The 113,641-nt window shown below is 58.0% G+C and overlaps 6 protein-coding genes across 12 annotated transcripts; 4 read left to right on the forward strand and 2 right to left on the reverse strand.

Moving 5' to 3' along the window:
• Nucleotides 1-589: 589 nt before the first annotated feature.
• Nucleotides 590-8,867, forward strand: CNN2 (calponin 2). The gene is made up of 7 exons (XM_052643646.1): nt 590-710; nt 5,099-5,220; nt 5,859-5,925; nt 6,033-6,170; nt 7,059-7,175; nt 7,298-7,444; nt 7,902-8,867. Exons 1-7 carry the CDS (start codon nt 648-650, stop codon nt 8,175-8,177), a joined length of 930 nt encoding a protein of 309 aa, XP_052499606.1. The 5' UTR covers nt 590-647; the 3' UTR covers nt 8,178-8,867.
• Nucleotides 8,868-10,959: 2,092 nt separating this feature from the next.
• On the forward strand, nt 10,960-27,802 carry ABCA7 (ATP binding cassette subfamily A member 7). The gene is made up of 46 exons (XM_052643341.1): nt 10,960-11,025; nt 11,112-11,205; nt 11,381-11,522; nt 11,600-11,718; nt 11,855-11,931; nt 12,207-12,287; nt 12,520-12,730; nt 12,824-12,963; nt 13,241-13,357; nt 13,582-13,749; nt 13,891-14,108; nt 14,398-14,574; nt 14,910-15,132; nt 15,268-15,489; nt 15,585-15,786; nt 16,044-16,154; nt 16,376-16,547; nt 16,935-17,066; nt 17,171-17,310; nt 17,532-17,669; nt 17,950-18,134; nt 18,223-18,295; nt 18,647-18,849; nt 19,106-19,154; nt 19,361-19,465; nt 19,541-19,695; nt 19,915-20,039; nt 20,124-20,222; nt 20,356-20,643; nt 20,868-20,900; nt 21,003-21,180; nt 21,267-21,436; nt 21,871-22,048; nt 22,284-22,399; nt 22,669-22,813; nt 22,907-23,030; nt 23,388-23,517; nt 23,589-23,709; nt 23,797-23,859; nt 25,160-25,266; nt 25,485-25,626; nt 26,305-26,439; nt 26,515-26,618; nt 26,776-26,868; nt 27,314-27,554; nt 27,656-27,802. The coding sequence occupies exons 1-46, from the start codon at nt 10,960-10,962 to the stop codon at nt 27,800-27,802; spliced, it is 6,459 nt and encodes a 2,152-aa protein (XP_052499301.1).
• Nucleotides 27,803-29,670: 1,868 nt separating this feature from the next.
• ARHGAP45 (Rho GTPase activating protein 45) lies at nt 29,671-41,732 on the forward strand. The gene is made up of 23 exons (XM_052643835.1): nt 29,671-29,772; nt 30,453-30,783; nt 33,633-33,776; nt 33,977-34,061; nt 34,160-34,232; nt 34,412-34,478; nt 34,597-34,734; nt 34,814-34,878; nt 35,069-35,179; nt 35,251-35,331; nt 36,931-37,119; nt 37,344-37,481; nt 37,572-37,762; nt 37,881-38,005; nt 38,082-38,165; nt 38,297-38,401; nt 38,514-38,686; nt 39,003-39,191; nt 39,285-39,422; nt 39,654-39,880; nt 39,964-40,174; nt 40,835-40,943; nt 41,320-41,732. Exons 1-23 carry the CDS (start codon nt 29,671-29,673, stop codon nt 41,730-41,732), a joined length of 3,489 nt encoding a protein of 1,162 aa, XP_052499795.1.
• Nucleotides 41,733-45,199: 3,467 nt separating this feature from the next.
• On the reverse strand, nt 45,200-49,701 carry POLR2E (RNA polymerase II, I and III subunit E). Its single transcript, XM_052642993.1, has 7 exons — nt 49,544-49,701; nt 47,936-48,110; nt 47,015-47,130; nt 46,586-46,666; nt 46,172-46,230; nt 45,981-46,059; nt 45,200-45,874 (listed from the first exon to the last, which is right to left on the reverse strand). The coding sequence occupies exons 1-7, from the start codon at nt 49,598-49,600 to the stop codon at nt 45,809-45,811; spliced, it is 633 nt and encodes a 210-aa protein (XP_052498953.1). The 5' UTR covers nt 49,601-49,701; the 3' UTR covers nt 45,200-45,808.
• A 4,873-nt stretch (nt 49,702-54,574) lies between these two features.
• On the forward strand, nt 54,575-56,924 carry GPX4 (glutathione peroxidase 4). The gene is made up of 7 exons (XM_052643652.1): nt 54,575-54,693; nt 55,665-55,759; nt 55,837-55,981; nt 56,120-56,271; nt 56,383-56,407; nt 56,548-56,607; nt 56,680-56,924. The coding sequence occupies exons 1-7, from the start codon at nt 54,610-54,612 to the stop codon at nt 56,710-56,712; spliced, it is 594 nt and encodes a 197-aa protein (XP_052499612.1). The 5' UTR covers nt 54,575-54,609; the 3' UTR covers nt 56,713-56,924.
• A 1,352-nt stretch (nt 56,925-58,276) lies between these two features.
• Nucleotides 58,277-97,130, reverse strand: SBNO2 (strawberry notch homolog 2). Of its 7 annotated transcripts, none has more exons than XM_052642934.1 (33): nt 97,031-97,114; nt 88,644-88,834; nt 85,980-86,171; nt 83,291-83,364; nt 82,566-82,674; nt 71,501-71,662; nt 70,033-70,116; nt 69,642-69,738; nt 69,078-69,232; nt 68,840-68,973; nt 68,670-68,760; nt 68,428-68,571; nt 67,031-67,148; nt 66,659-66,764; nt 66,126-66,279; nt 65,320-65,496; nt 64,969-65,066; nt 64,176-64,258; nt 63,142-63,333; nt 62,764-62,933; nt 62,194-62,325; nt 61,655-61,790; nt 61,469-61,581; nt 61,297-61,368; nt 61,092-61,200; nt 60,903-60,977; nt 60,643-60,786; nt 60,469-60,563; nt 60,284-60,376; nt 60,003-60,134; nt 59,749-59,825; nt 59,473-59,663; nt 58,277-59,374 (listed from the first exon to the last, which is right to left on the reverse strand). In XM_052642934.1, the coding sequence occupies exons 3-33, from the start codon at nt 86,097-86,099 to the stop codon at nt 58,887-58,889; spliced, it is 4,125 nt and encodes a 1,374-aa protein (XP_052498894.1). In that variant the 5' UTR covers nt 86,100-86,171; nt 88,644-88,834; nt 97,031-97,114; the 3' UTR covers nt 58,277-58,886. The 7 variants fall into 7 exon arrangements, with proteins under 7 accessions (XP_052498894.1, XP_052498892.1, XP_052498893.1 ...); XM_052642932.1 differs by having other exon boundaries at nt 71,501-71,674; XM_052642933.1 differs by lacking the exon at nt 88,644-88,834 and having other exon boundaries at nt 71,501-71,674; nt 97,031-97,130.
• Nucleotides 97,131-113,641: the final 16,511 nt, after the last annotated feature.

A 113,641-nucleotide genomic window follows, 5' to 3' on the forward strand; every position in this document is an offset into this window, starting at 1 on the left:
TGATCTCTGCACACTTTCGACCACTGATGGTCCCTCCAAGTCTTTGCACTTTTTGTTCTACCAGGACAAACAATACCCTTTGGACTGGCAAACTCCTACTCCTCCATCAAAGTCCCAGCGCCAGTGGCCCCCTCCGCTGAAGAGCCTGTCCTAGTTCCCTTGCCTACCACCCAGCTAGGAGGGTTTCCAGAAGCGGACCTAGACTGGGAGGCGCCTCTAAGCATCAGATAAGGGTCCCCCTTCCCCGCATTAGTGTCCAAAGGGAATTAGGGTCTCATTCAACCATTTTCCCCCTCCCATCATTATGTAGAAAGGTTAGTTGAGGCCCAGAAAGCATGGGGAGAGGCGCCCGGGGGCTCCCAGCATTGAGTAGGAGAGGGTGCCAGGTCTCCGTGGTGCGGGGACCCGTCCCTCCCGGCCTCAGTCTCCCGGGGGTTCCGAGGGGGCGGGGCGGGGGTCGGGCGGTTCAGGGGCTCAGGAAGCCCGAGGCCTCAGGAATCCGGCGCGGCGCAGCCATATAAGGACATGTGCGCCCCGCGCCAATCAGCGGTGGGGGCGGGGCGCTGGGTCCGCGTCCCCTGTCCGCTCGCCCGCCAGCCCGGCCGTCGGTCCGTCCGTCCCGTCCCGCGGCGCCGCTCCCGCCAGCCATGAGCTCCACGCAGTTCAACAAGGGGCCGTCGTACGGGCTCTCGGCCGAGGTCAAGAACCGGGTGAGTGAGGGGAGCGCCCTCTCTGCCAGCCCAGCCCGTCACACCCTCCGCGGTTGCAGAACGGGGCCCCCGCTGGCCTCCCTGGGCATCGGGGGCCGCCCTCCTCCCCCGAAGTTCCGAGGGTGCCTCCGATGCTTCCTAAACTCTGGGGAAACAGTGAGGTCTGTGCTCTGGCACCCCACCCCCCAACATCTAGGAGCGGTTGGGTCCAACCCCTCACCCAGCCCTGCTCCCTCAGCCTCTACTCATCTGAAGCCCTCCGCCCACCGCTCTGAACCCCCCAGCCCTGGGCCCCTCTAGCGCTTCAAGGCCTGAGAAGGTCCTGAGGGAACCCCAGCGGCCCCTTTTATCCCCTCCCCCACTTCTGCTTTTGGACCACTTAAAGCTTCGGGGAAGGAAGGGGGCGGGCCAGGTGTTTTTGAGAAGGGTGTGGCCCCCCAAAAGAATTTACCGACTTCTTACACCTGGGAGGTGGGGCAGTGGGTGGGTGAGGGGAGTTGGAATCGAGAGGGCCTACCTTCCCCATTCTCTTTATCACCATCTGACACACTTAAAGAAATAGCGAAGAGGTCCACCAGTCCCCTGAATGTGACCCTAGCATGTGGGTTTTGTAACTTGAAAATGCGGGCTAGGGCGTGGGGGGGTGGGGCACACTTCTTTCTCAGGAAGTGCTTTTGGTTCCAGCCCAAGAGGGCAGAGACTTCTGCAAGGTAACACAGCAGGTTCAGCGCATCCAAGGAAACAGGAGCATAGAGTGATCTCTGCCCCAGAGGGCAGGGGGAGAGGTCCTAAGCCCAACACACAAGGGTTTTCCAGCTTGAGGGGAGTTTGTCATCTTTGTCCACCCCCTAGGCACACACTGTCACCAGGCACCTGGGAATGTGGCCCCAGGGAGGAGCCTGCCTGGGCACACTGGCGACACAGCCCTGCTGGCCCCCAGGTCGCTACTAGGTCAAGAGACCAGAGGGAGAATTTACACATCTCAACTCTGTGAGCTACTAGGAACCTCCCTCCAGCCCATTTGGGAAGCCCAGGGTCCGAGCATGGTCACCTGGCAAGCTCCCCATCGATTCTCCCTTGAACACACAATTCCACACTCCAGCAGTAATGCCTTGGTGGGTGCAGAGTGTTGATAGTCCCCACCCAGCCAAGACCCTCTAAGATTCCTGCTTAGCACATGGGGTTCAGAGACATCGCTCAGACGGCCCAGACCCACCTAGCAGATCAGAGGCAGGGTCAGGACTCGAACCCAGACCTGGCATAGGTAGTGTCCGATGGCCAGCAGTCCTCCTGGGCAGCCAGGCATCTCCCCCCGAAGCAGCAGGAAGTGGGTGAGGGCGCAGCACCCCAGCGGGGTGGGGGCAGCTTCCTGCGATGGAGTGGGATGGAGGCAGGTTGTTACCTGCCCTGTGGGGGATGAGGTCAGAAGCTCCTTGTAACCAGCCCTCAGTCTGCAGGCCTGGAGAATGGGTGGGGCCCCCACCCCCACACTGCACCGGAGTCACCTCAGGGACCCACCTGAATTGGAAACCAGGTTCCTGTGGTTTCTAGACCGTCCACTTTGAGAGGAGGAAGACCCCCTGGCCCCTACCCCAGGCTTCAGTCCCACTGCTAGATGGCATACAGGCAGGCTGAGGTCCAGTGCATACCCTTGAGATCTCTGGCTGACTGGGGGGTCTGGACCGCTGGGAACAGCTGGTCCTGATTTAGCAGGGAGGCAGCGGCTGCATTCCTGGCAGTTTGCGGTGGGGAGGAATGCGCTGAAGGCCAGCTGGGCAGCAGGGTGGAAGGCGGCCTAGCGGGTGGGGCCAGGCCAGGCACCCCTGCCTGGGACCCTCCCTGGCCCCAGCCCCAGCGAGCTGTCGAGGACGAGGATGGGGCCCAGCTGGGCAGGCAGGCCAGAGGTCCAGACCAGCCTGCCTGCTTCAAGTTCAGCGACCCTAATAACACCCCCTCCTCCCCCAACACCCTTCTGCTGGGCGTGGGAACCAGAGACAGGAGAGGGAGGAGATCCGAGGAGGGAGTGGGCTGAACAGATCAGGTTCACAGGCCAGCCTCCCGCCTTTGTCTCCCCTGCACTCTGAGCAGCTCAGGCCTGATCCCACGTCTAGGGGTTTATATGCAGGAAGCAGGAAGTGGACCCCAGGTCTGGAAAGCCTTAGGAAGACCATTCAAACATAGCTGGGAAGACAGAGGCGTGAGGTGAAACCTGTTCATGGTCATTGAGGTGGGGGCTGCAAGAGCAACTCTGAGTCCTTGTCCCTAGGGGGTGTGGAGGAGAGTGTGCGGTGGGCACAGGGTGAGTAGAGGTGAAGAGGGGTCTGGGGTTGGGGCTTCCCAGGTGGTGCTAGTGGTAAAGAACCTGCCTGCCAATGCAAGAGACATAAAAGATGCAGGTTCGATCTCTGGGTTGGGAAGATCCCCTAGAGGAGAGCACTCCAGTATTCTTGCCTGGAGAATCCCGTGGACAGAGGAGCCTGGTGGGCTATGGTTCATGGGGTCGCAAAGAGTTGGACACAACTGAAGCGACTGAGCACACACGCACAGGGTCTGGGCAGAAGCCCACCCAGCTGGGCAGCCAGGTCCTCAGGTTTTTACCACCCCTCCAGGGAGCTGCCCTGCGGCTGTACACACACACCCTGTCCTAGGCCTCCCTGGATGCTGTGGGATGCTGCCCTGGGGGCAGCCAGTGCTGTATCTGTGGGCAGTGTGTGTTGATGGGGGAGGATGACCCTCCTTACTGAGAGAGAGCCTGAGTTGGGTTACCTCTTGTCGCTTGTCATGAGCTTGGACCATCAGCTAGAAGATAGATCATACCCCAAAAGGTAAAAAAAGCTAGAAAGATAAAACAGGGGCTTCCCTGGTGGTCCTGTGACTAGGACTCCACACTCCCAGGGCAGGAGGCCTGGGTTCAGTTCCTGGTCAGGGAACTAGATTGCACATGGTGAAACTTCAGAGTCCGCATGCCACAACTAAAGATTGTGTATACCACAACAGCCAAGCCAAATAAATATTGTTTTAAAAAGAAGGTAATAAGGACTGGGGGTGGGGGATGCAGAGGGTCGTCATAGCCAGGTGGTCAGGAAAGACCTTTCCAAGGGGTTAACCTTCTAGCTACAACTGGATTGAAAGGAGGGACCTGTGCAAACATGAGTCCAAAGTGGCAGCATATGCAAAGGCCCTGAGGTAGCCACTAGTGTGGCCAGTTCAAGGAGCAGAGAAAGGTTCAGTGGTTCCAAATTAAAGGTAGAATTATCATGTGACCAAACACTTCTACTCCCTTGTATGTACCCCAAAGAACTGAAAACAGGTTTTCAAATAAAATTTATAAATGGGTGTTTATAGCAGCTTGACTCACAAGAGCCAAAAGATGGAAGTGACCTAAATATCCATCAGCGGGTTAATGGATAAGCACAGTGTGGTCCCTCCACACACAGGAGCATCACTTAGTGAGAAAAAGGGGTGAAGGGCTTCCCTGGTGGCTCAGTGGTGACGAATCTGCCTACCAATGCAGGAGACACAGGTTTAATCCCTGATTTGGGAGGATCCCACATGCCATGAAGCAACTAAACCACAACTACTGAGCCTATGCTCTAGAGCCGAGGAGCTGCATAAACTACTGAAGCTCACTCACCCTAGAGCCCGTGCTCCACAAGAGAAGCCACTGCAATGAGAAGCCTATGCTGGCCATGACTAGAGAAAAGCAGGCACAGTAATGAAGATTCAGCACAGCCAAACAAATAAATAAATAAAATTATATAAAAAGAGGAGTGGAGCCCTGACACTTGCTACATATGGAGGGACCCTGAGAACACGATGCTCAGTGAGAGAAGCAGACACAGAAAGACACACAGGGTGTGACTCCACTGATGGGAAATATCCAGAACAGGCCGATCCACAGACACAGAGAGTGGGTTCCTGCTTGTCCGAGGCTGGGGAGGCGGAGGCGGGGAGAGCTAATAGGGAGGGGCTTACTTTTGAGGTGATGGAATGTTCTGGAACCAAATAGATGATGGTTGCACAACCTCATGAATGCACTGAATGTCACTGATTTATGAGCTTTCAAGTGGTACATGTATGTTTCTCACCATAATTTTAAAAACAACAGAGAAAGGCCAGTATCTCTAGTGCTGGGAGACCAGGTGGAGGGTGGTGGCAGGGCCATGTTGGCTGCCCTGGGGGGTTAGCGCCATTGAAGGTAGATTAGCCCCAGTGTTTATCAGCGAGAGATTGGAGTTTATCTGTACTGATGGGAAAAGGGAAGAGTCTCCTCCAATGGTGTGGGAACCTCCTGACTACTCTTGTTTCTTCTTTCTGGAAACACTGGGTCTTGCCCCATGAGGAGCTCGAATGGGCTGACCCCAATCCTGTGCTCTCTACCCCTCCAGCTGCAGTCCAAATATGACCCTCAGAAGGAGGCGGAACTCCGAAGCTGGATTGAGGGACTCACTGGCCTCTCTGTTGGCCCAGACTTCCAGAAGGGTCTGAAGGATGGGATCATATTGTGCACGTGAGTGTGTGTGTCCACCGTACTCATCACCCTGACTGCTATGCATGATGAGGTCATGCTGTGTGTGACTCCTGCTGCTTCTTTTTTTTTATTTTTATTTATTTATTTGGCTGCTCTGGGTCTTAGTTGTAGCATGTGGGATCTAGCTCCCTGACCAGGGATCGAACCTGGGCCCCCTACACTGGGAGCTCAGAGTCTTAGCCCCTGGACCACCAGGGAGTTCCCTCCTGCTGCTTCTTGATGAGTGGTCTTTCTTGCTCTTCTTTTGCCTGTGTTACTGCTTTGATCTCTAACAGGGAGCATTCTCTTAGGAGAGCCTTAAGGTTTCTGGAGGCCTTTCTTTGCTGCCCCTAATTCAGCTGTGGTTCAAACATTCCATGGTTTACACCTTAAAAATCTTCATGGAAATTCCCAGAATCACTGAATAGCTCAGTGGTTCTGAATTGCATTTCCAGCACTGGTTGGTGTCATTCTTTGGCATCTTTGTTTCTATGGTGGGTGCAGACTGGATTGTAATAGGGGAAACTTAAGCCCAGAGAGAGGGTGGTCAGGAAGCCGTGAATGAGTCTTGGGTCTCTGAGGTTCCCCTACACTAATGGAGGTTCCCCTTTTCCCCCCACCCCATGTGTCCTCCTCAGACTCATGAATAAACTGCAGCCAGGCTCAATCCCTAAGATCAACCGCTCCATGCAGAACTGGCACCAGGTGAGGGACCAGGGGGAGAGAAGTGGAACCAGAATGGGGCTGGGGGACCCTATTTGACAGGTGGGGCAACCAAGGCCCCTCACCATCCTTCTCTTGCCTCCTCCCAGCTAGAAAACCTCTCCAACTTCATCAAGGCCATGGTGAGCTACGGCATGAATCCTGTTGACCTGTTCGAGGCCAACGACCTGTTTGAAAGTGGGAACTTGACTCAGGTGCAGGTGTCTCTTCTTGCCCTGGCTGGGAAGGTGAGGCTCAGAGAGGGTCAGCAACCTGCCCAAAGTCACACAGCAAGCCAGGCAGAGATTTTTCAGATGCTCTTCATTCATTCTTTTACAAAGATTTCTGAGCACTCATGAGGCGCCCAGCACTTTGAATTCAAGGGTGACCAAGGCAGACACAGTCCACCCCTTTATGTACAGGCAATGAATGAACCTATTTTTTAAAAATTTATGTGTTAGAGCACTTTTAGGTTCACAACAAAATGGAGTAGAAAGTACAGAGACCTCCCATGGCCCCACTCCTGCACAGGCTCCCCCACTTCTCATGCAGTCAGTGATACTCCATAGGCACCTTGTTACAAGAGTTCACATTAGGGTTTGCTCTTATATCATTGCTTTACAAATTATAAATTGGGAGAAGCCCCTTGAAAGAGAAGAAAGCATGATGCTGACATCTAGGGTCTAAAACTGAGACCAGGGCAGGCTGGAACACCTTTTCAAGAGGAGGGAACAGCGAGCTTCTGCCATGGGAACGAGGCGGGGTTTGTGTCAGGTGATTGTGTTTTGAAACCCCCGTGGCTGCTGCGTGGGCAGTGAGGCCGGGAGACCAGTGAGGAGTAGGGGACAGGTGTGGGGGAGAGATGGTGGCTGGGGCTGTGTAGAAGGAGGTGATGGAAGGTGAGAGAGATGGGAGGTGAGGATGCCCCCCACAATTCTTGGCCTGTGCAGCTGGAAGGGTGGGGCTGCTGTTGCCTGGGGAGGGAAAGCCAGGGGTCAGGGAAAGCCGTTGAGTCCACAGTGCTGGGTGGATGGTACAAGGCCAGGTTGCAGCTAGATCACCAGTCCTCCTCTGGACTTGTATACCTGGGACCTGGCTGCCCCAACCGTGACACTCCTTCCCCACTTTCTCCCTAGGCCAAGACAAAGGGGCTGCAGAGTGGTGTGGACATTGGCGTCAAATACTCAGAGAAGCAGGAGCGAAACTTTGATGATGCCACCATGAAGGCGGGCCAGTGCGTCATTGGGCTCCAGGTGGGCACCTGGCTGCTCCAGCATCGGGAAGCATAGGTTGTGGGCTTCTGGTGGCTCCTCAGTTTCGGGGCAGGGTCTGGAGGCTTTGTGGGGGCAGCCTGACCTTTCCTGCCTCCCTGCAGATGGGCACCAACAAATGTGCCAGCCAGTCTGGCATGACAGCTTACGGCACCAGACGGCATCTGTACGACCCCAAAAACCATATCCTGCCCCCCATGGACCACTCGACCATCAGCCTCCAGATGGGCACAAACAAGTGTGCCAGCCAGGTGGGCCGCCCCAGTTCCCCTAGACCCCCTGCCCTGACTCTGCCTCAGCTTGCTGGGTGTCCCCAGGGAAGTTACTACCCAGCTCTGTGTCTCGGTTTCCCTCAAACTTGGATGCCCAGAGGCCCATCCAACTCTGATATTTTTAGATCCTGCAGTCATCACTTTTCCTGCTATGTATCAGTGTGATGCTTTTGGAGCATTCAGGTCCGCGTCAGGCCTGAGCACCAGCCTGGGGAGCTTCCTGGCTGGCAGGGAATCTGGACCCAAATGTCAGATCAACTCAACAGAGTCAGAAAAGAGCGGGTTCTGAGCAGGGCTAGGAAGGATCTGTACAAAAGGAATGTCCACTGTGAGTGCACACAGGGAGGCGGGAAAAGGTGTGGGAACCCGCAAGAAGTTCTCCTCTGGGGGTTCTGTTTCTCCTCTTCCCTCCCTGATTCCTCTTCTCTCTCTTCAGGTGGGCATGACGGCTCCAGGGACTCGGCGGCACATTTACGACACAAAGCTGGGGACAGACAAATGTGATAATTCCTCCATGTCCCTGCAGATGGGCTACACACAGGGTGCCAACCAGAGTGGTCAGGTCTTTGGCCTGGGCCGGCAGATATACGACCCCAAGTACTGCCCTCAAGGCCCAGCTGCCGACGGGGCTCCAGCAGCTGCTGGAGATGGCCCAGGCCCAGGGGAGCCCTCAGAGTGCCCTCCCTACTACCAGGAGGAGGCAGACTACTGAGACACTCATGCGTGCCATCTCCCCACATCATTGCCTCATCTGGGTTTTTGGGTCTTTCTGTGTTTTTTGTCTTGTTTTTCTACATGTCTGAATGCTGCCAGTTGAGACTCTGGGGGAAAGGGGTGAAGGCCATATCCAGACGGATGTGGGGTGGGGGGTCCCCACCAGGGCAGCTCCAGGCATCAGGTTTCCCAGCAGAGTTTAGGCCAAGCTGTTAGGAGGAGGAAGAAACCCAGGCAAGGAGGGGAACTGGCCCCAAGTGGTTTCCGGTTACGTCTTCCCTGCTTCTCTTTTCTCTGCCGATCAGTTTGTGGTTTCTGTACCCACAGAAGTTTCAGGCAGTTTTAATGAAATGAAAATACTTCTTGTTCAGGGGAATGGTGGCAGGGGGTGGGGGGGAGGTGATGCTGAGAGAAGGTCAGGCCACAGTCCCAAAATATTTTAGGCCTCATGGATTTCCCTAGGACTCTCAGATCACCAATCCTGGGCCCTCCCAGGGGCCCAGTGGGGACACAGGCCCAGGCAGGACAGTGGAGTTCTGAGTGCTTGAGACAAAGCCAGCCCCCACCCCCACACTTGTCCCCACTCCCCCACCAAGTACTGCACAGGGACCCCCACCCAGAGGCCCCCACAGGGACCAGCCCCTGCCCAGGAGCCCTAGGACCAAGAAATAATGTGAAAATACCAACTGTGGACCAAAGTAAATAAAGCCTCTTTTTGGAAATGGTGTTGGAGCTGGTGTCCAATACAACCTGGGGGTGGTGCCTGGCTTGGATTCCCTCTGGGGCCTCCAGGGTGGGGCAAAGGACAAATCTCTTGAGTGGGTCCTCAGGACTGCAGCTTCATCCAGCCTGCAGGCCTTAGTGCGTTTACTCCTCACAGAGTTCTATCCTGACAAACTCCTCTTCATCCTCAAAGCCCCATCAGCAACAACCCCTTTCTGGAGCCTTTCCCACACTTCCCACCCTTCCCAGCACCTTCAAAGCTGTGGATTCACACACGTTTCATTTTCATTATGATCTTGTGAAATATATCCAATTTCCTAGAGGGGGGAACTTCAGGAGGTTTTCTTCAAAATCGGGGTGACCATTATGACCCGATTCTAATCTTAGAATGTTGAGGGCCACCTCCCCCTCTGCCGTAGCCTGGCCCACTGTAGGGACCGAGGAATGTTTGTGGAATGAATTAATGAACAAATGATGATTCTAATCAAACTCCCCTTTTCTGGATCGATAAATAGAGTCCCAGGGTACCAGGGCGAGTTTGGTTAGGACTGGGGCCCCTTCTGGCGAAAGAGAGGAGAAAGAGATCTCCTGAGACCCTGAGCTGCAGTATTGCAGGCGATTATGCAACGTGGGAAGAACCTAGCGATTTTGTCCCAAGGACAACCAATGCGAGTTTATCCGGGGGCCCCTCCTCCTCTCGGTGATGCAGCAAGAGAAGAGCGATCCCTTTAAGAAACCCGGCTCGGCGCGGCTTCGCTGTGACACCGCCTCCCGCGTTAGCGCGCGCGGCTCCAGCTGGCCAGGTCTTTGAGTGGCGCATATAGAAGCCAATGGAAGTGGATGGGGCGGGGCTATGGCCGAGACCAGCGGCCGCAGGCCCCGGATGCCGGGTACTAACCGCAGCAGGGGCGCCTCGCCAGCGGCCGGGGCTCCTCTTAAAGGAGCCGCTCTCCCCGGCCGCTGTGGAGGGTAGGGAAGGTGGAGAGAGCTGGGGGTGGAACGGTGAGACGGTCCTGAGGGTGGTCCTGAGAGGGTGCGGGGGTGCGGATGGGTCGAAAGGAGGCAGATTCCGTGGGAATTAAAGGGTGTGGCCCGAATCTAGACTCACTCATTTTCACTCCCTGGCCGGGGAGCGTTCGAATCTGCAGAATTGACCAATAATGCTCCAAGGGGAGGTTGGGCAATAGACTCACCTACCTGCAGCCGCTTTCCCAGTTGATACGCCGCCAAGCTCTCGCCCCCATTTTACCAATAGAAAAACTGAGGCCGCTCCCCGCCCCCCGATCCTATTTGTAAATGAGTCCTGAAGTGGGGGTCAGGGGTCCTGGATCCATTCCCTGTTCTTCTGGCGGCCTCAGTTTCTCCCTGTGCACGATGATGAAGTAGGCCAGGCTGGACTCCAAGCAAGGGACATGATAAATAATAGCTGCTTCCAGAAGCGCCCCTGCTTCTTACTCATTTTCTGGATCTTGGGGTTCTTCTGAGCGACGAATAGTACGTGAGGGGTGGGCAGAGCTGGAGCCGCCTTCCAGCTGGGTGACTCGCCTCTCTGGTGGCCTGGGATAGCCCTCCTTCCAGAGAGCAGTATAAAATACTCCTAGCTATCATTATGGGAGGAGAGAGGAGGGAAAGGGAATCCTTGCCTGGGTTAAGGATGAGGCTAGGGGACAGGACCTGGAAGACCCCCCACCCCCCACCCCTAGGAAGGCTTAGGGTGGAGCCTCTTAATGAAAGAGTTAAGCCTAGGCTCCGCCCCCTGCAGGACAAATTCCTCGCCTTTGGGACCCCAGCTGCTCCTCTGGAGGGAGAGACAGATCGCGCAACCAATCAGATACGAGGAAGGATTCGGGCAGGTCTCCCGTTGGCTTACTCCACCCCTCCGGAGAATAGAGCCCCTTTAATAAGCACCTACTGTTTTCTTGGCTCCAAGCAGAGCTTCCGAAAATGCTGAGCAATGAAATAGATGATGAGGTTCAGAGAGGGACAGAGAGTTGCCCGCAACCACACAGTACGTCCTCAGCTTGACCCCTCCGTCCTGTCTGCTGTCCATTTCCACCATGGCTTTCTGGACACAGCTGATGCTGCTGCTTTGGAAGAATTTCCTGTATCGCAGGAGGCAGCCGGTAAAGTCCAGTCGGGTGGGCCGGGGGTGGGGCGACCCACAGTCCCCCATAGGCCGTCACTCCCCAAGCCTATTCTGCCCCCGCAGATCCAACTTTTGGTGGAGTTGTTGTGGCCGCTCTTTCTCTTCTTCATCCTGGTGGCCGTTCGCCATTCCCACCCCCCACTCGAGCAGCATGAATGTAAGCCCCCCAGCGTCCAGAGCTTTGGGCTTAGGATTAGCAGTGGTCACTCTATGCACAGGGGCCCCAGTAAGAACCCGGAGCACAGACCGGATGCTCGAATAATGGCTGAGAGGGGCACTCTGTCACTGGGGGTGGGGACTCAGCAAGAACCCCACGCCTGGTGTCCCTGCAGGTCATTTTCCCAACAAGCCGCTGCCCTCAGCGGGCACCATCCCTTGGCTCCAGGGCCTCATCTGCAACGTGAACAATACCTGCTTCCCGTGGCAAACCCCTGGCGAAGAGCCTGGCGTCCTCAGCAACTTCAAGGACTCCCTGTAAACCAGTGGGAGCAGCGGGGCAGGGGTGGGCAGCTTCACCTAGCCTCCGCCTCCAGCCTTCTCTCTGTATCCAGGGTTTCCCGGCTCCTGGCAGATGCTCGCACTGTCCTGGGGGGCCCCAGTGCCCATAGGATGCTGGTTAGCCTGAGAAAGCTGATACCCATTCTGAAGGCTGCACACACAGCCCAAGCAAGTGAGAAGGCAGGCCTGTGGTAGGCGGGGCTGGGCTCTGCGCCTCCACCTGATGGCACAGCTTGGAGTGGGATAAGTGGGACACGGCTCTGGCTAACCTTGGCCTCACCCTGGGCTTCTGTGCTTTACTCCCTCAGCCTTTCCCTGGCCCAGTGAGCAGCCCAAGGAGGGATTGTCCCTGGCCACTCAGCTTCTGGGGACACTGCTGCAAGGGGTGAGGTGGGGACAAGGCAAGATCTGGGACCCTGATCTCACCGAGTCTCACCCTGCCCCTTTCCGGGGCCAGCTTCCAGGCCTTTGACTGGGCCTTGCCTGGAGTGATATTCCTTCGATTCCAGCCCTGAGACCTTGAACAAGCTCAGGTGCCTCTTTGAGCCTTAGTTTCTCTGTTTGTAAAATGAGGCTATGATAGCATGGACCCTCTGGGAACTTGGATCCTGAGTAAAACGTCCGCAAACCTCATTGTCATCTTGTCATTTTTCTTCCCAGGAATCCCTGGGCTCTGTGCTGGGCCACGCCCAGGAGTCCATGGGCAGCCTTGTGGAGACTGCAGAGGACATGGCCCAGGAGGTAAGAGGACAGTGCAGTCTCAGCCCCTGCCACGAAACTAGAGGGGTGGGCTGCAGGAAGGGGAGAGGACAGAGCAACCCTGGGCACCTGTCCTCAGTAGTTGTGTGGGGGTGCTGGGGCAGAAAGAGGGCAAGGGTGCTCCTGGTTGGAGGGCCCTGCCCTAGTTATAGCTTGGTGGTGGGGTCATGCGGAAGGGAAGCCTGCCCAGCCCTCTGGTGATCCCCTCCTCCAGCTCCTGGAGCTTCCCAGCCTGGGAGAGCTGTGGGCCCTGCTACAGAGACCCCACGGGCCAGGTGGTCCCCTGGAGGCGGTGGCAGAAGCCCTCTGCAGTGCCAGGGGGCCCAGGAAACCAGGTGGGCCCTCCCTCAACTGGTATGAGGCCAGTGACCTGAAGGAGCTGGTGGGGCAGGAGCCAGTGCAGACCCTGTGGGACAACAGCCTGAGTGAGTGACCTACCCGGTTTCCACCCCTCTCCCTGGGGAAGCAGGGCCAGGACATGGGCACAGGGCCTCATGGTGCCCCCACCCTGGCCCTAGGCCCCACCTGCACTGAGCTGATGGGGGCCCTGGACACCCACCCCCTGTCCCGCCTGCTCTGGAGGCGCCTGAAGCCGCTGGTCCTGGGGAAAGTACTGTTCACGCCTGACACACCCTTCACCCGGCAGATCATGGCCCAGGTGACAGTGCGAGGGGCCCTCAGTCCCAGCCTCTGCCGAGGGGGGACGGGGAGAGAGCCAGGCCACAGGAGAGCCCTGAGTCCCGAGACTGGCTGCCCCTGGGCTGGGTCCAGGAAGCGGGGTTTGAAATGCAGGGATTTCCAGATTTCAGACAGTGCTCAGAGGTGCAGGATAGAGCATAGGGCAGAAGGCAAGAGGGGTGGGCAGGGGGCTTCACTAGAGGGAAGGGTCATGAACAGCTAAGGCTGGTGTGGACCTCAGCACCCACCTCTTGCAGGTCAACCGAACTTTCCAGGAGCTGGCACTGTTGAAGGACATCCAGGAGGTGTGGGGGCTGCTGGGACCCCAGCTCTTCAACTTCCTGAACGATAGTGCCAATGTCGCCATGCTACAGGTGCGGCCAGGACGGGAGTGGGAGAGCGGTGTGGGGGGCGGGGGTGTGTGGCAGTAGGGTCACCCCTGCTGAGGATTTGGGAGAAGGGCAGGGACTTCCAGGCAAGGGTGTGGAGGCGGGGAATGGTATCCACGGTGAGCTCAGGCCGCTCACTGGGATGGGAAGAGGGGTGACAGGCCCTGAACGTCCAATGCAGACCCCCACCTTCCCCGACACCCGAACAGAGACTCCTGCAGATCCAGGACAAGGGAAGGAGGCAGCCAAGACCCGGAGGTGGGGCCAGAGTGGAAGCTTTTCGTGCCTTTCTGAATCCCCGCAGCGGTGGCTACAACTGGCAGAAAGCCCACGCTGATGTGGGACACCTGGCAGTCACACTGGGCCGTGTGATGGAGGTGAGGGACCGTCCACCTGGGAAAACGTCTCCGAGGGGAGAGGCGGCCCTGCTGAGGGCCTCCAAGGAGGAAGCGCGGCTCCGCCTTCAGGTCCAGGGGAGGACCCTGGGGCCTCGAACTCACGCCCAGGTTCCTCCGCAGTGCGTGACTCTGGACAAGCTGGAGGCCGCCCCTTCAGAGGCCGCCCTGGTGGAGCGGGCCCTGAAGCTGCTCTCCGAGCACCGTTTCTGGGCCGGCATCGTCTTCCTGGGGCCCGAGGACTCCCCGGATCCCGCGCAGTCCCCAGGCCATGGCCACATGCGCATCAAGATCCGCATGGATATCGATGATGTCGCAAGAACCGATAAGATCAAGGATAGGTGGGGGGCCTTGTGGGGCGGAAGCAGAGCGGGGGGGTGCTAGGTACCATGCCACCTATCAGAGATCTTGGTAGGTGGTGCCCAAATCCTTAGACCAGTAGGGATCCATGATGGGCGGGGTTTATAGTGTGATGGGCACGGCCAAGGGCTTGGTGGGTGGGGGTCAATGCCTTGGCTTCTTGGATAAGATTAAAGCACTTGGCAGGTGGGTCTAGGTAGTTTGTACACAGGTGAGGGCGGAGCTAAAGTTGTGATGGGCAGGTCCCAGCTACTCCCATACTTCTTTCAGGTTTTGGGACCCCGGTCCGGCCGCTGATCCCCTGACGGACCTGCGCTACGTGTGGGGTGGCTTCGTGTACCTGCAAGACCTGCTGGAGCGCGCAGCCGTGCGCGTGCTCACAGGCACCACCCCCCATGCCGGCCTCTACCTACAGCAGATGCCCTACCCCTGCTACGTGGACGATGCGTGAGCACTCTTTCCTCACTTCTCCCGGATGCCAGATCCTGGGTCTCAGGGTGGGGGCCTTGGGTGCCATCTGGAATATTCACGCAGTCAAGGCTGAGAACTACGGTTCAGAGGGACCACTCCCCGTGATCTTGTAGCTGGAGGAGCCGGGATCCTTCAGGGTCTGGGGTCTCTGGATACAGGGAGAACGTAACCTAACAGCACCATCAGGAGTCCGAGAACAATGGAGGGCGAATGTCCTCGCCGCACCTTGGGGTCCCAGGGCGGGAACTGTCGTGTCAGATGGGGGCAGCGCGGGGGTCTTTGGCGTCCACCACAGCTGCCCACTGCCCCAGGTTCCTGCGCGTGCTGAGCCGGTCACTGCCACTTTTCCTGACACTGGCTTGGATCTACTCTGTGGCGTTGACGGTAAAGGCCGTGGTGCGTGAGAAGGAGACTCGGCTGCGCTACACGATGCGCGCCATGGGGCTCAGCGCCACTGCGCTGTGGCTGGGCTGGTTCCTCAGCTGCCTCGGGCCCTTCCTCCTCAGCACCGCGCTGCTTGTGCTGGTGCTCAAGGTGCGTGCACCCCTGCCTTGCCGAGTCGGGACTGGTGCGTGTGTACGGGGAGGTAACGGGCATGGGGCGCCTCGCGGGGTTGCGCGTCCCTGGGCGAATCCGCACGCTCCCTCCAGCTCCCTTGTCCTTCTGCAGTTCGGGGACATCCTCCCCTACAGCCACCCGGGGGTGCTGTTCCTATTCTTGGCGGCTTTCGCTGTGGCCACGGTGGTCCAGAGTTTCTTGCTGAGCGCCTTTTTCTCCCGCGCGAACTTGGCAGCCGCCTGCGGTGGTCTTGCCTACTTCGTACTCTATCTGCCCTACGTGCTGTGCGTGGCCTGGAGGGACCAGCTGCCTATGGGCGGCCGCGTGGCCGCGGTGAGAGCCCAGCCGTGTGGGTGCAGGGGTGCCTCACCTTCAGCTGCCCTTGTTTGCTGACCTACCTACCTGCCGCTACCCGCCCCCACCCATAGAGCCTTCTGTCGCCGGTGGCCTTCGGTTTTGGCTGTGAGAGCCTGGCGCTGCTGGAGGAGCAGGGCGAGGGTGCACAGTGGCACAACTTGGGCACTGGGCCTACAGCAGATGTCTTCAGCTTGGCCCAGGTCTCGGGCCTTCTGTTGCTCGATGCTACTCTCTATGGCCTTGCCATTTGGTACCTGGAGGCGGTGTGCCCAGGTGGGCCGTAGGAGACGCAGGGGAGACTGGGCTGAGGGCGGGTGCCTTCAGGGTGGGGCTGAGGGGGCCTGGAATACAGGTGAAAGGGTGGGTCTTCCTGGCACCTGCACACTGGTGGCTGCGTTTGAGGGATGGCCTGGGGCAGGCAGGCAGGTGGGCAGGGCTTCCTGGTTACCCCTTACCTGGATCCCTGCATCCCAGGTGGGCACACTCCAGGGGGGAGTGCCTCAGGGGTAACTGAGCACCACTCCCCACAGGCGAGTACGGGATCCCCGAACCGTGGAACTTTCCCTTTCGGAGGAGCTACTGGTTTGGGTCTCAGACCCCCAACGGTCCTTCCCCAGTTCTGACGGCGCAGGACCCCAAGGGTAAGGCCTGACAAACGTTAGCTGTCACTTCCCTATCTGGATTCTCAGCCTCCACAAAACCCAGGTCCCCATGGATCCCAATCCTCTGGATGTTCCCAGGTCCTGAGGCTCCCCTAACTCCCACAGACCCCAGCCCCACAAGTCCCTGACTCCACGGACCAGCTTGAACAGTCCCCAGGCTTCTGAGGGTGCCCATAACTGAGTCTGCCCTTGTTCCTCAGTGCTGGTGGAGGAGGCGCCCCCCGGCCTTATTCCGGGGGTCTCCATACGTGGCCTGGAAAAGCGCTTTCCTGGCAACTCGCAGCCGGCGCTGTGCGGACTCAGCCTGGACTTCTACCAGGGCCACATTACCGCCTTCCTGGGCCACAATGGGGCTGGTAAAACGACCACAATGTGAGCAGCCATCACTTCTTTCCCCTCACAGCTCCCCTCCCCTCCCCTCCAGCTCCTCTTCTTGGGTCTCAACTTGCACACTTGTTCAAGGGAAAGGACATCTGGGGTCAGAAGGTCCCTATCTGTATAGTGAGGGGGGGACCCTGATGCCCCCCCTGCAGTCCCCCAGCCCCAGTTCCCTTTGGACCTCCCCCTTATTTCACTTTGGATCCACAATAGACAGGTGATGAATATTTTCTCTGAGCTTCGTCTTCCCTCCCCTGTAAAATGGGAACATATTACCCCTTTGATCTGGGCATACAGTAGGTGCCCTATAAATGCTGGTGCCTCTGCTCTGGGAGCCTGAGCTTCCCCTCTGAAGCTGCCCTGAGACCCCTGCACCTGCAGGTCCATCCTGAGTGGCCTCTTTCCACCCACGGCTGGTTCCGCCTCTGTCCTGGGCCACGACGTCCGGACCAGCATGGCAGCCATCCGGCCCCGCCTGGGTGTCTGCCCACAGTACAACGTGCTCTTTGACCTGTGCGTCTCCATGGGCCTGGGGCATGGCAGTGGGTGTGCTGGGTGCTCTCTGGGGCCTTGCCTGCCATGGTAACCCCCCCACTGTCTTTTGTACACGGCCTCAGGCTGACTGTGGATGAGCACGTCTGGTTCTATGGGCGGCTGAAGGGTCTGAGCGCAGCTGCCGTGGGTCCCGAGCAGGACCGGCTGCTGCAGGACATGGGGCTGATCCCCAAAAGACATGCACAGACTCATCACCTGTCAGGTGAGCCCAGACCTAGGGGAGCCTCCAGGTCTGCAGAGATGAGGCTGGGGGGTGGTGCTGGGACTTTATATTGAGGACTGTGGGATGCCAGAGGAGATGGGCAGACCTGGGGACCCAGGAGGAATCAGGCACTGTGGTCCAGGTGGGTAGGGAAAGGTGCAGGGAGAAGGGAGGCAGCCCTGTCCAAGACTGTGGAGATCTTGACCCCTGTCCCAACCCAGGCGGGATGCAGCGGAAGCTCTCAGTGGCCATTGCCTTTGTGGGTGGCTCCCAAGTTGTTATCCTGGATGAGCCCACAGCTGGTGTGGACCCCACTTCCCGTCGAGGCATCTGGGAGCTGCTGCTCAAATATCGTGAAGGTAAGAGCTAGGAGTGGCCTGAGATTTCCCTGGATGCTGATTGAAAGGCCAGAAGATCTTTCTGACAAAGAGGTGATGGAAGATGGGGTTTTAAGGGATAAGTAGTTCTTGCCTGGAGAATCCCAGGGACGGGGGAGCCTGGTGGGCTGCTGTCTATGGGGTCGCACAGAGTCGGACACGACTGAAGCAACTTAGCAGCAGCAGCAGGCATTTACTGCATGGGGCAGGGACCGCAGCTTGGGCAGCCTGGTGACATGTGTGGGTTGGGTCCCCTGCCTAGGTCGCACACTGATCCTCTCCACCCACCACCTGGATGAGGCGGAGCTGTTGGGAGACAGGGTGGCGGTAATGGCAGGGGGCCGCCTGTGCTGCTGTGGCTCTCCTCTCTTCCTGCGACGTCACTTGGGCTCCGGATACTACCTGACATTGGCCAAGGGCCCCCCGCCTCTGGCGACCAGCAAAAAGGTGAGGGCTGGAACTGACCTCCAACCCCAGTTCTTAAGACTCCATCCAGGCGTGATGGCCATGGCAGCTGATGCTCCTCTGCCCCCAGGGTGAAATTGGCTTGAAGAACAGCATGGATGCTGGGCAGAAAAGGGAGCCAGGCAGCCAGGCCAGCTCTGCCGGTGAGGGCGGGGGTGGGAGAGCCTGAGTGAGGGGCTGTGGATGGGGCTGGGAGAGGCAGAGGGAGGGGCCAGTGGGGGGCAGTGACTTGGTTCAGGGCAACAGGCCTGACGACCCCAGGCTTGACCCCTGACCTGACCCCTGAGCTGAGCTGACACACCTACTTCTGACCCAGAGTGGGCTCTGGCCCTGGCCCCAGGTCAAGTCCTGCCATTGGGTGCTTAATCCTGACCTCCTCTGCCCTCAGGGACCGGTCCCTTGTGGGTCACCCAAGCCCCTTCCCCAAGGGAGTAGGGCAGGAGCCAGGGCAACATGGGACCCCAGGGCCCCTGACGTGCCTGCCGCCCGCCCAGGTGCAGCCCAGCTGTGGGCCATGGTGCAGCACCACGTGCCCGGCGCACGGCTGGTCAAGGATCTGCCACATGAGCTGGTGCTGGCGCTGCCCTACAAGGGTGCTCTGGATGGCAGCTTCGCTGAGCTCTTCCATGATCTCGACCAGCGGCTGGGGGAGCTGGGGCTGGCTGGCTATGGGATCTCCGACACCAGCCTGGAGGAGGTGTGGCTGCTAGATGAGTTTGGGGGCAGGAGGAGGGCTGCCTGGAGGAGGTGGTGCCTAGAAGGATGAAGAAGAGTCTGCTGTGGACACTTGGGCATCCCAGGGAGGAGGCAGGGCCCACGTGGAGGCCTGGAGGCTCAGAGGCCCTCAGGGAGGCTTGGGGACCCCCAGTGTTTGAGGGATATGTGGCCCTTGAGTCCCCCTCCCTCTTGTGTGTCCACAGGCTCTATCCGAGCCCCCTGCTTTGTCTTCCCAGATCTTCTTGAAGGTGGTGGAGGATTGTGCTGTGGACACAGGCCCAGAGGGTACGCCTGTAGGCCTCTGTCCTGTCCCCTCACCCTGGTCCAGAGTCCAACCTGACTTTAGACCAAGTCTCCACTCTTGGCTAACATGACCCAACCTACAGCCCTGACCTCCACCCTGACTCCTGACCCCTCCTTTGTGAGCCTTGACACTGTCCCAGACCCCAGGCCAAACACTAAGCCTGACCCCAACGCTGGTGACTTTGCAGATGGTAGGCCCAGGCAGGGCCGATGGCTGGGTATTGCTCATCCCGACGTGACTAGGCAGCTCCAGGTTCCGCCAGAGGAGATAGCCCTGGAGAATGGGGGACTGGGTGAGTTGTCCCTGCCCCACCCTGTGGCCCCTCCTGGTCCCCAGGGCCGAGCACTGACCCTCCCATCCCCCACAGTTGGCTCTGTCCCTGAGACACAGGCACTACAGGGCTCTGGGCCGGCCACCGCAGGCCGCGTACACAGCTGGGCGCTCACCTGCCAGCAGCTCCGGGCCTTACTTCTCAAGCGTTTCCTGCTTGCCCGTCGCAGCCGCCGTGGCCTGTTTGCTCAGGTGAGGGGCCATCTACTGGGGGGCTGTGGGGGAAGCCCCTCGGTGTCTGTTTTCCACTCTACAACCTAATTCAGCCCCATAAGCCCAGGTGTATGCCCCACTCTGGATACTTTTACTGAGAGCACTGGGGAGCCATGGATGGTTCTAGAGCGAGATCAGGGAAGGCTGCAGGTGAGCCTGGCAGCCGATGGGCAGGAAGCTGATGAGCTGGCCCTTCAGATTGTGCTACCTGCCCTCTTCGTGGGCCTGGCGCTGGTGTTCAGCCTCATTGCACCCCCGTTTGGTTACTACCCGGCTCTGCAGCTGAGCCCCAGCATGTATGGCTCCCAGGTGTCCTTCTTCAGGTAGGTGCAGAGGAGAGGGGCCTGGTTGGGGGGGTGCCCAGGGGCGTGTGGGCACAGCCCTGACCCTGCACCCACTATACACAGTGATGACACTCCAGGGGACCCTGAACACGCTCGCCTACTCGAGGCCCTGCTGGAGGAGGCCGGACTGGAGGAGCCTTACCTGAAAAGTAACTCCAGCAGGTGAGGGCCCTCCAGCCTGGGCCTGGCTCCTCTCTGGCCTCGGTTTCCCTGTCTGGGCTCTGGAGCATCCCCTATGCCTGGTTGGGAGCAGGGCGCCTCCAGTCCCACCCCCACCCTGCTCCTACCCCCACAGGGCACCAGCGTGCGCACGGCCTGCCCTCTGCCACTTCTCGGTGCCTGATGTCCCTGCGGACGTGGCTGAGGTCTTGGCCAGTGGCAACTGGACCCCAGAGTCTCCATCCCCCGCCTGCCAGTGCAGCCGGCCTGGTGCCCGCCGCCTGCTGCCTGACTGCCCTGCCACGGCCAGTGGCCCCCCGCCACCCCAGGCGCCAACCAGCTCTGGTGAAGTGGTCCAGAACTTAACGGGCCGAAACCTGTCTGACTTCCTGGTCAAGACCTACCCACGCCTGGTGCGCCAAGGGTGAGCACCACCCTGGACTTGGCATGGCCAGCTGTAGCAGGGGTCCAGTGGGGAGGATGTAGTCTAGTCCTGGGAGGGGTTGAGGGGATGCCCAGGCTGGGGCTCTGGGCTGGGGCCTGCTGGGGGCCCTCTGTGCCTCTTTCTTTTAATTTGTCTCACTCAACTCACTAGCATCTTTGTCTCTGTCCCACTCACCTCTCTCTCTGTATCTGTCTCTCTCACAGCCTGAAGACCAAGAAATGGGTGAACGAGGTCAGGTGAGGAGGGTCCCTTGCATGGGTTCCTTTCCTGTGCCCTCTGCCTGCCTGCCGCCCCATCCTCCCAACCTTCAGGTATCTCCCACCTCCACTGCCCCTCAGGTATGGGGGCTTCTCCCTGGGGGGCCGAGACCCAGGCCTTCCCTCGGGCTTGGAGGTGGGCCGCTCCGTGGAGGAGCTGCGGGCACTGCTGAACCCCACACCAGGCAAGGCGCTTGACCACCTCCTGAACAACCTCACAGCATGGGCTGTTGGTCTGGACACTCAGGATGGCCTCAAGGTGGTAACTGGCGGTGGCTGGCTGGCACTGTGGTGGGGGAGGTCTGATCCCAGGTTACTGACCCCTTGGCCCCAATTCCATCACAGATCTGGTTTAACAACAAGGGCTGGCACGCCATGGTGGCCTTTGTAAACCGAGCCAACAACGCTCTCCTACGTGCCCACCTGCCACCAGGCCCCTCCCACCATACCCGCAGCATCACCACGCTCAATCACCCGCTGAACCTCACCAAGGAGCAGTTGTCTGAGGCTGCGCTGTGAGTCCCCCTACCCCGTGTGTCCTGCCGCCTTGTGAGTTGCTCTGCCTTGTGTGCCACTCCACCGTGTGTGTTCCCCCGTCCCATGTATCCCCCCACCCCGGTTGGTCTCTCTGTTGTTTCTGGTGGTGGAAGCTGAAGTTATGCTCTGCCACACTCTTGCTGTGTAAACAGAGAACAAGAACTTTCCCTCTCCACCCCTTAGGCCAGGGTAATGGGGCATCATCAGGCTTCATGGGCTGCAGTCTCCCCCAGCTGCCTGCACGTCCTTGTCACATCAACTTCTATCCTACTGGAGACCTGGACGATCTCTCCCTAACAGTTCAAAATGGCTCACAACATTCCCCACCAGCTGTGTCTAGCCCTGGGGACCTCAGTCCCATCAGTGGTGAGCACAGCTCCTCTCTGAGCAGCTCATGCCCCTTCACTCCCAGGATGGCCTCCTCGGTGGACGTGCTTGTCTCCATCTGCGTGGTCTTCGCCATGTCCTTTGTCCCGGCCAGCTTCATCCTTGTCCTCATTGACGAGCGTGTCACCCGAGCCAAACACCTGCAGTGCATGGGGGGCCTGCCCCCCACTCTCTACTGGCTTGGCAACTTTCTCTGGGACATGGTGCGCAGACTGCCTGGAGGGGTGGGGACCCTGCCACCACTTGCCACTGCCTCTTCTGGCCCTTTCTGGTCGGGAACTTGTCTAGGATGGCACCACTGAAGTCTTGGGGATGATGGAGACCTCATCCTATTATCCAAAGCACGGGGAGGTTGGGGTGGGACACAATGCCAAGGATGCCTGTGGGCTTCCCTGGTAGCTCAGCATACTGAAGGTGTGACCACCATCTCCAATGCAGTGTAACTACTTGGTGTCAGCGTGCATCGTGGTGCTCATCTTTTTGGCCTTCCAGCAGAGGGCGTATGTGGCCCCTGCCAACCTGCCTGCCCTCCTGCTGTTGCTACTACTGTATGGGTGAGGTTCCCAGCCCCTCCAGGACTTGTTCTCCCTTGACTCTGTTGAGGGAGCTGGGACTCTATAGCAGCTCCTAAGGAGAGGATATGGAGATCTGAGAGGACCCCAAGTGTGATCTTATTCAGGGATATGCCAAGGAGGCCTTAAAAGCTCATCTTGACCTGACCATGTTACAGAGGCCTACAGCACAGTTTAGGATGGGAGATCTATATTCTTCTCAGGGTTGCTCAGCCTGTCTGGCAATAACAGTGTCTCCTGTTCCCCCTCAGCTGGTCCATCACACCGCTCATGTACCCAGCCTCCTTCTTCTTCTCTGTACCCAGCACAGCCTATGTTGTGCTCACCTGCATCAATCTCTTCATTGGTATCAATGGCAGCATGGCCACCTTCGTGCTCGAGCTCTTCTCTGATCAGGTGGGACCCAAAAGGCTGGTCCTTGGGTTGGGGTAAGACTGGGCCTCAGCCTCGGCTTCTGACCCACCTCCTTCTTAATTTGCCCCTGAGCAGAAGTTGCAGAAGGTGAGCCGGATCCTGAAACAGGTCTTCCTTATCTTTCCTCACTTCTGCTTGGGCCGGGGCCTCATCGATATGGTGCGGAACCAGGCCATGGCTGATGCCTTTGAGCGCTTGGGTGAGAACTTCTCTCCAGGAGGGGAAATGCCAGACGAGTCAATCCTACAGTGCAGGGACAAACAGCAGCCCCTAGGAAGAGAACCTGAGGTCTTAGATGACCTGGAAGGGTGGGTAGGCAAAGTTAAAAGTGCAGCAAAGCAGCCATAAAAGTTAATTCCACCTTGGTCATGTCACAAGAGGTCTAAGGCACTAAATAAAGGAGATGGCAATGCCACTGTTTTCCATGCCAATTAGACCCCAGTTGAGTGTCTATTCAGCTTGGTGCTTTCCCTTAAGAACCCAAGGTGACCTGAATGGGGAGAGACCCAGTAACCAAGACCCTAAAATGACCCTATCCCTCCTCATGTCCCCACAGGAGAGGGGCATTTCCAGTCGCCCCTGCGTTGGGAGGTGGTCGGCAAGAACCTCTTGGCCATGTTCATACAGGGGCCAGTCTTCCTCCTCTTTACATTGCTGCTTCAGCACCACAACCGCCTCCTACCACAGTCAGTGGGGACCAGGGAGGGTGGCAGGGCCTGGGGTCTTGCTCTCGGCCCACTCATCTCTCTGTCCTCAGTCCCAAGCTGAGGCCGTTACCCGCCCTGGGAGAGGAGGATGAGGATGTGGCCCGTGAGCGGGAACGGGTAGTACAAGGGGCCACCCAGGGGGATGTGTTGGTACTGAGGGACCTGACCAAGGTGGGTGTGGGTTGGGGGACCTCCACTGCTGGGTTGTGGAGCCTCCACTGGCCCACCCACCTTTCTCATGGACTTCCATCCTCCCAGGTGTACCCTGGGCAGAGGACACCAGCGGTTGACCGCCTGTGCCTGGGGATCCCCCCTGGTGAGGTAAGTCCAGGTGATGCAAGGGTGAGAGGCTGCCCTATTGTACACCCACTGGTCTTTACCATGTTTGTGTCTACCTCCCCCTATAGAACACCTACTCTGTGTCTGTTGTCCTATACTGAGTACCTACTGGCTGTCAGTATTTGAGCTCCTATTTAGAGCCAACAAATATGAAGCTCCTACTGCATGATTACATTTATTGATCCTGACTGTGCAATAGGATTAACAAGATCTTAGTGAGGATAAATTTATTATTGAGCACCTACTGGGCTCCCATACATGTGCCAGTTACTATGTGCACCTACTATATGTTAGGATTTATTGAGTACCAACTGTATACAGTAAAGCTTGTTGAACCCCCCCACCATTGTGTGTACCAAAAGTATATTGAATGCCACCTTTGTGGTGATCAACTTTTATCAAGCACCAACATTTATTGAGTTCATACTGTATATGTATCAAGCACTTGCTCACAACCAATATTTAGTAGGCACCTGCTCTGTACCCATGCACATTCAAGCAACTACTTTGTGCAAACTTGTCTGCTGTGGTCCATTTCCTGGCCACCTACTAGGGGCTAGCACACACCTGTGGACACTTATGGTGTGTTGGTATAAATTGCCATCACTCTTTAGCAAATGCCTACTATGTTCAGTCAGCCTTTCCATCTTGGGTTGACTGTGTGCCCAGCATGAATTCTCACCAGGTGCTCTTGCTGTCAGTACCCACTGCATGGCAGGAAACATTCAGCCAGCTCCTGCCTTAATATTTATGGAGCACTGACTGCGAGTGACCTTTATAGAACATCTACTGTGTCCATTGATTAAATACATGCTGTGTGTCATCTCGGAGAAGGCAATGGCACCCCACTCCAGTGCTCTTGCCTGGAAAATCCCATGGACGGAGGAGCCTGGTGGGCTGCAGTCCATGGGGTCGCTAAGAGTCGGACACGACTGAGCGTCTTCACTTTCACTTTTCACTTTCATGCATTGGAGAGGGAAATGGCAACCCACTCCAGTGTTCTTGCCTTGAGAATCCCAGGAATGGTGGAGCCTGGTGGGCTGCCATCTATGGGGTTGCACAGAGTTGGACACGACTGAAGTGACTTAGCAGCAGCAGCAGTGTGTCATCTAGCATTTCTGCTGTGTGACAGCTTGTGCCTACTCACACACCCCAGTATCTGCCCAGGGATCCCCTTGCCCACAGCCCTCCCAGTGGAAGCTGAGAAACCTGTCCCAGAAGTCAGAGATGCTGAGACAATTGTCTGGGCTTCTATGAGTGCCCTCTTTGGGTGTACCTGCAGTGTTTCGGGCTGCTGGGCGTGAACGGAGCAGGGAAAACATCCACATTCCGCATGGTGACTGGGGACATGCTGCCCAGTGGGGGCGAGGCCATTCTGGAAGGCCACAGGTGAGGGGTTCCTGGGCTCTTGTTCCTCCCCACCTTCCCCTGCCCTCACATGTATGGACAGAATCGGCCTGCCCTTGAGTCCCCCTGCAATGGACCCAGCCCTGAGTTACCTCCTGTCCCTTATCAGGGTGGGTGAGCCCCACGGCCCCTGCTTGCCCCTCGCATGGCCAGGGCCAGCCAGTGCCCTGAGTTCCCTGTCCCCCATTCCCCATCCCCAGCGTGGCCCAGGAACCGGCCACAGCTCACCGCCGCATGGGCTACTGCCCTCAGTCGGATGCCATCTTCGAGCTGCTGACCGGTCGTGAGCACCTGGAGCTGTATGCACGCCTGCGAGGAGTCCCCGAAGCCCAAGTTGCCCAGGTGACCGTTCTCCCCATTAACCCCTCCGGTCCCCACCCCAATCTCTCCCTTGGACCACAGTCTCTGCTGCTCTAGGTCCCCCGACCTCAGGTCCTCTGGCCCTGCCCCTGCTCCCTGAGCGCCTACACACTCATTGGGTCCACCCCCACACCCCCAGCCCTTCCCACCGTCCTCAGGCTGCACTCGCCCCCTCCCTGCTTAGGGGCCCGCCCCTTCTCTCCTAGACCTTCCTGGCTGTGGCCCCGCCTACTTTCACCTCCAGGTTAGGGCTTCGCTTCCTGCCACCTAGCCAGGCCCTGCCTCTCTCTCGATCTGGCCCCGCCTCCAGTTGCAGCCCCGCCCCTACTGGCTCTGGCCCCACCCTCTTTAGTTACCTTCCCCCGATATCCTTGGGCTTCCCTGGTGGCTCGCTCAGTCGGTTAAGAATCCGCCTGCAATGCAGGAGATCCGGGTTCAATCCCTGTGTCAGGAAGATCCCCGGAGAAGGAAATGGCATCCCATTCCAGTATTCTTGCCTGGGAAATCCCATCGACAGAGGAGCCTGGCAGACTCTAATCCATAGAGTCATAAAGAGTCCACCACTGAGTGACTAAACCGCCACCATATCCCCTCCCTAGCCCCTCCCACTCACCCTGCACCCCAATCTCACTCTGCCCTTCCCACTCCATCCTGCCATAGACAGCAAGCTACGGCCTGGCACGCCTGGGCCTCCCTCAGTATGCTGACCAGCCCGCGGGCACCTACAGCGGTGGCAACAAGCGGAAGCTGGTGACAGCCGTGGCTCTGGTGGGGGACCCGGCTTTAGTCTTTCTGGTATGTGTGTGCGGATGGGAGGGCAGAGTAGGGGGGAAGGGGCCGCATTTAAGCATGTTCCTGCTCTGCGCCCAGGACGAGCCGACCACTGGCATGGACCCTGCTGCCCGGCGGTTCCTCTGGAACAGTCTTCTGGCCGTGGTGCGGGAGGGCCGCTCCGTGGTACTCACCTCACACAGGTGGGCCTGGGGAACAGAGCAGTCTGGGACTGACAGGAAATGTCCAGAGCACAGGGTGGCCTAGAGCTGCAGGCTGAGGGTCCCTGGGAAGGGCAGCCCAGAGCCAAGCGCCGTGGGTCCAGGCCTGGTTGGAACTCATGTCACCGGGCTCCCACAGCATGGAGGAGTGCGAGGCGCTCTGCACGCGCCTGGCCATCATGGTGAATGGGCGGTTCCGCTGCCTGGGCAGTGCACAGCACCTCAAGGGCAGGTGAGCCGGGCAAGGCCTCAGGGCCTGGATGCGGGCAGATCAGGGTGGGGGTGTAGGTGGGCCTGGAGGGGAGATCAGGTGGGGCCAGTTTGGGTTCTAACCAGGGAACAGGCAAGGATCATGGACTGTCCAGGAGAGGGGACAAGGCTGGACCGAGATGGGGAGGAGGTCTGATGGGTGAAGATGTGTCCATGGGCAGAGGCCAAAGAGGGTCCGGCAAGTGGGTATGACCTGGTTATTGCAGTGGGGCATGGCATTGCATGGGTGGGACTGGGGAACAGCAGGGTTAGAGACCAGATGAGCATGTAGCCAGGGCTAGGAGCAGAGGTTGGGGTCAGGTTGGCCTGGGGGTCTAGAGGAACCAAGTATAGGGGTGGGGCTAGAAGAGGGCTGGAAGATGGTATGGGCGGGTCCATTAGCTATGGTCTACCCCACCCCACCCCAGATTCGGAGGTGGCCATACACTGACCCTGAAGGTGCCCTTGTCGAGATCCAAGTCGGCGGCCGACTTTGTGGCCCAGGCGTTGCCGGAAGCTGAGCTGCGGGAGGTGCATGGTGGCCGCCTGCGCTTCCAGCTGCTGCCAGGAGGGCGCTGCACCTTGGCGCTCGTCTTTGGATTGCTGGCGGTATGTGGCGCAGAGCATGGCGTGGAGGACTTCTCTGTGAGCCAGACCACGCTGGAGGAGGTGACTGCCGCGCCAGGACGGGGCTGGGGGTAAAGATGGGGTTGGGGGCTAGGCCCTCAAGCTGACCTCCCCTCCTGTTTCCCTGGGCCATCCACCCCTAGGTATTCTTATACTTCTCCAAGGATCAGGGCAAAGAGGAAGATGAGAAGGAGACAGAAGTGGGGGCTGACCCTGTACCAGGCCCGCAGCACCCCAAACTCATAACCCAGTTCCTCGATGACCACAGCGTGGCTGAGACGGTCCTCTGAGCCTCCTCCTCTGTGGAGCTGGGGGGACCAAAGTAGGGCAGAGAGGCTGAAGCCTGACCCAGACTCCAGAGGCCTTGGAGGAAATAAAGGGAAGCTGTGGTGTGAAGCACCGTGTCCCTGTGTCCCTGTGTCAGGTTGCATATTCATCCCAAAATGGCTCTGTACATGTGCCTGGACACTGGGCTTGGCATAGAGTGTGTGCTGGAATGGGTGTGTGGATGCAGATGTGAACCTAGCTACAGCTAGCTGGACTCCCAGCTGTGAAAGCTTGTGTGATGGCTGGGGAGTGTCTCCTGTGCAGGTATGCCCTTCATAAGAGCCTGGACACTGCTCCTGGAGCCCCTGAGTGCCCCTGTAGTTCTGGCGCCTGAAGGCGGTACCTGTGAGTGGCTGGATCTGAAGTGGGCATGAGGTCAGGGCTCAGGAATGTCTGGGGCAGCTGGGGGAGCCCAGAAGGGGTGGCCTAGACTTCAGGCCTCCAACCAGGCATAGGCCCACCAGCTAGCCAGCCCTGCAGCCGGCCCTCACCCCCCGATCTTGGCATCCAGAGCGATGAGTGGTGGGCAGAGGATCCTCAAGGGCCTTCTGGGATGGGTTAGTGGATGGACCCAGGCCTGGAGAACTGGGTTTGCTGTGAGGTGCTGTGGCCTGCGTGCCCTGTGCCCTGGAGATCCACCCCTCCCACCTGAGGTCAGTGGGGGCCAATGGTCAGGAAGGGGTAGGGGATGAGGGTGTGAGACTCCAAAAGGGGAGGGAAGGAAGACTGTGGGAGGGGAAGAGGCTCAGATTAGGGGGTCTCCAAGAGAAGAGGTGGTTATGGGGGGAAAGGGTACAGGGGCTGCTATACACATTGCCAATGCCCCAGGTCTGGGGGCCAAGCCAGGGAGGGAGGAGGTGGCATGGTGGCCTCAGCAGTTAGCATTAGGGTTAACCTGTCCTGCTGAGTATCCCCAGAATGTAGAATCAGGGGTGGGGATGGGAGATGGATGGAGGGAAGGCAACCCACTATACCCTGCACTGTTCCCTGGGGTCTGCAGGGGGTGTTGCCAAAGGGTGGAGGGCGGCCACACAGAGGAGCAGTGGGAGGACTGGAAGGCAGGTGCCTGTGTCCAGGGTACCCATTGCATCTGTGGAGCTGGGTAGCTTCTGAGTACACATCAAAGTCTGTGTCCCCACATGTCCGTTGTGTTCAGGTATCTGCACTCCTGGGTGCATCTGGGTGTGGCTGAGTGGGGGTGAGCATCTCTGCAGTCTCTGTTTCCCTGCCAGGATCGTGCCTGGGGCATCGGTGTCTTGCCTGGGTCATTGCCGCCACGCAGGGCACCTTGGCGAATGTGCACGCGCAGAGCTCAGGAAAGCGGAAGCTGGGGGTGGGGCCTGGGACCCCACCTTCGAGCCCACTGTGCAGAGGGGCAGGCTGAGGCTGAGGCTGGGGAGGGTCAGGGGCGGGTCTGAGTCACCGCCTCCGGAGGCCTTTTCCTGTGGGGGGAAGCTCCCGCCAATGAGGGCTGGGCCTGTCACGTGAGCCTGACAGCTGAGGAGGGGGTGGCCAGCAGCAATGTGGCCCCGAGGCCACCAACACCAGGAGCTGTAGCACGGAGACCCCTGGCCTACCTCCCCCAGCCAGGCCCCCTTGGGCTTCTCGGGCCCGGCCCCGCCATGTTCTCCAGGAAGAAGAGAGAGCTCATGAAAACCCCGTCTATCTCGAAAAAGAACCGGGCGGGAAGCCCCTGCCCACAGCCCTCGGGGGTGAGTGAGCCTCTAAGGGGAGCACGGAGCGGGCGGGGACCTTGGAGCGACAGCTGGGCAGCACGGGGACAGGAGGACACCCTGTGATCAGGCCCGGCAGGGCAGGGCCGGGCAGTGACATGCTGGGCCAGTGGCGGGGGGCACGAGCCAGCTACAGCCCCCACCAGGCTGGACTGCAGGGTCTTCGCAGGATGGGCTGGGATCCTCACGTTCAGCTTACGGTAGGAGTCCTTGGGACGGCCATGCACCCTCCCACCCTGTCCAGTGCCGGCTGTGGGGTCCAGGGAGTGGTGGGGTGGGTACCAGGGTGTGAGTGCATTGGGCCTGGACTCTGTCAGGTGGGGGCTCAGGGAATTTGGGGTCTCCAGGCACCGTTAGATGTGAGAGCTATAGCCAGGCTGTTAGGCAGAAGGTTTATAGGGAGCAGAGTGTGGAAGGAGACCCACGGGGACAGGCCTGGTGCAAGCCTGGGGGCATCTACAGGGCCTTCGGTGTCTGTGGGCTCAGGAGTTTGCTGGACCGTCAGAGGACAGGAACCGAGGAGGTGTCTACCAATGAGTAGGCATCTGCAGTGGCCTCTACTGAGACAGCTCAGGAGACCCCAGCCCTCCCCCATCCCTTCCCCCTTACCCCCCTCCCTCCCCTCCCTCCGGAAGTGGGGTGCCCCTCCCCCACCCCGGCTGTGGTTTGGGCAGAGACGTTGTTTGTGAAAGCTCCAGGAGAGGACGTTGGGTAACAGGTGTGGGAGGGGCAAGGCACCAAATCTCAGCCCTCTGACCTGTGGCCTCTGACCTCTATGGGGTCAGGCTGAAGACCCTCCAGAGCCCCACTTCACTTCCAGGGAAACTGAGGCAGGGCTCGATGGGAGCACCTGCTTTACCAGCTCCCCCCACCCTCCCAGGAGCTGCCTAGGAGAGATGGGGCTGATGCAGTGTCCCTGGGGCCCGGCCTAGAACCACCAAGTGTGGCCTCGAATGCTAAGGCAACGGGCACTCTCAAGAGGCCCACCAGCCTGAGCCGCCATGCCAGCGCTGCTGGCTTCCCTCTGTCGGGGACCAGCACTTGGACACTGGGCCGCAGCCATCGCAGCCCACTGTCTGCAGCCAGCCCGGCCGAGGCACCCATCCAGGGACCCTGCCCAGACACCGTGGAGGACATCTCCCACCTGCTGGCTGATGTGGCCCGCTTTGCCGAGGGCCTTGAGAAACTGAAGGAGTGTGTTCTGCGTGATGGTGAGAACTGGCAGGGACACCAAGGCCTGGGTGGAGGAAGGCAGGGTCAGGCCTTAAAACCTAGGGGGTCAGCACAGAGTTGGGGAAGGACTTGGGGAGGCTCAGAAGGAAGTGATTGGGAGGGCTTTGTGGAAAAAGACATTGCAGCTAGGGTTCTGACAGGTGAATAGGAGTTCAGTGGCAACTAGGAAGGAAAGGCATTGAGGTAGAGAGAGTGTCATGTGCATAGAAACACAAAGTAGAGAGGCATTTGAGGGAATAAGGTTCAGGTGTATGAAATGTGTAAGGCTGAAGACATTGAGAATGGCAAGCAGAGGGACCCTGGGTGCTATCCTGAGGGTGCTGGGGAGCCATAGAAGGTGTCAGAGCAGAAGTGGAACAAGGTCAGATCTGCATGTTGGACTGAAGTGAATGAGAGGCAGGCTGAGGTGTGGACAGAGAGAGACTCAGGAGGGAAGAGGGGCAGGACCGGCACGTAAGCTGCAGGAGTGAGCGGGCTGTGGATGGCAGTTCCGTTTTCTCCACGCGTCCGCTGACAGCTCAGCTTCCTGCCTGCCGAGTTATTTTCATCTGCTTCCTGTTTGTCCCTGACAGCCAAGGAGGGCACTGTGATCTCTCCTTCAGGAAACCGCAGTGCCAGGGCCATGCTAAACACCCTGGCCTGCTCCTTTCATGTGCCCATTTTACAGATGAGGAAACTGAGGCTCAGGGTGGCCCCCTGACTCCGGCTCACCTGAGCCAGAGCCCGGGTTCAACCACTACCTGGAGAGGGACCTCTGTTTTAAAGGCTGTAATGGGGAGGTCCTCTGCTGGCCAAGCCTCTGCTGTGGGGGTGGTGTCAGCCTGTGGGGTTATCTGGTCCTGGGGTGGAGCTGGACTTGTTTCCTGGGGAAACTCTCTAATCTCGGTTCCTTTCCGATCCTAGCGCTTCCTTGGAGGCCAGGCCTGGGCGGAGCTGAGCCTGTGGGCACTGTGCAGGAGAATGGCCAGGGCAGGGGCCCCCCTCTTTGCACCTTGGGGCAGCCCTGGGCAGAGGGAAGGGCCTGGAGTAGAGAGGATTTGGGTTTGAATGCTGGTGCTGCCTCTGCCGGCCTGGGAGACCCTGGTATTTCATCTGTGAAATGGGGCAACGACACGTCCTGCACGGATGCTGGCTGTGACCAGAGGTCCTCAGCCTACAATGGTAGTTGTGGGATAGCCAGACGGCTTTCAGCCTGGGAGGCAATAAGAGCAGGGATCCATGCGGGCAGGGTCTCCCTGCACCTCCCCACGCCATGTACCTGGGCCTGTTTCCCTGTCTGCCCTTGGCAGCCCCATCCCAAATGGAGTCACGTCTCCTCGTCTACTCGGGTCTGAGTCCTGATCCTTGAGTTTGGGGAGCCGAGAACCCCAGCCAGGGCTCTCGAGACTCCGGGGGGCGGAGCTTTCCTCGGCGGGGGCGGGGTCTTCGGACCGGCCAGAGCCGGTTTGGCTGATGAAGAGCCGGTATTAAAGACCCTAGTCCGTCGTGCGCATTCACGGTCCCTGCGCTCTGACGGTACACTATGTGTATCTGCGGGACGGTGCACCCCGCGCTGGACCAGAGGGCTGTGCGCTGCCAGGCAGGGCCCCGAGGTGAGGGAATGGGCGGGGTGTGGGGGTGCAGGCTCTGGTCAGGAGCACGTGGCGCTCTGGGCATTTGCCGGCCCACTGGGGACACAGGGCTGCCGGGCGCTTACCTTGGCCGGTGCGGAGCTGGGCATGTCTGGGCTTCGCCAGGATTCCACCTGCCCAGGTTGGGGTGCTGCGCGGACGCAGGTGGCGGAGGCCCTGGAGACACGAGGGGTGGGGGTGCCTGGGAGGAATGTCTGGGGAAGGGGCGTGGCCAGCCTCCCCGGATTCCTGAAGCTCCTTCCGGCCTCCCGGAGTTCCCCGCTGATTCAGGCGCAAATCCTGAATCCGAGGAATGTTGGGGCCAAGGACGCCATAGGGGTCTCCCTGTCGGTGGTATTTAGTGGGGGTCCTCAGTGCTGAAAAGGGATCAGACACCTATTTCCAGATTCCTTTTTTTTTTTTTTTGAGTATCACCTCCCAGGCTGAGTATCTCCCCCACCTGAGAAGCACACAGGCGGGGGAGGTACAGGCAGGCCCCTCCTGGGTGTCAGCAGGCCTGCTCATTCCTTCAGCATCTACAAGTTTCTTCACTTTTGTTTCCACTACATGGTGCATGTTCTGCCTGCACACTCTGCTTTTTTTCCAGTTCAGAATATCTGAGGAGGACACTTAAAGCCTCCCTCAAAGATGTAGATCTGACCTTGACCTTTCTTTGCTCTAACACCTTCCATGGTTTCCCACTGCCCTCGTGATAAAGCCAGGCAGTGTCCTTCTATCTTCAGAGCTATTGTAAATGGAAAAGCTGTGTGATCCTTGCGAAATGACTTCTCCCCTTTGTGCCTCAGTTTCCTCACCTTCTAAATGGAGGTGATAACAGGGCCTGCCTCACAGGATGGCTGTCTGGAGAGAGATAATGCGGTGTTTAAACCTCAGTTCCCAGGCCGGCAGGGCCAGGAGAGAATTGAACAGAGCTTTGCAGCTTGGACGACAGTGGAAGTTTATTTCTAGAGGGACAGGAAAGCGTGTTCTAAGCAGGACTGTCTAGACTGACATCTGGCCTTTGTCGACCTGGCCAGCAGTCCAGAGAGGGACAGTCCACCCCACCCCACCCCCTGAGGTCACACACTGAGCCTCAGGCAGTTGCCTTCTCCCACCTCTGCCTCAGTCTCCCCACCTGGGGAGAGAAGTGTTAGGGTTAGGTGGTTTGGTGGACAGGCTTTCCCTCCCTCCCTGCTCATACCCACTCTACCTGGCAGAACTCCTTGAGGCCCGCCGGCCACTGGCCCATGAGTGCCTGGGTGAGGCCCTCCGTGTGATGCGCCAGGTCATCTCCAAGTACCCACTGCTGAACACTGTGGAGACACTCACGGCTGCTGGCACCCTCATTGCCAAAGTCAAAGGTCAGCCGGCTGGGACAAGACACAGAGGGCTTTCTGTCTGGGAGGGCTTTCTGAAGGAGGGGATGTTTGAAGTGGGTTTTGAAGGATACATAGGAGTGTGATGGACACAACAGCTCCAGTGCTCCCCTTTCAATTAGTTGCACGGTTGGTCACCTCCCAAACAGATTGGGCCAACCTCTCTCATCCTTGTCTGTCCCTAGCCTTCCATTATGAGTGCAACAATGAGTCAGACAAGCGGGAGTTTGAGAAGGCCTTGGAGACCATTGCCGTCTCCTTCAGCAGCACGTGAGTGTGGGGTAGGGTTGGGGACGGGTGGGGGTGGGGGAGGGTGGAGACCCATGTGGACCCATGTGCCCCTTGACGCTTGCCCCTCCACCCTGCAGTGTATCCGAGTTCCTCATGGGTGAAGTGGACAGCAGCATCCTCCTGTCGGTGCCCCCTGGGGACCCAGGCCAGGTGAGCAAGGGTGGCCTGCATATTGCTTGGGGTCAGGCTGGCAGGGCAAGTGCGTGCCCCTGTTCCCTCTGAGGACCACGGCCACTCACTCTGTCCAGAGGGCGGAGATTGTCTCTTGCAGGGTGGGCCTCAAACAGGGCCCAGCCCAGGCTGGACTCACCTGTCTCCTTCTGATATAGTCCATGGAGAACCTGTATGGACAGGGGAGTGAGAGTGCCCCCCCCAGTGGCGAGGAGTGTGATGCGGGTGAGTCTGAGCCCAGTAAGTGGCAGAGAACTGGGGTGGTGGATGGGAGGAGGGGTGGGCAGGGACAGGGGAGGGCTGGGCGGGGTGGAGCCTGGGCTGAGGGGTGTCTACTCTGCAGGCTGCCTGTCCCCGGAGGAGGTGGACACCCTGCTGCAGCGCTGTGAGGGGGGCGTGGACGCTGCCCTGCAGTACGCCAAGAACATGGCCAAATACATGAAGGACCTCATCGGCTACCTGGAGAAGCGGAGTGCGCTGGGTGAGAGCTGGGGCCTGCAGGGTGGGGTCTGGCTGGAGGGCCCCTCCGCCCCCCTGCCCTCACACCCCTTCCCCTGCAGAGATGGACTTTGCCAAAGGCCTGCAGAAGATCGTCCAGAACTGCAGACAGAGTGTCATGCAGGAGGTAGGGAACTTGGGGGGAGTGTGTGGGTGGGTGGGGCACCGGGCAGGGTTCCTCAGGCCTGGATGTGAGTCTCAATACCTCCAGGATGGACTGGAAGAAAGGGGTTTCCAGTCTGTACAAGGGCGGTTAAGGGAGCAGGGGGGCTCCTGGCCCACCCCCACGTGACCCTGACGCCGGCCCCACCCCACAGCCGCACATGCCCCTCCTGTCCATCTACTCACTGGCGCTAGAACAGGACCTGGAGTTCGGCCACGGCCTGGTGCAGGCAGTGGGCACGCTGCTGACCCAGACCTTCATGCAGGTAGACTGCACCTGGGAGGGTGGGCGGAATGGAGGGTGCCGGGGTCCCCACTCACACTTGTCTCCCCCAAGCCCCTGAATCTGCGGCGGCTCGAGCATGAGAAGCGCAGGAAGGAGATCAAGGAGTCCTGGCACCGCGCCCAGAGGAAGCTGGTACCACGGGTGGGGCACGGGGGCTGGGAGGGGCCAGGGCAGCCAGCTCGCGCATGTGCAGTCCTCTGGTACGCACCCAGATGAAGATTTCCCGAGTTTTGCCAACATCGGGCAGAGTGCCCTGTGCCCACGTGAGGCGGGTCCTGCCTCCAAGTTGTTTCAGGCTCCTGACCTCCAGGCTGTGGCAGGAAAGGCCCTGGCCCTGGCCCTGGGGCCCCCCTCAGTGTCAGAGTTCGCTGTCACAGGGGAACACTGTGGCTGCCAGGAGCAGGTCTTGGGTAGACCAAACGGGCTAATCCAGGTCTGGTGGATGCTCCAGGTTCTTCCTCCAGGTTACTCTTCTCACCTCTTTTTGGGCAGTTCCAAAGGCACTAGTATCTTCTGTGTTGCTTTTTAGATGTGTTAACAGGGTCGGTGGTGAAACCAGCTCCAGTTAGTGGAGTCCTGTGGCTCTGTCTAGCATGTCTGGCAAATGCCCCTCTCCCCAACTTTTGCACACCTGATGACAGCTTGCCAAGTACCCCATTCTGCTTCTGATCTTTTAAATACACCTCCACATTCAGGGACTTGCCCCGTCTCAGTCCACGTGAAACCCCTCCTGCCTTTTTCTTACCTAGGCATTCTCAGCTACAGAGCCACATGGCATATTTCAGTACATCCCTATTGATGGAGTTTAGTTGTGGTTGAGCTGTTGCTGTTTCAAACATCACTGCTGTGATGAGCTTTTGCCCCTGTTACTCAGACCTGTGACCTAGCATTCATCTCAGATCAGTGCCCAAAAGATAATGGCTTGGGTCATAGGGGATGAGAGGGAGGCTGACCTCCAGAGCCACAACCAAGCTCTTCCTCTTCTATGAGCTCTCAGTTCATATCCTTTGTTCGCCTTGGACTGGACAGTAGCCTGTTTCCTATTGACTTCCCAGAGCTTTCTACCTATTAGAGAACCCAGCTTTGGATGATATGTGTTACAGATTCCTTCACCCCCAGTTTATTGTTTTGATTTTTGATTTAACCCGTTGGCCTGTTTTCCCAGTTGAAACCCATGATCATTAGTAGTAGTCTTTCCTTTTATAATTTCTCGGTTCTATGTCACATATGGAAAGGCCTTCCCTGTGCTATGTTTACTCTTAAACAAATTCTTCCATGGTTTCTACTAGTACTCATATGAATTCTTATATGTTTGAGCTTCTGATGGTGTAGGCTGTAAGGTGTGGCCCGCAGAAGGCTCACTGGGTTTTAACTGAGTCCTCTTTGAGGGTGCCTCACTTCCTGTCTGGGCGACCTCACTGGTCTCGCCTGTAAGAAGGGAAGTGAAAGAGACAAAAGCGCAAGTCACTGTGGTGGGCGTGGGTGTAGGTGTCAAGAGGATGATGTCGGTGTCTCCTTCAGAGCTTAGCTGTGCGTTACCTTCCCCAGCTGTAAAATAGGCAGGCCAGATGCTGGCTCCAGGGTCCCACTATGGGTGTCACCTCCTGCTCTTCCACCATCAGTCCCATTTGTTTCACTGGCCACAGGATCTGTGCACAAGAGGTGTGGGTGGTAGAGGTCTCTATGTGTATTTGACTGACCGGGGTCATCTGCTCATTGCCATACCCACAGCAAGAGGCAGAGTCCAATCTCCGCAAGGCCAAGCAGGGCTACATGCAGCGCTGCGAGGACCATGACAAGGCCCGCTTCCTGGTGGCCAAGGCGGAGGAGGAGCAAGCCAGCACTGGGCCCGGTGCAGGGGGTGCAGCCTCCAAGACCCTGGATAAGCGTCGTCGCCTGGAGGAGGAGGCCAAGAACAAGGTGAGGGCCAGTGATGGAGGGCAAGGCCCATGGTGACAGATCCTCATGCCCTGTACAGAACTGCCCACCTCTGGTCCCTTGTCTAGGCTCTGCCTCCTGGCAGGAATGCCTTCCCATCCTTTTGTACCTAGTTGATTTCTTTGTGGGACCTGAAGATGCCCTGAGGGCTGAACTCTGGATTAATGCTTCCCTGGGCAACCGCCCACCTCCTGCCCCCACCCCAGGCAGAGGAAGCAATGGCCACATACCGTACATGCGTGGCTGATGCTAAAACACAGAAGCAGGAGCTGGAGGATACCAAGGTGACGGCACTACGGCAGATCCAGGAGGTCATCCGGCAGAGCGACCAGACCATCAAGTCGGTGCGCACTGGGGCTCCCCTGGAGAGCTGGGCGGAGCACCTACCTGTCAGGTGCCAGGACTGCTAGCGCTCACCTCCCTCCCGTCCACAGGCCACCATCTCCTATTACCAGATGATGCACACGCAGACGGCCCCACTGCCCGTGCACTTCCACATGCTGTATGAGAGCAGCAAGCTGTACGACCCAGGACAGCAGTATGCTTCCCACGTGCGCCAGCTGCAGCGCGGCGAGGAGCCTGATGTGCACTACGACTTCGAGCCCCACGTGTCCGCCAGTGCCTGGTACACTACCTTCTGTGCATGCCCAGGGAGCCAGACTCCCTGCTTGAAATGAAGGCGGGGGCAGGGAGCCCTTGTGACCCCCATCACGGCCCCTCCTTTTGGCTGTTGGTCCCACCAGGTCCCCAGTCCTGCGTACTCGGAAAAGCAGCTTCAATGTCAGCGATGCTGTGGGGGCAGAGGCTGCCAGTAGCCCCCCGGAGGACGGTGGGCCCAGCGAGGGAGAGATTGCCAAGGAGCGCAGGAGTGAGTGCCAAGAGGGGGTGGACGTGGCCCCCTTGCAGCCCCCCTCAGACCTTCACTGGGGATACCTCTTTCACAGGTGGGCGGGGCCACCAGGTACACAAGTCGTGGCCCATCTCCATCTCGGATTCAGAGGCCAGTCTGGACCCCAGCCCTGGCTCAGGTGAAGGGGCCTGCTGGGTCAGTGGGAGATGGAACGCTGCAACCCATCCCAGGCTTCAGTGGGCTCATTGTGCAGTGGGCAGCAGGGGTGGGGGTGCAGGGGGAGTCTCTGACACCCTGTTTCCTGCTCAGAGGACTTTAAGAAGTTCGAGCGTATGTCTTCCTGTGGCACCATGTCGTCCAATGAGGAGCTGGCCGACCAGGAGGGCAGTGCAGGGGCGTCAGCCTTTGATCAGGGTGAGGGAGCCTCTGAAGGGGGCAGTGGGGGAAGGAGGGATTTGGAGACTCTCTGTGGGTCTGGCTTTTGCCTCCCTTGGTGACACTGACCACCTTCCCCCTTCCCCACCAGCTGACCTCAATGGCATGACTCCAGAGCTGCCTGTGGCCATGCCCAGCGGGCCCTTCCGCCACGTGGGGTTGTCCAAAGCGGCCCGGACCCACCGGCTTCGGAAGCTCCGCACGCCGGCCAAGTGCCGGGAATGCAACAGCTACGTGTACTTCCAGGGTGCTGAGTGTGAGGAGGTGAGTGGTCCCGGTCGGGTCCAGGGGAGCCAGGCACCTGGATGTGCATCCCATGTGGGGAGAGAGCACCTGCGGTCTGGAGGTGGGGCCAGAGCAGTGGGAGGAGCCCAGGCTGAAGGGTGAAAACCATTTCAGAAGCTGCACTGTGGCGGGGAGTCAGGGGTGGGGTAGGGTGGGGTGTTTGTGTGTGTGTGTGTGTGTGTGTGTGTGTGTGTGTGTGTGCGCGTGCGTGCACTGAGATGAGGCAGGAGATGTAGCCAGGGGTGTCTGAGCTGGACCTGAGCCAGGAAGGGCTGCTCACAATGCCCACCCCCAGTGCTGCCTGGCCTGCCACAAGAAGTGCCTGGAGACCTTGGCCATCCAGTGCGGCCACAAGAAGCTGCAGGGCCGTCTGCAGCTCTTTGGCCAGGACTTCAGCCATGCTGCCCGCAGCACCCCCGACGGCGTGCCCTTCATCATCAAGAAGTGCATCTTTGAGATTGAGCAGCGGGCGCTGCGCACCAAGGTGACCACCGCCGCCATAGCGGCGGGGACTCCAGCCAAGGGACTGCACAGGGAGGGAGAGGCATGGGCCCCTGCTAACTGCAGGCTTCCACAGGGCATCTACCGGGTCAATGGGGTGAAGACACGTGTAGAGAAGCTATGCCAGGCCTTCGAGAATGGCAAGGAGCTGGTGGAATTGTCGCAAGCGTCGCCCCATGACATCAGCAATGTCCTCAAACTCTATCTGCGCCAGGTGAGATAGATGGTGACAAGGCAGAGCAATTCCTAGGCTGTACAGGGAGCCTGCTGGGGGCGTGACCAGCGCTAGGAAGGGGCGTGGTTGCTAAGCTGGGGCGTGGTCAGTATTGAGTGGATGGGACCTGTACCTAGAGGCAGGGCTGCTGTCAAGGGCGGGGCCAGTGCAGAACTCGCAGTCTGTGGGCCAGGCCTACTGACCCTCCACACCTGACCTGCCACCCTGCAGCTGCCTGAGCCGCTCATTTCCTTCCGCCTCTACCATGAGCTTGTGGGGATGGCCAAAGACAGTCTGAAGGCCGAGGCCGAGGCCAAGGCAGCATCTCGGGGTCGGCCGGATGCCACAGAGAGCGAGGCTGCAGCCATGGCCATGGCAGGCCGGTTGCGGGAACTCCTACGGGACCTGCCTCGGGAGAACTGGGCCACACTGCGGTACCTGATGCGGCACCTTCGCAGGTGAGGGCCGAGTTGGCCAGGGTCAAGGGTGGCGGGGTCCTGGGAGCTGCTCACACCTGCCCCTGCACCCTACAACCCGCCAGGATCGTGGAGGTGGAACAGGACAACAAGATGACACCAGGGAACCTGGGCATTGTGTTTGGGCCCACGCTGCTGCGGCCCCGGCCCACTGAGGCCACCGTGTCCCTTTCCTCGCTGGTGGACTACCCCCACCAGGCCTGCATCGTGGAGACCCTCATCACCCACTTCAGCCTGGTCTTCGAGGAGGAGCCTGAAGAGGCCCCAGGGGGCCAGGTGAGGGCTGCCCACTCTGGACAAGGGATGCAGGGCTCTGAGCATGGTGGGGGCTAGGAACCTTGCTCACCTATGGGGGGACTAGACAGGGAGCTCTGCTGGGAGATGTTTGGCTTGGACAGGGCTGTCCGGGGCATTCAAGGCACATTTTAAGCAAAGAACTGGGTGAAGTGTGGATTCAGATCTGTGGATGGAACCTGCACTCGACCAGCCGTCCTGGCCCCTCTGGTTTCCCACTTCTGCCCCCGCTGTAGCCTGTCCTTGTGTCCTGGCTCCCACACAGTTCAGCTGTGTCCAGCCTGCTGCTCTCCTTGGTAGAGGGTCTTATTTCCAGGCAGCATTGGGTCCCACACTCAGTCTCCACTGCACATCTTTAACCCCTCATGAGCTGCCTTTAGGGGAGGCAGGCTGTGGAGGGGACATGCCTGGTTGTAGCATCAGGACAGTGGCTCCAGTGCTGGTGTCCCCAGGGACTCAGCCCCCTTTGCATGAGCTCAGCCTGTCCAGACGCAGGATGGGGGCTGAGGGCCCTCATATGCTCAGCTGCAGCGGGTGTTAATGGTATTTAGGGTTTTTACTTGGTTAACTTATAAGAGAATAAATGGAACGTGGCATGGCCAGAACCGTGGTGCTTCCCTGACCTTTCTTCTGCTTCTGCAGGATGGGGTATCCAGCCAGCGACCCGAGGTGGTGGTCCAGGCACCGTACCTGGGGGGCAGCGGGGGTGTGGCCTTTCCCTTGACAGAGGAGGCTGAGGATGGGGGCCTTGGTGAGTGGGGTGGCCCTGGAGGTGCTGGGCAGATGGTGGGTGATGTAGTGGGTCCATGGCAAGGGCTGCAGACTGAACTGTTTCCCCGGACACAAGTGTCACCTGTCTTTAATCCGTTACAAACCCTTGCAAAGAGATACCCTTTCAAGGTGTTTTGCCAGGTCCAAGAAACAGGCACCCAGAAATGGAAACAACCCCAAGTGTCTGAGACCCTGCACCTGATTTGAGAGGGTTCTGAGCAGGGAGACAGGCCTGCTGGGGGGGTGGGGGAGCCTCTTGGTGTCACCAGAGGCGGATGCCCAGTGGTTCCACCCCCAGCTCACAGGCTGTCCATCTGTCCCTCTGTATCTCTGTCCCTTTCCCTTGGACTTTTCAGAACCCCACGTCACCTCCAACGACTCCGACTCAGAGCTGGAGGAGACCTCAGACCTGCAGTCCCCAGCAAGTGGGGCTGCACTGCACCGGCTCAGTTTTCTGGAGAGGCAGGGCGGCGACGCAGGCACAGAGGGCAGTCAGGGCAGCCGCAGCGGCAGCGAAGAGCAGCTGGGCACCACAGCCGGGGAGTACGGGCCTGGGGCCTGGGAGGCCCCTGGGGAGGAGTCAGCCCGGAGGCTCTCCGAGTACAACACCAACCAGTGCAACAACACCAGCCAGTGCACCATCACCAGCCAGTACAACGCCACCAACCGGTGCAACAATGTGGCTGCAGCTTGGCTGCCAGCTGTGAGGCTGCGTGGTGGGCGGCTGGTAGGGGGCAACAGTTGCAAGAGGCAGCCGGAGTTTGTGTAGCTGGGGTAGCGGGCAGGTCCTGCCCCTGTGGACATGTCACTGAGAGGCCTCTCCTTCCGGCCACAGCGGCCAGGGCATTACTGATCCACCTTCCCAGAAGCTTCCGCCTGTGCTCCTCTGCACACCCGTTCTCAGACTTGCTGGGATGGAGGACCCTGCCCACCCTGAGCCAGGCCAAAGAGGTCACAGGGCACCTGGGAGGAGGGCTGGACGCCTTGTGGACAGTGGGCCGGCTGGCCTCAAGACAGCCTGGCTTTTACAGAAGAGCGGGTTTGGACACTGGTGTTACCTACAGTGGAGTTTTCTGACATGTACTTTCCTTTTGCATACAATAAAGTCTTCAACCTGAGCCTGCCTCTGGCAGCAGTGGCCTGAGCAATGATTCCAGCTCCTTGCTGGGCCTGGGGCGGCAGGGGAAGCTGTGAATAGAAATTCCACCACATGGCAGGGCAACCCCATAGGGCCCAGGTGGCCATGGGGACATAGACGCAAGGCACCACTTCCCTGCACTCCTGGCTCAGAAAACCCGCGTAGACTGAAGAGCCTCAGGGAGACAGTAGCCACTGTCCGAGTCAGCATAGCCAGCAAGAGGCGAGGCTCTGCCTCCATCCCTACAGGTTTATCCTGGCGGGCCGGGGATGGCTAAGCAGAGACCCAACTACTCGAGATGAATGACATGGATTCACACCCCATCACGGTAGAACCTGCTAGGTCTCCCTTTCTGACAGGACAGCCCCCCAAAAACGGCAGTCCTCCCCAAGCTTAGGTAAGACCATCTATGGTGGTCAGAGCTCTGCCCCTGCCTAAGCTTCCTAAGAGCCCAGAAGGCGGCCTGCAGTTTGGCAAACAAAGATAAAAGCCCAGGCCATACCCTCTGGTTGCATGTGACTTGTGGCCACTTCTGCCCTGCGGGGTAGCAGAGTTGAGTAACTGTAGCAGGGTGACCTGGCCAGCGCAGCCAAGACACTCACCCTCTGGCCTTTATAGAATAAGTGTGGTGACCCCTAAGTTTTTAAAACAGAATGAGTGAATAGATCTATGAACACTTCCAGGTGCTCCGCAGGGCAGAGGGGACCTCCACTTCTCCACGGAGGAGGTAAGATAAGCACCCTGCTCCAGGCACCAAAGTGCCTGTGAGGAGCCCGGCCTGGCCTGCAAATGGTTCCAGACGCGACCCCACCAAAGGACTTCAACAGGCTGTGCCACCTTCAGGCATGGCCTGACCCAGGCTCACAATCGGGAAGGTACCCACTTCCTGAAGCTCTGAAGCTGGTGCCTGGACCAATCTCAGGGACTTGCGGGCAGCAGAACCGATCCCCAAGCAACAAGCAGGGGTTGGGGGGGCCCCAAAGGAGAGCTGGTACCACTGGTGGAACATCCACACCTTGCATCTAGGCCCCGCACCTGTGGGCAGGCCTGCACCCAGCCCCCTCCACTAAGCCCCCAATCAGAAGAAAAGGAGTTTTCAGGGAATCAATGCACTGATTCTAGAGTTCACTAGCAAGAGTAAAAATCTAAGAACATCCAAGACTGTAAACCACATGTTTCCGCCATGTTAACCTGCATAGTTCACAAGCATAGCACATTGACACGGTTGTGCAACCATCCCCACCATCATCTCCAGAACTTTCTCATCTTCCCAAACTGAAACTCTGGTCCCCAGGAAACACCAATTCCCTCTCTCTTCCCAGTCCCTGGCCCCCCAGCACCTTTTACTTCTGTCTCTGTAGACCTGACTGCTTAGAGATCCCAGGTAAATGGAATCAGATAGAATTTGTCCATCTACATCTGGCTTATTCTGGCTGAGACAGTTTTGAAAAACAACGTATGTCTGTTTTGGAGAAAGGGGAGACCTGCTTGCCTGTTAAGATGTACTGTAAAATTATGATTTTAAAACCTAAGTTTTGGGAAGGGATGTTCAAGAGGGAGGGGGCATATGTATACCTACGGCTGATTCATGTTGATGTGTGGCAGAAAACAACACAGTGTTTTAAAAAAAAACACACCTAAATTTATCAATGAAAAGAGGATCTCAACACAGACTCACGTGGGTCTATGCGTTCACTACAAGAGAGTGGAAACTCAGGGCAGCACTATTCCTCAATAAACAGTGTCAAGAGCACCATCTGTCTGTGGGAAAATGACCACCCCAGGTCACACAATGCCCAGGAATAAACTCAGAATTTGAGACCCACAAATAAAGACTACAGGGGGATGGACGTCCCTGGGGTCCAGTGGTAGAGAATCCACCTGCCAGGGCAGCAGGCAGTGGTTTGATCCCTTGTTGGGGAACTAAGATCTCCCACATGCCGCAATTACAACCCAAGGCAGTCAAAAAAGAAAAACACTACATGGGACACCTAAGAAATATAAAACGTGGGGAAACCGTTTTGTAATTTGTGCCTAGGATATATAAAGAACCCCTAAAACTCAGGAATGGAAGACAAATAACCCAGTTAAACAAGAGGCAAAGGACCTGTGCACAGACACGTATCTGAGGTAACCCACAGGTAGCTGGCAAGCCCCATGCTCACCACCACAGCACCTGGCAAGGGAACCGGAACCACAGCGCCACCACTGGCCACCCTGTACCCCCTCCCCGTCCCCCAGGCCATAAGAACCAGTGCTGGCAAGGAGGTGGAGACAGTGGGACCGCTCCATGGGGCTCAGGAATGAGAAACAGGACAGCCACAGGGAAGACAGTGTGACAGCTTCTCCAAAGGGTGACCAGAGCTTCTGCAAGACCAATTCTACTCCAATATACACACCACACCCAGAAAAATAAATACAACCACAGCAATGTGTACCTGGATGCTCACAGCAACACTACTCATAATGGAAACAACCTCGGTCCATCAGCTGAAGAAGAAACACAGTGTCCCTCCACACACGGGAGCGCCCTTCAGCCAGGAAAAGGAGAGAAGCCCTGACACGGCTACCACGTGGACAGACCCTGAGAACACGATGCTCAGGAAGGCAGCAGACACAGGACACACAGGGTGTGATTCCACTGGTGGGAAACGTCCAGAACAGGCAGATCGACAAACAGAGTTAGTGGTAGTCGGGCTAGGGTGACTGCTAACAGGATGGGGCTTTCTTTTAGAGTGATGGAGTGTTCCACAGTTGACTGTGGTGCACAACTCTGCATGTACTAAAAATCACAGAACCATGAACTTTAAACGAGTGAACTGTATGGTATGTAGATCGCATGTCAATGAAGCTATTAATTAAAAATACAAACAGTGGCACTTAGCCTGGGGAGGGAGGCCTCTGAAGTTAGTATAGAGGAAAACTAGGTAGTCTGACCCCCAACTTCTATGGAAGAAGAACACCAAGAAGCAAAGCTAGCGGGTGTGCTGGAGCTCCACCCCTGCCTCCTCCAGGGGAAGTGAGCAGTGACCCTGTGGAGTGGCTAAGAGCCTGAGCAAGGCTGCTCACAGCAAACCCAGAGTTGTTTTGCCTTGGTCTTCAGATAAGTGAATTTATTACTCAAAATAGCTTTAATTCTTTAAGATGCCCAGCATTCCAAAGCAACCAAATCCCGGTTTCCATCTCACCGCTGCTGTCCTCAGAGCCCCTGGACAGGCAGCATCAGGGCCACCGTGGGGGACACAGCGAGGGGAGGCCAGAGGATGCCGGGCCACCCTGAGGTGTCCTGGCCCCTCCAGAGGCACCATCAGCTGGGATCCAGGGCCAGGGCTTGGCATCCAGGAGAGGCTGCAGGGACTCTCAGCCCAGGAAAGGCAGATCCTAGGCCCAAGGCGAAGCACCCTAGGATCCAGGGGGAGCAGAGGCAAGGTTCCCAAGGCAACCAGCTCCCACACTCCTGGCCGGGAGCAGCGGGGGTGGGGTGGGGAGAGGGGGTGGTCACAACAGTCTCTCTGTCCCCCAGGGGACATGCTGGCAGAGAAACGGACAGTTAGTCGTGTGATCTGTGACTGTTCGTCACAGAAGCTGGGTACAACCCGGCCGGAACTGGGGCTGCCTCCAGAGAGGGAAGTGGTGCGGTGCGCTCACAAGAGTGGGATGAGTACCACTGCCTGGGCCCTCGACGCCAGCTGTCTGTCCACAGGCAGCTACTGTACCAGCCGGTAGGTGATGTACCTGCCCGCAGTCTCGCTCGGCCGGATGATCTTCACCACCTAGAGGCAGGAAGCAGAGCTGGAGTGGTGCAGGAGCAGCAGCCTGGGTTCCCTCCGCCCTGCCCAGAAGCCCTGGCTCTAGTTCCACCCTGGGAGGGCTTCTTACCTGTCCGCGCTTTATCCCAAAGTAGCGCGCCACAGGGTCTCCTGCCTGGATCCTGGGCAGCTGGTTCTCTCGGAGTTTACTGGGTAGCAGGTCAGGGAAAAGGCCTCACTGGACTGACTGGGGGTCTGGGGTTGGGGTGAAAAGCAGGGTGGGGAGAGGAGCTGGGCCCAGTCAGGGGCCAGAAAGGATACTACCGGGCCAGCAGCTCCGTTACCTCTTCCTTGGTCATGACCACATGCTCCGGGACCAGCTGTGAGAAGAGAACCCGGGCTCCATGGGACGACAGACCCCAGGAGCCCCCAGGGGAGGGGTACAGCTCAGGCTCCAAGCGTCTGAGCCAGTCCTAACTCCACACTGGGAGGGAGGGGGTGCATGTCTGGAGCCTACACCCTCACCCTGCAGATGGGCCACAGGGCACAATCCTGGGAGCCGGGGCTGCAGGGGAGATAGAAACTGCACCCTGCCCCCCAACTCCTGACTGCAGGCTGGATCGCCCTACCTTCTTTCCACACTGGGGGGCCCCCAGACGTCTGCTGTTCCTAAAAAGGTGAGGGGCTGGGGGCTGGGTCTCCAGTCTCATCCCACCCGAGCCCCCACCCCCTTACCTCGTGCTCTGTGATGTTGATGAGCAGCTCCTGCTGCAGAAACTGCTCCAAGATGTACTTGGGTGCCATGTCAACCAGGGACTGGAAGAGACGTCAACCCTCAAGTGCAGCAGGGGCAGCCGCCCACCCCTCTGTGGCCCTAAGGCCTGCCCCAACCCAGCTCCTCCTCGTGGGCAGCTAGCACCCTGGAAGTGGAGCAGGGTTTACCTTTGTGGCTTAGAAAGACATCGCGCATCATAAATTGGGAAACCCCACCCAACTCCGCCCAGGCTTTCAGCACAGTAATAAGGCCTTCATCTCACATCAAGAAAGGTGAGTACCTGTCAGGATGCTCCCAGGGTGGCTGGGAGCTAGTGTGGCAGCCGGTCCCTGGGCCTGGGGACAGAGGTGCTGGCCAGGCTCCATCCCACCCTGGCCGGGCGGGCTTACCTGCTTGGCAGAGGGCGTCATGCCCTGCTGCACCACAATGAGGGCACGTGTGATGTTCTCCTCCTGCATGCGCTGACAGTACACCTTGATGGTCTTGATGCCCACCTTGGGCTCCTCTGCAGGCAGAGCACAGGCTGATCAGTGCTGCGGGGCCCCTTCCCATCGGGCACCCAGGTTCTAGCCTGGCTCTGCCAAGGCACTGCGGTGCCACTCCCACTCTCGGGCCTCAGCCTCCCCGTGTGCAAAGCAAGAACCGGGCAGCTGGTTCTCAGGATGGGGGAGCTGGCTGCCTCCAGGTCACATGGGAGCTGACAAGTGCCCTGGGCGCCCTGGACCTCAGGGACCTCTTCTGGAAGTGGGGTCTGGGAGTCTGGGCTTGGCCAGGGCTCAGTGGCTCTGAGGTTTGGGAAGCCCTGGACTTGGTTTAGTCTTGGAGTTCATGAGACAAGGGCTGGGGTTCTCAGAGGTGAGCTGAGGTGAGCTGACCCGGAGAGTATGGTCCTGCCAGACACAGACCACCCATCTCCATGCCGCAGCAGTGGGGGTCCTCATGGTCTTGGCAGCATGCAGGGCCTGCCACAGAACAGCCGGACCCTAGGAGCCCAGCAGGTCAGCACCTAGGGCAGCCCCAGGGTCTGTGTGCAGTACGTCCGCCCCTTCCAGCTGCTCTCACTTCCCATTCCACTAACCCACTCTGCCCCCAAAGTCCCTCTGTTGGGGTCCTGGCCCTGGAATCTCAGAATGAAACTATTTGGAAATGTGATCTTTAGGCCCAGAGAGAATGGATGGGTGATCGAGAAGAGGGAAGCTGGAGAAGGGGTCCCCAGAGCAAGGAGGGCAGGGGACAGAAGGATAAGGGTGGGTGCATGACTTGGGCGCACAGCAGGTGGCTGCTGTGAGCTGGCCCTGAGCAGCCCTCACCTGGGAAGAAGACGAACATCTGGTCGGTAGGGTCGTCGTTGTGGGCCACCAGTACCGTGAGGTCCGTGCGCCTCGGCCGCCCTTCACTGGGCTTGTCCCCAAACTGGGCCTTGAACTCCTCCAGAGTCTGGTCCAGCTCGTCCTGGGTCACCAGGTAACCACGGTCATGGCACAGCTGCAGAGAGAAAGGGCAGGTGATCGATCGCACAGTGGAGATGGGACAGCAGCCAGAGCTCCGGTGGGTGAGGCCACCGCAGAGGAGACTGGGGAAAGGCCTGGGATGCAAGCGGGGATGAGTCCAGAGCCAGGCCCCAGGGCGTAGGTCTGACAGGTACAGCAGGCCGGGCGGGTGTTGGCTGGGAAACCAGGCAAAAGCCTGAGGCCCAGCAGTTCAAGGTCCTGCTCAGAAACTAGGGCTCTGTGAGCACACAGACTAGGTGAGGACCCAGACAGAGAAAGGAAGGTTGGAGCTGCCACCCAGCCCTGCCCACATCCCCCACCCTCCGCCGAGTCTCCATTCAGAGACCTGGGTCTCCTCTCCCGCAGCCCCGACACCATCAGGTAGAAGCGCAGCTGCTCCTGCCCTGTCTTGAGTAGCTCTGCCAAGTGTTGGAGAGGCTGGGTCATAGCCCAGCCTTAGCTCCAGCACAATTCCCAGGAGGCTGGGTGCTCTTGATCAAGGCCCCAAGTCTTTGTGGCATCACACTGGACCCCTCTCACATGGTGGCTTAAAGCATGTGGTACACAGAAAAAGCTGGTGTGACTGCTGTGACACTGAGACTGAGTTGGTGGGCAAGGCATCTAAGTAACCACCAGACAGCGGACAGACCAGCCCACCAGGGTTCCTTCCACCGTCAAGAACCCGGGATTCTGCGTTATGCACTTTAGGTGGTGCTGATAAGACAGGCTGGGAGCTGGGACCCTTTGCAGCAGCGCCTGCACTTGGACAAACATCTCCAGCAACAGAATACCCAGAAACCATGCGGGACTAAAAATAACCGTGCAATTGCCCAGCTCGAGCAAATGATAGACAAAAACAAAAAGTCAAAACCTCCACTTCTGAGGTGCCGGAAGCAAAAGCTGGGTGCCAGGCGTGATCCCTGCACACAGCACCACCCAGAGGGTAGGCAGACCACCCAAGTCATCACTCTGGCATGACCCCTGGACCCGCGCCCACCCTCATCCCATTCAAGACGACCTAAGAAGGGCGCCTGTTGCTTGTTTTCGCTCCCTCCCTGCTGCAGCATAAGCTCCAACAAAGCCTTGCCTGAACTTCTAGTCTGGCCTGTTATCAATTCTTACTGATTAAGAACTTCAAGCATCAGGGGCTGTAACACCACAACCTTCCAGAAACACAAATACAAGGCGGCCCAGCGTCTCCCGCCTTCCCTCTCTCCAGCTCGAGCGAGATCCTGACCCCTTCTCGGGGGGCTCTGGGGCTCGACTCCTCCGCTCCAGCCGCGCGGCCGCGGGTGAAGAGGCTCGTCCCCATCAGCGGGCCCTAGCACCCGCCGTTCACGCCTCGGCCGCCACGTGCCCAGTTCGTCTGGCGCAGCCAGGCACGCCCTCACCGCGTTCTCCAAGGAGGGCTGCCTCCGCGCGGCTCACCTGCATGATGGTCTTGCGGATCTTCCACAGCCGGTATGTCTCCTCCTCATCGTCCATGATTGCCGCCGCTCTCACACGCTGCGCCTGCGACCGGCACGACCCGGGCCCACAGTGCCTACTCCGAGTCCTGATCAGGCCCCCAACACGTCGTCTACCCGTGCAGGGCTGTCGCAGGCGAACGCCTGAATACAGCGACCTTCGGGAGCGGCACTGCCAAGGGCAGCCCTAGCCTTACTAAAGCGGCGGTTGGTTGCGCGAGCAGCTTTCAAACAGCACCGCCCACCCGCCCCTCGGAAGTTCTCGCGATGCTTTGGCTGCAAGGCTTCTCGGGAGTGGTGGTTTTTGCTCAACGTCAGTCTGGACAGTGTTTAGAATCTGGAGAGACTGAGGAAGTGTGAGTGGAGCCTCGGTTTTCCGTTTTGTATAATGAAAAGAATAAAGTGTCCCCCATTTTAGAGGATCTAAAGAGATGCTCGTACTTGGGAGGAGCTTGGTATAGTTCCTGGTGCTTACAAAATGCAGCTGAGCCCCAGCCCAGCCCCTGCTTGGATACCCCAAGAGTGCACAACCTCTGCATCGGCCCTTCCCCTCCGAGTTAGTTCAGGAGGTTTGTTCAGGCCTGCTCAGCCCAGCTTACTTGTGTCAGTAACTTCTCATTCAGTAATATATTAATTCAATGATTCAGTATTTAATGAGGAGCCAAAGGGACGGGGAACAAAACAGACCAAGCATCCTTACATGCCAGGGAGAGACAGGACAGAAACAGCGGACATAAGTAAATGATACAGCGTGTTAGAAGCAGACAGTGCTGTGGAAGAAAAAATAAGAGAAGTCTCAAATGTGGTCAGGGAAGGTTCCAGCAAAAATCCAAAGGGTGAGAGGGTAGAAGCCCTGGGGATGTCGAGGAAAGTGTATCAGGTGGAGGGTACAGCATGTGCAAAGGCCCTGAGGCCTAGTATGTTGGCAGCAAGGAGGCCTGTGGGTCAGAGGGTCAGGTGGGGCAGATCTTGGGAGCCCTTGCTGGTTGGGTTTGAGAAGTTTGTGCTTGCAGCCATTTTCAGCATCTCCACATGGCAGAAACAGGGAGACCAAGGAGTGGGCTAGGGAGGACCGTCCTGGCCAGAGATAGATGAGGCTTCAAGTGAAGGGTGAGCTGTGGGCAGGTCTAGGGTGTCCAGAAGGCAGTGCTCATAGGATCTGTAGGTGGACAGGATGTGGAAAGACACAGAGACAAGCAGAGGAGGAAGAACAGACCTCGGTGGGGAGGCGTAGAAGGCAGATCTGGAGCAGATCTTGGATATGGTGAGCTCGGAACTCCTGGGGGACCCTACGGGGAGACATCCAGGGGACAGTAGGGCACAAGCCTGGAACTCAGGATGAGCTTGGAGTGGAGGCTGATGTGGATGTTGTGGGCGCACAGTGCAGACTGGAGTTGAGAGGCTGATGAGGTCACCGAGCGCATCAGAAGTCAGGCCTGAGCCCTGAAGCTGGGAGGAGGGAAGGAAACGGCAGAAGGCAAAGAGATGTGGTTACCTGCGCTCCAGTGCTGGCTGTATGACCTGGGCACATTACTTAACCTCTCTGTGCCTCAATGTCCCCCTCCTCCTTTGTAGAACAGGGGCAAGAACAGAACCCACTGCATATGTACTTGGCTGAAGATTGCAGGGCACTACCTAAGTGTTCCTGAAACAGAATAAAGGGTGGGTAGAAACCTGGTATCCTGGAGTCAGGTGAAGGAGGTATCTGGAGGAGGGGGGTGGAGCAGCTGTCAAAGCAGGTCTGCGGACTGAGAAGGGGACTGGCCCAGGGGCCACTGTTTGTGACCACAGAGGGCAGATCCAGGGAGGAGGCCTTTCTTTATGGGAGGAAAGAAATTGGAGATGTGGATGAAGGGGGAGAAAGAGAGGCGTTCTAGAGTGGGTTTTATTTATTTTATTTTTGGCTGCATTGGGTATTAGCTGCTGAGCACAGGCTTTCTCTAGTTGTGGCGAGTGGAGGCTACTCTCTAGTTGTGGTGCACAAACTTCTCATTTCGGTGGCTTCTCTTGTTGCAGAGCACGGGCTCTAGGGTGCCTGGACTCAGTAGTTGTGACGCATAGGCTTAGTTGCCCTCCAGCATGTTAGATCTTCCTGGACCAGGGATTGAACCATGTCTCCTGCATTGGCGGGTGGATTCTTAACCACTGAGCCACCAGGGATGCCCTAGAGTGAGTTTTAAGACAGGAGAAAGAGTGTCTAGGTGATGGGCAAATCTGAGTGGGAGAGGGGGCAGAACTGCTGGAGGTTCCCAAGGGCAGCCTGGAGTTTACCCAGGGAAGGCCCAGGTGTGGGTGGCAGGGGATGTTAGGTGACCTTGCTGTTCCTTGGGGCAGGGAAGAGGGGAGAATGGACTCACAGGAGCAGGTGGGCCCCATCCCATCGCCCATGAATCAGAATTCTGCCTGTGACTGCGTGACCTCAGCAATGGGACATGGAGTTGCAACCTTCTCCTGGGAACCCGCCACCGTGCAGCTCTGCCAATTGGCAGAGCCCAGGGGTCAGAAATAAGGCCACCCCCCCCACACACACACACTCCTGGCTGGGGATGTGAAATCCAGCAGCAGCTGTGGGGAAGCCTGGCAGCTCCTTTTAACACCTAAAGTGACCATGTGAGCCAGCAATTCCACTCCTGGGTACATGCCCAGGAGAAATGAAAACATACGCCTATGCAAAAAGTCTTGTACAGCATCACAAAGCCAAATGGTACAATAGCACAATACTCATTAATGGATATATGGGTAAACACAATATAGTCCATTCATTTCATAGGATATTACTCAGCCATGAAAAGCAGCACTGACACACACTATAAGGTGGATGAACCTTGAAAACATGATGCTCATAGAGAGAAGCCTCACACAAGAGGCCACCTAGTATATGACTCCATTGATGTGAATAGTCCAGGACAGGCAAATCCACACAGAGTAGATTCATGGTTGTCAGGGGCAGAGGTAGGGAGATGGAGGAGACTGGTAATGGGGACAGGGTTTCTTTTTGAATGACATAAGTGACACAGAAAGCAAAGAAGTGCTGTCTAATTCCACTCATAGGAATTTTAACGGGGTGAGGAAATAGATGGTGGGTGCCAGGGGTTGGGGTGGGTGACTACAAAATGGGGATGGAGTTTATTTTGGGGTGATAAGAATGTTCTGGAATTGGATAGTGGTGATGGTCCCACAACTTTGTGAATATTCTAAAAATCACTGTATGCTTTGGTTAAAATGGTGAATTTTATGTTATGTGAATTTTAAACTCAAAGGCCACCACAGGGGAGCCTTCCTGGGGCCTGGATGGGGCTTCCCCAGGATTCCACTGCCTCCTCTGTAAGGGGAGGAATGTTTGGAACAGCAGTGAATCCCCAGGCACAAAGCCCTCCCAGAGCCAGTGGAACCACAGCCAGCAGCTCGTCCTGCCCCCTCTGCTCTCAATGTAACTGGTATGAAGTCAGGACTGGGGTCAGACCTTGCCCATGTCTCCCCTGCAGTGGGCTCCATGGGGAGGGGGAGTCATTCTAAGCTATTTTCCTGGAAACCCTCAAGCAACCAGTCAGAGGGTGGCCATCTTCATGACAAAGTTACAGATCCCACCATAAGGGAAACTAGGAGCAGCTGTGTCGTTCTGAGGGCCACTCAGACTGGCTGGTGTGGGCCTTGACACCCAGTGCTGCCCGCCCCCCACCCCAGGCGGAAGTGAGGGGAGATTTCCTGAGAAGTGAGCTAGCTAAGCTGAGACAATGAGGGCTCCAGCAAAGATGTGACTTCAAAACTCACCGGCTCTGGTTAATCAGGCTGAGAGGCAGAAGTACATGAAGGCTGTTGTGCAAGACAGGAGTGTGGCAACGTGGCCCCAGGGATCCTGTCCCCTTTGCCACCAAATGCGGCCTACTAAGCCCCCTGGGGCAGGCCTAGGTTGCAGGGTGTGTGTGTTATGTGTTGTGTGTGTGGGGCGTTCCCCCAAATAAGCCCAGCCCCCGAAGTCCTGCCCCCAAGGCCTCTGCAGAAACGTCCACCGGGAGGTTCCAAGAAGAGAAAAACTGACCAACAGCACAAGCTGAAACCACCCTCCTGGCCGAAGGTCAACGTCCTTCCGCCGCTGGGGTTGGGGGGTGGGGGGCAGCCAGGCGGGCTGTGGAATTCCGTGACTCAGCTCCCAAGAATGGGATGGCCCTGCTCTCTGGGCGGTGGCCCAACGCCTGAGCCTCGAGTGGAAATGCGCCAGGAGCCAGATCAGCGGGCGCTCTGTCCCCTACCGCGTGCACTCGTGCTGTGTCACGTTGGAAGTGACAACAAACTTCTCTGGTCTTGTGTTTTCCTTTCTAAGCACACACCCGCGCGTCCGCTCAGAGAAGGGGGCGGGACCACAAGGTAACTGCCGAAGCTTCCCTTACCCCCACAGGGCTCACGTGTCACTTATATAAGCGGCCAAGCCTGCGCTGTCCAAGGGCGGCGACCTCCGGCCGTGCGCTCATTGCGCACCCTGCGGCAGCGCCACCGCCATCCGGGCCTGTCGCCGCCGGTGACCTCCAGGCCCTCGTAGCGACACCGCAGCCCGTGTGGGGGTAGTCCGACGCCCAGCGTGGTTTTATTTACATTTCAAAGAAACAAATAGGTGTTCAGTAAATGAGGCATATTTTCTGAAAGTTCGAGCCAACCTTTCCCCCCACCACCCCGATCCCCTGCCACGGGCTTCCAGTAGTATCTCAAGTTGTTGGGCATCCTTCAGTGCGGATAACTGTCCACCACCCAGCTCCGCGCCGCCTGCGCGGACGCCACCGCCCGCCCGCGCACGAGCATGCGCAGTCACATGCAGCGACAAAAACCGCAGCCCTGCCCAGGCCCCGCCCCACCAGCCTCACTCCGGCTTCCCATTGGCTGGTGTGGGCACGCGTCTGCGACGCCTGAGCATCCGACCAGTGAGTGTGTTGCTGGGCGTGGCGTAGGGCGGGGAGGTAAGGCCCGCCGGCGCGCGTCCATTGGTCGGTTCGGCGAGGGGAGGAGCGCTGCTTTCCCGAGCCCCCCACCGCCGAGATGAGCTTTAGCCGTCTGTACCGCCTGCTCAAGCCAGCGCTACTCTGCGGGGCTCTGGCTGCGCCGGGCCTGGCCAGCGCCATGGTGAGTGCGGCGCCGCCGGCCGGCCAGTGGGCCGTTGGGCGGGCGCGCGACCTGCCTTCTGGCAACCCTGGGCGGCGGACGCCGGCCGCCCCCTCCGCGGCCATTCGGACCGGGGCTAGAGCGCTGGCTGGGGTCACGGTCCGAGTATGGGTCAGGGACCGAGGCGGCGTCTGGGGGGCCGGAGACAGGGCTGGGCGGTCAGAACCCAAGGTTGGAAGCCCCCGACGCGCACAGGCTGCTGTATCGGGGCAGCTGGGGGTGGCGCCGTCGGCCTCTGGCTCCCCGACTGCGGCCTGGAGAGTGGGGACGGCCTAAGGGGTGGAAATCCGGGATCACGCGCCGCGGGTCGTCACTGCCCCTCCCCCGCCCTGCGGGCCCCGGGGCCTCTTGCGGTGGCGTCACAGAGGAGCGGCCTGGTGCCCTTGGCTACCGGCCCTTTGTCCCCGGGGCCCGGCGCTCGGTGGGCACAAGTTCAGTCAGAGACCTGCGGGCATGGGCCGCGCAGCCGCCTGCTCCCCGGGTCGTCGGGGGCAGCGGCGCCGGTTGCCGGCCGGACGACGGCGCAGAGCCCCCCGAAGGCGGAGGGCTCGGGTGTGCGGTCGCAGGAGGGCGCGCCCGCGGCGGAGGAGGCCAGCTCCTGAGAGCCCTGGGCTGGCGGGACCCCCGTCCGGGGAGAGCGGCTGTGCCACCGAATCCCAAGACCCGGTGCGCACGGAGGCCCCCACACCCAGCGGCCTCCCCCATCCGGTGGGGCACCTGGCAGGGTCCCGAGCCCTCCCTAGGTCTCAATGACTCCGGCCCAGTGCGCCCTGTTGTACAGGGGAGCCTTTGAGGAGGAGCCTCACATTTTGCTTAGTCCCAGGGCCCGAGTTTTTCTCCCTTAGGTACCCTGGGCTGGGCGAGTGGGCCGAGCGGCTGCGGGCGCCACGCCCCGAGGTCAGTCGGCCGCTCAGCCTGTCCTTGCCTTGCAGTGCGCGTCCCGCGACGACTGGCGCTGTGCTCGCTCCATGCACGAATTCTCAGCCAAGGACATCGACGGGCGCATGGTTAACCTGGACAAGTACCGGTGGGTCCTTGCCCACTTGGTGGGGGCGGCGAGGGTAAGGTCGTGGCCCTGACCTGACCGCCTCATCCCATCTCCAGGGGCCACGTGTGCATCGTCACCAATGTGGCCTCGCAATGAGGCAAGACTGACGTAAACTACACTCAGCTGGTCGACCTGCACGCCCGATACGCCGAGTGTGGTTTACGGATCCTGGCCTTCCCTTGCAACCAGTTTGGGAGGCAGGTGTGTCGTGGCTCGCCCTGGGTGTCCCTGTGTGTCCCTTTGTGCGGGCTGGGGAGAGGAGCTGTCTGTGGAAGCAGGGACTAAAGGGGGTATAGGCCCCTCCCCACTCACCCCCCTCCCTAACGCGGGTCTACACAGGAGCCAGGGAGTAACGCGGAGATCAAAGAGTTCGCTGCTGGCTATAACGTCAAATTCGATTTGTTCAGCAAGATCTGTGTAAATGGGGACGACGCCCACCCTCTGTGGAAATGGATGAAAGTCCAGCCCAAGGGGAGGGGCATGCTGGGAAAGTGAGTTGGGGGCTGGAGGACCGGGGAGGACGGGATGGCTTCCCCAGGGCAGTGGAGGGGGGGATCTGCAACTGCCAAGGGATTCCTCACAACCTCATGCTTCTTTTGTAGCGCCATCAAATGGAACTTCACCAAGGTAAGGGGGGGTCAGGGGCCCTGGCGGGGTGGACAGACACAGCCACCAGCCACAGATGTGCTGCTTTGAGAGTCCAGAGCCATGGGCATGACAGGTGCAGGCCACTGGCTCACCTCAGCACCACGGTGGCCTCCTTGCAGTTCCTCATTGATAAGAACGGCTGTGTGGTGAAGCGGTATGGTCCCATGGAAGAGCCCCTGGTAGGTGCCTGTCTGGGGAGCCCGCTGGGGGAACTCGGGAAAAGTCGTCCCTCACCCTCTTCTCCCCCGCAGGTGATAGAGAAGGATCTGCCGTGCTACCTCTAGCTCCACAAGGTGCTGCCCCTACCCAAGCCTGCTGCCTGTGTTCCGAGGAGCCTTCCCCTGGTGCCTATGATGGTCTGTCTGAAAACCAGCCCCTGGTGGGGCAGACCTGAGAACCTGGCGTGCACTCCTGCCGGAGGAAGTTCCCTTGGCCTGGCTGCGGCTTGGCAACCCCACCCCTGGCTGCCTTGTGGGAATAAAATGTACAACACAGATTGGCTTGCTCCTGGCTTTTGCTAACCCAGGGCTCAGAGGCAGGTGTCATCAACTCCCCAGGCTGAGGGAGGTGGGGGCAAGTGGGAGGTGGAGTTCCTTCAGGGTTCAGAGGGCTCCATCTGTCCTTCTGCCTGGGGTTGCTAATCTCCTCAGCCCGGCCCAGCTGAGCGGATCCTGGGGGAGATAATGCCTCCTCATTGGCTATTGCTCTCAGCCCAGATGGCCTTGGTCTCCTCTAGTGTACCCAGGTGTGGGAGATCAGGGGACCTGGGCTCGTGACCCTGCCGTTGGGAGGCCCGCTGCAGCCAGGCTGGGCATCATGCCAAGCTGGTTTGGGTACCGAGCCATGCCTGGCAGGGACTGCTCACCATGCTGGCCTTGCGATGAGGACAGAGTCCGGGCATCAGGCCTGCCCATGGGCTTCACCTGGCAGATGCAGCCCCACTCCCTGGAAGGGCTGTGGGTGGGTACAGCCTACCTGCTGCTCAAAGGGGCCATCCTGTGAGAGTGAGAGGCAGGCAGACAGCTGTAGCCTGGCTGAGCTGGCTCCCCTTCTGCCCCCACCAGCCAGAAAGATCAGCAGCCTTCCCCCAGGAGTGGGGACCTACAGGGGAGGGGACTGGCCACGTCTGGATGGCAGGTCAAGAGCCACCTCCACCACCCTTGGCTGCTTCTAGGAGGGTCTCCTGACTGCTCCCTAGACCAACTTCCAGGCCATGGGCTGGGCATGCTCCCCAGTTTCCAGAACAGTTGGGCATCCTGTCCTGCCTTCCAGACTGAGCCCAACTCTTGGGCTCTCCTGTCCCTGGGCTACCCTGCCTGCCACACCCAACACCATCTGGAGCAGACCTGGGAAGAAACCAAGGCAGAGATGGCAGTCAGTCCAGATCAAGGGGTTCTGAGGAACGGGACTCAGCATCACCAAGGGGGTCCCAGTGGGGTCACATCTCTAGTGGGCAGGGAGCAGGGCATCTGGTCCAAGGCTCCAGGGGCTTGGTATAGTTAGTTCAGAGGCAGCTGGCCTGCTGTCCCGGTGCCAGGATCACATTGGACAAAGGGCCCAGTGGGGTGGGGTCTCCCCTAGCCTGGCCCCAGGCATCCACAGGGCCAGGCACCATTGTGGGTGAGATGAGCTGGCAGAGATGAGGGCCAGCAGTCACTCTGACCTCACCCACACCCCACCGGGAAGGAACACGCAGGGCACCCACCACCACTGCCCCCCCTCCCACCCCGCTGCCCTGCAGGTCGCAGCAGCAGACAGCCTGGCAAGTAGTGAAAAGGCACATATATTTAAAAAAGATCTCTTTACATATATACACTTGAATTAATTATAAATACAAATAGAAACCAGGGGGCCAGCCACCAGCTCTGCAGGGATTCCAGGCCCCTGAGAGAGGTGGCTGGACAATAATTTAGGGCACAGAGAGCAGGGAGGGGTTGCATATATTAAGAGGGGATCTGCCCCTTGGAGCCCCCCAGAGGTGGTGGGGCCCTGAGCACCTGGGGTTTTCCTGAGTTTCCAGCTCCTGGGGCCACCCAGTTTTGTGGATGTCAGGGGTATAGGCTTGACCGGGCCTTGTAAGGTGGGTGGGGTGGGAGCCCTGGAGCCCCAACCCAGGCCTGGAGGGGGTGCAGTAGAGGATAGAGGCACAGAGAAGGGCCACCACCCCAGGCCCTGCCCGGGCCCCAAGTATCCTGAGTGGGGGCTGCACTAGGCCACTGCCCACCAGGCAAGGCCTCGGAGGGCCCCCCAGGGCGGACAGCATTTTCGGGGCCTGCCCAGGCACCGGGCGGGAAGGCACTGCAATAGAGGCCTCGGGAGGCTGGACGAAGGGCCCCTGGCCCTGCTCCGCTCAGTAGTCGGCTGGGGTCCTGGCCCTGCTCAGCTAGCCACCCTCTTGCCCGTGTAGACGGGAGCCTATTACGGATAAATAAGTTTCGTTCAGGAAGGATGCCTGGACCTAGGAGTTGGGAAAGGGGGGGCTGAACTGGATGACGCTCTGCCGCTCTGGTGCTCCACCTGCCGGTGCGCCCGCTGCCCCTGCACCCAGAGGGCCCAGAGGGCCGGGTGGCTCGGCTGGCGGCGCGGCGTTGAGGGAGCGCAGCATGTCCTCCAGCACCTCCTTGAAGTTGATTTCGCAGCCCTGGTGCAGGAGTGCCACTGGGTCAGCCGGGGTGTCGGGGGTGTCAGGGGCGCCCAGCAGCTGGCTGCCGGGGCCGGGGCCCAGGGCTGGGAAGGTGAAGGGTGAGGGCGCGGGGAAGGCCTGGGCCGGTGGGCTATATGTGAGGTCCAGGACCTCCCCGGGGCCGAAGGGCAGAGCAAGCGGGCGGGGGGTGGGCGGCGGCGCGAGGAGACCCCGAGTGCGTGCTTGCTTGCGCTTCACGTCGTCATCCATCAGCTGCAGCTCCTGCAGGACGCGGCGCACGCAGACCTCTGGGATCTTGATGCCTATGGGGGGTGGGGCGGGGCAGGGGTGGGAGCATCAGGGCCTGCGGGGCGGAGCTGAGGCTGCCCACCTCCCCCAGCCCGCTGGTGCCTTGACTCACCGACTTGTTTCTTCTTGTCCTTGGTCTTGAGGCGCACGATCTGCAGGTAGCTGCTGCTGGTGACGTCGGCCATGACGGCGGCGATGCGGCCCCACACCCGCAGCAAGGCCCCGCACAGCATGTAGTGGTGGCGCAGCCGCAGGCCCTGCGTGCAGTCCTTGCCTTCCTGCACCAGCCGGCAGTGCCGGTTCCTGCGAGGGACTGCGGCTCACACCAGCTGCCACGCAAGCGAGCGCGTGCCCCCAACAGTCCCCCCAGGCCACTCTGGGCCCTCACCATGTGGTGTGGCTGCAGTGCGTCAACGAGAAGGTGTAGCTGCTTTCCCAGGGCTCCCTGGCCTCCTCTGCTGTCACCTGCGGACACAGCGGATTGAGCCCCTGCACGAGCCTGTCCATGCTCCCCAGCTGGTCGGCGGGAAACTGCGTCGCAAAGGACCCAGGGCTGCTCATCCCCCACCTAGCGGCCAGGGCAGCCTGGGGGCTGCTGGACACTGGACCATTAAGGGTACAGAGGGGGCCCCGGGGACCTACCCGGTGGAATCTCCGGCTCAGGCTATCCAAGGACTCTAGCTGGCTCTGCCGTCCTATGTTGGGCTTGTACACGGTGAAGAGCTTGCCGCGGTTCTGCTGGGCCAGCAGGCAGCTGGGCTTGTTGCCGCGGACCTGGATGGGGCAGTGCACAGGGGTGCACCGCGTATCCGAGAAAGCATGTCAACCAAGAGGGCGTGAGGATGGCCACTGCCCTCCCCTGACAACCCACCAGCCTGGGTCCTGCCCCTGGGAGAGCGTTGGGGGCTTGCTGTAGGACCCACCTTGTAGGAGAGGTAGAAGCCGTCGTGGGTGCCCGTCAGCTCCAGTGACCGGGCGTAGGCCTCTTCCCACTTCAGGCCACGGTCCACACTGATCTGCGGGCACACAGGTGTCAGGTGATAGGAGGGGCGGTGAACAGGGTGGGGAGGGGCAGTGAGCGGGGCCGGGGCGGGGCAGAGCTGCTCACCTTGTAGAAGACCACCTGTCCGTCCTGCGGGTGCCCAGGCGCCAGGAACACCTGCTGGCTCTCCTCGTAGATCTCATCAATGCCAGGGGCCAGGTCTGCAGAGGGTGAGCGGGTGAGTGGGCTGAGCGGTGGTCTGGGGCCTGGCCCAGGGGAAGGCATCCCCACAGGGCTTACCCAGGATGCCCATGTCGTATTTGCCCTCCCTCTTGTCGGCGGCAATAAGGTGGTCAAACGTGTCGGAGAAGTACTGGAAAAGCGCATTCTGCTTGTGCACCTCCAACCCCAGGATGCGGTTCAGGAACTTGCTGATGGAGCAGTCTGCGGATGGCAGGGTGCCTCAGGCTATGTCCAGGCGGCCTCCCTGTCTTCCCCCTCTCCCCTCATATCCACCCCCTCCTCCCCATCCTGGAGGTGCCAGCCGGCGAGGGACTCACCCTTCTCCACGTCCAGGCAGCCGGACCGAGACTCGCGCCCTCCAATGCCCACTGACAGCAGCCCCTGCTTCATGTCTGCGGGGAGGGAGAGCCTCGCACGACTGCTCGCCACAGTCTACTGGGGCTCCCCCTCACCGCCAGTGTCTCCTGTGCCCCTGGTGTGTATGTGTGGGGGGTCTACCAGCTCACCGCGGAAGAAGGCGGCATCCCCTCCGGGGTAGCCCTGGGGCAGTGGCACCTTGCTCTCCGTCTGGCTTAGGATGGTGGTGAGGACACAGCTGAGCGCCCGGGCACCGTACTGTGGGGAGGGCCAAGGGCCATGTCAGAGACCGGGGCACCCCAGGTCTCAGCACCCCAGGAACACTCCTCTCCTGGGCCCCACCTCCTCAGGTACCTTGTTCTCAAAATTGTACTTGCTCAGGTCCCGGGACTCAGTGGCACGGCGGTCCCCATGGGTCAGAGCCCCCTGTCCAGGATGGGAGGCCGTCACACGTTACTCATGTGTTGCTCCTCCTTGGCCCGCCCCCCTTGGGAGCTACCAGCCTGCCCCCTGCCTACAGGCTCACCAGGCTCTCCAGCCGCTTGGCCACGATGGAAGCAAACCTGCGCTCCCCCGCCAGCTCTGAAATGAGGAAGATGTACTCCGGCGCAGAGACCTGGTTGGAGCGGTGGGTCCGGCCTGGAGGCAGAAGGGGTGTTTAGGGACCAGGTGGGGCCCCTGGGGCGTGGCCTGGGGTGGGAGCAGGGCTCACCAAACTGCTGGATGGCTCGGTCAGCGCTCCAGGGCAGCTCCAGCGTCATGTGCACCCGGCGCCGCTGGTTCTGGACCCGGCGGTCAGCTTGGAGGGAGACGCCGGAGCTGGAGGCCTCTGAGATGATGGCCACAAGCTGGGACACAGGGTTGGGGATGGGTCAGAGGGGCGGCAGGGCGGGCAGCGTGCTCCACCTTGCCCCACACCCCATGTGCCCTGGGTTAACTGGAAGCATTCAGGGTGACCCACACAGAGTCAGGTATGTGTGTCCCTGAGGGGCCTCTGTGGGCTTAGAGTTAGAGTCAGGACCACCTTGAGTCACCCCCAGAGTCTGCTGGCCCTGCAGACATTAGACTGACAGAGGGCCTGGACGACTCAAACTGAAAGTGGGACTGGTGAGGGCTAGGGGGCCCCACTCAGGCACACAAGCACAGCACACACCCCTATACGCAGCTGGTGGTCCTCCAGCCAGTCTATCAAGAGCCCTTCGCCTCTCAGCCCACATGCAGCCACCACACAGGGTGCCCCAGGGCCCCCACCTTCTCCCCACTCATGAAGCGTTCCTTCTCCCTGAGGTTCACGTGATCAATGGAGAGACCCTGCTCCGCTCGTGACTCGAACGCCACTGTCCCATCAGGTCTGGACACCACGCGGCCCTTCCTGCCGGTCATCTATGGCCGTGGTGGGGAGAGAGGACAGGTTGTCAGCTGGTGTGGCCACCCAGGGGCTGGTCCCCATGGGCCTGTTTCCCCATCTGTCCCCCCACCTGGCTCCTGGGGCTCCTGGGTGTGGGTGGGTGGTGGGGGCTGCCAGAACCTGGCCTCTCCCTAGGCTCAGGTACCCATGGGGTCATCAGCAGGCACGGTCACTACATCTTCCTGAGTCTTTTTATTGCAACCCGACCACATAGGACCAAGACAGATCTGAGGTGGCACCAGGGCCTGTCCCGGGAAAGCGCACAGGCACACAGTGGAAGAGAGGAAGAGAGGAAGGGAAAGGGAGGGGTTTTGGAGGTTGGGCCTGGGCAGCACTGCCTGAAGGGGAAAGCAGGACACTGGACCCAGCAGCCACCCCCACCAAGCTGGCCACCAGGGGGCACCAGAGCTCACCTCAGCCACACACTCTGGGCCCCCCAGCTGGTCGATGAGCTCGTCCAGGGTGTTGACTGGCAGCTCCCGGCCCAGCGCCTGCACCTTGGCCAGCAAGTCCTGCTTCAGCCGCTCAACCCGCTCCAGGACACCGGGGCCGTGCAGGTCCCGCTGTGGGAGGCACAAGGGGCCTGTGGGGCCGGAGGGTCAGGGGGAACTGGACCAGGCTGCCTGTCCACAGCCCTGCTCCCAGCCCTGGGCCCTCAGGGGTGAGGGAGTCCATGGGTAGTGGGGGTCTAGAATCTTTCCCCGAACCCCTGGCTGCCCCTGCTCATGTGCCCCTGACTTCCTGCTCAGAGCCTGAGAAGCAAGGATGGGGAGGGCGGCATTGGGCCTCACCGCGGTCATCGGCCGGGAGCCCGATGGCGTCCACGATGACCACATCGTCGTCCAACAGGGACTCGGGCGAGGAGTGGAAGTCACTGTCCAGGCCGCCATCTGACTCCGTGCTGCTGTCGTCACTGATGCGGATCACACCTGCCACCTCACACGCCAGTCTGGGTGCCTTGGCCCCACGGCCCCGTGGCCGCCCTGCAGGAGAGCAATCAAGGGTCACTGCAGCCTGGTCCCGGGGAGACTCCCAGTGGCCCAGGGACAGGCTGCATGCCTGGATGGTTAGGGCTTATAGCCCAAGCCCCTTCCCCCTGTGCAGCTGTGGCATGTCTGGGCCCTGCTGCTGGCGGGGACGTGTTACTGACCCTGCCAGACTTCCTGACATAGCAGTGTGTCCTTGGGTGGTGCCTGGGGAGGCCACGTGCCCCACCTCACAAGATGGCGCTGGGTGGGTTGGCCAGAGGACATGCCCAAGCCCTCGGGGGTGGCGGTCCAAGGGCCCAAATAACCTGAATACTGTCCCAGACACCCTGGAGGGTGCTTCCAGCCTGAGGGGCAGGACTGGGCCCCAAGGCTGGCTGTGTGCTCTCAGGTGAGTTGCTTGGTCTCTCTGAGCCTCACTTCCCCCTGATGAGAGGATGCTCAGCCTTTGCCTGCAAGAACCGGGTGCAGTGTGTGCCTGCAGGTAGGTGCTCAGGCCACTCCCCTATCCTGGGGTGCTTTGTACAAGCTCCATCCTGGTCCCCTGGACCAGTGTGGTTTCAGGCTCACTTTCACCTGGGGAATACAAGGCCTTGCCTTCTGGGGATGCTGCTGGAGGCCTTGGGGATGCACTAGCCACACCACCATCCTGCAGCACTGGGGTTTTTGGCTGACTGAGCAGCTGCACTGGAGGGCTGGGGTGGGGATGGGCTCAGGCCATGTGGCTGTGTGGCAGCACACCAACCCAGGTCAAGGGTCAGAAAGGAGGGAGGCTGGAGGGCTGGCAGAAGCAGTGAGAGGCCATAGGCACAAGGTCCAGGTGGGTGGCAGGCACTTACGCTTTCTCTTACTGCCTGCTCCTCTCTCTCGCCTTCTCTTGGTCGAAGGAAAGTGCTTCTGAATTAGCGACAGAAAGACGCCTCTGAAAGTGAGACGCAGAGTTTGTTTTCACTGGGAGACATGGAGGGGTTGGGTCCCATGTGTTAAGGGCTACTCTGCAGGGAGTGGACGCGTAGCACCAAGGGGCCCCAAGGGTGGGTCTGAGCACAGGGACTCAGAGAAGATGGGTAGAGGGGGAAGGAGCTGCAGGGACAGGGGCAGGGGTCCCACCAGGGTCCTACCCATACTTGGTGGGCAATGGATGAAATATAGGTGGGGGGCTGGGTGGGGCTCTGCCTGCAAGCGCTGATGGCTCTGAAGTAGAAGGGGGGCATCCCAGGGTAGGGGGCCCAAGGGAAGGGAGGACATGCTGGACCATGCGGGAAGAGATGGGATGAGGCAGAGCAGGCAAGGGGCCTTGTGCTAGGATCCTCGCCCAGGGTGAGAAGGGAGGCCAGGGGCTTCAGGGACCACCAGGGACAGTCCCTAAAATCTGTGTAGTCCTTGAATCAGCCCAATACCCATGTAGGGGGCAAGCCTGGGGAAGCCTCACTCGAAAGTCTCGGGACCCTGCTGGTGCCCACCGAGTGCTGGGTCCCCATGGTTACCCTTTCTGGCTTAATAACCTGGGCTGGACCTAAGGTCTCTGAGGGTCGGGGTCGGCTCCTTCGGCTGGGGTCACAGGCAGGGCCAGGCCCCAGGTCAGCCCCAGGATTGGTCACACAGGGAAAGGGCCCTAAAGTTGTCACTCACTCGGCAGCGGACACGAAGCCATCAAGCTGTCCCTCCTTCTCGCCCAGCACCTCTCGGGTCCGTGCCTCACCTGTGGACTGCAGCCCGATGACCACACACTGCAGGGGAGGGTGTGTGTGAGCAGGCTTGGTACCCCTGCCCCCACACCCACCCCTGCAGCTGGGAACGTGGGGCTGGCCTGTTACTCCGTCCTCCCTCCCCTGTGTTACTCAGGCTGCCAGACCCTAACAAGCCCACATCCCCTGGGACGTTAACCTGGCACCCATGGCTGGCCTCAGCTCCCAGACAACCCCGTTCTCCACACAAGCCTGTGCCCGCTTCTGTCTGGGGACTCAGCCCAGCCCAGCTCACCTTGTCCTGCGCCAGCTCCTCCTGGGCCAGCTCCACCAGCCGGTGCACCTTGGCGGCCACACACAGGTACTTGAAGAAGCGCTGATGGGCTGACCAGAACTGGCCCCACAGGGACTTGCGCGACTCCAGGCCAATCCAATCGGCTGCCTGCTGGAACACGCCCAGGGCCTCGGCCCACTGCAACGACATGCAAAGCTCAGCTTGCTACTGCCGGCCCCCACCCCACAGAAATGTAGGGCCAGAGAATGGGGGCTGTAAGTGGGGCTATACAGAGGCCCTGGCGATAGCTGGATGGTCAGAAATGCTAAAAATCCAAGATGTATAACGTTCGGAAAGCCACGGTGAAAATGGCACTCATGTAATCAGAGAGTAAATGGCCAACACCTCCAGAGTGGTGGGGATATCTGCCCTGCCCGCCTCCTGCCACTGGCCCCCAGGGGACAGCGGGCCATGTCTGGGGCATCTGTAGTTGTCACCAGGGAGGGGGTTCTTGGTATTGACCTGGTCGGGCCAGAGAGGCTGTTCCACACCCTGTAACACCTAGAACGGCCCCATAGAGAGAACCTGAAATGGCCACCAGCTCTGGATCACGCCTGGGGGCAACGTGGGGAGGGGAGTCGACAGAATCCCCAGCTAGAACGGGATTGAGATGCTGGACTCCCGCCAAGGATGAGGTGGGTGGGCCAGCTGCTTCCTCCTGTCTACAGTCTGACTAATCTGAGTGGCGCCCTCAAGGGGAGATGCTGAAGGTGATGGGGCAGAACTCCAAGGGGACACCAAGGCTGTCTGTTAGGTCAGAGGCTCACCAGCAAGGCTGCCCGGTTATAGATGCGCTCGAAGGCTGGGGTCAGCGGGATCTCCTCAATGCGGAAGGTGACACCAGAGAAGCTGAGTTGGCGAGCGATGTACATGCCACTGACCTTCATGTCCATGGCCACAATCTCCATGGCACCCACACCCCTGTGGGCAAGCACAGGCTGCCTGGGTGCCAGCTAGGGACCACACGCTAGGTCCCAAAAGATGGAGCCAGCGAGGCAGGGGCTGTCACTGTGGAGAGTGAGGAAGGACTAGGTGCACAGGGTGCGGTGTGTGGGGCAGAGAGCATATGCAAAGGCCCTGTGGGTGAGCCTTGGAAAAAGAAAGTGGTCTGCCTTGGCAGGGGGCAGGGGAGGGCCCTTCCCCTGAGATGATTGGAGTACTAGGCAGAAAAAGCACGGAATTTTCATTCCAAGACTCCCCTGGTTGCCACAGGAGAGTGGGTGGGAGGGGTGCACCTTCACATATGAGAAGTAGGGCCCTCTGCGGCCCCACCTCCATCACGTGGGCATGAAGAGCGCACCTCTTCTCGATGGCATGCAGAAATTCCTCGAAGGTCCGGAAGGGCGTGCCCTCACCCCAGATGCCCAGGCGGCTCATGTAGATCATGTTCCGGGGCTCAGAAGCACCTGGGGAGGGGGGCCGCTGTCAGCTCCTCTGACCTGGCTATGTTGGCAGCCTTGGATGGGGCCCCAGAAATGGCACGAGGGCCAGCAACAGGGACCTGAGGCTCTTGGAAAAGTGCCCACAGCCAGTGGGCAGAGGGGAGGCCCCTGACAGGGGCTGGTATCTCTGCAGAGAGGCTGCAAGGTAGCTGGCGGGAGCCGGGCTGCAGACCGGATGCCCCTACAGCTGTGCTGGGGCAGGTATCACCCATCGATGAGAGGGCCCTCACCTGTGGCGCTGGCATAGACCACCCTGGCCAGGGGCAGTTTGTTCTGCAGGTCTAGCACAGCCTTGCCCATCTTGGTGGAGCTTGCGTTCTTGGCTTTGTGGCACTCGTCGAACACAATCTGGGTTGGGCGTGGGTTAAGGACTATTCTGGAAGGCAGGCCGCCCCACAGACCCACCACACTGCCTCCCTTCCTGGCTGGGGGAAATCCAGAAGGTGTCTGGAGTCTCTAGCCACAGGGCGGGGTCCTTGGGGTGTGAGGCCACCAGGGCCACTGGAAAACAGCCTCTGGACCCCAGTGATGTTGACAGAAGTTGGAATACATAAAAAGTTCTTCATGTTTTCAGGGGAGCAAGTTACAGACAAGTAAGTCTTTTACAAACCTATCTGAAAGACAAGGTGTGAGTGCCATGTGTGTGCGCATGTGTCCACACAAATGTATAGAGGGTCGATGGAGAACTTGTGGGAACATGGGTGAGAAGGTTAGCCTGATGCCGACAGGCTACCCCCAGTGAGGTTAACCTTGTTATTTTTCATGCTGTTGCTGAGCTGATGCATCAATAGACCTGCTGCTGTGTCTTGCTTGAGGACCTCTGTACAGACTTTGCCCTGTGAGCAGAGGACCCCAGGTCTCCTCTCATCAAGAGGAAGGGGGAGCCTCTGGAGAATGCAGCTGCCCCACTTCTGGGAACAAGGGTGGATCCTAGGAGGATAGAGCTTGAGGATCCTCTGTGGGCCCCTGCAGAAATCCCCAGAAGTTGTGGCCCTTGAATGCCCAGCTGTGGGGAGGCCAAGGTGGGTCCTCTGGAAGATTGTTACTGGTAAAAGGAGTGTGTGAAACAAGAAGAGGTGGACAGGACACAAACATCAGACTCTAGCTTATACTTTCCTACGTTTCATTTTCCTACAGTTTGGTGTGAGCAAAAAGGAAGTAATCTCAGGCTTAAGAGCAAAGGAGGGAGAGGCGTGGGACCCACATCAGCTGGCAAAGCTGGGGCAGGGGGGGGCCTTTGGCCTGGCTCCCCTTTGGATTGCCTGGCCTGGCCGGCCCACTCAGCTCCACTACTAGGGGGCTGGATGAGGACAGGGCAGGAAGCACTCTCCAGACCTTGAGTCCCACCGCCTGGAGTGTCTCAGCCACCACCACCCTGACCCTGTGGACATGGGTCCGGCCCATTGGAGCCAGGAGGCCTAGGCAGACAGCCAGGGTCGGGTAGCAACGGTCACTGAGGGCGAGCGTGGGACACCAGACCCTCCCTGCTGGGAATTCCTCTCGCACTTCCACCCCTCCAGAGTCTCCCTGGATGGGACTTGTCAGGGTCTCCCGGCCCCCTGTCCTAGACCCCGCCCCTCTAGCCCCGCCTCTGCACTCGGCCCCGCCCCCATCCCAGCGAGGATACCACGCCGTCGAAGGCCTCCCCGCACCACTCCAGGATCTGCCGGATGCGCGTGCGGTGCTGCCCACCCGCCTGGCTCTCACCAATCAGGGCGGAGTAGGTGGCGAAGAGAACGCCCTCTGAGGTAGTGTTGTCGCCGTACTTGATCTGGGGAAGGGAGCGGACATCTGTGCGTGAGGTGGCTTGGCCAGAGCTGGGCTCCGCGACCCCGACCCGCACCAGGTTTGGGGCTGCGGCCCACCCACCTTGCTCAGTGCGTGCACCGCGATGCCGGGGGCGGCGATGTCCCGGAGGTCGCGCTCCGCGTCGTACTTGAGATCATTGGAGACGCTGAACCTGGGGTTGTGGGCCAGTAGGCTTCAGGGGCCCCCTCCCAGGCTGCGGGCCCACCCCGCACCCAGGGGAGGCAGCTCACCACAAGGCCTTCTTCCTGCCTCGCAGATAGTTCTCCAGGATGATGCCGGCCACCGTGCGGCCCTTACCCACACCCGCGCCATCGCCGATGAGGAAGCCCGCGCGCTGCCCGCTGGGGAGCAGGACCTCATGTTGCTGCGGGGGTGGGGGAAGGGGGGGTCAGCGTTCGACAGGGTCAGGGTGGGCACTGAGACTATCCCCACGCAGGCCGCAGACCCAGTGGGAGACCCCGGGATCACCTGACAGGCGTAGGTGATGGCCTCCAGCTGCAGGGCAGATAGGGCCCCGCTGTCTGAGGAGGGTAGGGCGAGGGTGTAGGTGATGTCTGGCGGTGGGACGCTGGACAGCGTGCTGGTCTCCACCACACGGTCCGGGTGCTGCCTCCCGATCTTGGCTGTAGGGATGTGCCGAGGGACCAGGTCAGGGGCGTGGCCTGGACGTGACCAGGGCACTAGGGAGGTCTGCCTGGGGCCAGGATGGGCATGGCACGCCCCAGGAAGTGGAGGGGAGAGCCCATCAGCATAGTGCCAGCAGGTGGCAGATTCCTAAAACCCTCCCAGGTGCAGAGGAAGGCGGCCTGCCTCTCCATTGCAACATCGGCCTGTGGCTGGTTTTGTGCCAGGTGAGGATCACAACCCTGATTACAGAAGAGTCCCTCAGGAGACCACCCTCAGCACCCACACCTGCTCTGGCAGTTTAAGGTTCCCTGGGACCTTCAGAGACCCCTGAAATGGGCACCCCAGGCCAGAGGACCCAGGCCCCAGGCACTGTGCAGCTGGGGGTCTCCATAGCAGGACACTCACACTTGGATGGCACATAGTCAGCGTACGTCTCTGCATGGCCCAGCTCCTCCGCCTCATCCTCCTCAGCCTCGTCGTCCTCCTCAGGCTGACTCTGAGCCTGAGGAGAGGTGCTGTCATACTGGGGACTGTCTTGTCCCCTGCGGCCCGCCAGCCTCCCCGTCAGGGGCAGGGGCCTGGACCACTAGCCAGCCCAGTGACTCAGGTGATGGGAAGGTGTTACCCTCCCCCCCTGCCCCCCACAGCATGGTGCCTCCCTGGGACCCCAGTTTCCCTGTCTGTAAAATAGACCATGCTCCCAAGCTGGCCCAGACTCTGCACACAGTAAGTGCCTGAGTAGCCCTCCCTAGTGCCCAGGAGGGGTGGGCAGGGCTAGGGAAGGTACCTGGCTCACCTGGTAGCTGATGAGAAGTGGGGTGCTGGGGAGGGAGGACACAGGGTCCTCGAGGCCTGTAAATGGCCCACTGGGCGGGAACAGCTGGAGGGGAGAGGCAGGAAGAAGGGGCATGAGCCTGTAGGCCAGAGGTGGGGCTGAAGTGCCTGGATAGGCCCCCAGCCTCCAGGAGGGCTTGCCCGATTGTCCGCATGCCCCTCAGCTGGCTACAAGCCTCCCTCCTGCTGCCTGCCTGCTTAGATCTGCTGCATAAGTAGTAGGGGCACGCAAAGCACTAGATAAGTAAGAATTAGGAACACAACAGGCAGCATGATAAGTAGAGAACACTGCTGTACATTGTATATGAAAGTTAACAGTAAATGCAAGGAGTTCTGGGCACAAGAAAAAAAAAAAGGTTTTCTACTTCTTTTTTTTTTTTTCCTTTTTTGGCTATGCTGTACGGCTTGTGGGCTCTTAGTTCCCCAACCGGGTATTGAACCCAGGCCCCCAACAGTGACAGCGCTGAGTTCTTACCACTGGACCACCAGGGAAGTCCCTCTATCTCTTTATTATTGTATTGATACGAGACAGTGGATGTTCACTGACTTATTGTGGTCCTTTTTCATGACATAGGCAAGTCAGTCGTTGTGCTGTGTGTGCATCTCCTTAAACTTAGTGCCATGTGTCAATTACATCTCAATAAAACTGGAAGGAAAGTAAAAACAAACTTTTGTTTTTTTAATCAAAGTGTAGTTTCCTTTTCTTTTTTTTGGTGGGGGGGTGGGGTGGGCGGCTGTGCTGTGCAGCATGTGGGATCTTAGTTCCCTATCTGAGATCAAACCTGTGCCTCCCTATGTAGAAGCACAGTCTTAGCCCCTGGACCACCAGGGAAGTTTAAAAAAAAAACACACAGTTTTCTTGAAATGAAAATAAAATAGAAATGCGGTACAAGGAGATCAGAAACCTACCCTCAATTCCCTCTCCCGTTTCTTTTTTTTTTGAATTAACAAAAACAAACAAACAGCCTTGGGCTCAGGTTCCTGGAAGGCTGAGTCAGGTTCCTGCAGCCCTGCTGGCCACAGCAGGAGTACGTGTGGGGTTTCAGCTGCCCGCTTGGGCCTGGCAGAGGCTAGGAGCTGATGGGAGGGCCCTGGTGAGGGCAGGGCAGGGTTACTGCCCTACTGGGCCCCTGCAGCCAGAGGTGGGGTTGGGCCTGGGTTGCCTACTGTACCTGCTCTGGGCAAGTCACATCCCCCTGACCCTTCCTGAGGGTCCAGGAGTTTCACGGGCACTGAGCCTGTCAGGGCAGCTGGGCAGATATCCACCAACATCCACTAGTGTGTGCTATGCTCCCCAGAGTCCCCCTTCCCACTGGGAGCCCCTGCATCTTCAGGCCCGCATGGGAGACACGAGCAACCTTGAGTAGCAGCATTGTCTGGGTCTGAACGGCCTTGGCATGGCTGCCAGCTTGGAGGCTGGGTGCACTGACCTTGTCGTGGGCGGAGGGGCCAGTGCTCACGTCCCAGATGGTAGGCACCTGGCTGAGGCTGTCAGCGGGTGGGAAGTCGGGCGTGTCAGCTATGTCTGAGAGGGAGTCCACGGACGAGGAGAAGATGGAAGCGTTGGAGAGGTCATCGAGGTATGAGGAGTCCTGGAAGACAGGCTAGGTATGGGCGGCTGTGAGGCCACACAGGCAGAGCCACAGGTCCAGTCATGCCGTGGATGATGCTTGGCCACAGAAAGAGATAAAGCTCTGACACTCACTACCATGTGGATGGGCCCTGAGAACATGATGCTCAGAGAAGCAGACAGAGAAGGACACGCAGCATGTGATTCCACTGATGGGAAACGTCCAGAACAGGCTGACCCACAAAGTTGAGTGGGTTCCTGGTGGTCAGAGGCTGGGGAGGAGAGGGGAGTGACTGCTCTTGGGGATGGGGTGTCTTCGGGGGGATGACAGAATGTTCTGGAACTAAACAGAGATGACACTTGCATGACTCTGAATGCACTGCAAACACTGAACTACACATTTCAAATGGGTCAACTGTATGGTATGTGAATTATAGCAATAAAGCCGTTTTTTTTTTTTTAAAGGGGGAAAAGTAAGGGGAGGTGAGAGAAAGCAGACCCCACAAGTACACGCTGTAGTCTACTTAGGGCACACCCATCCTTGTGAAGGGGTGATACCAAGATTCAGGGGCCCCCCAGTGCCTGGAGCTGGGGAAGGTGAAGGCCCCAACCACCTCCCTTAGCCCCTCCGTGCCCGAATGTGGGGTATGCTCAGCTGATCACTCCAGAGAAGGAGCCTCCCAGCCTGCTTGACATGGGGCGGGTTATGGACAGACTGTGGTCCCAGAGGGCATGTCAGTGGGAGCATTTCCTGAGCAGGGAGGGGCCAAGGAGGAGGTGGGGCCAAGGCAGAGGAGGAGGGAACAAGCCCTTTGGGAGCAACCAGCGCACCTTCCACAGGTCACTGCCCACTAGGGTGGTCGGAGGGCCACAGCCAAGTGGGCTGAGGCGGGCTGCCAGGAAGGCTGCATTTGTCCCACTAACCTGTGGCAGGGGGTGGGGGAGGCAAGGAAGGTGGGTGGGACAGACCAGCTGGGTCTCTGACCTAGGGACTCAAGATCAGTGGACTCTGGGGAGGAAGGGACACCAGGGAGTGGGGCCCACCCGATGTGCCCGGCTGGGGCCTGGAGGCCGCAGCTGAGCTAGCTCCTGGCTGGGTGGGGGCAGTAGAGGGGGATGTCCCCTCAGCCCCAGGTCACTAAGACTAGGCATCCTGGCTCAGACAGTGCCAAGCCCTGCCCCACCCCCCTGCAGAGTGTTTCTGGGGCTCCCCTCCCACTGATCTACATGGGAACCACCTGCCCCCGCCCTGGGGTGAGGGGACCTCCAGGTGACAATGACCAGCTTCCCCAGACCCCCATGCTCCCATGCTAGCAGGCAGGGGAACCCAAACAGGCAGGTGGGACCTACCGTGCCCAGAGGACAGGGGGAATGGCAGGAAGGGTCATGGCAGGGGCAGGGCCAGGTCAGCCAGTCTGAGGCTGGGGGCCCTAGGAAGATGGCTTCCCACAGCCCAGTTGCTCCTACTGGCCTCTGCCCCCCGCCATGCACAGCCTGGTCTCATGGTGTTGGAGGGACAGACCCCAGCCTCCCCCACTGCCTGCAGTGGCAGGACCCCATGACCTGGTCCAATCCAGGTGAGGCAGTGAATAAAATCTCTGAGGTTGGGACAGAGCAGGAAGGGAAGCAGGAGGGGAATGCCAACCCCAGGAGCAGGAAGAGGTGCTCTGTGATCCACTTGAGGCTCCTGGCCCCCTCACACAAGAGTTGGGTGACTCAACAGGCCAGAGCACCCATCTCGGGACACTGAGCTAGCGAGGGCTGGGGGGTCTGGCGTGCCTGCTCCCTGGCCCATCCCTGGTCAGCTAGGGTCAGAGGTGGCCCATCCCGAGTCTGGTGGACAATGAGGTCCCCAGACACTGAGGCTGGCTGGGGTGGGTCTGGGTACAAGCACGGACAGCTGTCATTGCTGAAATCCCCTGGCACCACATATGCGTGGTCCTCCCAGTGCATGGCACTGAGCTTGGGCAGAGTGATGATGGCCCTGGCCATCATCCAGCAGACCTGGAGCCCTGAGGGGTTGCCCTGCTCCCTGAAGGCAGAACAGTTGCTGAGCAGTGGGCAAGAAGCGGGGCAGGGCTGGGGGGCCAGACCATGGCAGAGTCCCTGGGCTGAAGGGGACTATACCCTCTGAGAGGGCTGCACAGAGACCCTTCCCAGGACAGTGTGCAGGGGAAGGACACCCCCTCCCCCATGGAGGAACCAGGAGGTCAGGTCAAGGTTGGCAGCAGGGACCCCTGCTGTGACAGATGAGAAAGGCACGTCCCCTCCTGGGTCCCTCCCCTAGGAATCCATGGTCCCAGGGTGACCACAAGAAAATACCAGACAAGCCCAGACTGGGGACATCCTGCAGGACAATCGGCCCGGGCTCTCCACCCACAACTGCCCAGGCCCCCACTCCCAAGACGAGACAATGGCAAGACCAAGGGGGCCTGGTGACATGGGGTCCTGGGGCAGAGAGGACAAGGGGATGTGCAGACCTTGGATGAGGATGACATATCAGCACTAGTCCATCAGCTGGGACGCAGGCGGTGCTTAGCTGAGGTATGACCCACGGGGACCCTGAACTGATCCACAGCTTCGCTATAAACCTAACCCTGTTCTGAAAAGTACAATTTATTAAGGAAGCGGGTGCCCTCTCCCCAGTCTGTGGACACTGTCCCTACCAGATGCCCGGAGGGGCAGCCAGCATCATCTGGGGGTCCCTGGATCCTCAGGGGCAAAGGGAGGTGGGGCCTTACTGGGGTCACCAGGGTTGGGGGTGGGGCTCCCAGGGCCCCTCCTGCCCTACGCAGGGTGGGTGTTTGGATGCGAGTGAGAGGGTGCCTGCCCATGTCAGGACCTGACCCTCGGCAGACCCGCAAGACGACTGAACCCAGATCCACCCTCTCTGGGTCCCAAGGCCCAGTTAGGCCAGGGCGGCAGCTCCCCGGCCCTCACCAGAGCCAACGCAGCAGCCTGTGTCCACCCCACCCTCCGTCACCTCCTGACCTGTGTCCCCACCCTGCTCCTTCCACTGCAGCCCCTGAGTGGGGAGCTGGCTGGTTACCCTGACAGTTCTCTCAGCATCCCAGAGACCCCGGACCAGTGAGGAGCTGCGAGGACCTGGAGGAGCTGCCCACGCAGCAATGCCCCCATCTCACATCCACCACCAGTACCCAGCAGGACGGAACAGGACAGCCCCAAGGCTAGACCTGGCTCTGGGTCTGCTCAGCAACCCCTCCCAGCTGGGGAAGCAACACCAGAAACGCCCTTCAGACACAGATCCAGGGCCCCGAGGGCAGACCAGGAAACAGAGGGATGGGAGGACGGGGTCAGGGGGATGGATAAGAGGGGGATAAATGGAAGCAGGGATGGAGGGATGGGAGGACAGAAGGACAGGAAAGGACCATTCCTACCTGTCCCATCAGAGCCCGTCTCAAGCCGTGCCCCACCCCGGCCCATGGAGCCAGTGCTGCCGTGCCCGGAATGCCCCCGAGACTCCAGGTGGGACGGCTCTGGCCCCCCGTTTCCCCCTTGCCTACCCTCCCTGGCTGTCCCCACATCCCACGTGGCTCTGCTCGGAAAACTCCAGCGGAATCACCCTGGCTGCCAAAAAAGCCGGACGGAGCAGCCTCCCCACCCCCACCCTGGTTGTTCCCACGGGCCGGCCCACCCCCCGCAACCCCCCCCCCCCCGCCCCGTTCCACTGCGCCACCCCGCCACCCCGCCGGCCCTGGGCGCCCAGCAGGAGCAGGATTACCTTGCCGATAGTGGCGAACTGCAGCCAGAAGCGCAGCTGGGACATGGTGATGGCAGGGTCTCTGGGAGGCAGAGGGAGCAGCTGCCTCATGACCGCGGGGGCTCAGCCCGGCCGGCCCTCAGCCCTCAGCCCGGGCCCGCCCGGCTGCATTTGCATGTTGGTTTAGTCACCGCCGGCGCCTACTTCCCCTAAGGCCGGCTGACTTTCAGGAAATGATGCCTGCCTGGTAAGTCAGGGCGATTACTGGCAGAGTGCAGAGAATTACTGAACGGGGCGGATTCTAGCCACAGACGGCTGTCAACAATGCCGGCCTGCCGCCACCAGCCTGAACCCTGCTGCTGCCGGCCTGTACCTTGCTGCCCTGGCACCCTCCCCACCCCAGCCTCAGTTTCCCCAAATCGCTGCCCCCCAGAGTCCGGGCCCAACTGCGCCTGGCAGGGACCATGGCTGTCCTGGGGGTGCCCATAGCAGGAACTCAAGGGGCATATACCCCGTGCTGTGGGGAGGAAACCAAGGCTGGCCCCCCTGGGTCTGCCCTAGGTTCCTCAGCCTGCACCCTGAACTTCACTGCCTGTCCTGGCTGCCCTAGAGCTGACTCTCAGTGCCTGCCTCCCCAGGCAGCTCAGCCCAGGGCCTTTGCCCGTGCTGTAGCCTCCCCAACCTCCCACTTGGCCACCCTGGCAGGGCTCTGAGATCCTACCTAGCTCCCATTCCTACCTTGGCGAGGGGTTTCTGTCCTTCCCCCGCTCCATCTCCCCCTGCGACCCATAGCCCAGCACAGAGGCAGAGATACAAACAGGGCCAGCGCCTGGGGGGCACAAAGCCGTCAGGCTAGGCGCCACATCCTGGACTATTTCTTTTGATCACCCCCATCCCAGGACCGTTTGATGCTGGCCCATAACCAGGAGAAGCAGGTGGGCCTGTAGGCCTCCTTGCACCTGCCCAGTGCCCCGGGACTCTAGTTGGGGAGGGTCCCTGAGGTCAGGGACACCTTGGCCCGATGCTGCACCCCCATTCAGTCTGCAGCCCACAGCTGGGGAGGAGGTGGGGGGGCACATGGCCTGGAGGCCACTGCTGAAGACAAGGAACATGTAGAAATGGCAACCAGGAGAGGTAAGGACATACACAGTCTGGCAACAGGGAAACACAAACTGAAACCAGCAGGACACACTCCACACCCACCCAAATGGCTGGATCCATGAAGCCGGCAGGGACCAGTGTGGGAGGATGAGGAGAAACTGGAATCCCACATGGCAGGTGGGCTGTGAAATGGGGCAGCGTCCTCAGAAAAGTCACCCCACGACCCTGTGATTCCATTGCCAGGCACCCATGAGGGGCAACGGAGACACAGGTCCACATGGAAATCCACACATGCACAGCAGCCAAAGGTGAACACTACCACGTGTCCATATCCGGGAGCATCACCCAGCCATGGAAAAGAGGGAAGCCCTGACACTTGCTACCATGTGGACAGACCCCGAGAATACAATGCTCAGTGAGAGAAGCAGACAAAGGACACACCGGGTGTGATTCCACTGATAGGAAATGTCTAGAACAAGCCAATCCACAGACATAGAGAGTGCCTGATTGTCAGAGGCTGGGGAGTCATTGCTAATGAGGATGGGGTTTCTTTTTAGGGTAATGGAATGTTCTGGAATTACATAAAGGTGGTGGTTGTACAGCTGTGCAAATATACTTTGGAGAAATAAATTTTAAGGTGAGTAAATTCTGTCTCAGTTTTAAAAAGAACTACTAGGAGACTGAAATGAAAAGAAGACCCACAAAGGACAAGCACAAACTTTTGTTATTAGATTTCAGGGGCAGGAAACTGGTCGGATTGCCAGAAGTAGGCTCACACTCTGTCCCCTGTATCTCATCACCAGATGGCTGCTCGTCCCTGTCTGGCATGGGGCTGTCCGGCTGCCAGGATGCTCTCGGGTCCCCAGGCCACCACCGGGTGGGCACGTAGGGGTGGGTGAGGCCCATGATGAGACCCTCTTTGGGGAGGGGTCACTGCAGAAGTAGTCAACTAAAATGTGGTCATGCTGGAGTAACGGCTGGTGCCCTTACAAAAAGGAGATCTGGACATGTACAAAGAGAAGACAGGGTGAAGACGGACGTGAGAGGGGAGAGATGGGACCACAATCCTGGGACACCTGGGGCCCAGGTGCTGCGAGAGGCAGGACAGGCCCTCCCCCCAGAGGACCCCGGAGCAGGGGCCTTGGCCATGGAAGTGACCCAGGGGCTTCCCATGGGAAGCAACTCTGCGCTGGCCAGTACCAGGAGCTGTGGGAACTGCTGGCTGGGTAGGCGGGGCCTCCAACTGTGGGAGATACACCCACAACGCAGCAGATGATGCTGCTCCTCCCCCCAACCCGCATAGGATGCTGCCGAGAGTTTGCAAAGCACTTTCCCGAGCTGTGACCTCATCCTGTTTCCCAGAAGCCCAGCTGGCAAATGGACAGCGCCCTCATCCAGGCCCACCTGGGATGCCTGGAGGGACCCTCAGGGCACATGCTCACCCTGGCGAGAGAGAGAGAAGGGCTCAGTGCACTGCAAAGAGTCCCCTTCCCCAGGGCCTGGCAGAGATGCAAGGATCCAGGGAAGATTGTGAGGAAGAGACAGAGTAGCACCTGCTCCCGGGGGGCTGCAGGGGGCTGGGCACTGGGGGGCAGCAGAGGAGGGCGGGGTGGATATCCCTGCAGCCAGGACTCCAGAAAAACCAGAGTGGGGAGGACCAGAGGAGGGCCTGGAAGGGCAGGGGCAGCTGGAGGCACAATGCCTGAAGAGGTGTCTGGAAGGCTGAGCACTCCCCCTCAGCCTGGACCCTAACAAGGCCCCAAACATCCCCCAGAGGAGATTCAGTCACATCTGGAACACATGCTCACAGCAAAGTCTGTACGCGTGTTCACACCAGCACGATTCACAGTAGTCGAAAAGCAGAAATGACCCACCAGTTCATCCACAGGATGGATATACACAATGTGGTCCCTCTACACAGTGGAATATGATTCAGCCAGGAAAAAGGCTAAAGCCCTGACCCTGGCTGCCATATGGAGGGGACCTGAGAACACGATGCTCAGTGAGAGAAGCAGACACAGGAGGACACGTGGGATGTGATCCCACTGATGGGAAACGTCCAGAACAGGCCAATCCACAAAGAGTGGGTTCCTGGTTGTCAGGGGCTGGAAAGGGGGTGGGGGTGACTGGTCATGGGGGAAGGGCTTCTTTTGGGGGATGGAATGTTCTGCATCTGGAGGTGATGGTTGTACAACTGTGAATGTACTAAAACTGCTGAATTGTAAGAAATGCAAATCATATTTCAATTTAAAAAATGAAGAATGAAGAAAAGCCATATCCCCCAAACACACAGTACACCCTAGGCCTGGAGACCCCACATGGGGCCCCTTGAGCTGTCAGGGGTGTAGGGGTCTGAGTGGCTTAGCGCCAACCGTGGTGCACAGTGGAGGGACTCAAGTGGATGCTCCCCTAGCAAGGGTCTAAGTCAACCCATCAGCAACAAGATACCCTGACACAGGGCCTTGGAGTTGATGTGTTATGTCTGTGGGCCACCCGCCAGGGACTCCGACCCCTCCCAGTGTGGGGCACCCCGTAGACATCTGGTTGGTTCTCCCTGAAGCCTCAGCACACATAAGGGGGCACACAAGTGTAGTCACGTGGGTTGCACCTGTGACGTCGGCCTTGGCCGTGTAAGCTGGCACGTGTAACATGCAGGGCAACTGGGTGAAGCAGTGAGAAGAGTGGAAGCGTCAGTCGCTCAGTTGTGTCCAACTCTTTGTGACCCCAAGGACTAGAGGCCGTCAGACTCCCCTGTCCATGGGATTTTCCAGGCAAGAATACTGGAGTAGGTTGTCATTTCCTCCTCCAGGTAATCTTCCCGACCCAGGGATTGAACCTGGGTCTCTTACACTGCTGGCACATTCTTTACCATCTGAGCCACAAGGTGAGGCAGGGTGCTCAGAGATTTTCTGTATCATTTTGGTCACTTTGCTGTGAATCTAAGGTTTTGTTTTGTTTCGTTTTCTATTTTTTGGCCACATCATGTGGCATGCAGGACCTTACCTCCTTGACCAAGGATGGAACCCACATCCCCCTGCATTAGAAGCAAGGAGTTCTAATCTAGTGGACTACCACGGAAGTCCCTGTAAGGCTAACCATTTTAAAGTTCATTGTGTTTCACAAAAACCTTCAAACATACAGAAAAGAGCATCAGGGATGAAATTTTCAGCGGACCCCTCCCTGGCTGGAACTAGGGCTCCTGGCTGTGGCAGTTCAGCGGGCGCCTGGTCTGACTGCCAGGACTGTCCAGACAGAGCTACCTCCAAGTGGGAGCCAGACTGACCTCTTGCCCTAGACCCCCCGAACAAATTCCCTCGGCTGTAGATCCCTCCCAGGTAACTGGTGGATGGGGACCCCACACAGAGGCAGGCTTGACCCCACCAGGTCCTGGGCTCAAGCTAGCTGTGTGGAGCCTCCAGGGAACTGCTCCAGGCCCCAAGGGAAGGCAAGGGAAAGCTTTCTGCTTGTGGGCTGTGAGGGTCACACAGCCCCCCAATAGTCTGTCCCTTTTCACTTTGGCCAGCAGGAAACTCGGGGCTCAGGTTTAGTTACCAAGGGGATGTGTTAGGGCCTGCAGGTGTACACCCACTGCCTGCTCCCAGCCCAGGTCTGCACTCCCCATTCCAAAACTCCTTCTGACATACTAACAGGAGCAACCGCTTCTGATATGTGTCATGGGCCTCGTGAGGGCTTCATGTGATGAAGCGGCTGTAATAAGACTACCCCAAACGCCACGGCTCACAACAGCACATTTATTACTTTATGGTTCTAGAGGTCAGAAGTACGAGATGGGTTCATGGGATTGGTAACCTCTGGAGGCTCCAGTGGAGCACTGGCTCCCTGCTTTTCCAGCTTCTAGAGGTACCGCATCCCTGGCTCGCAGCCCCTCCCTCCATCCTCACAGCCAGCAGAGCAGCATCTCCTGTCTCTAATGCCTCTGACCCTCTACCTCCCTCTTATAAGGACCCTGTGATGACACTGGGACCCCAGGGGTCAACCCCATTTCAGGGGCCTTAGCTTAATCCCACCTGCAAAGTCCCCTCTGCCCCATGAGGTGACACATCCACAGGTCCCAAGATGAGGATGTCTTTGGGGCTATCCCTGTGCCAGCCACCTTGAGATGTCACTCAGTCTGAACCAGGAGCAGAGTGGACCCACCAGGCGGGAGCTGGGCTGGGAACAACCTTGAACGCCAGGCCCACTCTGGACTCTGTCCTGCTTTTGGCTACAGGCACAGCGGTCCCAGGGGAAATGGAGGATGCTGACGACAGAGTCAGACTCTGGCTGCACTACGGTCTCACACCTGTGTGACTCCATGGTCGGCAATGGGGTGAGAGCTCATTTGAAGACGTTTCACTGCTTTAAAGAAGACCTGGTCCAAGTTGACTCCCGCATGGGAGACTAGAGGGTGAGTGGGCCGCAGCCACACTCTGTGAGCTTCTGTGGGGTGGATGTATGACCTCTAATGTGACCTCCAATGACCTGCAATGAGGGTGCTCTTTCCCACCTGAGGCAAGAAGCGGATGCAGTGCCCCAGGGGAATCTTGGCTTGGAAGCTATGTGAATCCTTGACAGAGCCTAGGAGGCGGTGGAAGCGGTGAGTGGGATGGGGAGCGAGGCCCCTGAGTGGCCGCAGGAGCTGGGTCAGCCCACAAAGGCTTCCGCTGGCCCTGGACTTGGCATGGCCCAGGCCTCATCCATCCAGTACAGGATGTCCCAGCAAGGGAACAAGTCTGGACACGGAGTCAGGCCCTGGACCCAGTGGACAAGAGGCCCATCAGCTGCCAGCCCACAACTAGCGAATGCCCAGAGACAAGGGGCCATGGCAGATGCCCTGGGAGTGTGAACCCATCAACCTTCCTCTTCTGGTGGTCAATGGTGTCCTCACGGACCAGTGGCTGGCAGTAGAAACCACAAATCCTTCTAGAGAGTCTGGGAAGCTAGATCCACGGGACTCCTGTCCCCACCCCACTATCCTTGCCCTGGGGGTCTCAGGTGTCCCCAGGGGCAGGCTCTGCTCCCCGGGCCACAAGACCATCATGTCACCTCCTGGGCAGCCATAAAGGTCACTGATGGAACAGCTCAAATGATAAGACGTATCTCGCGTTTAGGGCAGGCGTCCAGGACATGGCATGGGGGCAACGCCTCCACGCTCTGGGATCTCCCTGCCACCCCAGTGCCCAGGTTCTGCCTACCTCATCACATACCTCCTCACGCTGTGTCTCTACAGGGACTTCTGGCAAGGTTAGGGCCACTCTAACCAGGATGACCTCAGCTCTGTCTTTACTAATTGACCCACAAAGTCCCGACAGCCAAGTAGGTCCTCATCCTGAGGTCCCAGGAGGATGCGAATTTGGGGGGATACAGTCACCGCAGCACACACCCCCACTGCCCCATCTAGCTCTCTGGCCAGTCCTTCTGCCCCTAGTGGGTGTAGATCAGTCGGAAGGGCCTTGGCCTGGGTCCATGCGAGTCCAGTAGGCCTGCACTGGCCTGTGTGTGCCATGGCCTTCCTCAGCCTGTCACCTGGTGGGGCCCACGAGCTCCCACTTTACGGAAGGAAACCTGAGCACCTGACACCCCAACCCCAGCCAGTCCACTGGATGGTCCCCAGACTGTGCACTGAGTCTGCGCAGACACAGGAGCCACTTGGGGGCCGAGGATTCCAAGCTTCCAAGGGAGATTCAGCACCACACAGCCCGTTGCCCCTACTTCCTGCCCCCAGGTGGGGGTCACCCTAGCACTAAGGCCCCTCCAGGGGGGCACTGGGCTTCTTCCCGCAGACCCCTCTGCAGCTCTCAATCAAGGGCTGCTGAGTGGAGGGAAGCGTGGCACCACCTGTGAACCCCCTGGACGAGGCATGGGCATTGTGGACCCACCACGACGCCCGAATGGAGAAAGCGCATGGGCAAAGTGCCTGTGATGCGGCCTGTGACCTGCACGCAGGTGAGAGTGACAGCGGATGGGCCCCTGGCCTCAGTGACATGACGTCTGACCCAGCGCCCCTGCTATGGAAAAGTTACACCGGCTATCCCCCCACACAAGACCCGTCCACTGGCACTCACACCTCCAAGAGGTGCACAGCCCAGCCAAGGTCTCCTACCTGAGGAAAATCACTGCTCTTTGGTGGGAAGCTGGGGGCGGTGGCCGCGGGGCCATAGCTGGGGTCCGTGCAGGGCTGGCCCATGATGAAGGAGGAATTCATGAACTGGCTGCAGGAGGAAAAGGAAGCTGAGCTGGTGGGCGTGGTGGGACTCTGTCCACCCACCCAGCATGCAGGACAGAGTTGGGGGGTCACAAGCCTGCAGGAACAATTCTGGCACCTCAGAAACTCTGCTTAGCAAGGGCCCACATGCCCATGTCCCCAGACACGGAACCCCAGAAAAACCCTGAGGCTCTGGCTGCATGTTCTTTTCATGCCCTTTGCACGGGCCATTCCTTGGCCGGATTCCAGGCCTGCTCCTCACCCAGCAAACTCCTATTTATCCTTCAAAACCCAGCTTGCCAACGCCCTTCACGGAGAAGTTGCCCTCCAGGCTCCTTTCAGCCCCATAGTTTCTCACTGCCCATATGAAGTCCCCACAGTGGGGACCTCCCTGGCCCCCTTGTCCCCACTACTGCTGCCTGTCTCCCTGGAGGGTTCTCATTAAGGGAGATCACAGCAGGTCAGTCTAAGGCTTGGGTCTCAACCCTCCTGATTGGACACTGAAACCCCACTCCCCGACTGAGAGCTCTGGTTCCATTTAGCCCCAACTGTGGGATGGAGAGGCAAAGTGAAGCCCCTGTGGGTAGGGGCCCCTAGCAGGACCTTAGGAGCTGGACACTTACTGGCTTTCGCTGGAGAAGGCTGGGTATGTCGTGGGTGAGAAGCTGTTCCACCAGGGGTAGTGCAGCATGGTGTCCTATGACAAAGCAGTGGGCATCAGGGGAGGGGGTCGTGGGGCAGGGTCCCTGGTCCCCCCCAACTGCCCTGGGGCAGGGTCCAGAGGGCACTGGGCCCCTCTCTCACCAGGGCCCTCCCAGCAGGTTCACTGTGCCTCCATTTCCCCAGAGGGCCAGGGTGAACAGGAAGGTCCACAGAATGTGACTGGCTCAGAGAGGGGGCACATGACCCCAACCAACCAGTCAGAGCCTTCCCTGGGATTTTATACTTGCAGCCAGTGGGAGTGACACTGCCTTCAGAAGGCAGGCCTGGGGGACCTGACTGGTCCCAAGATGGGTCCCTATGCAGGCTAGCCAATCAGAGCCTGCCTGGAGACAAAGAGGCTGGCCCTCCCCTGGGGAGGAGAAGGTCCTGGGAGATTACCCAGGAGCTTCCCAGGCCTCATGTAAACTGATGAAGGAGATGACACTCCTGCTCAGGCAGTGCAGCAAATAATACAGAACTGCCAGATAAAATACAGAACAGCCAGTGAAACCTGGCCAGTGAAATTGGAATTTCAGATAAAGAAAAGATAGCTCTTAGAGTCAATACTGTGGGCCAGTCCCAGTGTGGCCTGAGGGGCCACCCCCATGATCAGTGGCCCGAGAAGGACAGGCTCTGTGCACAGCCCAAGAGCCTGCTTTGCGGGCTCCAACTGCCCAGAGCAAAGCTCAGCCCCCACGCAGCACCTCCCTGTACTCAGGTCCCCATCTTGGCCCAAACATCCTCCCCCGGACTCCAGTACCTCAGCCCCCGTGGTCCCCATGTGCTGTCCCTGCAGAGCTCGCCTCCTGGCCCATGGCTGGCTTCCTGGGTCACCACCATGGGACATGGCAAGAGCCTACTCCCTGCGGAAGAGCTCCGTCGTCTGCAAACCTGCCTGTGCTGGGGCTTGCTCTGACCCAGGAATTCTATTCCAGAAGCACACCCCCAGGGACTCATCCAGGAGCAGGGAGAAAACCCATGGCACTATTTATAGCGGCAGAAAACTAGAGTCACCCCAAAGGCCCAACAATGGGGAAATAATTAAGCAGATGCTGGGACGCTGAGGAGGAGGAATCCTGAAGGGTTATTAAGAATGACAGGCGCAGGCTCCAAGCCCACAAAACGGAGAGACATGGTATGTGAGGAAGGAACACACCTCATACCACAAGTCAGAGAGGGCATGGGTGGGCAGAGGCTTGGAGAGAAGCGGGGCTGAGGAGGGCAGGGCCCCTGTGGGCATAGCTGGATGGGCACAGGTGTGCCTGGGGGAAGGCCTGGCCTGAGGCTTTGGGGGGTCTTCAGCTGGATCTGCTTTCACTCCCTCCCCACCAAACAGCGAGGCCTGCTCAACTTGACCTGGTGCTGTGCTCTGCCATGTCAGGGTGCCTCATGGGCACAGCCGGGCACGGGGTGGATCCTGGGTTTGTGCACAATCTACAGCCCCGTCTGATGCTACACTTGGAAGTCTGGGTGTCTCCTGACAGCTCTGGGCCCTTGACCTGGAACTCTGCCTTGCTCCAGAGGCCTAGTGCCCGGCCTCTCTGAACCCCAAGCTGGATCCTCGCTCTCTCCCTCTGCTGGCCTTTCCCTCCCATCCCAGCAGGCGTCGGACGAAGACATGCCCGAGTGTACCTGCTGCTGCTGCTGCGCCTACGCAGCCCACATCCCACTTGCTTCCCCTGCCGAGCAGCTCAAGTCTCCCCACCAAGACATTCAACTTCTTTTCTTTTCTGCAGGGAAGGAGCCCTGTTCTGCTGCAGGCAGGCCGGACTCACTGGAGTATGCCGGCCCCCTCTCCGTGCAAGGCCTCCATACCCTCTGTGATATAAGGAGGCCCAGCCCCCGCAGTCATTCTATCACTTTGCGGTTCTTTACTGCAGCCGTCAGAGCTCAGATGCGAGTGAGCTGTCCCTCGGCAGGTGGAAGCATAAACCAACCGTGGGACATGCAGACGATGGAAAGAAATGGGCTGTGAAGCCATGGAAAGACTCAGAAGAGCCCTGCATGCACATCATTAAAGGGAAGAAGCTAGTCTGAAAAGTCTACACAGTGTCCTAGTGTCCACTCTAGGATTCTGAAAAAGGTGAGCCTCTAGAGAGAGAAGGACGGATGGGGCAGGGGGTTAGGGCAGTGACACTGCTCTGTAATGCCGACCAGTGGGTGTGGGTCACCTGACATCTGTCAAAACCCACAGAACACCTAGCAATAAAAGTGAACCAAACGTCACTATGGCCCTCAGCAGTGATGCTGATGGGCACCGGCTCCTGGGCTCAGCACCCTGAGGACCCTGAGACACTAACGGAGGGGAAGGGAGCAGGGAGGGTTGTATGAGAACTTCCTGTGCAGTTTTCCCATGAACCTAAAACTGCTTCAGAAATAAAGTCTTGAAAAATAAGGAGAAAGAAGTGCTGTGGCAGAGTGGATGAGCGTGACTGGCCGGCATTCCCAGCCATTGACGTCTCATGGGTGGGGGCAGTCACCCAGGCCGAGCGTCCCCAAGGGCTGGCTGTGGTCCTGGCATCAGAAACCTTACAGTAAACCTGTGAGGGACTTGGGGGTGGCACATGACCCCCAGAGGGTCCTCCCCACACACCCAGGGCTGGGGCTCACCTGGACGCTGGGCCCACACAGTGGGGTCTGCAGCGGCGGCGGGCTATATAGGACGCTGCCAGCTGGCGGGGCCTCGTGCGGAGGGAGCTCCCCGTCCATGGCGGGCCCCACTGCCAGCATCAGGGGGCTCCAGGAGCCAGGCTGCAGGGGCAGCTATCTGGGCTTCTTGCTCCGCGGTGGCGGCATCATGACCTGGGGAAAGACAGGCATGTCCCAAGGTTGCCCTCCAACCCCAAAGGGTGGGGAAGGGTGCCTCTGAGGACAGTGGGCTGGGGGTGGCAGGAACCCTAGGGGAACCCTCAGATGACCCCAGCCCACCTGACTACCCCACCCACACAGGGGCTGTGCTCGGGGATCCATCAGCTGCCCCATCACTCCCTCCTAGCCAAATGACAGAGACCTCAAGGATGAGGGCAGCCCCTTGTGGGTGGGGGCCCCGCTGCACTCCCACCCTTGTTCTCAGGCCCCTGAATCCTATGGGCTCCGGGGCCACTCCCGCCACCCACAAATGGAACCTTGAGCCCTGGGAGCCTAGCGTGAGCCACAGAGACACACTCCCAGATCTGTGACTAGTGTCTGGAAGAGAAGAGGTTTAGCCAACTGGCAGCTCTGAGCTGGAGGGGCCGCAGAGCCACGGGAGCCCCATCCTACTGCAGCCAGGTCAAGTGTGCTGAGGCTCTCTGGGCAGCTGGGCTGAGCCAGGAGGAGTCCCCAGACCCGGGTGGGGCTAGGTAGGGTCAACATAGGGTCCCACTTACAAGGGGGGCAGACAACCAGCTGGGGAAAGCACAGGGGATGACCCAGCCCCATGTGATCTCCCCACCCCGCCATGCCCACCTGCCCATGGCCTGGGTAGGACCGACATACTGCAGGCCACATCGCCAATGGAGGTTGGGGACCCCAGGCTGACTGAGCGCCCCTCAGGACAAGGCCTCGGGATGTTAATCACCCAGAGAGGCAGGAAGGGGAGGCGGCTGCCACTCCCAGCCAAGCCCTGAGTGAAGAAATCCTCAGGACTTCCAGTAATCTCTGCCACACGGAGTCTTGTGCAATCCTGCAGGGGGCGGGGAGAGCCGCCTGCACCCACTCGCTGCCCGTGAGTGCCTCACCCGAGGTCCAGAGGGACAGGGGCTGCGTCCAGCCCTTCAGGAAGCCTGTGGGGGCTGGGCTGCCCAGCCTCAGCTAGAGAGGCTGGCAGGACGCCAGTCCCCCCGGCTCCCAGCAAGACCTGGCGGCACCAGGAGGAACACATGGCTGCTCTGGGACCCATGGCCTCGGTCAAGCGGATGGTCAAACCCAGCTCCACGTCTAAGGGTTGGATAACCTCCAAAGATTCGGGGCCCAGAGCTCCGTGAGCCTCAGTCTGATCATCAGGAGAATGGGCTGTTTGGGCATGAGGCTTGTCAGGAGCTCCAAGGAACCTGGAGCCTCCAAGACCCCAAGCCACCCAAGTGACCACAGCTATCACAGAAACCCTCAATTCAAGCTCCTTGATTTAAGAGACTCCTCAACAGGTCTACGTGGGGCCAATCCTGTACTCACTCCCAGGTGCTTCTCAGCTCCACACCTGCAGAGGCTGGGGCTGCTCCCTTGGGAAGCACCATCCAGAGACCATGGCCGAATGGCACAGGAGGGGGACCCCTGGGCTGTCCTTGGGGGGCATGGAGCCCCAGGGACCCCCACTGGCAGCAGGCCAGGCCTGCATTACACCCGTTCTGAGTGTCTGGCCCCGCAGGCTCAGGCCCCACACCGCAACCCAGGGCATGACGTCCTTCCAGAGGAAGAAGCTGTCCCCGTGGGGAGGGCTCTCTATGCTCCATGGGGGAGTCATAACTGGAAGAGGGGTTCCTGTGACAGGACCTGTCTGTCCTGTCCTACCAAGACATGCCGGGGGGCATGCCCTGGGGACCCCAGAAGTCTTCTCTGACCAAGCAGAGCATTCAGACCTAGACCTGGGGGCGTTGCGGGGAGGGGAGCAACGGGGCTACGAGTCAAGAGGGCCGCTGGGGATCGTGAACCCAAATGGGGGGAGGGGACATGGTGCCACCTGGGGGCTGGCAGCACCTCACCCGGCTACACAGTAACCTCGGAGCCAGAAGTCCTGCTCCACATGTCCACCTGGGGGAATGGAGACACACCCACACAGCAATCTGAACACTCACATCCACAACAGCCAGAGGGTACATACAGTCTGAGTGTCCCCCAGCAGAAGATAGATCAACACACGTGTCCCTCCACACCTAGGACCATCCCTCAACCACAAAAAGGGGTGAAGCCCTGACACTTGCTACCACATGGATGGACCCTGAGAACACAATGCTCAGTGAGAGGAGCAGACACAGAAGGACACACAGGGTGTGATTCTATTGATGGGAAACGTCCAGAACAGGACGCTCCACAGACACAGAGAGTGGGCTCCTGGTTGTCAGGGGCTGGGGTGCGGCCGACACTGTGCCCAGCACCATCCCCACACCCCCAGAGGCCATCCCTACAGCGTCACCGTCCTTGGATGCCCAGACTCAAGGTCATCTCCGGGCCCCACCACCAACCTCAGCCCACTTCACCCCACTGCACGCTCAAACACAGTCCTCCTATCCCCTCACTTTCTGACCTCTGCTGAGCGGCCCCAACCTGCCCACCTCCCTGGGGTCAGGACAGCATTACCAGCTCCCAAGCTTCAGAGGCTGCACTTCCCAGGCATGAAGGAGGCCAGGCCACAGCATATGTTTGTTGAGACGTGAGCCCCACGGCACGTGCGGCAGGGGTGCTCGCAAGGTGCTCTTGGGGAGGGGCCCGCACTTCACCCAGCTTTGAGTTGCAGGATTTCCTTTTGAGATCACATTTCAAATGAGTCACTGTACAACAGAAAGATCAAGGAATTGGTGGCCTGGACAGGACGATGGTGGGGCAGGGGATGGAATGTGGGAAGAAGCCAGGTCTGGGGCAGCCTGATCCCTGGATGCACCCAACTGGTGGGTGACCACGGCCACCCCTGCCTCTTGGCTGAGCCCACTTCACCTCGGTGCTCTGGCCAGACCTCAGTGCAGGGCCAGTCCCCCGGGGTGGGCCATTTGATGCGCACTAAGGGCTCAGCCCCCCAGGTACCCTCAGAACCAGCTACCAGGACCCCTGCCTGGTGGTGCCTGGGCCCCAGTGGTCATGTGTTACCAGACCCCCCAGGCACCCCCTCTCCAGGCATCAGGGACCTCCCAGTCTCCCCCAGGCTGCAGGACAGCAGTCCCTCTGGCCACCCCTCAGCTAGACTCTTGAGCATTGGCCCTGGGATCTGGGATGGGGGAATGAGTAGGGGGGCTGGTGGGGGCAGTGGCCTGGGTGGAATCAGGGGGCCGGGTCTGAGATGTCTGGGGGAGGGCTGGGGTGGGGAGGCCCCTTCTTGCCCTACTGGTCAGAGAAAGCCTAGGGTCAATCCCCAGCAGGGGTACTCAGAGAGTCTCCTCTGCTCCTAATAGAGGGGACCAGCCGGGTCAGGATGTGCTGCAGTCGGAGGGGCAGAGGGGCAGGGAAGGTCAGGCAAAGGGAAGGAGCTCTGTTCTGGGGTCACTGGCCACGCCCCGAGGTCCCATCTGGGCTGGCTGGCATAGCTTACTCTGTCAGGACCCCCAGAAGGGCACAGGCACCTGGACGGCTACCTCCATGGGTGGGCCATAAAGGGAGGGGGTGAGTCCCAAGGAAAGCCTCAGGGGCCCCTTCTCACTGACTGACCAGGCCAGGTACTCAGGTGGGACACATGGGGACACAGGGCCAGCTGGTGGGCAATGGGGGCTCAGGGCTATGGAGGAGGGCCCAGCGTGTGTGGGCGGAAGTGACAGGACAGGGAAGGCATGCTGGAGAGCGGTGACCCCCAAGCTCAGGTCCACCAGGAACACGCCCTCACTTAGAAGCAGGCTCTTCACAGACAAAAGGACTTAAGATGGGGTGGTGGGGCCTGTGTCTTTACAAGAGAGAAATTTGGACACAGAGACCTGGGAGTGGCCATGTGGCAACGGAGGCAGAGACAGGGGTGCTGTGCCCACAAGGCCAGGACACCAAGGACCACAGGCCATGCCAGAAACTGGGAGAGGAAGAAAGGACCCTCTCCTGGAGTGGGTGGAGGGAGCACCGCCCTGCTGCACCTTGATCTCAGACAGCTGGTCTCCAGAACTGGGAGAGTAAATCCCTGTGGTTTAAGTTGAGCCTGTGGTCAGCTGTTACAGCCACCCATGGACGTTCAGATGGAAGGCAAAGACAAACCCTAGCTGGAGGAGAACCAACCCCAGACCCAGGTGACAGTGATGTTTGTGGAGATGAACATTTATGCAGAAGCGGAGACCCTCAGGCTGAGTCTTGCGGGCACCGATGCAGGGCCACCTGCACTGTTTGTGTCTGCGCCCACAGACCTAGGCACTAGCAGGCACAGAGCCACTGGCCCAGGGTACTCTGAGGGCCGACTGCGGGCCAGGTGCTTCTCAAAGCAGCTCCCACACCTAGAGGGCCACCTCAAATCTATAAGGACCTGTCAGAGTCTCACAGCCCTCAGGAGGCCAGTCAGCACCCCTGCCAGCTCAGAGGACACAGCTTAGGGGCATGGAGCCCTTCATACCCAGTCAATGGCCCAGAAGGGAAGGGGGATGAGAACAAGGAGCTTCTTTAGTCACAGCTGGAAACGCTGAGCCTAGGTCTTGGGCCTCTGATCCCCGGTCCCCACTCTCAGGTGCGGTCCAGCCTTATCAGGAGACAGCGTGGAGGATGGCACTCCAGCTGGCCTCCCCTTGCAGCTGATGGACCTTCCAACCTGCATCCATGTGGACAGGTTTGGAGTGGCTGCCCATGATGACAGGGATGCAGGCTTCCTGTTCTGGGAAGTGCCTGCTCAGAGCTCGTGTTTATTCGTGGTCTTGAAAAGGCTTTAGATACACTGAGTTTGTGGTCTCCCCGGACCCCCGGATCTTCCTCCCCTGAGTGGACATTAAGCTGAATCCCGCAGGCCTGACATCCTAGTCCTTGGGCACTGATGTCCAGGGTCGGCAGGGAGAAGAGTCTGTTCCTCCTGACGCTTGCTGCTTGATGACAAGAGTCTCAGGCCAGCTGGCACACCAGGTCCCTCTGCCCAGCTCCTTGGAAAGCCCAGAGACAGAGAGAGGAGGGTGCTCCCCACGGCTAGATCACATTACTCCTGGGCGAGTGGTCAGACTGGCCAGTGCCCTCCTTGGACACCGATGGTCCAGCCTGGTGCCAAGAACATCACAAGAGACCTTCACCCAAGCCAAAGGGCACCCCTGTGCTGCAGGAGGAAGGGCCTGTGCTGGGAAGAGGGCAGACACTCCTAAGTCGCAGCAACAGGGGCCCCAAGACCCACCAACAGGCCTATGCCTGCTTTTCCTGTGCAGATGAGCATCCACAAACTCAAATCCTCTCCCAGGTTTGCAGGTCAGACGTCCAAGCAAGCTCACCAGCCTTAGCTCTGGATCTCCCAAGGTTGGCTCAGTGCTGACACTGCCAGCAGGGCAGAGCTCTCCAAGGGGCTGCCCCATGGTTAGAGCAGCCGCAGTTGCAGCACATGGACGCCCCTGAGCTCTGACCCTCCGTCCCTTTCGGCCTCATTGGAGAGAGTCCTCGGCTCATGAGGACCCTGCGATGATGCTGGAGCCCCAGGGACCCAGGATCACCCCATTTCAGGGCCCCTAGTTTAATCCCACCTGCGAAATCCCTTTTTATATGAAGGGACACATCTGCAGGTCCCAGGATCAAGACAGGGGCATCTCCGGGGCCCTTACTGAGCTGACCTCAGAACACAGCTAGGACACAGCCCATGAGTGGACAGGTGGACGGTAGGGCTAGGCACGGTAAGACCCCAGAGGTGCCTGGAGGTGGTGAAGCCCCCAGTGGCCCCTCATGGGGCAGCCTCTTCAGGGCCACGGAGGAGCTGCAGGCTGGCGGGGCCTCCCCCCCTCCCCAGTGCAGGAATGTGCTGGGGCATCTAGATGGGCAGGTTCTGCAAGTCGAGTGGCAGGTCTGGATCTGGTGGGGGCAGCTGCACTCCAATTCTGTCCCAGCATGGGGCGCCTTCCTCCAGGTTCCCACAGTGAAGATCACCCACCTCCAAGGGTGTCCCGGACACCCCCCAACGCCCAGCTGGGGGCTCACTCACTGAGTCCTGCCCCCCAGACAACAAGCTGAGCTCCCAAATCTGATGAAACCCCCCCTCAAATCCCGGGTCAGTTGACATATCCCAAGCGACAGCAGAAGGGCCCCCACAGGGCTATGGGTGAGTGGTAGGGAGGGGTCTCTTGCCCCACTTTGCAGCTTCCAGGGCGGAGCCACACCCCCAAGCTGGGGAAGAGTGGCCCTGGTGGCACTGATCTTTGAGGTGAGGACACACCCGAATGTTCAGAATAGGACAGGGCTCAGGGGCGGAGTGCTCAGGCTTGCCCACCCACCCCCGCCCCCACTGTCACAGCTCCTGGATCAGCCTTCCCTCACTGCACCTCACCTCCAGGGGGCCCTGGCTCCTGTGGCTCTGGGCATCTCTGAGAGGGACTCTCACCCCATCCCAGTTTGACTCAGAGCCACACAGGCTCCCTGCCCCACAATACTACTCCTCCCCACTTTGTCCCCACTTCCTGGGTCAGCCTCTGACCCCAGGCTGCTGTGACTCCCGCCCACCCGAACTCCCGGGAAATGCCAGGCGCCAGCCTTCCGGGATGTGGCCCAGCAGGAAGGCCAGAGAGGCCACTTTCGGTTTCACTTGGGGACGGAGGCCAGGCTGGGAGCACCTGCCCCTCTCTGGGGCCGAGGGGAGGCTGGGCAGCGCCTGGCATGGATGGGGTGCCTGAGGACCCAGGGAGGTGCTGGGTGACCACTGCTCCCCTGCCCCACCCCCTGCAGGGGCCAAGTCAACGCCTCCGCCGAAGTGTCCCAGCATAGCTGACCGTGGACGCCCTTTCTGCCCCGTGGGCAGCACAGCGGGAGTGTAGGTCTGACCGGAGAGGAGTCACTGTAATGGAAGGGTGGAGGGGGTGGGGCTGGGGAAATGTGCCGGGTATCCCAGCCAACCGGGAGCCTACAGGAGGGTCAGGGCACTACCAGCTACAGCTACCAGGGCGCCTCCTTCTACAGGGCCAGGCTTCAGGGAGGGGCAGGAGGACCTCCTGCCCACACCTGACTCAGGCACCACTGCACCAGGAGCCTGCCTCCCCACAAGCCCACTTCCTGCCGGCAGCTGTCAGGGCAGAGCTGGGGCTTGGGGAGCTCCCAGGGGAGTCTTGTTCACCCTCCATAAAACAGGGAGATGGCACCTCCTCTGCCCTCTTCATGGGGCCAGCCAACACCCCCTCACCTCAGGCCAGGTCCTGCTTTCTTTTTTTTAACCACTTTTCTGTTTTATGGAGACACAATTCACATGTCATACACTTCATCCATCTAAAGTGAACAGCACAATGGCCTTCAATACATCCACAGACTTGTGCAACCACCACCTCCATCTAATTCCAGAACATTCCATCACCTCCGAAAGGAAAGCTCACTCCCATCAGTAGTCTCCCCCACGGCCTCCCCAGCCCCTGACAACCAGGAACCCACTCTCTGTGTCTGTGGATCTGCCTGTTCTGCACATTTCCCACCAATGGAACTGCACCCTGTGTGTCCTTCTGCGTCTGCTTCCCTCACTGAGCATCGTGTTCTCAGGGTCCACATTACCATATATAAATGACAGGCTTCAGCAGTGGGTACCTGGGCCAGCCCAGAGCATCAGAAATCGACCTCACCTGAGTCACCCACTTGAGGACAGGGCAGCCACAACCCCCAGCGAGGGAGGCTGGCGGCTGTCACCATGGCAGGAAGATGCAGAAAGTTGGCTCCATCCCAGCCCTGCTCAGCTGGCCCACGGAGGACTGACCTGCCAGCAGCAGGGGAGAGGGCAGTTCCAGGGGGAACTGGCACCCACGGACACCAGGCCGTATCTGGGCTGGGCAGACAGGGAGATGGTGGGCGAGCAGGGCTGGCCAGGCTTGGGCCTGAGTGACCTCGCTCCTGGCCACCCCAGGCGGCTGGCTGCAGCCAGCCCTCCCTGCGCCTGACCATGCGACCCTTGGCTGCGGAAAAGCAGCTGGAGACACTCCAAGCTGGCCCACTGATGGATCGCACGTACGCAAGGCACACATGTGTGCACTCTCACATGTATACACACAGGCGACACCACGCACACGTGTGCACGCAGCACTCACACGTGACACACACACACTCCAGCAAGTACGTGCACCGCTGCACATGTGTGTGTCCACAAACACACTGGCACATACGTGGGCAGACTCACACACACACCCTGGACCTGTGCAGCTGCCCAGGGGGCCCGTGTCCCCACTCTTCGTGTCAGCCACTAGGTGCCCCAACTTCTCCATGACCTGACCCCACATGAAGAACAGGCAGACCCGCCCCCGCCAGCAACTGTGAAAGCTTCACGGGGCGGAGGCCCTGTGAGGAGGGAGGCAGCCTCTGGAGACTGGACACAGTCGCCTCTTTATTCCCAGCCGGCTTGCTCATGAGGCCAGAGCCCTCTGCTGGGTCAGCGTTTCCGGCCCAGCCCCTGTTGGTTGGCGGGGGTGGGGTGGGGGGGTGCTCTGAGACTTTACTAGAATCGAGCTGGGCCAGCCAGCTGGTCATGTCCCCAGTGGCAGTCCAGCCTCTGTTCCCCACCCCACCAAGGGTGGTCAGGCAGCTGGAGAGACCTGGCCCTGGGCTGCCCACCTGAGGCCAATGCTGCCCCACCCCAACTTCAAAGACAACTGCCTCCTCTGTGCTCTGCCACACGGGCTCCCCTGGAAACAAAGCCCCTCACCCCCTTATCAAAGCATAGACATCTCCCCTAAATGTGCACACACACACAGACACACACACACAGAAACAAAGCCCCTCACCCCCTTATCAAAGCATAGACATCTCCCCCAAATGTACACACACACACACACACACACACACAAAGCCCCTCACCCCCTTATCAAAACATAGACATCTCCCCTAAATGTGCACACACACACACACACAGCCCCTCACCCCCTTATCAAAGCATAGACATCTCCCCTAAATGTGCACACACACACACACACACACACACACACACACACAGAAACAAAGCCCCTCACCCCCTTATCAAAACATAGACATCTCCCCTAAATGTGCACACACACACACATACACACACACACACACGGCAGGTCTGGCTCCAGACAGGTGTGAGCAGACGTCTGCTCAGAGGCACAGAGTTAAACAAAGGGCCCTCCTGCCCTCTGAAATCCCCGAATGCCTTCCTCTAGGTCCTCACATTGGCTGTCCCTGGGGATAGCATCTCACACTTGTCAGACTCCCCAGGGTCTGTCCGATGCCCACCTGGGTCTCTCTGGCTCAGGGGTGTCCAGGGATCACCCATCTCCTGCCCACTCACCCAGGGCCCGAGTAGACAGCCCTGAGGAGCCATCACCCACCTCTGGGGACTCCCCTAGGAAAATACAGGGCCTTTGGGAGAAAAAGTGCAGATGGGCAGGGAGTGGCCTCCCCAGGCGGCCCAGCAGGCCCAAGTCTCAGCCCAAGGATGGGGTACACAGCCACTCCTCTGCTTGCAGCTTCTGTAACTGTTGAGCTCCCCCCACAGCCAGGTACACAGAACCCCAGGAGGGGACACAAAATCAGGGTCAGATCCAGCTCAGGCTGTCTAGCCTAGAGAAAGGGTGGGCCTGACCTCTACAGATTTCCCTGAACAGCCTCTGACAGGTGGCCTTTCTTCCCTCTGGACTCTGGGAAGAGTCCACTTGCCTCGAATCTTTCCTACAGAGACAGATCCACCATACTGGCCTCCGCGTTGGGTCACCTGGCCTGGCAGAAGGTAGGCAGGTGCCCACCTAAAGTCTGTCCAACACCAGCCCCCCTCATCACAGGTGCAACATTCACCACCCCTCCAACTGCCAGCAGGCTTCCTCCCAAACCACTTCCAGGCCAGATGCAAACAGAGGGGACCATACCTGGCCAGTCAGGCAGTGGACAGGCAGAAAGGAGGCCCAGGGCAGGCAGGGCTAACACACTTCCCACACTCAGCTCTCTCTCCCTTTCCAGAATGTAACAACATGATGCTAGACACTCCTGCCTAGCTATCCATGCCTCTGCTCCCAGGCACCAGCTTCTCCCCACCAGTGCTCTGGTGCTGGGAGGACACCTCACCTTCCCCATCAATCCACACTGGCTACTGCTCCACAGGCTCCAGGTCCCAGCAGCCTTGGGGTGGGGGCCGCCTCTGCCCACCAGCGCTCCCTGCCCAGCTCCAGGAGACACTCCCACCCAACATGCTCTGCCTGCTCAGTTTATACCACCAGCAAGGGTCCCATCCCAAAGCCATGGGATCGCACCCGTAAAAACCCACGGCGGAGAAGCCAGGACAGCAGGAATCCGCGGAGAAGGGTCACTGAGGAGAAAGGGTGGGAATCTGCGAGGAGCCTGACATCAGGGGTCACCCAGAGAGGGAGGGGCTATAGTTATGGAGCTGGAGAGCCACAAGAAGAGAAGAGTCAAGGAATGGCCGGGGAGCAGCCAGGAGGTCACCAAGTGCAGGAGAGTCACAGAGAAGCACGGGGTCAAGGGTCACCAAAGTAAAGTCCTGGTATCACCAGGGAGCGCCAGATAGCGGGGGATCAGGGAATCAGCGAGGAGAGAGACAGGAAAGGGTTGGGAGTCGCCCTGTTTCAGGATTCATGCCAAGGCGGGTGTCAGGCGGGGGTAACGGAGCGGCGCAAGGTCCGGGGTCGCCGAGGAGGACCGGGTTAAAGTTGACTGCGAAGGACGGGATCGGGAGGGTCGCGGCGGAGGGCGGGATCAGGGGGTCGCCCATGAGGGCGGGGATATGCCGCCGCGCTCCCCCAGCCCGCGGCCCCGGAACCCCAGAATTCCGTAACCCCCGGTTCGGGGCGCAGGCGGCCGCGAGGTGCCATGGCCTGCGCGGGCCGGGGAGAGCAGGTTGGCCGGGCAGGGGTAGCGGGAGCGGGCCAGGGGTGGAGCCGGGCGCGCCTCACCTCGGACCCGGGTCCGGCCGGGCGCGGAGCCCGCGGCGCCTCCGTTTTTCCGAGCTTCGCCGCGGCAGCGCTCACTTCCGGGTTTCGGGCGCCATCTTGGGGGGGTTCGCGCACTTCCGGTCATGCCGTGGGGGCGGGACCTCTGGTGGGCGGGGTTTGGGCGCAGGGCCTTCTCACGGTGACCCCCCTCCTCCAGCCCCTTGATGCCTTTCTGCCTTTGGAAGGGGCTCGAATTCTCGAGTGAGCCTCAGTTTCCTCCTCTGCAGCATGAAGAACCATGCCTACCTGCAGATCTTTGCATGACTGTGCCCTCCCCTGGTGCACTCTGACCCTGACCTTTCAGCCACTGGGGTTCTCGGACAGCCCAGACCTTGGCCTCACAACCATCTGAAAGGGCCCTGGGTCGCCCTATCATGCTCCCTCTCTTGGTTGCCTCCCTACCAATAGTAGTCTGCTCATTAATCTATCTCCGCTCTAGAATAGGAGTCCTGGGACCACCCACCTCCGGACAGGGAGCCAGGTGCACGAGGTCTGATAAGACCCAGAGGCCAACCTGAGAAAAGCAGGATCCTCTCAGGAAGGGGCCTTGAGACGTGAGTGGCTCCCCTGCTGTCTCCTTCCCCATCAGGGCTTCCAGGGGCCTCATGCAAACAACGCTGGGATCTGCCTCATTGTCAGGCACAGGATGGGACTCAGCTGTGGCACAGGCCTGCTGTGTTCCTGTGACTGGCGCCTACTGGACCCACCAGGGGCTGGGCCTGGCAGGTCAGACAAAGCCAGTGCAGGAGGCACCACCCCCTCCCCAGCAGGAATGAAGACACTGCCACCTTTTCCTGGACCCACCTCACCAGCCAGCCAGAGGCTTCCTGTACCTGGTCCAACTCCTTGAATTTAGAGGCCACCTCTTCACATGCTTGTCTATTCAGTGAACTCTTATGGCTGCTGCTATGTGCCTGGCCTTGAGCTGGACAAGTCCGGGGCCCCCAGAGAGGACTCAGTTCTCATCCTTGCCCTCAGGAAGCCCCCAGTCTAGGGGAAACAGCTGGGACCAGACACTCCCATCTGCAAGATCAGCCATAGGGCCAGTGAGGAACAAGGTCTTTGCCTAGGGCATCATGGAGGGTAGTGCTGAGAGGGTGTTGAGGCTGAGGCTTTGAAGTTCAAGTTGGAGTTTATCAGACAGCTAAACTTAGGAAGAGCAAGTTAAAAGCTGTTCAAAGGCCAGATCTGGTAAGGAAGATGAGTATGTTTAAAAAATCTGTTTGCCTTGGGACATCCCTGACAGTCCAGTGGTTAAGATTCCTTGCATCCACTGGAGGGGGCATGGGTTCAATCCCTAGTTGGGGAACTAAGATCCCACATGTCACGGGGTGTGGCCAAGAAAAGAAAAAAAAATCTGTTTGCCCTAAAAATTCAGGACCTCCTGTACCCAAACCCACAGGCACAAGGGAGCAGATGGGGAAACTGGGACCCAGAGAGAAGTAATATCCAGATGGAGCTTCACTTTGGCATGTGTTGTTTTTGGCAATTGAGTTGTAACCCTGACCCTGGAACTATTCTTTATACCTAATGAGAAGAAATCCAATTGAGCAACAGACTTAAGCTTCAAAAGGGTGAATAAACTGATTCGCAGAGCATCTGGTGGCATGTTCCAGTTTCTGCTCACACAAGACCATCAAACAATTTGCAGGGCCCAGTGACATGTGAAAACGCAGGGCCCTTTCTTCAAAAAGTAGCAAGAACTTCAAGACTGGGACCATTAAACTGAGCACAGCCCCTCAAGCTCCAGGCCTGAGTGAAGTCCCAGTTACACACCCATGAAGCTGGCCCTGCCCCCACTGTGGCCTTCTGGGGTCTGACTGATAGTACCTGCGTTTTGCCGGTGGGGAAACTGAGGTGCAGAACTGTTCCACAGATGGCCCAGGTCACAGAGAGAGCTGCCAAGAGGCGTGGACTCAACCTCCACTACATCCACCTCAGAAAAGCACGAGATCTCTATTGGTAATTCTGCCTGAAATGGGGGCAGTTTGCCCAGGCCGGGGTGGGTCCAGCCATCTCAGCATGGAGGAAACTGCCAAGTCTGGGGATGTCTAGGGAATTAGTCAGATTTGGGGATTTCCAGGGAATCTCGAAAGGCAGCCTGGGAGACCAGAATGTATGCTGCTCTGGAGCTCAAAACCTGGCCCTAGGTGCTGTGTGACCCCCAGAAAGTGACTTAACCTCTCTGTGCCTCCATTTCCCACAGATAATAGTGGCTATTATTTTTCAGACAGCTAAATGAACAGTGCCTAGTATTAAAGATGTTATGAATGTTTCCAGGTGAACATCTGGATCATGGGGTCACCTAAGTGACCCCATTCAATCGTCAGAAGTGACCAAGTCTTTTCATCTGGTGGGGACAGGCTCACAGAAGACCACGGGTCTGCTGGTGGAGTTCTGCTTTAAGTCAAAGAGCCTCTTCTTCAACCCCTCCCTCTGCCCCTGCCCCATGGAGGGGCACCTGACTGTCCCCCAGACACTTTGACCAGGCTCAAGGAAGTAGGGTCGCCATATAAAATGCAGGACACAAAGTTAAGTGTGAATTTCAGGTACAGCAAGAATAATTTTTCGTGCCAGTATAGCCCAGGCAACGTTTGGGCTATATTTATACCAAAGAACTAGCCTCGATGTATCTGAAATTCACATTTAACTGGGATGGAAGTCCTGTGTTTTTATTGGTGAAATTCAGGCACTCGACGTGGGAAGTACCAAGGACAGAAATGGGACCCAGGAGAAGCCCGGGCGAGCGGCTCCCTCTCGCGGAACCTCGGCGTTCCCGCCTGCTAAATGGGCGAGATGTTAGCACCAAACACACAGGCGAGTTCCCCATGCGGATCATTATTTCCAAAGAGCAGAAAACTTCACACGGATGGAGGTCAGATCACTGGGGGCTTCCCTTTGAGCCAGGAGATTCTGGGCCTAAGTCAGGAGTCCCGCACCAGCCTCGGTTTCCCTCCGGGGCAGGACCCCGGAGCTAGGCTCGCCCAGGGAGGAGGAGCCGGGTGATGGGCAGGTGAGGCGGGGCAGGTGGACCCGGCCCGGGGGCAGGGGCAGGGACTCGCCACTTCCTGTTTCTCCACATTCTGGAAAGCCCCGGCGTTCCCGGGCCGCTCAGCGCCTCCTCCCTCCCCGCTCCTCCGGGCCCGGGTCCCTCACCACTTCTCCTTTCTGCACCCGCTTCCCCCCAGCCCAGTGGTCGATTCCCGGCTCCCTCTCCCCTCTTCTCCCCGCCTCCTTTCCTTTTCCCATCTCTTCTCCGGCTCTCCTCTTTTCTCTCCTTCTGGAGCCCCAATCGGCGCCTCCACGGTGCATAACAGAAAACCGAGGCAGCAAGGTCCCACGAGCCATGTCTGTGTCCCCCGGCCTCCGGTCACTTTCCGTCTTTCCTCCCCCCGTCCCCCCACGGCGTCTCTCTCTTGATCGCTGTCCCCTTGTCCTTCGGTTCATCCCAACCTCTGTTCCCGGCTCCACCAGTCCTCCCGCACACACGGAGCCGACTCCGCCCTGTCCAGCCACCACGCCCCCTCTGTGCCCACCTGACACTTGCCCCGAGGCGTCCTTAGTCGCCGGCGCTGGCTGGCGGTTTCCAGGGCCCTACAGCTCCCTCCCGCCGGATCTGACCGGGAGCTGGATCCTGCCAGGCTCGGCTAGGCTGCCTCTGAGCCGGGGCCACTTCTGGGAACAGCAAACCTGTCCAACAGGTTTGAGATCCGCCCCAGACAGGGCTTCCCGCCTCTCGGCTGGGCCGGGACACCAGGGCTGCAGGGGTTAAATGTGACACCTGTCTAGTACCCCCCAACCCCAGGCTGGCTCCTGGCTGGGCCCTGAGGTTGGGGAGCAGGTGGGAGGGGAAGAAAGATCAGCAGTTCACCCACCAAGCCCACAGGGGAAGAAGTGTAGGGGGAGAGCTGGCATGTGCCAAGGCCCCAAGGAACATCTATGGGGGGAGCGGGCAGTGAGGTTGCAAAGAGGGAGGAGGTGTTGTTACCCTCCCCGCCGCCACCCACCCAACAGAAAGCTAGGGCCAGGCCTTTATCCTGGAGCACTAGGGAGCCACTGAAGGTTCTGAAGCAATGGTGTGGTATGGTCAGGGCGGGGCTGGAGATCACCTGATCTGCCACATATGCTGGACTAGAGGCCACATCTGTGAATTTCACCTGGTGGAAAGAAGGAGGCTGGAGGAGGTGGAGCTGTTGCCCCAAAGCCGAAGAGCCAAAGTTTGTATTTCTTTCTTATTTATTTCTTTTTGGCTGCATTGAGTCTTATTGCAGCACATAGGCTTAACTGAGACATGTGGAATCCTAGTTCCCCAACCAGGGATCTAACCCGCTTCCCCTCCATTGGAAGGTGGATTCTTAACTGCTGGAACCCCAGGGAAGTCCCTCTGAATTTCTTTCTATCCAGGGCCAGTAGTGAGCCGGCCAAGGCGGGGGTGGTTGGTGAGGGGAGCAGCAGTAGGTGTAGGCCGGTGATAGGGGGTGCTTACCCAGAGGAGGGTGGGAGGGCTGTGGTCGGGGGAGGAGGTGGACCTCAGCTTTAATGCCTTGCCATGCATTCATCCACTAAATGTTTATCATCCTGGGGCCAGACATGAGGGACAGAACAGAGCACCGGACACATCCGTTATGCTCCTGGGTCACAAAGAAATGGACCCCCTGCCCCTGTGGTGCAGGACAGGTCCCTGCAACACAAGTACCAGAGGAGGATCCAGGCAGGTAGACCAGGCCCTGCCTTGCCCTGGCCTGACCTCCCAGCTGTAAACCACAGCCAGCTCTGAGCACTGATGTCACCTGTGCTGGGACTTCCTGAACCTTCACCTTGGATCTGCCCGGACCCACGGGGAAATTCCAAGCCAGGCGGGGGGGACCAACTGACTCATGTCCAGGCTCCAGTGGCATGGGAGTGGCCAGGCTCCTGAGGGGCATCAGGGGCATTTGGATCACTCTGTGGGATCTGCCCCCAGGCTTAGGGAGAAGCCAGACTCCCCAGCCTCAGGTCAGGAGTCTCCATCAGAACCTGCTGGGTGAAGCCAGGAAGCTGGGTTCCAGCTGGTGAGAATTTGGGGGTATCAGAGCTGTTCTAGAAGTGGGATACTGAGCTGGTCATTTGATATCCCCAGGGCTGTACAAATGACCAGCCAAGAGGATGGAGCTCCAGCAGCAGAGCATGAGGTTACTACCTCCTGGGTTCAAATCCCAGCTCTGCTACTGGCTCTGGGACCCCAGGCAGGTTACTTAACCTCCACGTGCCTCAGTTTCTCTACCTGTAAAATGGGGAAAATCACAGTACCTCTTTTGGAGGGTTTTTGTGAGAATTTGGTGAGGATCAGTGTGAGTTTGGGGACGTTATGGTAAAAATGTTTAAAAAAAAAACAAATTCATCACAGCACAATTCATAACAGAAGTGGAAACAACCCCATGTACTTCAGTTAATGTAGTCATGTACAGATGTGAGAGCTGAACCATAAAGAGCTGAGCACGGAAGAATTGATGCTTTTGAACTGTGTTGCTGGAGAAGACTCCTGAGAGTCCCTTGGACTGCAAAGAGATCAAACCAGTCAATCCTAAAGAAAATCAACCCTGAATATTCATTGGAAGGACTGATGCTGAAGCTGAAGCTCCAATACTTTGGCCACCTGATGCAAAGAGTTGACTCATTTGAAAAGACCTTGATGCTAGGAAAGATTGAGGGCAGGAAGAGAAAGGGATGACAGAGAATGAGATGGTTGGATGGCATCACTGACTCAATGGATATGAATTTGAGCAAACTCCAGGAGATGGTGAAGGACAGAGAAACCTGGTGTGCTGCAGTCCATGGGGTCACAAAGAGTTGGACATGACTGAACAAGAACAACTTCAACTTCAGTTAATGGGTGGACACACACACCAGTCCCTCTACACACAGGAACATCATCATGAAAAGGGATGAAGCCCTGACACTCGCTACCACATGGATGGACCCCAAGAACATGATGCTCAGTGACAGAAGGAGACAGACAGACACACAGGGTGTGATTCCACTGATGGGAAACATCCAGAACAGGAAGATCCACAGACACAGAGAGTGGGTTCCTGGTTGTCAGGGGCTAGGGAGAGGGTGAAGATGACTGCTTATTGGGGATTCAGTGTTTTAAAGGAGTGATGACAATGTTTTGAAATTAGAGGTGGTGGTTGTACAAGGTGAATGTACTTACAAAACGCCACTGGACTATTCATTTTTAAATGGTCCATTGTAGACTTCCCTGGTGATTAAAAGTCCACCTGCCAATCAGGGGACACAGGTTCAATATCCCTGGTCAGGAAAAATCCCATAAGCTAAGGCACAAATAAGCCCATGTGCTACAACTATTGATGCGCAAGTGCCCTACCCGTGCTCATGAACAAGAGAAGCCCCCATACCCTAACTAGAGAGTAGCCCCTGCTCGCCACAACTAGAGAAAGACTGGGCACAGAGCAGCCAAAATAAATCAGCAATAATAATAAAAGAGTTAATTGTATGTCGTGTGAATTTCACCAGACTAACGAAAGAGAAAGCAAAAGGCAATCGACCCTGTAATCAAAGGGGTGACAGATGTCACAATCAAGTTGTCATGAAATCCTAAACTAAAGTTGCATTCAGATCCCAGGAAGGCCTCCAAAAGCAACAGGTTTCAGACACACCGGAGAAATTCCATGGCCACTGACCGTGATCTTAGGTGTGCACAGCAGGGACCCTTGATGTAATGGACTGGGATAGCTCCTCGCCCTGTGGTCTTCCTCCCCAAGCCCCAAACCCTGGTCTAACCCTGAGAACAACACCATGTGTGCTAAGTTGCTTCCGTCGTGTCCAACTCTGTGCAACTCTATGGATTGTAGCCCACCATGTTCCTCTGTCCATGAGATTCTTCCGGCAAAAATACTGGAGTGGGTTGCCATGCCCTCCTTCAGGGGATATTCCCAACCCAGGGATCGAACCCACATCTCTTACATCTACTTGCATTGGCAGGCGGGTTCTTTACCACTAGCGCTGCCTGTGAAGGTCTGAGAACAATACTGGAAAAACTCAATCAAGGGACATTCTACAAGATATCCCACCAGTCTCCCTTCAAAGCTGTCCAGTCATCAAAAACAAGGAAACTCTGGACTTCCCTGATGGTCCAGTAGTTAAGACTCCACGCTTCTAACGAGGGGGCACAGGTTCAACATCTGCTCAGGGGAACAAAGGTCCCAAATACCCTGCAATACAGCCATAATAAATAAATAATAAAATAAGTAAAAACAAGGGAAGTCTGAAAAACTATCACAACCCAGAGATGTAATAACTAAATGTCATTTGGGATCCTGATGGGGAGTCTTGGGGCAGAAAAAGGACCTTAGGGAAAAACTAAAGAAATATTTTTTTTGAAGTGAGGAATTTAGTCTATCACAGTATATTAATGACACGTTCTACACTCATGGAAGATGTTAACATCAGGACAAAATGGGTGCCAGAAGACGGGAACTCCCTGTACCATCCTTGCAACTTGAGATTTCTAAACGTATTAAAAATGATCAAAGTATAAGACCTGATCCATCCTCCCACCCCACCCCATGGGGTGAAGCCCACCTAGGCTGGACACCTGCAGCTTCCATTGCCAAAACCCCCTGCATGAGTCTTCCCTCCAAGTTTGGTTAGAATATTTTGGTTGCAAGTGATAGAAACTGCAACTGAAACTGGCAGGGTTTTTTTTTTTTTTTTCTTTTAAATGGGAATTTTGGGCTTGTGGAACTGAGAGGTCCAGGGATAGATTTAACTCAGTTCTCCCCCTTAGCACAGCTGACATTTGGGACTAGATGGTTCTTTGTGTTTTACAGCTGTCCTGGGCACTGTGGGGTATGGACAGCATCCCTGCTCCCTACCCACCTGATGCCAGGAGCCCCACAGTCTTGACAACCACTGATGCCCCAGTATCCCCTGGGAGCAGGACTCCCTCTGATCCAGCTGGTTTCAGACTCAGCTGGATCCAGGACCCTCAAACAGTGTCACAAAGATTTGTCCACTTCTCTGTCTCTCAATTCTGCCATCTTTGCTTTTGGCTTTTTTCCTCAAGTCCCCCCACCTTGGAACAAAGATGGTACCAGCAGCCCTTGACTAAATCCCCACATGAGCTTAACAGCCCCAGCAAAAGTCAGCACCTCTTCTGCAAGAGGAAGCAGCAAAAGTCCCAGGGAAGGTTTTGATTGGCCCAACTTTAGTCGCATGTCCTTGTTGAATCAGTCTCTGTGGCCAGGAAAGGGAAAGCCCTCATTGGCCAAACTGGGATCACATGATTGTACGGAGTCAGTCAGTGGGGTTAGAACCCCATGATATCAGCCAGTGGTTATATGGAGTCAGCCAATGGGGTAAGTACACTGTGGACTGGATTGGAAGCAGGGGGAGTAGCCCTGTGCAGTAGAGTCTCCTGCTGGGCAAAGTTGGCCTGTCATTCCACTGTGGGCTTTAGCAGGGCAGCATTAATAAATGAGTGAGTGTATACGTAGTGCTCAATAAATGCATACTGGATGTAAAGTAGTGAGTGGATGGACAAATGTCAGAAGCTGGGGTTATCGCCACATATGGCCTGTATTAGTTAGCAGCTGCCATATAACAAATTTCCCCAAACAGAGGCTTAAAACAACACACACATTGATTATCTCACAGTTTCCAAGGGCCGGTGGAGCTGGGTCCTTTGCACAGGCTGCATCACTGGTGTTGACCAGGGCTCAGAGCTCACTGGGAGGCTTGACTGGGGAGGGGGTCACTTTCCAGCCCCCTCACATTTTTGCAGGATTTATACTCTTGCTGCTTTAAAACCGAGGGCCCTGTTTCTTGCTAGGTGTTGATTGGAGGCTGCCTTCAGCCACACGTGGGCTCCTCCAACTCGGATACTCATATTGTCAAACCCACAGGGAGGGGATATAGGTCTGACCATGCATGGCATGATGTCACCTTGGCCACAGTCTGTTGGCTCCACCCTCTCTCAAGGGAAGTGGCCAGCAGGAGGTAGGATCTGGATCACATTAGGGTGTGTCCTCCACACAGCCTCCAGGTTCAGCAGAGGAAACATCAGAGCTTGAGTGTCAGAGTGACATCGCCTGAAGGTGGATCCATAGGCCCCGGCCCGTGAGCTCGGGCCAACTGCCATCCATGTGTATGAGGACTGCATCACCCTATGAGCGATGTCTACATTTCGAAGTAGGTGAAAAAAATGAAGGAGACTTCTTTTGTGACACATGAAAATGACATGAAATTCACATGGTGTCCACCAGTCAAGTTTCCCTGGCAAAGATGTATACCTCCCACTAAGCATCCATTGTGACTGCTTCCATGACATGACGGACAGAGGTGGACAATCAAGAGAGCCCAGCAAGTCGCAAAGCTGAAAATGTTTGTTCTCAGGCCCTTGACACAAAGGGATGGCTGAGCTCTGCTCTATGCGGTCCTATGTTCCTGGCTTTTGAACTGTGGTGTTGGACAAGACTCTTGAGTCTCTTGGACAGCAAGGAGATCAAACCAGTCAATCCTAAAGGAAATCAACACTGAATATTCATTGGAAGGACTGATGCTAAAGCTGAAGCTCTAATACTTTGGCCACCTGATGCAAAGAACTGACTCATTGGAAAAGACTCTGATGCTAGGAAAGACTGAAGGCAGGAGGAGAAGGGGACAACAAAGGATGAGATGGTTGGATGGCAACTGATTCAATGGACATGAGTTTGAACAAACTCCAGGAGATGGTGAAGGACAGGGAAGCCTGGTGTGCTGTAGTCCATGGGGACACAGAGAATCAGACACGGCTAAGCAACTGAACGATGATGATGATGCCCCTGACAAAGGATGCTGTAAGCTCTCTTAGCCCAGAAATCTCTTCTCTCAAATGGGGTGGTGAGAGGGAGGAAGGACCTTGGCCTCCAGGCCAACAAGAGGTGAACTGTGGGTCAGCACGAGCCAGCGATGATGATCACTTTCGCTCTTCAGGTGGCCTGGGGCAGGGGCATCCACAGGCAGCAGGTGGGAAACGCAGCCACATTCTGCACGTTCTAATGGTCTTAGAACCATAGCACAACCTTGTGAGATCATCTCGAATGGGGCAACAGGACCATGCAGCCTGCATTGATGGGGGCAGCAAGTGTATGTCAGGGGTGGGGGCTTAGCCAGGGAGGTCAGGGGACATGAAACCGCAACTGGAATGAGTGAAAGAGGGAGTTGTGTGGACACTTGGTGGGGAGGGGCAAGAGCAAAGGCCCTGGGGGTGAGGCAGAAGTTGGTCTGGTGACTGGAGATGAAAAGACAATGTGGCTGGAGCAAAATGACCCCTAGCCAGGGCCACACCCGAGCACACAGGGCTGGCAGGGCCCTCTCCACCTCCAGTCCAGCTTCCCCCAAGCCTCACTGACCCCAGTTGCAGAATGGCGGCCAGAGCCCAGTGATGTCCTGGAATTTCAGGTCTGTGCTGGCCTGACTGTGTGCCAAGCTGGCCACCACATCTCTGGCTCCCCAGGCCAAACTGAGCAATGGAATGGGCCAGTGGTCTGGGGCTGGGGGATGCTGACAATGTCCCTGCTCTCTGATTCTGGTAAGTTCTCTCCCAAAGCCTCCACCCTACCATGCAGGCCAAGAGGGATCAATGTGAGGCTGTGGGTGTCAGGGAGAGGAGAGTCCTGGGCACAGTTGGGGATGAATATCCAGTGACCACCGCCTGTCAGGACCCTGCTCTCACGGGGCTAGCCGCTGCCTTGCCCCTTCCTTGGTGATTCCCCAGTCATCCAGGAACCCTGGGTCCCAGTGAGTGGCCCATTGCACAGGTGAGCCTGTCAAGGCCCAAAGGAGGTATGAGACCCCAGAGCTGGGGCTGGGAACTGGGGTCCTGAGTGAGCGGGAGCAGGCGTGGATAGTGTGCCTAGCACTGGGCAGGCTTTCTCCCCCTCATCACCCTGATCGTCCACTCATTCACCCACTCAGGGTTTCTGGTGCCCAAGCGTCTGAGTAGATGCTAGCTCTGATGACCCAGTCCAACCTTCTCATGCATAAATGTGTAAACAAAATGTAGCTGATGCCGCTCACATTTTAATTTATAACTTTGTACTCTCCTCCCCCATTCTTTTCTGTGGTTTGGTGGGTTTTTTTGTTCTGTGTGTGTGTGTGTGTGTGTGTGTGTGTGTGTGTGTGTGTTTTCTGCTTGAAACCCGGTTGTTTTTCCTGTTAAGTTTCCCACAGTCTAGAACTTGCTGATGTGTTTCCCTGTGATGAGTTAAATTTTCAAAGAGGTAGTTCATCCCCTTGTTTCAAAACTCGAGAGTCAAGAGTCCACCAAGAGGGCAGCTGCAGGGAGAGAGTCCTACAGCTCCTCAAAATGTTGAACAGAATCACCACCCGACCTAGAAGTTCTTTTCCCAGGTGTGAGTCCCAAGCCCTGCAAGCAGAGACCTGACCAGTTACCCTTTGTGTAGAAGTGTTCCTGGTAGTGAGTTCACAATGGCCAAAGTTACAAGGAACCCAAGTGTCTATCGATGGAAGATGGATGAACAAATGTGGTCCATCCACACAGTGAAATGTTGCTGCTGCTGCTGCTAAGTCACTTCAGTCGTGTCTGACTCTGTGCAACCCCACAGACGGCAGCCCACCAGGCTCCGCCGTCCCTGGGATTCTCCAGGTGAGAACACTGGAGTGGGTTGCCATTTCCTTCTCCAATACATGAAAGTGAAAAGTGTTACTCAGCCTTAAAAAGGAAGGAGGTTCTGACACCTGCTACAACAGGGATGAACCCTGAGGACGTGATGCTGGGTGAGAGAAGCCAGACACGGAAGGACACACACTGTCTGATTCCACTCACGGGAGGTCCCTGGAGAAGTCAGATCCACAGAGACAGGAAGTAAATGGTGGGGCCAGGGACTGGGGGAGGGGACAGGGAGTCAGTGTTTCACAGGGACAGAGCCTCAATTTGGGAAGATGAGAAAGTTCTGGAGATGATGGTGGGGATGGTTGCAAGACAGTGTGACTGTGCTTAATGCCACTGAGCTGTGCTCTCAAAAATGGCTGAGATGGTGAATTTTATGTTATGTAGATTTTACCACAAAAAGGTGTGCCCCCCTCATAAAATTCAGCATCTTCACCATAGAGATGTCCATTTTTACCATAGAGGCTTCCATCTTCACCACAGAGACTTCCATCTTCACCACAAAGACTTACATCTTCACCATAGAGAGTTCCATCTTTACCATAGAGACTTCCTATGAGTGGAATCACAAACTGTGTGTCTGTCCTGTGTCCACTTCTCCTACTGAGCATTGTGTTCTCAGGGTCTGTCCATGTGGTAGCGAGAGTCATGGCTTCTGTCCTTTTCATGGCTGGGGATGATCATGGATGGACCACGTGGTGTGAATGGACCATGTTGTGTCTGTCCATCATCCATGGACACTCAGTTGCTTGTACTTTCTGGCCGTTGTAAATCATGCTGCTGTGAACACCGGTGTGCCAATACCTCTTCAGGTCCCCGCTTTCGACTCTTTTGGTTCTGTACCCAGGAGTGGGATTGCTGGGTCATGTGCTAATTCTATGTTTAATTGTTTTGAGGAAACTTCTGACTGCTTTCCACAGTGCTTGTACCCTTTTATGTTCCCATGAGCTGTGCACAAGGCTTCCAAAAAATTTCTCCACATCCCCACCAATGCCTGTTATTTCTGGCTCTCCTTTTTCTTCATAGCCATCCTAAGGAGCATGAGGTCTGAGTCTCCCAACTCTTCGCTGTGGAGTACTTCAGACACGTGGGAGAGGGAAAGGTAGACTGACCCCTCCACCCCCCTATCTAGCTTCAACCACTATCGACTCCAGGCGACTCTTGTGTTCTCTCTAGCCTACCCTTGGATTATTTTTTTCCAACCTTTTATTATGAATATGTTCAAGTGTGGAGAAGAATTGAAAGGATTTTGTGGTTAAAAACACAAAACCTACTTCCTACGACTAACACTTTACTTAGCACATAACTGAACATTCATCCTTTCCTCTATGTGGCTGCATGTTTGTGCACGCATGTGTTAATGTGCCACCTATCTGAATGGTAAAGCCAAAACCAAAAAAAACTGGACAAAACCAACTGCTGGCAAGGAGGCAGAACCACCGGGCCCCTCAGATGTTGCTGGCGGGAACGCAGCCACTTTGGGAGATGGATCAAGGGTTCTCAAAACAGGAAATCCAGAATTGCCAGGTGATTCAGCTGTTCCACTCTTGGGTGTTACCCCAAGAGAAATAAAGTCTTCGTATACCAAAAAGGTGCACATGTATTCCCAGCAGCATGATTTGTAATCACAGAAAACTGAAGACAGCCCAGATGGTCCTCAACTGGTGAATGGATGAAAAAAACCAACAACACAGAATGTCCACATGAACAGACATCATCCAGACCTAACATGGAGCCAGTGCTCACGACATACGCACCTCAGATGAATTCTGGGGGTGAATGAAGGAAGCCAGGATCCTACTTTGCTATTCCATTGCATGGCACCTCAGAGAAGACGAAGTTATGAGGCCAAAACTCATTGCATACTTGGGGAGGGCTGGGGGTGGAGGGAGGTGACTAGGGGGCAACAGGGGACCTTGTGGGGTGATGAAAATATTTTATTTCCTGATTATGGTGGTGATTACACAACTATATCCTTTTGTCAAAATTCATAGAACTGTGCACTTAAAAAGGGTGAATTTTTCTGTAATAAATAATTCTTAGAAACTTGCATATGAGCTTCCTGAGTCTGCTGTAACAAATGGCCTTTAAACAACAGAACTGTACACAGTCACACTGTGTGGGCCAGACTTCAGAGGTCAAGGTGACAGCAATGCTGGAGGCTCCAGGGCAGGGGCCTTCCTGCCTCTTCTGGGGGTTGTAGGTGTCCTGGCTTGTGGCCGCACCTTCCCAGTCTCTGCCTCCATCTTCACATGGCTTCTCTCTGGCTGTCAGATCTCCCCTGTATGATTTTTATAAGGACAACCGTCATTGGCTTTAGTGCCCACCTAAGTAACCCAGAGCTGACTGTGGCTCAGATCATGAACACCTTATTGCCAAATTCAGACTTAAAATTGAAGAAAGTAAGGAAAACCACTAGACCATTCAGGTATGACCTAAATCAAATCCCTTATGATTATACAGTGGGAGTGAGAAATAGATTTAAGGGACTAGATCAGATAGACAGAGTGCCTGATGAACTATGGACGGAGGTTCGTGACATTGTACAGAAGACAGGGATCAAGACCATCCCCATGGAAAAGAAATGCAAAAAAGCAAAATGGCTGTCTGAGGAGGCCTTACAAATAGCTGTGAAAAGAAGAGAAATGAAAAGCAAAGGAGAAAAGGAAAGATATACCCATTTGAATGCAGAGTTCCACAAAATAGCAAGGAGAGATAAGAAAGCCTTCCTCAGTGATCAGTGCAAAGAAATAGAGGAAAATAATAGAATGGGAAAGACTAGAGATCTCTTCAAGAAAATTAGAGATACCAAGGGAACATTTCATGCAAAGATGGACTCGATAAAGGACAGAAATGGTATGGTAACAGAAGCAGAAGATATTAAGAAGAGGTGGCAAGAATACACAGAAGAACTGTACAGAAAAAAATCTTCACGACCCAAATAATCACAATGGTGTGATCACTCACCTAGAACCAGACATCCTGGAATGTGAAGTCAAGTACCTTAGGAAGCATCACTACGAACAAAGCTAGTGGAGGTGATGGAATTCCAGTTGAGCTATTTCAAGTCCTAAAAGATGATGCTGTGAAAGTGCTACACTCAGTATGCCAGCAAATTTGGAAAACTCAGCAGTGGCCACAGGACTGGAAAAAGTCAGTTTTCATTCCAATCCCAAAGAATGCTCAAACTACTGCACAACTGCACTCATCTCACACGCTGGTAAAGTAATGCTCAAAATTCTCCAAGCCAGGCTTCAACAATACATGAACTGTGAACTTCCTGATGTTCAAGCTGGTTTTAGAAGAGGCAGAGGAACCAGAGATCAAATTGGCAAAAACTGATGGATCATCAAAGAAGCAAGAGAGTTCCAGAAAAACTTCTATTTTTGCTTTATTGACTATGCCAAAGCCTTTGACTGTGTGGATCACAATAAACTGTGGAAAATTCTGAAAGAGATGGGAATGCCAGACCACCTGACCTGCCTCTTGAGAAATCTGTATGCAGGTCAGGAAGCAACAGTTAGAAACGGACATGGAACAAAAGACTGGTTCCAAATAGGAAAAGGAGTATGTCAAGGCTGTATATCATCACCATGCTTATTTAACTTATATGCAGAGTGCCTCATGAGAAACGCTGGGCTAAAAGAAGCTGGAATCAAGATTTCTGGGAGAAATATCAATAACCTCAGATACGCAGATGACACCACCCTTATGGCAGAAAGTGAAGAACTAAAGAGCCTCATGGTGAAAGTGAAAGGGGAGAGTGAAAAAGGTGGCTTAAAGCTCAACATTCAGAAAACTAAGATTATGGCATCCAGTTCCATCACTTCATGGGAAATAGATGGGAAAACAGTAGAAACAGTGTCAGACTTTATTTTGGGGGGCTCCAAAATCACTGCACATGGTGACTGCAGCCATGAAATTAAAAGATCTTTACTCCTTGGAAGGAAAGTTATGACCAACCTAGACAGCAAATTAAAAAGCAGAGACATTACTTTGCCAACAAAGGTCCCTCTAGTCAAGGCTATGATTTTTCCAGTAGTCGGATGTGAGAGCTGGACTATAAAGAAAGCTGAGCACCGAAGAATTGATGCTTTTGAACTGTGATGTTAGAGAAGGCTCTTGCAAGTCCCTTGGACTGTAAGAAGATCCAACCAATGCATCCTAAAGGAGAACAGTCCTGAGTGTTCATTGGAAGGACTGATGTTGAAGTTGAAACTCCAATACTTTGGCCACCTGATGCGAAGAGCTGACTCATTTGAAAAGACCCTGATGCTGGGAAAGATTGAAGGCAGGAGGAGAAGGGGACGGCACAGGATGAGATGGTCGGATGGCATCACTGACTCAGTGGACGTGAGTTTCAATAAACTCCGGAAGTTGGTGATGGAAAGGGAGGCCTGACATGCTGTACTCCATGGGGTTGCAAAGAGTGAGACACGACTGAGTGACTGAACTGCACTGAAGTAACCCAGGCTGACCTCAAGATCGTTATCTTGATGACCACTGCAGAGACCCCCCTACTTCCAATTGAGGTCCCATTCACAGGTTCTGGGGATCTGGACAGGAACATTTCTTCGGGGAGCTTCCACTCAACATGTTACATTTTACTTAAAAATGAAAACAGTAGTGACAGGACTTCCCTGCTGGTCCAGTGGCTAAGACTCCACTCTTCCAATGCAGGGGGCCTGGGTTCGATCCTTGGTCAGGGAACTAGATCCCACATGCCACAACTAAGAGTTTACATGCTGCAACTAAAGATCTTATATGCAACAGCTAAGACCCGGTACAGCCAAATAAATAAATAAAATATTTTTAAACACACACACACAAAACAGTAGTGGTCACATCAGAACACTTTCTTCCAAATCCTTGGGCCTGAACAGTGCACCCAGGAATGT

This window comes from Budorcas taxicolor, chromosome 7 (genome assembly GCF_023091745.1).
Source record: "Budorcas taxicolor isolate Tak-1 chromosome 7, Takin1.1, whole genome shotgun sequence".
NCBI lineage: Eukaryota > Metazoa > Chordata > Mammalia > Artiodactyla > Bovidae > Budorcas > Budorcas taxicolor.

What these genes read in the sequence shown, in the direction of transcription:
- CNN2 (XM_052643646.1), top strand. Translation starts at nt 648, where the DNA reads ATGAGCTCCACGCAGTTCAACAAGGGGCCGTCGTACGGGCTCTCGGCC. An exon ending in CCATGCAGAACTGGCACCAG is followed by an intron (nt 5,926 to 6,032) that starts GTGAGGGACCAG and finishes GCCTCCTCCCAG; the next exon opens with CTAGAAAACCTCTCCAACTT. An exon ending in CAAACAAGTGTGCCAGCCAG is followed by an intron (nt 7,445 to 7,901) that starts GTGGGCCGCCCC and finishes CTCTCTCTTCAG; the next exon opens with GTGGGCATGACGGCTCCAGG.
- ABCA7 (XM_052643341.1), top strand. Translation starts at nt 10,960, where the DNA reads ATGGCTTTCTGGACACAGCTGATGCTGCTGCTTTGGAAGAATTTCCTG. An exon ending in CCGACACCAGCCTGGAGGAG is followed by an intron (nt 18,850 to 19,105) that starts GTGTGGCTGCTA and finishes TTGTCTTCCCAG; the next exon opens with ATCTTCTTGAAGGTGGTGGA. An exon ending in GCCGTGGCCTGTTTGCTCAG is followed by an intron (nt 19,696 to 19,914) that starts GTGAGGGGCCAT and finishes CTGGCCCTTCAG; the next exon opens with ATTGTGCTACCTGCCCTCTT.
- ARHGAP45 (XM_052643835.1), top strand. Translation starts at nt 29,671, where the DNA reads ATGCTGGGCCAGTGGCGGGGGGCACGAGCCAGCTACAGCCCCCACCAG. An exon ending in ATCCTCACGTTCAGCTTACG is followed by an intron (nt 29,773 to 30,452) that starts GTAGGAGTCCTT and finishes CCACCCTCCCAG; the next exon opens with GAGCTGCCTAGGAGAGATGG. An exon ending in GCCGTCTCCTTCAGCAGCAC is followed by an intron (nt 34,062 to 34,159) that starts GTGAGTGTGGGG and finishes TCCACCCTGCAG; the next exon opens with TGTATCCGAGTTCCTCATGG.
- POLR2E (XM_052642993.1), bottom strand. Translation starts at nt 49,600, where the DNA reads ATGGACGATGAGGAGGAGACATACCGGCTGTGGAAGATCCGCAAGACC. An exon ending in GATGTTCGTCTTCTTCCCAG is followed by an intron (nt 47,131 to 47,935) that starts GTGAGGGCTGCT and finishes CTCTGCCTGCAG; the next exon opens with AGGAGCCCAAGGTGGGCATC. An exon ending in ACGGAGCTGCTGGCCCGGTA is followed by an intron (nt 46,060 to 46,171) that starts GTATCCTTTCTG and finishes CCTGCTACCCAG; the next exon opens with TAAACTCCGAGAGAACCAGC.
- SBNO2 (XM_052642933.1), bottom strand. Translation starts at nt 86,099, where the DNA reads ATGCTGGCAGTGGGGCCCGCCATGGACGGGGAGCTCCCTCCGCACGAG. An exon ending in CCGAGCCATCCAGCAGTTTG is followed by an intron (nt 61,582 to 61,654) that starts GTGAGCCCTGCT and finishes TTCTGCCTCCAG; the next exon opens with GCCGGACCCACCGCTCCAAC. An exon ending in GACAGGTGGTCTTCTACAAG is followed by an intron (nt 60,377 to 60,468) that starts GTGAGCAGCTCT and finishes GTGTGCCCGCAG; the next exon opens with ATCAGTGTGGACCGTGGCCT.